Raw genomic sequence first — 144,179 nt, forward strand, 5'->3', positions numbered from 1 at the left:
GTCGAATCGATTCCACGTCGTTCAGTTGAGAAGTTAGTTGTTCTTTAGGTGTTTTCTCTCTCCTGGTCCAAAACGGTTTCAAAGGCGGGGCGGGTGGGTGTGAAATGGGGGCGGCTATGACGGGTTTAATATTGAGGCGGTGGTAACAGCAGCGACAAGGTGGTTTCGAGGAGAGAGAGAAAAAAGAGGCTTAGGGTTGAACTGTTTAAGGGGTTTGTTTGTCATGGTAAGAAGTCTGGTCTTGGGGGTAAATTTGTCCATTTGTTAGATTAATATAATAATCAAGGATATTTTAATACTTTTATATGGATTTCTCACAAATCCGGTCATGTTGGGTACTTTCTGTAATTGTTATTTCTATATATATAACAATTATTATAGTTTTTGATTTCAAATAAATAAAAGCTGGTAAAGATATGCATGAATAATTATAAATTCTCTAAATTTTATTTTGTGACTAGACATTTATGAATGTAGGATATTATATATATATGAAATCATTTGTTAAGTTAAGATATAATATGAAATCATCTATTAAGTTTTTTATAGAATAAATAATTAAATGAATAAACTAGGTCGTCATATTTTAAAATACAGATGTAAACATAAATTTTTTCTAATCGTAATATTATTACATACGAAGAGTCAATGATGCAGAAAGAATTTTAAAGATAGAATTTGGAATCGTATGAGAGAATTTTAGAAAGAAAGAAGTGAATTTTAGTTCAATAAAAATTGTGAAATTGAATTTTTTATATAATGGATGAAATGACCCATTTTACCACCACTAATATTTAGTCAAATGATCAATCATTTAAACCCATAATAAAACAATCACAAGGGTTTAAACCCGAAATAAAACAATCACAAACAGGTTTCAAAACAATGTGAGAATACACACTCTCATTCAAATACTCTTTCTAGACTCTCGCCCTCCAAAAGCTATGACAAAACATGCATACTTCGTACACACACATCTATATTTTACATATGATATCTATATACATACACTTACATACGTACATACATCTATGTCTTGGTCTATATTATTATATATATAGTGACAGTCTATCCGATCGACCTAAAAAACTATTTTAATTTGTCATATGTTTTAAATTATCAAAATTAATTTTATATCATTGAAAATTAGTGCACAAGTCACGTCATTACTGTCCAAACTCCATATTAAAGCAGTCATATTTAAATATATATATACACACACCTCGTAAAAGAAAATTAAACAAATTAGTCAAACATAACAATTCAAATTGAAAAAAAAATGAAAGTAAAGTTTGATTAAAAGTGATTTAGTATAAAAATGAATTTTGTCATGGATTTATCAATATTCAATACCCAACCAACCCAATTTGGTGGGGGTAATTCACATACCGTCTTGGCCCAAACCATATATGGCTCATGTATTCTTGGCCCTTTAATCTAAAAATTCTGGCTAGCTAGCTAAATAGCGTGACTAAACAATAAGTAATAGGTAAGAATAATGTTTTTCTTTTTCATTTTCTCATCAAGTATAGTGAATGGTGATTAGATAGTTAAATTTACTGCATTTGATGTGGTAGATCTAATTTTGAAAGCAAAAAAAACCACCATGATAGTTCCTCCACCACCCCTTGTTCACCCACCCAGATCCCTTCCACCTGCCTTATCTAAATCACCCCTCACCACAGAAAAACCACCACGCCACCCATCTTCCTCCTCATCCAAGACTTTATTCAATCAGCGCCCCTCATCCAAACCACCTGCCATTTCTAAAACCAATTCTTTTACCAAACCCACATCCACACATGTCTCTCCTGACTACCGTCCCAGATCACCCAGTGTCACGGCATCCACCATGGACAAGATCAGGAGAGCATTGCAGAATGACCGAATCCTTAATCCCAGCAACAAAAACATTTCTGAGGTTACCTACTTACCTGAGGGGGTTCAAGCCGAAATTATGGACGCATCCAAGGTCGAAGAAAAAACTGGGGGCTGCGGAGCAGGAGCTTTCCAGTCTCAAAGCCTCTAACCCTCTTTCCATTCCGGATAATGAGGACACCATACCCATCGCTCGGGATGATCTTGTGAACCTTAGGGACAAGGCAACCCAATACCACACTGAACTCATCAACAAGCTCTTGTCGAATCCAACCACCGGTGGGAATGGCTCCGACCACCAACAGGGAATTCAAATTTCAAATTCAAACAAGCAGCTGTCACATCATTCTGGAGAAAAAGGCACTGATTTTAAGCCAAGGTTAATTGGGAAGCATGCTGTCAACCTAAAGAGTGTGGGGGGCCTTGGGTTCAGAGGGCTTGAGGTTAGAAACAGATGTTTCTGGAAGATTAATATCCCACAGTCCTGCTCTAGTAATTGGAAAAGAATCCTTCAGCTTCGTGGCCTAGCCAGATCTATGATTATGACGAAAGTTGGTAATGGAGCATCTACCTATTTTTGGGAGGACAATTGGCTACAAGGAGGACCTCTATCCTTAAGAGTATCATATGACTTCATTGCACACTCTTAAATCTCACCTGATGCAAAATTGAGTCAGTTTATCCAAGATGGGCAATGGAATTTCCCAGAGCTCCTTACTAATCATTTTCCCGAGCTAGCCAACATTGCACCACCGATTCTGTCTGCTGATCGCTCTATTTGGATCCCATCACCATCGGGTATTTTCTCACTGACCCATACAATGGGATGGCTTGAAACTCGGAGACAGGCAAAACCATGGACTCACCTAATCTGGAATCCCTTTTCAATACCAAGATGCAAATTCTCTTTCTGGCTTGCGGTGCAAACTAGGGTACCCACTCTTGATCGAAGCAGCATGAGTTCCTTCTCTGGAGCCAGAAGTTGTTGTCTCTGTAACTTAGTTGATGAATCGCACAGCCATCTTTTCTTTGCGTGCTCCTTTAGCAGGCCAATATGGATTGCTCTCCAGCGAAAATGCAGATTCCGCTTGCCCCCGGGTAGATTTTGTTGAACGTCCATCACATCGCTGGGCACGCAGAGATCTGAGATCCTCGGTGAACAAACTTATGCTCTCCACAGCCATCAACAGGATCTGGCAGGAACGTAATAATAGAATCTTCACCAATCAGAAATCCACGCAGAACATGGTGTTTAGACAAATTGTTGATATGGTACGATTGAAATTACTCACCGTCACAGTCAAAGATTCCTCTTTTGCTCGGCGGCTGCAACTGGACTGGGAATTGCCGTCATTTATCAGGCCACCGCCTGAACCGCCGGATTGTGTCACTTAGGGTTCGCGTCCCTCTGTTCTAACCGGAAGTTTGTATAATTCAGACACGCATATAGTCTAGGGTTCTCTAGACTGGGCCGATCTATAGTCTAGGGCTTAGCCTGTTTTGCTTTGTTGGGTTCTTTAATCTTTGATGGTTTAGGCAGTCCATTATTCGTGGGCTTCCCTTTCAAGGCGATGCCTTGTATATTTGTATTCCTCTTTTTTAAATGAAACTTGCTTACTTTACCAAAAAAAAAAATGAATAATGTTTTAGTAACCGAACATATATCACTGACTGGAGATCCAAACGCTTCCATCCTATGGATGGTTAAGGTGAGATTCTCACTTCCACTCCAAGTATTCATCGGATTCGGTTATATATATTCAGTCAAAGCATCACTGGATTCGGTTATATATATTCAGTCAAAGCATCACTGCTCAATCAGTATATTTATGTATGATTAGATAATGCTATCTTTTTAACACTATCAGTAAAGATACGTGGGTCTAGTGGTATTTCCCTTCCTTTCATAGCTTGTTAAAAATTATAAAAAAAATCTGTTTTCCATTACAACAAGTCAATTTTATTCTTTTATCACGTTAATTATTCTTCCTGAATTTGCATTCATTTTATTTTTTCTCTTTTGTTATGTCTATGTAGCATACTTAAAATTCAGGGTGTTCTGTGAGGCTGTGAATGAATAATATTTAATAAAATATTATTTGGCCATTTGTCTACAAAATTTGAGATGACTTGTCGATTAATTGGTCAACAAGTCAATTTTATTATTTTATCACGTTAAAATTAATTGGTGTGAATTCACAAATAGGATGGTGAAATAGTTTCAATATCACTTTTTTTTTTTTTTTTAGGAGAAAATTTGACAAATTAATTTACAAATTTATACGTATCTAATAACTAAAATACAATAAGTAATTGGGAATTATTCTGTTTGCATTTTAACGGAAAGGCCCATTGGTATTTACCATTCTATATCAAAAAGGTTTATAACCCATATAAGTATAAGTTTGGCCCAACTCTAATAACTTCATTTACAAGCCCAAAAAAGAGTTGAAAATTCATAGGGTTGTAAACCTTGTTTAAGCCCAAAACCGTCTAAACGAGAACCTTTCCACCCCATTTCCTTCCCGTTTACTTTCAGAATTTTTCCTTTTATTTTAATTTTTTCCCTTAAATATAATTATATAATTATTAAAAAAATTATAAAAAATGAACAATTAATAATTTAACATAAAATTCAACAATATAAGTGTTCTTAGTTTGTAGGGTTCTACCGCTCACTAGAACGGTTGAGAAAATGAGTGAATGTGACTTGCATGTAGCTTGAAATTTGCAAAGTTAACTATATACACTAATAAAATAAAAATAATTTAATAATTTACTTACCGGGGTGGCGGGGTTGGGTGACCCCATCCTTACCCCAAACCTGTGTAAGGACCTTCAATATGCCCTATGTCACTGTTCATCTTCTTCGTCACACGGCCCTAAATAATGTGCAAGACCCGATTATTCTAAACACAATTACAGGAGCCGCAAGACCCAATCACAAAACCCTTACACCAATCGTAGCCTAAACACCCAACCCATCTACAAAACTTAACCAACAACAACCCCTTCACCAGAATCGCAACATTGTCACTTCCTTATTGTCATAGTCCTTGCTCGCACTCCGTCGCCACCGATCCGTTTCTCATCATCGATTCAATTCCTGTGCTCATCGGTATTTTCCATGTCTTGTCTGTTCAGTCCGTGCCTTGCCTGTTCATTGGTAGTAGTTCAAACCTGTGTCCTCACCAGTAAATTTCGTAGTTGTAGTTTATACCCGTGTGCTCGCCGATTCACACCGTAGTCATTGCTCAGTTTAAACCTGCGTGCTCGCCGGTAAGTTCAATGCATCGCCGTCATCGCATTCTCGTAAGCCCTTTCTTCATCGTCAATCCCTCCTGGCATATCACAAGCCTCATCGTCGTTCACTCATCCTTGCATCGCCTGGTTGTTTTGTCACTAGCACATCATTAAGTTACTAGAGCGGAGTCTGTCTTCGGGTTATAGCATATTATTGGGATGGCAATTTGACCCGTCCCCGCGGTTACCTACCCACCCCTGCCCAGTTTTTGGCAGTTTTGAGGAACCGTTTTACTTATTTGGGTGGGGATGGTTTGATATAATAAAAACTCGTACGGATTTGGTGCGGGGGCGGGGGGAGGTCGCCCCGCAACTCCCCGCCTCATTTAGATAAGTAAATTACTTAAGTACCCTTATTTCATTAATATTTATATTTCTTACTATATATTAATTACCTCATATAACAATATTAAAGTAACAAATGAATTTTATTAAAAGGAAAGTTGCAATGATGAAGAATTGAAAATGAGGGAAAAAAAAAAAGAAGAGCAAATTCATTTCAACAATAATTAAATTATGGTCTTAAACGGGACGGGGCAGGTACCCGTGGGGGTAAAAATATTAAACGGTTACTGGAATGGGGTGAAAAGTTCTTTCGTTTTTACCATTTTAGGCGAAGATGAGGGTGGGATTTTTAAACTGTTGCGGGGGCGGGAGAGGGTACACCCGCCCTGTTGCCATCCCTAAGAGAGTAGAGAGAGAAAATGTAGAGAGAGAAAGTGCATTGTGTGTAATTTTTATCTCAGGGCTAAATGATAATTTTATCTTCCAGTTTGTCACTAAATGCAACAAGGTAATAATTTAAGAAGAGTTCAGTGCACTTAACCCTAATTCATATACCCCCATCACCCAAATAAGATTTGATCTCTACCATTAGATTGAAAAGCATCTCAACCGTTGGTTCGATATAGTTGAGACATAATAATTAACCCCACGAGGCTAGAAGTATCGAAATAGAAAGCATAATACAGCTCTCAACTCTCTCTCTCTTTCAAGGATCTGAAGGCGCAACACTTGCAAGATCTGAAATACGAATCTAACAAAGATTTTGTAAGTTTTGATTTCATCACGAAAATCTATTCTGTAAATGTTCTTTTTTGCTCTTGTCAGGGACAAAAGATCGTATTTCGTGATCTTACAATTTCATTGATTTTATTTAATTTTAGAATTAGGTTTCTTTTATAATTTTTTGTAAAGAATTTTCATAATAATACATTTGAAACTTGCCAAGATTGGGTCATTTGTACCTTCCAACACTCTGAAAAGAAGATAAAGTATGCACCAATCCGGTGCCCAACTTCTGTTTTTTTTTTTTTTTTTTTTTTTTTTTTTTTTTTATATCATGATGTTAGCCTACTAGTTAGCCCAGAATATATATGACTTTACTTTTTCTTAGCAAAACCCGTGATTATTCTTTTTTTTTTTTTCTTTTTTCTTTTTCTTTCTAAAAAAGCAAGCGGTGATTTTTATATTATTTTCTAAAAAAAGGGTAGATTTTTTTTTTTTTTAGAATCAGCTTTCTTTTACTGAGTATAATTTTCTGGAGAGAGTTTTCTTTGTATATAATTTTTACTTCTCCAGAGTTTTTGTTTATAAAAACATTGAACCAAACATGATTTTTATTCAGCGTACTAGCTAGATCTATTGGTCAAAACTGAAACAATTATCAACCAGAAGCCTAGTTAGATAGATTTATTGGTGTGAAACAATTATGACCTAAGTAATGGACTTATATATCATTTTTTTTTTCAAATATGCCTGCAGCAATGCCGTTGATTATTTTATTATCTTTTCTATTTTTCTCTAAAAAAAAAGACCGGACCAGGCCTATGACATTGAATCTCGGTCAATGGTTACTTTTCCAAATATCAAGTTGCCTTAAACCATTATCAAATTAAAATTATTACTATTATTTTTTTAAGGTTAAACCAGTAACAATTTCCTAATCCTAGTAAGAAACATATTATTACTAATTTCCAAGTACAAACCCAATTCAACGCTCTTCTCTATATAAAATTGTTGTTCTCGTTTTCTCTGTGCTTGTTTGTTTATACACAAAATTGCTCTCTTTTTCTCTCTTGTTTTTTTTTTTGTTTTGGGTTTACATCTCTGATCTGTTCATCTTCTCCTCTTGCTCTCTCTTGGATCTGCACACTTATTTTTTAAATTATACAAAAAAATAAATAAATAAATAAATAAATAAATAAAAACTGTAAAAGCAATTTCCATGGAGAAAACCACTGGACCCACCTCAATGTGTTGTCCTGAAAACGCAAGGTACTATCTTTTTTACTTACGTGTGGATTTATTATGTGGTGTTTCTATTATCACACTTTCTTAATTATTATTATTTTTTTATCTTTAATTGCAATAGTGAGAAGGTCAATAAAGGAGGGTTGTGTTTGGAGGATTGCATTAGTGGACTTCCCGATGTCGTACTTGTTTCAATATTGTCACTATTGACAATGAAAGAAGCTGGAAGAACTAGTCTCCTATCAAAGAGATGGAGGTACACCTGGACACACATTACTCGTTTGAACTTTGATTCCTCACTTTGATTCCTCACGTATAATCGAAGGAATCCAATTGGAACAAAAGGAAGTTGAAGTAGAAAGGCCATTGTATTTGAGTTGGGTTAATCAAGTCTTGAAATCCCCCAAAGCTCCAACTATAGATGAATTCAGAATTCAATTTGATTTAACATAATTATCAATCTGTTTTACATTTGCTTTGATTTATTCAGGTTTATCTTAATAGGGCTAAATTTCCCGTATTTAATAAACTCAAGCGACTGAAGTTGATAATTGATGCAAGAGATGAAGAAAGCCTTGTGGGTTTTGCTTCTCTGATAGAGGCATGTCCTTTCTTGTCTAAATTTGTGTTGGAGGTAAAAAGTTTTACTTTACAACATGCATTTCTAAACTGTGAGGTTTATTGCTTTCGTAATTGAATTTTCAAATGGGAATTTTGATTAATTTGGTCTTCTTCTGGAGTTGCCTTTGGTAATTGCTTCTTTATAGCTATTACAAAATTACAATATTACCCGTGAGAGGAAAAAATTTTCTGATTGTTCAAGTATTTTCTAAATGAATATTTATCATTTTGTTGTTCCCTTGCTTTTTGAGTTTTACATGGTACGTTCTTCAATTGCTTTATTTTCATGATTGTTCAAGAACTCCTCCCAGCGTAAGACCTCTTGAGCTTTCTGACCTTCTTTGGTTAGATTTAGTCTTATTGTTTTTCAGAACAGTTTGAATTCATTTCTAATGCAGTGTTTTCTTATGTATAACGTGTTCGATTTCGCCTGTGGTGGTTGTTCCATTAAGTGTTTAGCGTGCTTTATTCTTCTGATTGTTCAACTATTTTCTAAATGAATATTATCATTTTGTTGTTCTCGTGTTGGTTTAATATTTACTTCCTTGGAGTTTTACATGGTCTTTTAATACGATGCACATTCTTAGATTGCTTTTATCCTCGTGATGGTTCAAGGACTCCTCCAAGAGTTGGACGTCTTGAGGTCTCTGACCTTATTCCATTAGATTTAGTCTTGTTGCTTTTCAGAACAGTGTGAATTCATTTATAACACATTGTTTTCTTATGTCTAACGTGTTCGCCAGTGGTGGTTATTCCATCAGGTCTGGCAATTTTGTGATTTTAACTTTTACAGTTATGATTTGATGCTTGGTAATTTGGTTTTGTATGCTAATGGTCTTCAGTCATATGTATAACAACAACATGTGTTAGATTTCTTTGGAGCCTGTGGTGGCTATTCCATTGATTCTAGCAATGTTGTGATTTTAACTTGAACAATTATGATGGTAATTTGATTTTGTATGCTAATAGTCTGCCCGCCATATGACTCCATTCCTCCTTGTTACAGCTGCGAGTCGTATGGGAAAATAAAACAAGGGAAGTTTACATCTCGGCCCCATCATTACCTTAAGGAGGTGGAACTAATTGGTTTTGTTGGGAGTATAAATGATGTTGAGCTTGCCATGTATTTAATTAAGAGTGGTGTGAATCTTGAGAAGTTTACTTTTGATCCTCGCTATCCATATCATATAGGAACTGTTTGGGAGTTCATGGAGACCAAGAGGAAAAAAGCAGCGAGAAAGAGGACCAAGAAGCTTGGAAAGAAACTTCCTGTTGGAGCAGATTTGATAAATCCTTTAATTATATCATGTTTGTATAAGTTATCCTTGGGAAAAGGCCATGTACATATATGGAAAGTTATATGCACCAGAAACAGTCACGCTTTTAATCAGGTACCTGGTCTGCATTTGGAGGATACACTCTTTCGCTTCATTTTTAATGCAATTCATCTATAGCTATTTACATGCACCAAACAAATCCCTACAGGTCAAGAAGTTATTTTTAAAATTTTACCTAAAAAAAAAGTTATTTAAAAAAAAAAATTCCTAGATACTCACACCCTCTTGCAAGTAATTGTTTAGAATTTTAGGCTGTCGGGTCGGTCGGGTCGGGTTGGGCGTAAAAAACCCTACCCACCTTCTTATAGAACCAAGTCGAACCTAGGGCATTTCTGCACTCTTATTTGTACCTGAATTTTTGTATTTACTTGTACGTAAAATAAATTTAATATGCATCATTTACTTCTCAGTAGCAAAATTTTGTTGGTAGGTACTAAGGGTGCGCACAAATCAGATTGATTGATTTTAACAAATTCATAAAAATTAAAACCAACTTGAATTGACGGACCGACTCGATCGATCAAAATATCATACCATATTGAATTGGTTCTGCGAATTGAATTTTTCTAGGCAGTCTAATATTTATTTATTTATTATTATTTTTTTTACCACAACCCAATTATAACCAAACCAAGCCCGATTTACAAATTACGGAGTTATTAAAAAAATAATCATACTAACACCATTAACTGGCAGGCCCCACCTGGTGTTGGATTAATTGCAGCTGAGTAGATTTTGGTTCCTTGAAGTGATTTGGACCCAACCATATGGGCCAAAGAGAAGAGGCCCAGAAGTTGCACACGTGTGGATGTATGAGTCGAGTGTGACTATCGCGCGTGTGAGTAAGAGATGGCAGAGCCAATGTAGAGAGAAGTTGCGAGAAAGAAAATGCGGACCTCAGTAATAGCGTATGGTTGCCGCTATTGTGCGCCTTTAAAGCCCCACTTGTTAAACTTCACTCTCCACCGTCGTCTCCCTCTTCCACCACCACCTCTCGCCGCCTTCTCGGCCAAATTCTCTTCCTGCAGTCTTCATAACCCTAAACTCTTCACGGGAAACTCTCTGTTCCTCAGGATGGAGGTAGATTCTCTCATTCTCTCTCTGTCTTTCTCTTTCTATATATTACACGTGTATATATATTTATATTTCTGCATGTATATATGCATATTTATTTATTTATTTGTGTTTTTTCATTATTCCTTTGTATCTGTGTGGATTTTGTTGATTTCGGGACTATAAAATTGGTAAGGATGTTTGGTTTTGTTGGAACTTGTTACGAATTATATATATATGTGTGTGTGTGTGTGTGGATTCAGTTGGTTTCTGGACTATGAAATTGGAAAAGATGTTTGGTTTGTTGGAACTTGTTACGAATTTGATTTAGATTTTGGTAATTTCAATATCGAAATGATTGATTACGATCGAATTTTTCACCTTTTCGGAACTTTTTTTTGTTGTAAATTCGTTTTAAGGTGAATACTAGAAAGTTGTTTAATTCAGCAATTTTTTTTTTTTTTTATTGGATTAATTATGAGAAACATACCATAGATTGGTGATGGAGGCTTTTTATTTAGAGTTGAAATTTTAGCCCGCACGGGCTAGCTCAACTTGTAAGGCCTTTGGGGCACTTCCCCCTGTGTCTTCGGTTCAAGACTCGCCAAGGGTGAGGTCTGGACTTAAATGATGCATGTGCCACGGTGATTTGTCGGTGATTGTGTGCATTTGGAGTTTGCAAACCATCGGGGAGTCCAAAGTGGTTAGCGGGAATTATAGTTGAAAATTTTCAGGGTACAAAAAATCCTCCCATTGTATGGTTTAAAGGGTCAATTTCTAATGACCAGATGCAGATACCCTAGGAATATAATTTTTGAGGCTTGGTGGTCGATGCCGTTGCTTTAAGAGAGTGACTCATAAGTGCTTGTTGTTATATTTGGAAAATGAGCTTCTTAGAGTTGTCTGTTAATTCAGTATGTTGAACTGGAAATGTCATGTTTTGTGATGGGAAATATTTTCATGCAATTCAGATGGCCTAATATGGACTGCCGTTTTGTGCTGGGCATGCTGCACCCCCTTCAATACTGCTATTAGTTGTACTGCTTGGACATGTTATAGCTAATAGCTGTAGTTATTCATCATCTTCTAAGCAGCACTCTTCAACCTTTCCAAGAGAGGTGGGTGGGTTTTTTTTTTCCTCTGTTGAGAGAACAAGGGGGAGGGGAATCTCCAATTTAGAATTGAGCCGAATGACTGAGAGGCGCTATACTATTTTTAGTATGTAGCTGCACTCACCTGCTGTAGCACTAAATTCCGAATTTGACATCAAATATGGGTTTCATGTGGGCGTTGGACAGAGGACTTAGCAGGTCGGTATTGTTGTTGTCAATACGATAATATCAATTTTATTATTTATTTAATTTTTACTTGGTTAAATTTTGAACCTTTATCTGGCACCAGATTGGCATATGATTTATACCTCGAATCTTATTTGTAGCTTCTCCGCTCACTCATATAGAATTGATGCCTCATTGCCTCCAGTGGCTTAAGAGGATTAATTTTATTGTGTATGGGTGAGGATCTTGAACACTTCAACCACTATCCTCTCTCTTCGAACTTATTTCACACCTTCTATGCTTCCTATACTCAGTGCCCTCAGTGGCCTAAGAGAGGAGTACATTCATTTGCAGGGGTGGGGATCCTTAATACTTCACCCAATACTCTTCCTTTGTGGCCCTTTCGACATTAAATTGTTGTTCAAATGCCTTGCTGAGCAATCCAATCCATATATTGGCTATGTAATTACACAGTTGTCAAATCATTCGGAGATGGAATGTATGAGAAAGTGCAATAAATAGGAAAGAATAATTCTTGAATGGTAGTCCCAAAAATTGTCCAGGAGACCAGGGCATGGGTTGCATGTTTAATTTCGAAGAATGAAACGTTCAGACAAGAAGTGCCAAGAAAAGGAGAATCAGACAACATAGAAAAATTGATTGCTGGAGTGATCACAACTCCAAACATGTCAGGTGGGGGGAGGCTTTAGTTTATTGCATGGTCATGCTCACGAGAAATTTGATCTTACGACTTCTGAGTTAGTTTTGGTATCTGCTTTATTGAATTAATTAGTGGATTATCTTACAAATTTATGATGTTGTTCTCCAATCTCCAATCTATCAAATTTCACTTTGCTATCTATTTGTCTTTTCACTTTTGTAATTGATCATTATGAAGTACTTACTTTCCTCAGATTATTGGAGACATTGTACTGAAACTGTTTTATGCTTGTCTACAGCGGTTCTGGACTGGAAGTGGCATCAATAAAAACAAAGAAATGGTGGAGAATTTACAGCATTATGGAGTGTTTAAGTCAAAGAAGGTAGCAGAGATAATGAATACTATTGATAGGGCTCTGTTTGTACCTGATGGAACCCAAGCCTATGTTGACACCCCCATGCAAATTGGTTACAATGCCACTATCTCCGCACCTCATATGCATGCCACATGCCTTCAATTGTTGGAGGAAAATTTGCAGCCTGGCATGCATGCTTTGGATGTTGGTTCAGGTATATTTACCATTCCATTGATTCTGTAACTAAGCTATTACTAATGCTTTGAAACCATGAGGTACTAATTTCAGTTAATTTGTTGTATGAGGACTTGCTTATCTGCAATTTGACAAAAAACAGTCTGATGTTTTAGGTTTCCTAGTAATAGAGCCTGAGAATAGATATGCTTCTCATTACCCTAGTAGCATAAGTTTAGTTAATGTGCGTTGTTATTTATTAGAAAATGCCTAATTTTATGTGATTGTCATGCTTCATGACCTTGTAATGCTATTCATATTTTATTTACTTTTTTGTTATGTTCCATAACCATGTAACATTATTTAGTGAATTTAGTATATAATTCTCTTTATCTTCAACATCACTATCTGGCAAGGTGATGAAATTGTGAGGCGTTGAAACTTCTTTTTATGGCTGTTCTTAGTGAGCGCCTAAGAAGACAGTGATGGCTGAATTTGTTGTGTATGTTGATGGTTGACAAATGCAATTTTAGATCACACATTCATACTAAAAAACAGCACTAAAAAATAATCTACCTTCCTTTCACACTACGAGAGAGTATCTCTATTTACTTTACTTATAAAATGGCCAAAGAGAAAGAGAGAGATAGACTAAGATGGTTTTCCGGACATACAAAGAATCAGGCAATCATCTAGCCCTGTGGTCTACACCATTTTCTGATTCCTGGTACTACCAGCTGTGAACTTGAATCAATATCCTACCACTCTCAAAGGGCAGGTACATGTGGTTCTCAGTTGGATGTGTGTGTATTGTGTACTTGTCCCCAAAAAAAAGGTACAACAAGGGTGAATGCACTCTTTTTTTATAGAACATATTTTCAGTATTACTTTCTACCTGATCTTATACTTTTCCTATTGCAGCCTAATACAAACAAGAAAGGTAATGCATGACTTCAGTATGACAGATTGACAAAAGTGCTCATATTTATCTTTATTTGGATTTTATCTTGTTATTTTTTTCTTCCTGATAAGATTAATAATGAACATGTGAGGTGAACACTAGGTACAACGCCTATAAATGATAAAATTAGAGAAAGTAGACTTATGTGGTATAGTTATAATCGACGCAGACCCGATGATGCACCGATTAGAAGATGAAGAGTTGTTTGCCTAGAAGGTAAGTAACAAAGGGGTCAATCAAAACTTACATGGGATGAAGTAATAAAGAACGATCTAAAAAAATTAAATCTAAGAGAAGACGTGGTATATAATATAATAGAATGGAAAAAGAGAATTCATGTGGCCGACATCATCCATATGGGATAAATGTAAGATTGATGATGATTATGATGATTTCTTCCCAATCTAATGTTTCTTGATCTTGACGTAGTTTCATACAAAGGCAAAGAAAGATAATGCTTGTCTTCGATATGGTTAATTGACAAAAACACAACATTTAGTTAGGTGTATATTGTTATCTTAGATCCCATACATGTTTATCTCGTCATGCATGTGCGAGAGTTCAACACATGCCCTACCCTAACTCTGACAGAGTCGCTACGGGAGCAAGGCGAGTGCAGGAGCAGGAGTAGGGTCATAATGTATGTATACAATACTTATATGTATTGTTAGAACATTTATATGTATGTAGATATTTATGTTGGGGTCAGATTGTAATTATATATATAGTTGTGGCCATTGTGCAAATAGGCCATTCTTGTATTTGTATATTTACCCTTTTATGTTTAGGGTTGATTAAGGAGAATCAGAAGGCCGTGCCTCCAATCTATGTTCAATACATCTTTTCTCTCTCTCTCTCATGTAAACTTTCGCATGGTATCAGAGCTTCGATCTGAAGCCGTTTCCGTTGCAAATTGTATAGTCGACGAAGGTGTGTGAAGCTTCTAGGGACCTTGGATCTATGGTCGGCAGTAGCCCAAGCAAGCTCACCGACGATCCTCTGTTGCTGTCGCCGAAGTCGCGTGACTCTTTGTTGTTGTCGCCGAAGTTGTCATCACAGTTTTTTTTTTTTTTTTTTTTGTCGTCATGTTGATTGGTTGAAGTTGATGAGGAGCCATCTGAGGTGCGATTGGTGCCTGTAAGAGTCGTCGTTGCCAAGAAGTTGGCTAGATCGCTGGAGAGGGCTTCATCATCCTCCGAGTCTGTAACTATGAAGAAGAAGAGGGGTGTTTGGCTACAGATGTACGGTTATCCCAAACCAGGTTAGCATATCCAATACATGGTTATGCTATCCCAAACCTGGTTTACTAAAACCGGTTTTGCAGAGATCCGGTTCAAGCTCAACCCGGTTCTGTAAACCCGTTTCTGGATTCGACCCAGAGCCAGTTTCTGGCAGCATTTCCCTGCCTTCTCTTTGGACAGGTGCACTCTTTTTTTCTTTTTTTTTCCCTCTTCTCGGGACAGTCAGATTTTTTTTTTTCCTCTCCCGGTTCATCATGTCAGGCTCTTCAATCTCTGCTGCCACTGTATTGCCTAATGACAACATCACACATCATAAATCTTCTAATGTCGTTACCTTTGGCCAGTTAGGTAATATTACATGTTTTTCAGATGTACAGAGTTCATCCTCCCCTTGGGTTCTTGACTCTGGGGCCTCTACTCATCTAACGGGTAACGAGTCTTTTCTAATTTTCGTACGTCTAGCTCCACATCTTTTGTTACTTTGGCAAATGGTAGAACTCGCCCCATTATTGGTCAGGGTACAGTTAAACTTACTCCTTCCATCTCATTATCTTCGGTTCAATTGGTTCCACAATTTCCTTTTAATTTGTTATCTGTGAGTCAACTGACTCAAGCACTCAATTGTTCTGTGACCTTTTACTCCTCATTTTGTGTCTTTCAGGATCTCAAAACGAAGAATACAATTGGTGGCGGCATTGCGAAAAATGGTCTCTATTACTTGGATTGTGAGTCGCCTACTGGTGGTACTGCCCTCCATTCACAGGTCGCTACCAATGACCACCAGTGGCATAATCGGTTGGGTCATCCATCCTTGAGATACTTGAAGTCTACCCTTCCTTCTCTTGGGTCAGTGTCTAATTTAGAATGTGAGTCGTGTCAATTAGGCAAGCACCATAGAGTCTCGTGTCCTCCCCGCGTCGATAATCGTCGGTCTTCTTTGTTTGAATTGGTCCATACCGACATATGGGTCCTGCTCGGCATGTCACCCAGTCAAGTTTTTCATATTTTGTTACCTTTGTTGATGACTATTCAAGAATGACTTGGCTCTTTTTAATGAAAGACCAATCTGAACTTTTTTCCATATTTCAATTATTTCTTAAAGAAATTGAGGTCCAGTTTGGCAGTGTTACAAAAATTTTACAATCTGATAATGCTATGGAATATGTGAAAGGTTCTATTTCTACATTTTGTGAGTCTCGTGGTATTTTGCACCAAACTTCTTGCTTTTATACTCCTCAACAAAATGGCGTAGCAGAACGGAAAAATAGGCATTTAATTGAAATAGCTTGGACTTTAATGATGCATGTGCATCTTCCAAAGCCATTTTGGGGCGATGTTGTTTTAACTGCTTGCTATTTAATTAATTGTATGCCATCTTCCGTTCTTAACTGAAAATGCCCTTATTCTTTTGTTTTTCCTACTTGACCGTTATTTGCATTTACTCTTCGTGTTTTTGGATGTGTGCGCTTTGCTCACATACTACGTCCTGGCACTGATAAATTGTCTCCTCATGCCATTAAGTGTGTCTTTATTGGGTACTCTCGGACTCAAAAGGGTTATAAATGTTGGGACCCTAACACTCGTCGTGCTTTGCTTTTGTGTGTATGGATGTTACCTTTTTTGAGGACACTCCTTACTTCTCTGCTCGTGGTTCATCTTTAAATACTGATCTGTTGCTTTCGCTGCCGGCTGTGTCTACTTCATCTGTGTCTATCGCACCACGACCGCTACAAGTGTATAGTAGACGATCACAGGCAACCCCAATTGTCTACTTCTATTGAGGTTCCTCCTGCTGATGATCTTCCTATTGCCCTACGTAAAGGTATTCGTTCGTGTGTTATTGTACATCCCATTTCTAATTTTGTCTCATATGATCATGTTTCACCTTCTTTATCCTGCTTTTTATCCAAATTATTTGCTACTGTTATTCCCAAGACTTTGCAGGATGCTCTTTCTAATTCTGATTGGCGCAAAGCAATGGTTGATGAAATGGATGCTCTTCATTGTAATGGGACATGGGATCTTGTTCCCTTACCTCCTGGTTCCAAACCAGTTGGTTGTAAGTGTGTCTACACTGTCAAATACCTTCATGATGGGTCTATTGGGTGTTTGAAGGCTCGTCTTGTCGCAAAGGGGTACACCCAGACTTATGGTGTTGATTATAATGAAACTTTTTCCCTTGTTGCAAAGATTTCTTCTATATGGGTCCTTATTTCCATTGCTGCCAATTGTAACTGGCCGTTGTTTTAATTAGATGTGAAAAATGTTTTCTTACATGGCGACTTAATTGAAGAAGTTCATATGGAGCAACCACCTGGGTTTGTTGCTCAGGGGGAGTATCGTCATACTGTTTGTTGCCTTAGGAAGGCTCTGTATGGATTGAAGCGATCTCCAAGGGCTTGGTTTGGAAAGTTCTCTGCGGCAGCATTAGCATTTGGTCTTTAAAGACGTCAGACAGACCATTCGGTGTTTCACCAGCACACTAAAGCTGGTTTCATTTTCCTTGTGGTATATGTTGATGACATTGGGATCACAGGTGATAATTCTGAAGGTATTGTTAAATTGAAGTTGTTTCTACAACATCAATTCCACACTAAAGACTTGGGTCAACTCAGATATTTCTTGGGTATTGAAGTTGCTAGATCCAAGGAAGGTATAAGTTTATCTCAAAGAAAATATGTGTTGGATTTATTAGAAGAAATAAGTATGTTGGGTGGTCGTTCTATTGATGCTCCTATGGATCCAAATACAAAACTCTTGTCAGATGAGGGTGATTTATTTGATGATCCTGGCAGATATCGACGTCTTGTTGGGAAATTAATTTATCTCACTATCACTCGACCGGATATCTCATATGCAGTTAGTGTTGTAAGTCAGTTCATGGGATCTCCTAGGATGCCACATTGGAATGCAGTTCTTCGGATTATCCTATACCTCAAGCAAGCTCCAGGTTTTGGGTTGCTATATAAACCAAATGAACATCTTAGGGTGGAAGGTTTCACAGATGCTGACTGGGCTAGTTCTCCCTCAGATAGGAGATCTACTACAGGCTACTGCACATTTGTTGGTGGAAATCTTGTTACATGGAAAAGTAAAAAGCAAACTGTGGTAGCACGGTCTAGTACTGAAGCAGAGTATAGGGCGATAGCCCATACCTCTAGTGAGTTAACGTGGATAAAACATTTTCTTGAGGAACTTGGGTTAATAGTCAAGACTCCTGTTCCATTGTTCTGTGATAACCAAGCAGCTGTTCACATTGCATCCAATCCGGTGTTTCATGAAAGAACCAAGCATATTTTTTTTTATAAGTAAAAATATATTAGAAAGACGTTCAAAAGGGGAACGCGTCCTTAATACACAAAAACGAAAGAGCAAAAACCAAACCTATAGACCAACAGAGTCCAATAGAATAAAAAAGTCATCGATCGAGGAGCAAGCGCTGCCTCTGACATAACAGAAAAGAGAGCGTAGGATAAAAGACTTAAGGTTTGCAAAAGACGATTCCTTCCCTTCAAAGTTTCTGTTATTTCTCTCTCTCCAAATACACCACCAAACACAATGTGGGGCGACCCTCCAAAAATCATGAGCATGACCAGAAACAGGGCATCTTCTCCAAGCATTAATTAATTGGAAAGAGTGCTTAGGCATTACCCACTGAACGCCAAAAATACTGAATATGAGATTCCAGCAATCAGAAGCAATAGGACAATGCATAAGAAGATAGTCCACGGACTCACCATCAATTTTACAAAGACAGCACCAATTAACAATGGTATTGCCTCTCTTACGCAGATTATCCAAAGTTAAAATTTTTCCCCAAGTAGCAGTCCAAACAAAGAAGGCAACTCTAAGGGAAAACTAAGCATATTGAAGTTAATTGTCACTTCACTCGAGAAAAAATACTAAGTGGGAACATTTCTACTCCATTTGTGAAGTCTGAAGATTAATTAGCTAATATGTTTACTAAGGCTCTTGGTCATAATCGGTTAAAGGCGATTTGTTCCAAGCTGGGATTATATGATATATATTCTCCAGCTTGAGGGGAAGTGTTAGAACATTTATATGTATGTAGATATTTATGTTGGGGTCAGATTGTAATTATATATATAGTTGTGGCCATTGTGCAAATAGGCCATTCTTGTATTTTTATATTTACCCTTTTATGTTTAGGGTTGATTAATGACTCTCTAAAGGTTACAAGTTTTCATCACCTTCCCAACAAAATCACTTTTATAATTACCTGCACAAACGCTACTTGTGGGTGGCATATGGATTGGTGTGTATTTGGTGTGATCTTTTACAGTGTAGTGGTGTCACAAAATTCAATGAAGGGAAAACTGGCATAAATCGGTGGATTGACATAAAGAATCCATGATATAGCAGATTTGATCACCCAGGTTGTCAAATCATGTTACTTAGGTCTCTTCTTATAAAAAGATACTTTGATGATGGTAATATGGTTAAATGCTGGCACTAATATGAATATGTGTGTGTGTGTAAGGTAAGAGACAGCAAGGCCAACCAAAATTAATATGGAATGAAGTAAACTAAAAATGACTTCAAAAAATTAAATATTAGAGGGGATGTGGCATATAATAGAATAGAATGAAAAAAGAGAATTCATGTGGCTGACCCCAATCATTTGGAAAAAATCAAGGATGATGATGATGGGGTGTGTGTGCGTGCGTGTGTACTGCCATGTCAACACCTTTTAATTTTTTCATGTTGCAGCCCATTTTGTCCAGTTCTTAGACTTACCTGGAAAAAAGAATTTAGTTTTCAATCAGACACGTGTGTGTCAACAAACAAAATGGTTTGCATGTTTAAAAATCATGGTGAAAAAGGAATGCATATATGTGGCAGTGTTCTGTTGCTGCTATTGTGAAAAGAAAGTGAGAGGCAAGAAGATGAAACTATGAATAATGTAAAAACCATTTTTTTTTTGTAACAAGGAATTGAGTTAGTCTATTTTAACAAGCTTGGTTAGGATGTAGAGGGCTTGAGTTTGGCCAAACATATATGAACCAAGCATGATGGAGTTAGCATGGATCAAACTCAAGCTCAATTCTGAGTCTAACACTCTGAAGCTCAGTTCCGTTCAATTGCAATCCTGCAAGTTGTCTTTTAGGTTTTCTGACTTGGTTTTTTTCCGGGGCGACTAAAATCAGCTTACTTTTGGGTTAAGTTGAAGTTGGGAATTGTCCATCTTGAACACAAGTCATGTATTATAATGTTTAAAATAACCCGGAGCCTTTACTTATCAAAAAATAATAATAATAACCCGGAGCCAACCAATTACCTTATAATTTTAATCACGTTGAAAGAATAAAGTGAGTCATTAAGTCATTGGACTAATTACTTATCAAAAAAAAAATTAAGTCATTGGAATAATTGATATTGCCAGAGATATGTTTGAGTGCAACTAATGGGGTGAGGGCGTCGGTGTTGATTTATGACTGGACCCTAGTTGCCTGAAAATAATTTATTCCAGGAAAATTTAAACAAACAAGATTTGTGAATTTCAGTTGGTTTTGCCAGCTTTATTGATTAGAACATTGATATTCAGATTCTAATAGATACAATAAAGATTTTTCAAATGCAATATCAATAACCAGCAATTTTTCACTTAGTATCAACATCTTTTTTGTATCATTGCACGAACTTCATTGTCATTGCATTTCCTTATTGCAATTTTATTATTATTATATTTTTTTTGGTAGGAACGGGGTATTTGACGGCATGCTTTGCGCTTATGGTTGGACCACAAGGCCGTGCAGTTGGTGTTGAACATATTCCTGAGTTGGTCACTTCTTCAATTGAGAATATCCAGAAAAGTGCAGCAGCTCCGTTACTGAAAGAAGGTTCCCTCTCTGTGCATGATGGTGGTATGTTTCAGTAGGAGCCACATATTTTCTTTTGTCATTCAATATTTGAGAATAATCTAATTTCGTTCGCACTGATAATTCCATACAAATTAAAAATAAAAATAAAAAGTGTATTTCTTGGGGATGAAATGATGATATGTTGCAAGGGAACCTGGGGTCCCAAAGAATTTGATTTCTTGTGATGATTGTTCGACCCATGGACTTCATTCTTTGTATTTAGGCTTTGTAAATCATTTTGGTGTTTCTAATTCAAAGAATTTCTTTTCTTCTTTATAGAAAAGTAGATATTTGATTTTTTGATTTTTTAAGTTTCTAATTCCTGTACATCGGTAATATTAGCATCCGTTTCCCTATAAGAAGCATCAACTGGATAAATCTTAAGAAAGTAGGACATAAGCATGACAATAAAATATTTATATTCTTATAAAAATTTGTTCTTTCATTATAATTAAATTTAATGTGTAATGTCTAGATGAAAGTTACGGCTTTACATTATATAATAATATATATCCTTGTCGTATTGTGGAAGTCATGAAAAGGAGACGATATATGTGTGTTTGTGTGGTTGAATATGTACATGGATATGTATATGCCTGTGTGTGATTGTATATATCTCTGTACACACAATATGATGACTTCTTTATCCTCTCCTACTCTAATGTTCACTCCTTGAATAATCCATTTTTTAAATCTTGTTTTTACTTGGTTCATTGGTCACACATGTCGTGTTCAAAAAGTGTCAACTGTGGATCTGCGATATGAAATTTCTTTCAAAATTTGTTGGAAACCTTTTTGGAATGTTCCAAATATTGTCAATTTCAAAACTTATGTGACATGTACAAGGTTCGTCCTTTTAAGTGGTGCTAACCAGAACTTCCTACTTTTGAGTTATTATAATATTTTTTGGGTAATGACAGATTGCCTGATCACGCTTATTCTGTATATTTATCTTGATTTATATAGAACTTAATCCTTTGCAAGATGTATATTTTTTTAATGATCAACTTAATTCAAGGATGCAGACTATTTTATTTGATGATATATGCATGGTGACAGATGGAAGGCTTGGCTGGCCAGAGTTTGCACCTTATGATGCTATTCACGTCGGAGCAGCAGCACCAGAAATCCCTCAAGCACTTATCGATCAGTTGAAGCCTGGAGGCAGAATGGTGATTCCAGTTGGGAACATATTCCAGGACCTAAAGGTGGTTGAGAAGGACCTGGACGGTTCAGTCAGTATCCGAACTGAGACCTCTGTTCGTTACGTTCCTCTTACAAGCCGAGAAGCTCAGTTGCGGGGCTATTGAGGCGCTCGGATGATCCTTCAACTATATGCCTGGAAATCTCTGGGTTCGCAGTGTAGAAATCACTCTTTCTTTACTAGTGCACTTGAAGTTCTTTATCTCTGTACAGATAATGCTGTTACATCTTTTGAAGTGCTCAATAGCACAATAAGTTTAGAACTAATGAGATTGCATGGCATAGACCTCTGATAAATCATACATTTGTTGGAAACTGAATGAAGAAAATTAGTAGAAAAGGCTGGTCTGTAGAAAATATATGCCTTGTGGTTTATTTGAAGAGCAAGGAACAAGAGTACAATTGAAGTTCTTTCTATGGATAAATGCTACTTCATCTTGTATAAGTGCCTAAAAAGAAGTTTGGAAGTTAGTTGAGAATGCATTAACCTTTTTTTGTTCTCTTTTTTGCATTGGCAAGAAGAAAAAAAAACACGCACACTTTGTCCCTTTGGGGGTTTGAGAAGATACCTGTGTGTTGGCAATAATTTGGTTTGAGAAGATACCTGAGTGTTGGCAATAATTTGGTTTGATCATATCTTTCTAGAATTGAGGTGAAGAAAATTAATGCATAAGAAGCTCAATCCACAGAAAAGATTTGTTGTGTTATATATGGAGAGCAAAAAACTATAGCCTGTTTGGTTCAATTTTCTAAAATCAGATACGAATTTAAAAAACAAAATATTGTTTTCAAGAATTCAAAAAACAAAATATTGATTTTACACAAACTATAAATGACAGTTTAACAGACTTTTTAATTGAGTTTTAAAAAAACTGCAATTTTAACAAGTTCTTTATACAATATTTTGATTTTTAGTTCTCTAGAAACAAAAAAATTGTAGTAAAAAAACCGAACCAAATAGCCCCTAACCTTTCAGAAAGTGAGCTCTGCAAGAGATCAAGAACACCAAGTATGCATAGACAAGCATAAAAATTCCTGTGTGTTTACAAGCAGAGCAAGATCTTTATTTCCAATTAATGCAGTTTTGAGGTCAGCAAACCCCTCAAACCTTTCGAAAAACCACAAAACAACCCCTCACGATGTTAAACTATATTGACAGAAATCGGTCTGTCTGGAAAGAATACATTAGCTATAGACAAAGGGCATCAATATATCACAACTAACTGTCTGTACCATTTGATTTCAAAAGTAAACCCATCAAGTCCATGTACAAATAATTCCATTCTTGTCAGAGGAGGCTACAGGTTTGCCAAGACCACTCCAAGAACAACATAGGACAGAAGTAGTGTGCTCCTTTAGAGTGCTCACTATATCAGCTTTTGATATTGACCAAACAGAGATCGATCCATCAGCCGATCCAGCAGCAACATAGTTGTCATCTGCACTAATACAGGAACGGCTCCAATTAGATGCCACTCTATTCCCAGCTGCGCTAAATCTGCCACAAACTTCAAGAGAGTGCATATCAAACAAATTGTGCAAATTGTCTCTCCCACTTGTCAATATTACATTTCCATTTCGGGATGAGGATATTGATGTAACAGCAAGTGAATGTGCAGCAACTTCACTGAGTAGCTTTCCTGTCTGGATATCCCACAACCGAATATTCCCATCAACATGACCTGAACAAATGGTCAGTCCATCCATGCTGAAACAAAGAGCATTGCAATTGCTGTGAAAGATAATTGTGTTGATGCAGTATCCTTTCTGCAGATCCCAAACTTTTATGGTACGATCATAAGCTGCACTCACAACGTGGCGACTTGAAACTTTGCTCACATCTACAGCACAGACTTTATCTATGTGGCCTGTGAGAGTATGACGGATCCGACCTGAATTTACATCCCATACATACAAGTTGTTTGAACTACTGGCTGCAATAACAGATCTATTATCATGCGTAATGGTGAGATCAAGAACAGAGCCCAGACAACCATGAAGAGTGCGACTTAGTGACCCAGTGTTTGTATCCCATATCTTAATAGTCCTGTCCTGTCCCCCACTAATCAAATTCCCAGAATTGTATTCAAACAATATAGAAGCACAGCCACCTTCATGAGCAGGGATTTTGTGCTTGCATGCATTGGGAATAGTTGACTCCACATAGTACTCAGCACCTTCTTCACTTCGGCGAACCACACCATCCACTTGCTGCCGGGCAAGTTGTTCTATGCTACTGGCCTTGACCCGATCAAGCATCTCTCCATAAATTGCATTAGCCTAATATACCAAGCAAAATGATAACTAACAAAATTTCTCACTGAAGGCAAAATGAACAGATACAATATCTAGGTACTTCGAAGAGCAAAGGGAAGAAAGAGCTAAATGGGAGGAGGACATCTTTGGATCAAAGGATTGGAAGGATGAAGCCTACATCCAGGAATCAATCCAGCAGTTTAAATTTCCAACCTTTACTCATATAAAGGCTAGTAAAAGCATGGTTACATCTTAGCAAGATTACAACAGGATCATGATCTCACTAACAGAGAAAGATGAAAATAAAAGGACCACAATTGAGAACTCCTAACTAACCTCAAAGGCTCCAAGTCAACTGTTTATGCAATCCACTCCCTACCAGAGAGACAGAGAGAGGCACAATCTATTGACATAACAAACACAGCCCTTGAGTAGATGAAACAAAATCAAGTGTTCCATAAGCTGAATCACATTTTAGATTCTCAAATTGTATATCCAAGAAAAAGTCACGAATTTACTCGCATTGAAGGAATACTTCATCATATTCATATCCAGGCTAGGAACTAATAGTATTTTAAATTCTCATAGGCACATTAATAACAACTCCAGTAATCCACTTATCCATAAGGCGTTACCTAGTGTTGTTCACGCCTATATGGGATCCCGAGAGAAATCTGCTATAAAAAGACCTAATTGTTGGTCTTGTTAAGCATAAGTGACTTGTGAACGAACCAAATATATTTCAGAAGAGCAAAAATAAATTCCTCTCAAATTTTCACAATGGTCCTACCAAGAGAAACTCCTCTAAAGTTTAAGAGATCTCCTTAAAAGTGAGAAGTTTTTATTTTCGAGAAGAGTGGTAAAAGAAGTTAGGCAAGAAGAATAAAATTCTGTACAATTCATATAAGTTAATGCATATCAAATAAGTAATAGGGTTAAGTGCAAAATACCACTCTGAACTATGGGAAAACTTGCAACTAACCCCCTGAACTTCAAAAAATGCAAGAAACCCCTTAAACTATGCAAAAAAGTTGCAGATCACCCCATCCGGCCAAGTTCCGGTGAATGTTGACCGTTAAAAATAGTTGACTTATTTTAAAATACCATATTGCCCTTGGAAGCATGAAAGAACTAAAATGCCCTTAATTTCCATCATCCGGAGAGAGGTGAGTGGCGGCATTGTGGGTGAGCTTGGAGGAATGTGCTTAGATCGGCCTGTCCAAACCTGACAAAAAGAACAGTCCAAATCCAACAAAATTGACTCTCATAAATTACAACTCAAGGATCAAAATGTGAGTATGAAAGGAAGTAAAACTCTGTTGAACTATAATATTGAGCTGAAGATTGATCTAAAAGACACCATTTTGAGTACTCGGAGATCAAGATCTGAATTGAAAACAGTGAATGCTACAAAAATGGAGCTGAAGCAAAGAAGTTATTAAGAAATGGAGAAGTAATGTAGAGAGAGAAGGAAAAGAGAGAAACTCAGCGATCAGAGGAAGAACAAGAAGCTGGTGAGGAGGATGCAACTATGAATAGAACCAATCTCAAATGAATCCATGATGACGATGACGATGACGATGACGATGACGATGACGAAGATGGAGAAGATGAATTTGAAGATGACGACGAAGTATGACTTCGTCGGAGGGCTCTCATCTATCTATAGTTGTTACTGTTAACAGGGAAAATCTATTGATTTCTAGGGTTTCAGATCTGTGGAAATTAGATTACTTTTTTCTAAGTCTTTACCTATGAGTGTACAACACGGCGTCGGCCAAAGCGAGACCCGCCAAGGCCGTGACGGCGACAACTATTCCAGCATTGGAATCGGCCGTCATCGCCAGAATCCGCCAACGCCGAAGAAGAAGAAGCCTCCAAATTTAGTGATGACTTCAACACCATTAAACTCCACAAATTGAATCAAATGCAACCAATGCCGTCAATTGATACGTTTAATCATCTATTGGGTTCTATCTCCAAGCTCGGATGCTATTTGGTTGTGTTTTCGCTATATAAGAAGATGGGTTTTGCTGGAATTAAGCCTGATTTGTGTACATTGAACACTTTGATCAATTGTTGTTGTCACTTGAATAATGTCAATTCTGGGTTTGGTCTTTTTGGGGAGATTTTGAAGAGAGGTTTGAAGCCGGATTTACTGACCGTCAGTACTCTAGTCAAGGGTTTGTGTATGGAAGGTAGGGTTATGAATGCAGTCCAGTTGTTTGACCACCGTCGTTATGAATAGGAGAGGAATGAAGGCCGGACCAGTGCTGGGTCGGTTCCAGGAAGGAGCAGTGGGAGTTTCTGGAGGGGGAAGCCGCCGCGCTGTTTCACTACCGCCACTGCCGAACTTTGGTCTCCACCCATATTGCCTGCTTTCTTGTCAATCGCCGGCATGCATAAGCCGCCATCGCCAACTCCGGATCTGTCGCTGCTGTGCCAGTCTCTGATTTGCGCCATTATAGCGACTTCTCTAGTTGCTGTTCTGCACCGCCGAGCTCTCCAAGGGCCGAAATCTCCACAACCGTGCTCTACACCACCGATCTCTCTCTCGCTCGCCGGCTGCCATCACCTTCACCCCTCTCTCTCTCTCGCTCGGCGGCTATGACTATGATCAATGCAATTTTCAGCGGCAGCAGCGCATGGTTTCCGATGACGAATGAACAGTGCATACATATATATATATATATATATATGTATGTATGTGAGTTTATACAGAGCTGTTAATAAGTCAATTTAGGAAGGGCAGTCTCGTCTTTTTTCTTTTCTGGTGGCCTGAGTGGGCAAATTGCAACAAATTGAAAGTTCAGGGGGGTTTTTTGTAGTTCGGGCGGGGGGGGGGGGGGGGGGGGGGGGTAAGTTGCAAAACCCCCATAGTTAAAGGGGGTTTTCTGCACTTAACCCTAAGTAATATGCATCACTGATGTTAAATCTATAACTGTTGTTGAGACTCGACTGATCCTTGCTATTGTATGTCCAAGTCATTTCCAAGCAAATTATTAGATACCAGTATCAAGCTATGCTACTCCAAAGTAATGAAGCCAAATTATAACAATGAAATGACAATAACAAAAAAAAAAAAAAAATGGCAAAAATAGCAATAATGGTACCTCATTAAGGCGTTCAGCATCCTGCATTTTCGACAACATCCAACGGTCAATTAACATTTTATTTTCAGCCTCAGCATTTTTAGCTTTCGTAATCATCTCCTCAAGTTGAGTTTTAAGTTCTTGGTTCTCACTTGTGACCAATTCTAAACATTTAGTCTTTTCTTCTAAATCTATAGTCAAATGAGAACATTCATCCCTGCAGCATGTACCGAAGTTTCAATCATTCATGTTATACCTTAAATTATCATTAGTATTTCCTGTTCAAGGCAAAAAGATAAGGGAAAAATAACTGAGGGGAAAGAAACCTTGCATTATTGAGCTCATTTTGCAGATCAGTGATTATAGCTTCTTTCTCTTGAGCTAAAGTTTTTGAAGCTCTGGACTCAGCCACTTCCACCACAAGCTGGTCAGATAATCGGGCTTGAGCTTTGTACAATTGCTGAAGTTCCACTTCGAGATTTTCTGCTTTCTCTTTCCATTCTGAACCCTACAAGAATATACAAACTAACTCAGTCATGGTATTCATAATCATTAAAAGATGAAAGGAGAGGCAAAGAAAACGTGACATTGAAATTAAAATGGCAACTGGAAACGAGAGCATCTAGTTCAAGGAGCACTTAACAACAACAGCCATGTAGGTCAACATTCAAGTGTTTTCTTTCCTGCCAATATGAGCAAATTTGGGGCGTGTTGGTTTAGTTGAACATGCTCTTAGAGAGCAGCACCTCTTTATACTTCTAAAGTATAATTGGAAGGAGATCTAGGAAATAACCAATGGCAATGTGCTACACATAATTATTAAAGGCTCAAGGCACGCTGTGCCACCACGGTCCCAAGGAATTTAAGTGCAAATGTCCAAAATAAGGCACATGCCTAAGCCGACTTGGGCACACATATGATAGTATTGCACATTCTATATAGTTATAATTGAAAATGTTGAAACATGCAACACAAACAATGCTGAGTCTTAATGAATATGAAGCCCTCTGGACCCACAGCAGGCCTTTTGACAAACTATGGTGCTACATATTCCTACATTAAAGAAAATTATTTAACAGTTTTATGGGCTTCAAATATTGGTGAAAAAAAAAAATGCATCTCGTTGATTTTGATAACACCTTCATTGTGATTAGGTTTAGTGGGTTTTGCATGATCAACAAATACAGAACATATTGAAAGAAAATAAGAAAGGGAATGCTTTATGGTAAATCAAAAGCAACTATCCTGTTGAATTCTGGAATTTTCTTTGCCTTTCATTATAATTAGGTTTGGAGGTTTTTTCATGATTATGGATTGACAAATACTCAAAAAAACACAAGGAAAAACAAGAGATGGCTAATAGGCTACACAAGCTTTATGGCATAAATTTTACACAACATCTAGCAGTCAAGAGCAAACAAGTCCAACACATGCACGCAACACTTAAATAAGAAAATGAAGACTACATCAGATGAGACACAAGGCAAGAAACAATTAAATAAGACGTGAATGCATCAGTGAGAAGCTAAAATAGAAATAGCAGAGGGAAAATGATAACAAAGCAGAGGAAAAGTTTGGAAAATTTCTCATAGGCTAGATATGCTTCTTAGAATAAAACAGTGGGCGGTCAAGAAGGACGCCTTCAAAAAAGGATTGTATAAGAAGTGGAGATGCCAAGATGGATTAGTGACAACAGAAAGAAACATGAATTTAATAAATGCACCAGTTAGAAGCTATACGTAGCATCAATTTAATTAAGACAGATAAGAAATGGTTGGATTAGATGATTTGGTCATGTAATACTGAAAAAGGAAAAATATAGAAAGGTCAAGTGAAAGGTTATCAGAAAAACCAAGATGACCTTGAAAAAAAAGCTAAAAAAAAGCTGAGTTGTTGCTAAAGAATTCATAAGGGCAACACAAGTAGTGTAAAGTTGAGGATTCACAGGTTTCCAATTGCTTTTGTGTTCCTCAAATTAAATCAAAGCTTTGCAATTTTTGTTTAATTTTCATATCTGATTACTTCTGTTTAATAAAACTTCAAAACTCAATTTAAAATGCCGTCAATTTTTTTCTTTTTAAAAAAAATATAATTCCGAAAATCCACGACTAAAATTTACATTGACCATACAATCTTGGGGACTAAATCCAGAGTATCAAATAGTTGAGGTAACTCTTTACACTTCAAAACAATTACAACTTAATAGCACGTGACACTGAAAGAACTAATTAATCAATTGAGATACATAAATAATTAAACAGATTCATTTATATACATATACATACACATATATAGATGTAGAATATTCACAGGTATGGCAAAAAAAAAAAGGACCTGAGAAGCAAAGGGCCTTGATAGAGCGATGAAAGCAGGAGCATGAGCACCTTCCTCAAGTAAATGCCGCTTCCGAAGAGCCTTCAGAGCATGTTTAATTGCTTCCTTTGCGATCTCGTCATGTGACCTGAAAATATATATATCATTAACCGAACATTACCAATTCAATTATATATATATATATATGTATAAACACACACACATTATATAAGCATATAATAATAAGAATAACTTACATAATGATGGAATAATATGTGTTCAAGCGGTCAATTCCTTAGGGTCTCTAGAGTTGAAAAAGATACCTCTTCATTGATTTCAAATAGAAACTGATGACCGGTGAGGGGTTTCCTTTGTAGTGACAGAAAGTTACCTCGAAGCTGGAGGCTGTTCAGTGTTCTGTAGCACCACCAGAAAGAAAATAGAAAATAGCAGTCATATTTGCGAGGAATTATAAGTTGAATATACATGCATATTCACAAGAATTTAATCATATAGATACATGTAAAAATGTGGAATTTGTTGAACGAAGGTCCAGCATACACGAGAAAGATAAGTATAGCTGACTGAAACACATTGCTATACAATAAAAAGTTGTCAACAACAATAACAGGATGGAGAGAATAATCTCCAAATCCCATATGAGCAAAAGAAGACAATTTGAGATCAAACTATTCTATCCCCCAATGAATGTGGCCAAGAAGCCAAAGAAAGTGTACCTAAGAAAGAAAAAATTCAAGTCGTAAAGTTAAAGATATGTTAACCTGATTGAACTATTTGGCTATGTAAAGGTCATATTTACATCCCCCAATAGCATTATGGAATTATTTGCCAGGAAAGAAAATAAATAAATAAATAAGACTCATGAAGTGCCTAAATTTCATCATCACAAAGCATAAAATTCCATATCTTTCAATTCCTTTTCCTCAGTTTTATTCAGCAAATAATACAATTTCATATAGATAAACATACATGCATAATTACATACAAGGCAACAACAATTGAAACACTAAGTTATATACATAAACATAAACAAACCCTCGATTTGCTTCAGATTCAAAGGTAACAGAGAAAGCCCCAAATACGATTGATATGCAATAGTACCCAATAACCCTTTTTATTTCTCTCATTATGTACAGTTTTATAGTCAATTTAAATGATTCAAACCAAGAAACAGCAATACGAAATATATATACAGAGATGAACAGATTTGAATGTATACCATTAGAGGGAGAGAGACACACCTGTTTTTCTTGTAGGAGAGATGAAGTTGTTCTGGAGACTTTGGTTAGTTGCTTGTAGCGAAAGCGATACACATACAACATCAATCTCGCCCGCCTCTCTCTCTCTAGATTCACAAAGGACCTTTCGTCAAATGGTGCATCTTGGGCGGATCAATAACTCACTCAATCCCAGCCGAATTCAACTTTTTGTAGATTTTGTAGATCAATTTAATTAGAATTAGGTTTGAAATAAGGGCCTAGCAACTTGAGTCCTCTAACTTCATTTTCTATATATTTATAATTTTAAATATATTATATTTCGTTTTCTATAAATTTTAATTTATTCTATATTAATATTTTAAAATTAATGTTATGAGAATTGATTTTATAATTTTTTCAAAAATTTACATTCCTTTTTGAGTTATAAAATTAATCCACATTTTATATATGCACCGTTAGATTAAATTTAAAGGTTTTTTTTCAAACCCACTTATATCGTGTTATTTTAACACGAAACTATTATCATCGTATTTTTAGTTTTTATATTTAATTTTATCATTACCACCTAATATAATAATAAAAAGTAATTACCAAAATAAAAACATTTGAAAGAAAAATAATATCCGTATATATTACTAAAATTTTGTTTTTCTTTAGATGTTTCTTTGAAAAAATATAGAAACATTTGAAAGAAAAATAATACTCATATATATTACTAATATATATATATATATATATATATATATATATATATATATATTTCTTTAAATATTTCTTTTAAAGAAAAATAATACTGATATCTCTCAATTTTGTAACAACAGTACGATATTAGAGCCTTTTCCTAAGAAACATTTTGTTGTTCTCAATGTTCGACGGTATGTGGTCTTTTTTGCATGTGTACATACTAAAATTCAAAAAAAAAAAAATAATTCTCTAGTATAAACAAATTTATCAACAAATATACTGTAATGTTGTATTTTGAAATATCGAATTGAAACATTGGAATTTAATATTGAAACATTGGAATTTAAATTGGAGAAAAATTCATTTAAATTTTGAACAAAATTTCTTTCTATTTCAATTTTAAGACGTCTCGATGTTCTTAAACTAGCTTAATTAAATTTTGAGGAGTTACGTTTGGCATAAATTCTTTTGTTGAATTTTCGGACACTTGTGTTTAAAGATATAGAACAATGATCTCTGTTTATCCTCACCAAGCGAACCATCAAGTCCCGGTGATCTAAGACATGATAAGGAGGGATACATAATCTTAACGCGCAAGTTATCATTTGAAAATAGCTCATACAAAGAAATCAAGTCTATATAAAGAAAATAGTTATATGTATGAGCAATATAATTACTAATATTTAGACCACAATTGAACTTGGTGACGTGATGAGAAATACTTTATGACCTTAAGTAGAGTGCACGATTCCGGTCAGAGGTGTTTCATACCGTTTCAGAACCAAACTGTGAAGCAGTATTCTTGTTATAGTTATTTGTGCATGCAGGCGTGAATGATAATATTATACACCTGAATAATGGAAGCCCATGACATATTTTGACAGAAACATGAAAAATAGAGGTGAAGTGAGCCACAAAGACATTTCTTTTAAAAAAAATCTAAAGAAAAACAAAATTTTAGTAATATATACCAGTATTATTTTTCTTTCAAAAATTTCTATATTTCTTTCTAAAAAACGTCAAAAGAAAAACAAAATTTTAGTATAATATATGCAGATATTATTTTTCTTTCAAAGATTTCTATTTTTATTTTGGTAATTACATTTTATTACTAAATATAAAAACTAAAAATAGGGTGAGAGTGGTTTTGTGTTAAAAGGAAATGATATAGTGTTCAAATGACCGTTAAATTTAATATAAGTATCCATATATAAAGTGTAGATTAATTTTCTTACTCCACGAGGAGCAAGAGATCAAGACTCTCTCTCTATATATAGAGAAAGAGAGAGAGTAACTTGACTCAAAACTAACTTAAGATCCAAACAAAAACTTAACTCGAGTTTAAACATTTAAACATTTTAAGCTTGAATTGGATTATAGATTAAATGTAAAGTTGGTTTTGGTTAAGTATTGAACTTTTCATAACTAGGATTATGGTTTTGGTTTTGGTTTTGGGTTTACCTTTTTTTTTAGCATTTGTACAATTTCGCTCTTTTAATGAAAACTATGCAATTCCGAATTGAAAAAATTAGCTGACTCCCTCATTAATTTCTCAACTACAAAAGTCATACCTGTCAAATTGTTGATGATAAGTGCATAAAAAATGTTAAATCACTGATCTCATGAGTTTGGACTCACCATGTAGGGATGACAACAGGACGAATGTCGCACGAGTTTGCCTCAATCCGTCCCCTTCACATTTAATTAATGAGAATCCCAAATTCGAGATGGGTTAATTTCTCAAAACCCATCCCCGCCCGTTTGGGAGATAAGTGAACTTGTAACTGCCCGATTGAGGATTTGTAAGATCTCACTCTCTAAGACCAGTGAGGCTTTGTTAGGTTAGATTGTTAGATAACTTATTAACTTGGATTATTTTAGGTTAAGAAGTAAGAATTAAAGACAGATATATATATATATATATATATATATATATATATATATATATATATATATAACGAGGCAAACTAAATCCATTCCCTCTCACAGTTCATGAGTAAAAATATTCAATTCAATGGTGCCACCATGTATTTCGCTATTATTAAGTCAAATAATTAAAATTATAATGGTATACAAATGAAATCTAAATGCAAACTGTCATACTAATAAAAACCCAAACAGAGCTTAACTCGTTTCAACGATAGAAGAATTGGCATTTCTTGTACGTTTAAAAATGTTATTATTGTCACGTCCAAAGATTTTATATGAAGATTCTGCTTATGTCATTAATACATGAATTTTTTTTGATAAACTAAACCTTACGCCTCCTAGAGTGTGAAATTTAGTATACCATTGTGTCCAAACTTCAGGGTGCTTCTAACTTCAAATTCTATTTTCTGTTTGGTAGGAATAAAGCAAAATAGGATGAACAGACAAGCTTCATTCATTTGATAGAAATGAGGCAAGGAGGGAAGAGAAAAGAGAATAGATGAGTTATTCTTCTTCTTTGATAAATTTTTATCCCTCTAAATATCGAAGGAAGATATGAAAGAAGAAAGGTAATTATGCTATTATAGAAGTTTTTAATTACAAAAGTTATCCTCATAATTTTTCTTTCTTAGAGCACGTGTATCGGTTCCGTAATACACGCACCATTCAAGTTAGGAGTGCGATTCGAAAGCGAGACCTCAAAAACTTACCTCCCGAATCCCTACCAACACCGCTATGCCCCTGAAGGCTATCCTTATAATTAACACTCTACATTCCCTTCTCTCCTAATAAACAAAATAAAGAATGATTTCATTCTCTTCTCTTCCATCCAATCAAGCAAAAGAAATCATCCTCTTCTCTTCCATCCATTCAAGCAAAAGAGATCGAGTCAAACACAATTTCTTTCTTAAGAGTGTCACATTGATATCTTCTTCTCTTCCTTCGAGTCAATTTTTTTTTCCTTCCAAACATAACACTAGAGTAAACTAGTTAACGAAGCCCAATAGCTTGCATTATTGATTTATTAAAAAAAAATAGAAGAAAGAAAGAGACCATCATGTAGAAATCATAAAAATATATGCGGTGTTTTATTTTAGTAAATTTGTAGTGGAGCCTTTTTTCTTGTGTTTTAATAGCCAATTTTAATTTGAATCAAGCTACTCTAAACGAGAAGAGTAGCTAAAAGAAGAGACTCAAAAAAATATTAGCCCTTTAATTTATTGATGTGAAATTATTTTGACACCATTTAACTGAACTCAGAACGTCTCCAAGGATATAGCGACGTTGACAGTAATTTGAGAGGCAAGTCTTTGAAATTTTACTTTCTAACCACACTTTTGACTTAAAGTGTGTGTATATTGTGAATACACGTACTCTAAAAAAAAAAAATTCAAAACTAAATACAAAAATTATTACATGATCCAAGTTAATTACAACTCGACACACAAGCAAATATATCAACATTATCCGAAATTTATAACATTGAACATCAAGACCAAATACATATGGTTAGTTCCATCATCATCAGTAGAGGCTAGAGGCCTTCCCAAGCCACTCCATGAACAAGCAAGGACAGGAGCACCATGTTCTTTGACAGTACTCACCATTCTACCCATCTTCAATGACCACACATAAATCGATCCATCTACAGACCCTACAACAACAAAATTCTCATCAGGACTTACTCAACTCCAACTCCAATTCGAAGCCACTTTGTTGCCCTTAATCTTAAACTTCCCACAAACTTGCATTGTCCTCACATCAACCAGATTGTGCAAATTATCTCTTCCACTGCCCAACACGACGTTCCCACATCGAAATGGACAAATTGAAGTCACCGGTTGTGTGTGAAGCGCGATATGGCTGTCACAGTACCTCATGGAGTACCTTTCAGTTTTGCTGAATCTGATTCTTCCGTCGGAATGACCAGAGCAAAATTTGTTTTCATCCATGGTAAAACAAATGGCATTACAAGGACTACTAATATATGTTGAACATATAGGATGGTCTTCTTGGAGGTCCCAAAACATTATAGTATGGTCATTGTCACCACTGATTATGTATCGGTTAGATACCTCGTCAATGTCCACAGCACAAATATTATTAATTATTATCATTATAATATTATGAAGAAAATAAAACAATTTAATTCGCAAAACTAGAATAGCTTGGATCTTGGACTTTAAATGGGCTTTAAATTTGAATAAGAAATTTGAAACTAGAATTGTAGGGCTTAAACCCAATAAAGGGAGCCCTTCCAGAAATTCTCAATAGCCTGGGCCAAACCCAGGCCAAAGAGGGGGTTTGGAAATAGTTTTCAACCAGCAATTGACGCGCCTCGGTTAGTACCTCACTAGCTGCGTCATTGCCCCAAGCGCAAAGATACGTATTCCAAAGCCCAACCTCTGCTTTTATATTACAAGTCTCCTATCCCACTTTTTACAACTTTCCGATGTGGGATGCATAACTACCATTACCACTTAACTCTACAAAACCACAATATATATGTATGCATATATATATATATAGATGTATGCAAGGTCACTTTTTCCATTAATATTGCATTCAGTGAACATCACCCTGTTATGATTTAACTCATGGAGACAACACATTCTGTGAATATGGACTTGAGTTTCAGAATTAGTCACCTAGTATAAAACTATAAAAGTATAAGGGGTTTTCAAGACGAGTGATAAATTCGGCTGTTCTGAGTTTGATTCTTAGTAAACACAAAAACACATAGATTCAAGATAAGTATGATTTGCAAGTAATTGCATGTATTCAAAATTTACCTTGCATTCATGAGTTTAAAGGGATGACGGTTTGAAGGGTTAGATGCCCAAACAGAAATCCAAAAAAAATAAATAAAAACTACTCCATATAAAAGAATGTCAAGGGTTTTGGTATAAGTGCGTCCTTTTATGTAATAATAATTCAACAGTTATTATCAATTAATATTTTGTTTTCTACAAGATCAGTTGAACACTGAGTAGAATATTTTTTGTCTAGTGGCTACTCAACTTCTTCTATTATTATCATTAATTTTGTAACTGTGAGATAAATTTTGTACAACTATTTCATGAAATGTACTTCAAATGATTTAAATTTTAAACCGTGTCTAAACTCTACATATATTATAGGTGTCAAGGGATTTTATCATTAGTCATAGTCTTAAAGTATTCGAGAACTATTTTTTTTTTTGAGCTATTTGAGCTAAATATATTTATATGTTATCATCAAAATGTTTGTATTTCCGTTGGTTAAAACTTTTAGGTTAACATCGCCTTGTTTCAAGTCTATAAGATTGGTAAGTTCGTAACCATGTACAAGCATTGTTGTTTACTAGGTGTGCACAAAAAACGATGCAACATAAATTGTAATCAACTCAAAATGATAGGTTATTTTCGATTTTTTCATGATTTGGTTCGGTTCCGGCTTCCTAAATATCGAATAGCTTATAAACGATTTGGTTAGGATTTAAAGTTCTATGAGAACAAATTGAACCGTTTTATAAATTGTACAAATATTTATATATTTTGTATTTTATAAATAAAAATAATAATAAGATTAACTTTTTAACTACTCGATTATATAACATGATGTATAGTAAAAATATATATTATAATAGAAAATTATATTATATTATATATACTATTTTTTTATCATATATATATATATATATATATATATATATATATATTCGGTTAGGATTTAAAGTTCTATGAGATCAAATTGAACCGTTTTATAAATTGAACAAATATTTATATATTTTGTATTTTATAAATAAAAATAATAATAAGATTAACTTTTTAACTACTCGATTATATAACATGATGTATAGTAAAAATATATATTATAATAGAAAATTATATTATATTATATATACTATTTTTTTTATCATATATATATATGATAAAAAAAATAGTATATATAATATAATATAATTTTCTATTATAATATATATTTTTACTATACATCATGTTATATAATCGAGTAGTTAAAAAGTTAATCTTATTATTATTTTTATTTATAAAATACAATATATATATATATATATATATATATATATATATATTAGATTAAATTATAAAAAGTCTAGAATTATGGTTCGGTTCGGTTCTATTGGTTTCACGATATATATATATATATATACATATATATATGATAAAAAATAGTATATATATATGATAAAAAAAATAGTATATATAATATAATATAATTTTCTATTATAATATATATTTTTACTATACATCATGTTATATAATCGAGTAGTTAAAAAGTTAATCTTATTATTATTTTTATTTATAAAATACAATATATATATATATATATATATATATATATATTAGATTAAATTATAAAAAATAGTATATATAATATAATGTATATATATATATATATTAGATTAAATTATATATATATATATATATATATATGATAAAAAATAGTATATATAATATAATATAATTTTCTATTATAATATATATTTTTACTATACATCATGTTATATAATCGAGTAGTTAAAAAGTTAATCTTATTATTATTTTTATTTATAAAATACAATATATATATATATATATATATATATTAGATTAAATTATAAAAAGTCTAGAATTATGGTTCGGTTCGGTTCTATTGGTTTCACGATTCAGTTCGATTTGGTATATATATATATATATATATATATATATATATATATATATATATATATGATAAAAAAATAGTATATATAATATAATATAATTTTCTATTATAATATATATTTTTACTATACATCATGTTATATAATCGAGTAGTTAAAAAGTTAATCTTATTATTATTTTTATTTATAAAATACAATATATATATATATATATATATATATATATATATTAGATTAAATTATAAAAAGTCTAGAATTATGGTTCGGTTCGGTTCTATTGGTTTCACGATTCAGTTCGATTTGGTTATAATTTTAATGAAATCATTAGGAATGGATTAATTTCAAAATATTTCTAAACCAGTCGAATTCAAAATGTGCACACTCCTATTGTTTAATTCTACATTATAGCCTCCAATGTTAATAATTTCTACACTGACAGGAATAAGAATGTTCAATATACGTCACCAGCATTTAATTAAACATATTTGGAAAATTATAAGAATCAAATCTTTTTATTATTATTATTATACGGTATAGTGAAGATTACTAGACTAAATTTATACCTATACTCAGGGGATCAGAATGTTAAATATACGAAATCAACATTTAATAAAACATATCCGTGAAATGATTGAAATTAAAAATATAAAGATCAATTTTTATCATTTACAAAATAAAAAATTAAATAACAAATAATCTTTGAAATTTATAAATAGGGGATCATATTTTTCACTCAAAGACTTACATTATTATTCTGTCTCATTTTTACCATACACTTAGGTCACGGAGGACGGAATTTCATGTTTTCCTTCAAGTGGCAATGTTGGACAATTAAGAGGAAAAATTACGAAGTAAATAAAAATATTATCATATGGCTTTAATGAAATCAATTGTATCTTATACAATACAAAATTTTGATAATTTCATTTTTTCACTAGGGTTGTTGTAACTTAGTGGTACTTAGGCTAATTAGGCTATTATAGAAGTTTTTAATTACAAAAGTTATCCTTATAATTTTTCTTTCATAGAGCACGTGTATCAGTTCCATAATACACGCATCATTCAAGTCAGGAGTGCAATTTGAAAGTAAGACCTCAAGAACTTACCTCCCGAATCCCTACCAATATTGCTTTACCCTTGGGGCTATCTTTATAATTAACACTCTACATTCCCTTCTCTCCTAATAAACAAAATAAAGCATGATTTCATTCTCTTCGCTTCTATCCAATCAAGCAAAAGAGGTCGAACTGTCAAACACAATTTCTTTCATAGGGATGTCACATTGATATCTTCTTCTCTTCCATCGAGTCAATTTTCTTCTTTCCTTCCAAACACAGCATTAGAGTAAACTAGTTAATGAAGCCCAATAGGTTGCATTATTTCTTTATTAAAAAAACAGAAGAAAGAAAGAGACCATCATGTAGAAATCATAAAAATATATGCGGTGTTATATTTTAGTCAATTTGTAGTGGAGCCTTTTTTCTTGTGTTTCAATAGCCAATTTTAATTGGAATCAAGCTACTCTAAACGAGAAGAGTACCGTAAAGAAGAAACTCAAAAAAATATTAGCCCACTGATTTATTGATATGAAACTATGTTGACACCATTGAACTGAACTCAAAACGCCTCTAAGGATATAGCGGTGTTGAAGTTTCGCTTTCGAACCGCACTTGATACATCTATTCTAAAAAAAAAATAAAAAAATTCAAAACCAAATACAAAAATTATTACATGATCTAAGTTAATTACAACTCGACACACAAGCAAATGTATCCGCGTTATCCGGAATTTATAACATTGAACATCAAGACCAAATACATATAGTTCCATCATCATCAGTAGAGGCTAGAGGCCTTCCCAAGCCACTCCATGAACAAGCAAGAACAGGAGCACCATGTTCTTTCACAGTACTCACCATTCTACCCATCTTCAATGACCACACATAAATGGATCCATCTGCAGACCCTACAACAACAAAATTCTCATCAGGACTAACACAACTCCGACTCCAATTCGAAGCCACTTTGTTGCCCTTAATCTTAAACTTCCCACAAACTTGCATTGTCCTCACATCAACCAGATTGTGCAAATTGTCTCTTCCACTGCTCAACACAACGTTCCCACATCGAAATGGACAAATTGAAGTCACCGGTTGTGTGTGAAGCGCGATATGGCTGTCACAGTACCTCATGGAGTACCTTTCAGTTTTGCTGAATCTGATTCTTCCGTCGGAATGACCAGAGCAAAATTTGTTTTCATCCATGGTAAAACAAATGGCATTACAAGGACTACTAATATATGTTGAACATATAGGATGGTCTTCTTGGAGGTCCCAAAACATTATAGTATGGTCATTGTCACCACTGATTATGTATCGGTTAGATACCTCGTCAATGTCCACAGCACAAATATTATTAATTATTATCATTATAATATTATGAAGAAAATAAAACAATTTAATTCGCAAAACTAGAATAGCTTGGATCTTGGACTTTAAATGGGCTTTAAATTTGAATAAGAAATTTGAAACTAGAATTGTAGGGCTTAAACCCAATAAAGGGAGCCCTTCCAGAAATTCTCAATAGCCTGGGCCAAACCCAGGCCAAAGAGGGGGTTTGGAAATAGTTTTCAACCAGCAATTGACGCGCCTCGGTTAGTACCTCACTAGCTGCGTCATTGCCCCAAGCGCAAAGATACGTATTCCAAAGCCCAACCTCTGCTTTTATATTACAAGTCTCCTATCCCACTTTTTACAACTTTCCGATGTGGGATGCATAACTACCATTACCACTTAACTCTACAAAACCACAATATATATGTATGCATATATATATATATAGATGTATGCAAGGTCACTTTTTCCATTAATATTGCATTCAGTGAACATCACCCTGTTATGATTTAACTCATGGAGACAACACATTCTGTGAATATGGACTTGAGTTTCAGAATTAGTCACCTAGTATAAAACTATAAAAGTATAAGGGGTTTTCAAGACGAGTGATAAATTCGGCTGTTCTGAGTTTGATTCTTAGTAAACACAAAAACACATAGATTCAAGATAAGTATGATTTGCAAGTAATTGCATGTATTCAAAATTTACCTTGCATTCATGAGTTTAAAGGGATGACGGTTTGAAGGGTTAGATGCCCAAACAGAAATCCAAAAAAAATAAATAAAAACTACTCCATATAAAAGAATGTCAAGGGTTTTGGTATAAGTGCGTCCTTTTATGTAATAATAATTCAACAGTTATTATCAATTAATATTTTGTTTTCTACAAGATCAGTTGAACACTGAGTAGAATATTTTTTGTCTAGTGGCTACTCAACTTCTTCTATTATTATCATTAATTTTGTAACTGTGAGATAAATTTTGTACAACTATTTCATGAAATGTACTTCAAATGATTTAAATTTTAAACCGTGTCTAAACTCTACATATATTATAGGTGTCAAGGGATTTTATCATTAGTCATAGTCTTAAAATATTCGAGAACTATTTTTTTTTTTGAGCTATTTGAGCTAAATATATTTATATGTTATCATCAAAATGTTTGTATTTCCGTTGGTTAAAACTTTTAGGTTAACATCGCCTTGTTTCAAGTCTATAAGATTGGTAAGTTCGTAACCATGTACAAGCATTGTTGTTTACTAGGTGTGCACAAAAAACGATGCAACATAAATTGTAATCAACTCAAAATGATAGGTTATTTTCGATTTTTTCATGATTTGGTTCGGTTCCGGCTTCCTAAATATCGAATAGCTTATAAACGATTTGGTTAGGATTTAAAGTTCTATGAGATCAAATTGAACCGTTTCATAAATTGTACAAATATTTATATATTTTGTATTTTATAAATAAAAATAATAATAAGATTAACTTTTTAACTACTCGATTATATAACATGATGTATAGTAAAAATATATATTATAATAGAAAATTATATTATATTATATATACTATTTTTTTATCATATATATATATATATATATATATATATATATATATTCGGTTAGGATTTAAAGTTCTATGAGATCAAATTGAACCGTTTTATAAATTGTACAAATATTTATATATTTTGTATTTTATAAATAAAAATAATAATAAGATTAACTTTTTAACTACTCGATTATATAACATGATGTATAGTAAAAATATATATTATAATAGAAAATTATATTATATTATATATACTATTTTTTTTATCATATATATATATGATAAAAAAAATAGTATATATAATATAATATAATTTTCTATTATAATATATATTTTTACTATACATCATGTTATATAATCGAGTAGTTAAAAAGTTAATCTTATTATTATTTTTATTTATAAAATACAATATATATATATATATATATATATATATATATATATATATATATATATTAGATTAAATTATAAAAAGTCTAGAATTATGGTTCGGTTCGGTTCTATTGGTTTCACGATATATATATATATATATATATATATATATATATATGATAAAAAATAGTATATATATATGATAAAAAAAATAGTATATATAATATAATATAATTTTCTATTATAATATATATTTTTACTATACATCATGTTATATAATCGAGTAGTTAAAAAGTTAATCTTATTATTATTTTTATTTATAAAATACAATATATATATGATAAAATATAGTATATATAATATAATATAATTTTCTATTATAATATATATTTTTACTATACATCATGTTATATAATCGAGTAGTTAAAAAGTTAATCTTATTATTATTTTTATTTATAAAATACAATATATATATATATATATATATATATTAGATTAAATTATAAAAAGTCTAGAATTATGGTTCGGTTCGGTTCTATTGGTTTCACGATTCAGTTCGATTTGGTATATATATATATATATATATATATATATATATATATATATATATGATAAAAAAATAGTATATATAATATAATATAATTTTCTATTATAATATATATTTTTACTATACATCATGTTATATAATCGAGTAGTTAAAAAGTTAATCTTATTATTATTTTTATTTATAAAATACAATATATATATATATATATATATATATATATATATATATATATATATTAGTTTAAATTATAAAAAGTCTAGAATTATGGTTCGGTTCGGTTCTATTGGTTTCACGATTCAGTTCGATTTGGTTATAATTTTAATGAAATCATTAGGAATGGATTAATTTCAAAATATTTCTAAACCAGTCGAATTCAAAATGTGCACACTCCTATTGTTTAATTCTACATTATAGCCTCCAATGTTAATAATTTCTACACTGACAGGAATAAGAATGTTCAATATACGTCACCAGCATTTAATTAAACATATTTGGAAAATTATAAGAATCAAATCTTTTTATTATTATTATTATACGGTATAGTGAAGATTACTAGACTAAATTTATACCTATACTCAGGGGATCAGAATGTTAAATATACGAAATCAACATTTAATAAAACATATCCGTGAAATGATTGAAATTAAAAATATAAAGATCAATTTTTATCATTTACAAAATAAAAAATTAAATAACAAATAATCTTTGAAATTTATAAATAGGGGATCATATTTTTCACTCAAAGACTTACATTATTATTCTGTCTCATTTTTACCATACACTTAGGTCACGGAGGACGGAATTTCATGTTTTCCTTCAAGTGGCAATGTTGGACAATTAAGAGGAAAAATTACGAAGTAAATAAAAATATTATCATATGGCTTTAATGAAATCAATTGTATCTTATACAATACAAAATTTTGATAATTTCATTTTTTCACTAGGGTTGTTGTAACTTAGTGGTACTTAGGCTAATTAGGCTATTATAGAAGTTTTTAATTACAAAAGTTATCCTTATAATTTTTCTTTCATAGAGCACGTGTATCAGTTCCATAATACACGCATCATTCAAGTCAGGAGTGCAATTTGAAAGTAAGACCTCAAGAACTTACCTCCCGAATCCCTACCAATATTGCTTTACCCTTGGGGCTATCTTTATAATTAACACTCTACATTCCCTTCTCTCCTAATAAACAAAATAAAGCATGATTTCATTCTCTTCGCTTCTATCCAATCAAGCAAAAGAGGTCGAACTGTCAAACACAATTTCTTTCATAGGGATGTCACATTGATATCTTCTTCTCTTCCATCGAGTCAATTTTCTTCTTTCCTTCCAAACACAGCATTAGAGTAAACTAGTTAATGAAGCCCAATAGGTTGCATTATTTCTTTATTAAAAAAACAGAAGAAAGAAAGAGACCATCATGTAGAAATCATAAAAATATATGCGGTGTTATATTTTAGTCAATTTGTAGTGGAGCCTTTTTTCTTGTGTTTCAATAGCCAATTTTAATTGGAATCAAGCTACTCTAAACGAGAAGAGTACCGTAAAGAAGAAACTCAAAAAAATATTAGCCCACTGATTTATTGATATGAAACTATGTTGACACCATTGAACTGAACTCAAAACGCCTCTAAGGATATAGCGGTGTTGAAGTTTCGCTTTCGAACCGCACTTGATACATCTATTCTAAAAAAAAAATAAAAAAATTCAAAACCAAATACAAAAATTATTACATGATCTAAGTTAATTACAACTCGACACACAAGCAAATGTATCCGCGTTATCCGGAATTTATAACATTGAACATCAAGACCAAATACATATAGTTCCATCATCATCAGTAGAGGCTAGAGGCCTTCCCAAGCCACTCCATGAACAAGCAAGAACAGGAGCACCATGTTCTTTCACAGTACTCACCATTCTACCCATCTTCAATGACCACACATAAATGGATCCATCTGCAGACCCTACAACAACAAAATTCTCATCAGGACTAACACAACTCCGACTCCAATTCGAAGCCACTTTGTTGCCCTTAATCTTAAACTTCCCACAAACTTGCATTGTCCTCACATCAACCAGATTGTGCAAATTGTCTCTTCCACTGCTCAACACAACGTTCCCACATCGAAATGGACAAATTGAAGTCACCGGTTGTGTGTGAAGCGCGATATGGCTGTCACAGTACCTCATGGAGTACCTTTCAGTTTTGCTGAATCTGATTCTTCCGTCGGAATGACCAGAGCAAAATTTGTTTTCATCCATGGTAAAACAAATGGCATTACAAGGACTACTAATATATGTTGAACATATAGGATGGTCTTCTTGGAGGTCCCAAAACATTATAGTATGGTCATTGTCACCACTGATTATGTATCGGTTAGATACCTCGTCAATGTCCACAGCACAAATATTATTAATTATTATCATTATAATATTATGAAGAAAATAAAACAATTTAATTCGCAAAACTAGAATAGCTTGGATCTTGGACTTTAAATGGGCTTTAAATTTGAATAAGAAATTTGAAACTAGAATTGTAGGGCTTAAACCCAATAAAGGGAGCCCTTCCAGAAATTCTCAATAGCCTGGGCCAAACCCAGGCCAAAGAGGGGGTTTGGAAATAGTTTTCAACCAGCAATTGACGCGCCTCGGTTAGTACCTCACTAGCTGCGTCATTGCCCCAAGCGCAAAGATACATATTCCAAAGCCCAACCTCTGCTTTTATATTACAAGTCTCCTATCCCACTTTTTACAACTTTCCGATGTGGGATGCATAACTACCATTACCACTTAACTCTACAAAACCACAATATATATTTATGCATATATATATATAGATGTATGCAAGGTCACTTTTTCCATTAATATTGCATTCAGTGAACATCACCCTGTTATGATTTAACTCATGGAGACAACACATTCTGTGAATATGGACTTGAGTTTCAGAATTAGTCACCTAGTATAAAAATTAGTCACCTAGTATAAAACTATAAAAGTATAAGGGGTTTTCAAGACGAGTGATAAATTCGACTGTTCTGAGTTTGATTCTTAGTAAACACAAAAACACATAGATTCAGACGATAAGTATGATTTGCAAGTAATTGCATGTATTCAAAATTTACCTTGCATTCATGAGTTTAAAGGGATGACGGTTTGAAGGGTAAGATGCCCAAACAGAAATCCAAAAAAAATAAATAAAAACTACTCCATATAAAAGAATGTCAAGGGTTTTGGTATAAGTGCGTCCTTTTATGTAATGATAATTCAACAGTTATTATCAATTAATATTTTGTTTTCTACAAGATCGGTTGAACACTGAGTAGAATATTTTTTGTCTAGTGGCTACTCAACTTCTTCTATTATTATCATTAATTTTGTAACTGTGAGATAAATTTTGTACAACTATTTCATGAAATGTACTTCAAATGATTTAAATTTTAAACCGTGTCTAAACTCTACATATATTATAGGTGTCAAGGGATTTTATCATTAGTCATAGTCTTAAAATATTCGAGAATTATTATTATTATTTTTTTTTTTTTTTTGAGCTATTTGAGCTAAATATATTTATATGTTATCATCAAAATGTTTGTATTTCCGTTGGTTAAAACTTTTAGGTTAACATCGCCTTGTTTCAAGTCTATAAGATTGGTAAGTTCGTAACCATGTACAAGCATTGTTGTTTACTAGGTGTGCACAAAAAACGATGCAACATAAATTGTAATCAACTCAAAATGATAGGTTATTTTCGATTTTTTCATGATTTGGTTCGGTTCCGGCTTCCTAAATATCGAATCGCTTATAAACGATTCGGTTAGGATTTAAAGTTCTATGAGATCAAATTGAACCGTTTTATAAATTGTACAAATATTTATATATTTTGTATTTTATAAATAAAAATAATAATAAGATTAACTTTTTAACTACTCGATTATATAACATGATGTATAGTAAAAATATATATTATAATAGAAAATTATATTATATTATATATACTATTTTTTTATCATATATATATATATATATATATATATATATATATATATATATATATATATTAGATTAAATTATAAAAAGTCTAGAATTATGGTTCGGTTCGGTTCTATTGGTTTCACGATTCAGTTCGATTTGGTTATAATTTTAATGAAATCATTAGGAATGGATTAATTTCAAAATATTTCTAAACCAGTCGAATTCAAAATGTGCACACTCCTATTGTTTAATTCTACATTATAGCCTCCAATGTTAATAATTTCTACGCTGACGGGAATAAGAATGTTCAATATACGTCACCAGCATTTAATTAAACATATTTGGAAAATTATAAGAATCAAATCTTTTTATTATTATTATTATACGGTATAGTGAAGATTACTAGACTAAATTTATACCTATACTCAGGGGATCAGAATGTTAAATATACGAAATCAACATTTAATAAAACATATCCGTGAAATGATTGAAATTAAAAATATAAAGATCAATTTTTATCATTTACAAAATAAAAAATTAAATAACAAATAATCTTTGAAATTTATAAATAGGGGATCATATTTTTCACTCAAAGACTTACATTATTATTCTGTCTCATTTTTACCATACACTTAGGTCACGGAGGCGGAATTTCATGTTTTCCTTCAAGTGGCAATGTTGGACAATTAAGAGGAAAAATTACGAAGTAAATAAAAATATTATCATATGGCTTTAATGAAATCAATTGTATCTTATACAATACAAAATTTTGATAATTTCATTTTTTCACTAGGGTTGTTGTAACTTAGTGGTACTTAGGCTAATTAGGCTATTATAGAAGTTTTTAATTACAAAAGTTATCCTTATAATTTTTCTTTCATAGAGCACGTGTATCAGTTCCATAATACACGCATCATTCAAGTCAGGAGTGCAATTTGAAAGTAAGACTTCAAGAACTTACCTCCCGAATCCCTACCAATATTGCTTTGCCCCTGGGGCTATCCTTATAATTAACACTCTACATTCCCTTCTCTCCTAATAAACAAAATAAAGCATGATTTCATTCTCTTCGCTTCTATCCAATCAAGCAAAAGAGGTCGAACTGTCAAACATAATTTCTTTCATAGGGATGTCACATTGATATCTTCTTCTCTTCCATCGAGTCAATTTTCTTCTTTCCTTCCAAACACAGCATTAGAGTAAACTAGTTAATGAAGCCCAATAGGTTGCATTATTTCTTTATTAAAAAAACAGAAGAAAGAAAGAGACCATCATGTAGAAATCATAAAAATATATGCGGTGTTATATTTTAGTCAATTTGTAGTGCAGCCTTTTTTCTTGTGTTTCAATAGCCAATTTTAATTGGAATCAAGCTACTCTAAACGAGAAGAGTACCGTAAAGAAGAAACTCAAAAAAATATTAGCCCACTGATTTATTGATATGAAACTATGTTGACACCATTGAACTGAACTCAAAACTCCTCTAAGGATGTAGCGGTGTTGATAGTAATTCAGAAAATAAGTCTTTAAAGTTTCGCTTTCGAACCGCACTTGATACATATACTCTAAAAAAAAAAAAAAAAAAAAAAAAAAATTCAAAACCAAATACAAAAATTATTACATGATCTAAGTTAATTACAACTCGACACACAAGCAAATGTATCCGCGTTATCCGGAATTTATAACATTGAACATCAAGACCAAATACATATAGTTCCATCATCATCAGTAGAGGCTAGAGGCCTTCCCAAGCCACTCCATGAACAAGCAAGAACAGGAGCACCATGTTCTTTCACAGTACTCACCATTCTACCCATCTTCAATGACCACACATAAATCGATCCATCTGCAGACCCTACAACAACAAAATTCTCATCAGGACTAACACAACTCCGACTCCAATTCGAAGCCACTTTGTTGCCCTTAATCTTAAACTTCCCACAAACTTGCATTGTCCTCACATCAACCAGATTGTGCAAATTGTCTCTTCCACTGCTCAACACAACGTTCCCACATCGAAATGGACAAATTGAAGTCACCGGTTGTGTGTGAAGCGCGATTTCTCTGTCACACAGCATGACGTACCTTTCAGTGTTGCTGAATCTGATTCTTCCGTCGGAATGACCAGAGCAAAATTTGTTTTCATTCGTGGTAAAACAAATGGCATTACAAGGACTGCTTATGTACATTGAACATATAGGATAGTCTTTTTGGAGGTCCCAAAACGTTATAGTATGGTCATTGTCACCACTGATTATGTATCGGCTACAAACCTTGTCAATGTCCACAGCACAAACCTTTTGTCTGTGCCTGGAAACTAGAGTTCGACAAATCTGACCAGAATTCACATCCCAAACACACAGATTTCGCGACGTGAGGGCTGCAACAAGCAGGGTGTCATCTGAGCTGATGGCAAGATCATAGACTGAGCCTCGGAAGCCTTGTAGAGTGCGAGTTAGTGTCCCATTGCTTGTGTCCCAGAGTTTTATGGTGCTGTCTTTTCCTCCGCTGATCAAAGTGTGTGAGTTGTTGAGAAATGAGATGGAGCTGCATCTGCCTTCGTGAGCTTTGATTTTGTGCTGGACCAAGTTGGGGATCAATGATTCGGATGAGATTAAAGCACTCGTTTCACCTGTGTCATGTTGTCCCACGTCGTTTGAGAGGAGAGGTTCATGGCGCTGATAAGGGATACCTCCTGCCTGTTTAGACACATTTTCAAAACCGTGAACATGAGGGTCCAAAGCGTGTGAATTGTTGAGGAATGAGATGGGGCTGCATCCGCCTTCGTGAGCTTTGATTTTGTGCTGGACCGAGTTGGGGATCAATGATTCAAATGATATTAAAGCATTCGTTTCACCTATGTGATGTTGTCCCACATCGTTTGAAGGGAGGAGTTTTTGGCACCATGTGCAGACAAGTTTTGAAAACCGTAAACATGAGGAGGGTCCAAACCGAACAATATGGTCTTTATCTTTTTTCTTGGTGGGGAAGACAAATTGTTGGCTTCCTCTTCTTCAACTTCTTCCATGTTACTGTCTTCCATGGTATTTGTTTGAAGCCTGCAAGTATGATGAACAATAAAAGAGAGGGAAAAAAAAAAAACAGCAAGACAAGAACACATCAAATTTTGAATTATGGAAACATGAAATTGTCATTATATACTATTGAAATTATTCTTACCTACCCAAAACAAAAGAAAAACTGAAAAAGCACAAGCAATTGATTTAGCCGGAATAGAACAAAAGTTTGAAATGACACAAGATATAGAGGTTGGTATACTTGGCCACCAAGTATATATTGCAAAGTTGTCACCTATTTTATTGATGTCAAGTTGTCATACCAATAATTAAATAATGAACCAACTAATCTAAGTCACATGTATCATATAGTCAACTACTTTGTAACTTAAATATAAATACAATCAATCTTATAAAAATATAATCACCTTGCTGGCCAAGATTTCCCACCTTGTAGGACACCATGTCCGTGTGCCCCAATCCGAGCGTCCGATCGTAGGACACGTGTCCAATATGCCTTCAAACTTTGAGATTAATGTTTAGCTGAAGGATTCTGCTATTAAGAGTTGAATCCCACTAAGAAGAAGAATTTTTTATTATTTTTTTTTAAATGTCTTTTTTCCCTCCAACTAATGGAACAATCTTAATTAACCACGTGATTCAATCCTAAACTTCACATGACCTTTGAAATGACTTATAGGACTCATCTTGCTTAATTAGAACATCTCCAGCATTATGTTAAAATATTATTTTGTGTAAAATATATATTGTCAAGTATGATGTGTAAATATTTTTTTATCTCCAGCAATCTGTTAAGATACACTGTCACGTCACCAATATGTAAACTTATTATATATACACAACCTTTTTACACAGCTATATTAGCATAATTCTTTTCTCCTCCCTCTTTTTCATTCCATTAACAAATCAATCATAGTTGTTAAAGGCGCGCCTAGGCTCCAAAAAAGCCCTAGGCTTGTCAAGGCCCAGCTAGAACGCCTCAACCTATTATAGGCCAAACCCTTTCAATTAGGTTCACATAAAGCCCTCGGGCTCACGTTTTTTAGTAGACTCCAGGCTCAAAAAAGGTGCGCCTTGTATTTTTTAATCATTTATTTATATTATTTTCCTTTTTACTTATTGACTACTAAATTAAAACGTTTTCTATATCATATACCGTATTATTTAACCTTATGAAATATTTGACAAAATTCATAAATTTATGATTCACTACTTACATTAACTACAATTACAGTTTAATTATGATTATAGATAATAATATATGCATTATTATATACACGCGCCTTACTTCGATTTGGCTCGCGCCTTATACCACGCCTTGCGCTTAGGCTCCAAGAGGCCTTTGGAGCTTTAGTACGCCTTGAGCCTTTAACAACTATAGAATTAATCCAATATTAAGTATGTTTGTAAAAATTATGTGAGGTCATGTTATTGGGGGATATAAAATGCTGGAACTAAAAATAAATAATTCAAATATACACAACGGGTGGAGATGGCCTTTAACGAATCAATCCTACATTAAGTAGGTCTGTAAAATTTGTTAACATAGGGTCCGACAAGACATTGGTTGCTTTATATACAAAATATATATATATAATATAACACAACTGTTAGGAGGAGTTCTTGTCATAAAAAATGTCTCTCAAAGGTGATCACTTTTTTCACCTTTCATACATTCAAATAAATACAAAATTCAAGAAACATAAATTAGGTCCAGTTATCTTCGACTTAGATTCACCTTGACAAGAGTTCTTTTTTGGTGATCTTGGGCAGAGGGATTTAAACCATTGCCCAATTTAACAACTTGGGCTTAACAATAAATTTTAAAACTAGAATTGTAGGGCTTAATCCCAATAAAGGGAACCCTTCCAGAAATTCTCAATAACTTGGGCCAAGCCCAGGCCAAAGAGGGGGTTTGGAAATAGTTTTCAACCAGCAATTGACGCGCCTCGGTTAGTACCTCACTAACTGCGTCATTGCCCAAGCGCAAAGATAATTGTTCCCAGACCCACCCTCTGCTTTTGTATTACAACTCTCCTATCCCACTTTTCACAACTTTCCGATGTGGGATGCATGACTAGCATTACCGCAATGTGTGTGTGATATATGCAAGTTCACTTCTTCCATTAATATTGCATTCATTCAACATCACCTTGTTCTGATTTAATTCATGGAGACAACACATGGTTTGAGTATGGACTTTAGTGTCAGAATTAGTCACTTTGTATAAAACTATAAAAATATAAAGGGTTTTCGGGACCAGTGTTTGATTCTTAATAAATACAAAAATATATGAATTCAGATGATGAGTGTGATTTGCAAGTAATTGCATATATTCGAAATTTACCTTGCATTCGTGGTTTGGGAGTGATTGCATGTATTTGCAGTGGTCAATTGCCCAAACAAAAACCCAAAAAAAAATAATAATAATTAAATAAAATAATAAAAAAAATCTACTACTACTCCGTATAAAAGTATGTCGAAGGGTTTTGGTATAAGTGCGTCCTTTTTAATTCTAGATTATAGCCTCCAATGTTAATAATTTCTACGCTCGGGAGGAATAAGAATGTGCAATATACGTCACCAACATTTAATTAAACATATTTCAAAAATTATAAGAATCAAATCTTTTTATTATTATTATTATACGTATAATGACAATTACTAGACTAAATTTATACCTATACTCACGGGGATCAGAATGTTAAATATACGAAATCAACGTTCAATAAAACATATCCGCAAAGTGATTGAAATTAAAAATATAAAGATCAATTTTTCTCATTTACAAAATAAAAAATTAAATAACAAATAATCTTTGTAATTTATAGGGGATCATATTTTTCACTCAAAGACTTATATTATTCTTCAGTCTCATTTTTACCATGCACTAATAATTCAAGAAAAAATAAATAAATAAAAAATATTACAAAAAAAGTTGAAACACAGTTTAGAAAATTAGGTCACTCCAAAACCATTCAATATGTGTTTACTTTGCAGGACAAGTAGGCCTCATTTGAATCCAATAATGAGAGATATTTTCATGGAAAGAGAGAGAGGTAACACCTAATTTGATTCCATTCAGTGAATCGTGCATGAAGTGCCACACAAAAAAAAATGAAAAAGTAAATTAATAAAATTGTGATATTGAAGTAAAAATAAAATAAATAAAAAATCTCTATACTTACCTCTTCCAGGATCATACCAAATAAATTTACATGCAGAAGAAATAGCTTATACAATCGTATAATTAAAGGATTATCAAATCTGCTCCAACAGGAAGTTTGATTCCAAGCTTCTTGGCACGCTTTCTCGCTATTGTTTTCCTCTTTTGCTTCATGAACTCCAATGGAGTTCCTATAAGAAATCGATTGAGAGGATCAAAAGTAATCTTCTCAAGATTCACAGCACTCTTAATTAAATACATGGCAAGCTCAACATCATTTGTACGCCCAACAAAACCAATTAGTTCCACCACCTTAAGGTAATGATGGGGCCGAGACGTAAACTTCTGATGTTTTCTTTTCCGAAGTGGCTTGAACCAATGCAGCTGTAACAAGGAGGAATGGAGTCATATGGGGGGCAGACTATTAGAATACAAAACCAAATTACCATCATAATTGTTCAAGTTAAAATCACAAAATTGCTAGAATCAATGGAATAGCCACCACGGGCTCCAAAGAAATCGAACGCCATGCTGTTGTTATACATATGACTGAAGACCATTAGCATACAAAGCCAAATTACCAAGCATCAAATCATAACTGTTCAAGTTAGAATCACAACATTGGCAGACTTGATGGAATAACCACCAAAGGCAACACATTAGACATAAGAAAACACTGCATTATAAATGAATTCACTCCGTTCTGAAAAGCAACAAGACTAAATCTAACTGAATAAGGTCAGAGACCTCAAGAGGTCCAACTCCGGGAGGAGTTCTTGAACCATCATGAAAATAAAGCAATCTAAGAACGTGCAACGTATTAAAAGACCATGTAAAACTCTCAAGGCAGTAAATATTAACCAACACGGGAACAACAGAATGATAAATATTCATTTAGAAAATACTTGAACAATCAGAAGAAAAAAGCATGCTAAACACTTAATGCAACAACCACCACAGGTGAAAATTGACACTGTTCTGAAAAGCAATAAGACTAAATCTAACCAAATAAGGGAAGAGACCTCAAGAGGCCTAACTCTGGGAGGAGTTCTTGAACAATCATGAAAATAAAGCAATCTAAGAACATGTAACATATTAAAAGACCATGTAAAACACTAAGGCAGTAAACGGGAACAACATAATGATAAATATTCATTTAAAAAATACTTGAACAATCAGAAGAATAGAGCACGCTAAACACTATAAGAGCATTTTTCCTATTACTGGTAATATTGTAATTTTGTAATAGCTATAAAGAGCAATTACGAAAGCAACTCCAGAAGCCAAATGAATCAAAATTTCCGTTTGAAAATTCAATTACGAAGGCAATAAAACTCACAGTTCAGAAATGCATGTTGTAAAGTAAAACTTATTACCTCCAACACAAATTTAGACAAGAAAGGGCATGCCTCTATCAGGAGAGTAAAATCCATAAGGCTTTCATCATCGCTTGCATTAATTATCACCTCCAGTCGCTTGAGTTTATTAAATACAAAAATTTAGTATCTTGAAGATCAATCTGAATAAACCAAAGAAAAAGTAAATCAGCACAGATTGATAATTATGTTAAAAAAACAAAAGAATAAAATAAAAATGAAGGGGAGGAGATCAAATGAATCATTTAAACTTCCTAACCTCCCACATACAGATAATCTCCAGTGCAAGGCTCTCTAGCTGAGAAAGATAGCTTGAAATATCCAAAAACTTATATATTAGATAAGTGCAATATTCACCCCCGATATACAAATCCACAGGAGACTCGACATTTTTAAATGGCAAGCGTATTTTTGGTCCGAAGTACTTAAATGACACAAGATTCGTTGCAGAAATCTCAATACTTTCCACATTGAAGCAGAAAGTTATCTCCAAACGCTTCAATTTGAGTGCTAGATCAGGAACTTTCAGATTTACGAGAGCGTCAGATTCTTTCACATACAATTGTTCCAGATTTGGAAAGTTAGTTATGAAGTACTCGAGATCCTGTCCAGTTACATTGACGTGTGTCAAGAGGAGATTGGTCAGGGAGTTGCAGCTAGTAAACCCAAGAGACAATGAATGCAAGTGATTTGCAATACCATCCGGGTCAGGAAAATTGTAATCCTCTTCCTCTCTACTATAGTCGGTTAATTCTGCCAAGTCTAACTCAAGCCTTTTAACTCTCTTCTCCATTGCAAAGTTAACCCAATTGTCAATATCAAGTCTAGAACTTTCCCCCAAATCAAATCGAACTCTGAATTCATCTATAGTTGGAGCGTTGTGGGATTTCAAGACTTGAGTAACCCAACTCAAATACAATGGCCTTTCTACTTCAACTTCCTTTTGTCGCTCATAGATTCCTTCGATTAAATGTGAGGAGGGATCAAAGGTCAAACGAGTAAAGTGTGTACCTCCATCTATTTGATAGGAGACTAGTTCTTGCAGATTCTTTCATGGTCAATACTGACAAGATTGAAACAAGTACAACATCAGGAAGTTCACTAATGCGATCCTCCAAACACAACCCTCCTTTATCGACCTTCTCACTATTGCAATTAAAGATAAAATAAATAATAATAATAATAATAATAATTAAGAAAGTGTGATAACAGAAACACCACAGTACTGCTGAATTTTTGTAACAAACAAACCAATAAATAGAGATATATAATAAATCCATACATAAGTAAAAAGATGATGGTACCTTGCGTTTTCAACACAACACATTGAGGTGGGTCCAACGGTTTTCTCCATGGAAATTGATTATACAGTTTTTTTTTTTGTATAATTAAAAAAATTAGTCTGCAGATCCAAGAGATAGCAAGAGGAGAAGATGGACAGATTAGAGATATAAAAAACAAACAAGAGAGAAAAAGATGAGCAATTTTGATATTGGTTTAAGGCAACTTGATATTTGGAAAAGTACTTGCGGTCCAATTATTTTCCGGTATTTCTAGTGAAAAATAGAAAAAGAAAATACAATAATCACCGGCATTGCTGCAGGCATATTTGAAAAGAAAAAAAAATGATATTTAAGTCCATTAGTTTCACACCAATATAAAAGAAATCCGATGAGAATAGATCACGAAATCCGATCTTTGTCTCTGACAAGAGCAAAAAAGAAAATTTACAGAAGAGATTTTCATTTTTCATAATGAAATCAAAACTTACAGATCTTGTAAGTGTTGCGCCTTCAGATCCTTGAGAGAGAGACGGGGAATTGGGAGTTGTATAGCATGCGGATGGCGGCTCTGCACGGGAACATGTGGTGGAACTGAACACGCCGCTATATGTCTTAGGTTTAGCAAACCAACGGTTGAGATGTTTTACCATCTAATTTCAACAGTTGAGATACAAATTTTTTTTAAACAATTTTTTTTTTTTTTATGTAAAATGTTTTCTTTATTTTTTATTTTTTTATGTAAAATATTTTCTAAACAAAATTTTGAGATTAATGTTTAGCTGAAGGAAGAGTTGAATCCCACTAAGGAGAAGAAGTTTTTTTTTTTTTTTTTTAATGTATTTTTTCCCTCCAACTAATGGAACAATCTTAATTAACCACTAATGGAACAATCTTAATTAATCATGTAATCCAATCCTAAACTTCACATGACCTTTGAACGGACATGTTGAGTGGGAATTATTTTCATGTTTCTTGTCATAAAATGTCTTTTCAAAGGTGAATTACTTTTTTCACCTTTCCTAAATTTAAATAAATACAAAATTCAAAAAAATAAATTCAAAAATTTTAGTATTTTATATAATTTTCCATGGAGGTCCAGTTACACTTTAATAAGTTCTTATTTGGTGATCTTAGGCTGGGCCTTTAAACCCAAGGCCCAATTTAATAATTTGGGCTTAAAAATTAAAATTTTAAAACTAGAATTGTGGGGCTACCCAATAAAGGGAGCCCTTCCAGAAATTCTCAATGGCCTGGGCCAAGCCCAGGCCAAAGAGGGGGTTTGGAAATAGTTTTCAACCAGCAATTGACGCGCCTCGGTTAGTACCTCACTAGCTGCGTCATTGCCCCAAGCGCAAAGATACTTATTCCAAGGCCCAATCTCTGCTTTTATATTACAACTCTCCTAGCCCACTCTTTACAACTTTCCGATGTGGGATACATAACTAGCATTACCACAATATATGTATATACAGGGCCGGCTGAGATTCCAAATATTTTGAGAGGCCCTAAGCGAACTTTCAGATGTGAGGCCTTTAAGTTTCACACGCGCAAAAAAAAATTATAAGAGTGCAAAATTTTCACACCATGTTTTCAAATTCTATAGCTAATATAATTGTGCGTCTGTGCATAAGACAACTAACTAATAACTATAAATTATCACCACCAACAAATAATTGTGCGCCTGTACAGTGTGCATAAGACAACTAACTAATAACTATAAATCTATTACCACCAATAAATAATTGTGCGCATGTGCAGTGTACTTAAGACAACTAACTAATAACTATAATTTTTTATTACCACCAATAAATAATTATGCGCTTGTGCAGTTTGCATAAGACAACTAACTAATAACTATAAATCTATCATCACCAATAAATAATTGTGCGCATGTGCAGCGTGCATAAGACAGCTAACTAATAACAATAAATCTATCAATTAAAGAGTGCGAAATTTTCACAGGCACAAAATAAAAAATGAAGAGATCAGTTTACTAGAGAACAGAAAACTGCAGCTTCTTTTACATTCATTGTTTATATAGCTACTAAAATTTGATAATTACATATGACAAAAATATGTGGAGATGAGGTGACTATATATATTACAGGAGGATGAACTTGTACTACCGAAGAAGTAGTGGGACTTTTAGGTTATATGTGGCATCCACTATCCTATATAGTTTTGTCTTTCACTCTTTATATTAACTACACTACACTTTGTGTTTGTGTTTTTTTGGGAGCCAATTACCCCTTTCTTGATTTCAGGATGAGGAATCAACTTTAGTAGCAGTGATTGGTTGATCATTGGTACAGAAGACCTGTGCAAATTAATATAAAAACCATTAACTTTTGTTTTGTTAAAGCGTGCTCTTGATTTCCATGTGTTTGTACATTCTGATGGCAAGTGCTTTGACGGTATTATTAACTGAAATTCTAGCTGAGCCAACTTCAAATAACATCAATAATGGTGGTATGTATCTTCTTATAAAAATAAAAATAAAAATAAAAAAACCCTTAATTTGGCACTTTCAAGTATGAGCATAATTTAGAGATTATTACCTCAAAGGCTCAACCCACTAGAAGGGATCCTTCATTTTCGTAGGATTGAATGTGAAAATGCAAAAAATTATGAGGAAAATGGGTATGGTTGCTGCTGTTGTGAGATTGGAGTGGAATTAGGGAGAGAGAAAAAAAAAAAAAAAAAAAAAAAAAAAAAAAAAAAAAAAAAGGTATCTGCCATAGATTATGGACTCGATCGCCATGAAAGACACATGTAGAAAGGCACACATTTATTAAAATACTAAGAGAACCTTAATATGTTCATTCAGCTTTTGATAGCCATCAGACACAGTGACACACACACACACAAAAAAACCCCTAGTTTGGAAGCTACTTTTCACAATTGGAACAAAGGTAAAGGCCCGAATCAAACGAACCAAAGTTAGAACAAATCAAATGATGAGATGAACGAAAGAAAGAAACGTATATAAGAGATCGATTCATGCAAAAGGATAGAGGATGAACATACCTTGTCACCTGAGGCGATAGCGGAGGTGCCCTGCGGAGTGTCGAAGCAGATTGTGTCGTCTGAAACTTGCCCTAACTTTTTTTTTTGGTTTTTTCCGTCCCCTATGGGCCTCAAAATTTGACGCCTCTAAAATTTGAGGCCCAAGGCGACCAAGACTTGTCCTAACTTAAATGTTTTTTTTCCATCCCCAATTTTGAGGCCCAAGATGACCGCCTTTGGTATATACACGCAAGTTCACTTGTTCCATTAATATTCATTCAACATCACCGTGTTCTGATTTAATTCTTGGAGACGATACATGATGTGAATGTGGACTTGAGAGTTTCAGAGTTAGTCACTTTGTATAAAAATATAAGGGGTTTTCAGGAAGAGCAATAAAACACATGGATTTAGACGATAAGTGTGGTTTGCCAGTGATTGCACGTATTCAAAATTTACCATGCATTCATGTGTTTAAAGTCATGATAGTTTGAAGGGCTAAATGCCCGCCAAAAAAAAAAAAAAAACTCCATATAAAAGTTTGTCAAGGGTTTTGGTATAAGTGCGTCCTTTTATGTATAATAATTTAACGGTTATTATCAATTAATATTTTGTTTTCTACAAGATCAGTTGCGACACGGATTCAAAAAATATTCTACTCAATTGTTGAACACTGAGTAGAATATTTTTTGTCTAGTGGCAACTCAACTTCTTCTGTTATGGTCATTAATTTTATAATGTGAGATAAAATTTGTGCAACCATCTCATGACATGTACTAGAAATGATTTAAATTTAAAACTATCTAAACTCTAAACATGTTATAGATGTTTAATCATTAGCTAGCTAAATTTATGGATATGTTATCATCAAAATGTTTGTATTGCCGTTCTTTTAGGTCAACTTCACTTTGTTTCAAGTCTATAACAATCATAATTTAAAAACCATGTACAAGCATTTTTGTTTACTAGGTGTGCACGAAAAACGATTCAACTTAAATTGTAATCAACTCTAAATGATAGGTTGTTTTCAAATTTTTCACTATTTGGTTCGGTTTCGGTTCCCTAAACATCGAATCACTTATAAATGAACGGTTATGATTTAAAGTTCTACGAGGTCAAATTGAACCGTTTTATAAATTGTACACATATTTATATATTTTGTATTATATAAATAAAAACATAATAAGATTAACTTTTTAATTACTCAATTATATATCATGATATATAGTAAAAATTTATATTATAATAGAAAATTATATTACATATTCTATTTTTTTATAATATATATATATATATATATATATATATATATATATATATATATATTAGATTGAATTATAAAAAAAAATCTAGAATCATAGTTTGGTTCGGTTCGATTCCATTGATTTCACAATTCAGTTTGATTTGATTATAATTTTAATAAAATTATTAGGAATGGATTGATTTCAAAATATTTTTAAACCAGCTGAATTCAAACTCTGCACACTCCTATTGTTTAATTTTACATTATAGCCTCCAATGTTAATAATTTCTACACTCACGGGGGATAAGAATGTGCAATATACGTCACCAACATTTAATTAAACATATTTGAAAAATTATAAGAATCAAATATTTTTATTATTATACGTATAATGACAATTACTAGACTAAATTTATACCTATATTTACGGGAATCATAATGTTAAATATACGAAATCAACGATTAATAAAACATATCCATGAAATAATTGAAATTAAAAATATAAAGATCAAATTTTATCATTTACAAAATCAAAAAATATAAAAATTCAACTCTCTATAGGCACATCTATTCTGATAGTTGATTTGTGTAAATGGTGGCTCTTAACAATATGTAAGTTTACACACATGGAAGGATCATTTTTTTTATTTTAATAAGAGTTCATAATTAAAGAAAAATAAAATAAAATTGTGAAAGTAGCAGTGGGACAACTAATATGTAAATTAATCCTTACAATGAAAAGTAGGTATATTACTAATTAGAGTTGATTAATTTTATTATCTGTTCCTAACTTTTCAAAATGATGAGTAATTTTTTATGTTTAAAATTTTTGTTGAATGTGCCATGCGTCATTGACTGTCATAGTTCACTTCTTTATATATATAAAACTTGGTTGTTTGTATCAAAAGACGGAGTAAATTAATATGAGACATTTGGAGTAGTGTGTAGCTTGTGACTCTTTTGCCAAAAAAAAAATTTGAACTTGTGATATATATTTTTCTTCCTTTTTCTTCAGATTTATTGTCATATATGTACACATTGTCTTACATTTGAAATTTATGTAGAGATAGAGATAGAACATTCAATATAGTTCAACCCTACTTTTTTTATTTAATTTTTTTCCCTTTTTTTATTTATTTAATTTTTTTCCCAGTTTAACCCTAGTTTATTCTCTGCGTGAAATGGAATTGGAGGCTTTTTAAAGGGTACTCACTGTAAAGATGGTCCAAAAAAAAAAAAAAAAAAAAACCACCACTCACTCCACCTACCCCCAATTCTTTGTTTGTTTGTAGCTTTAGATTTTGAGCTAATTTTAATATTAATTGCTAATATATTATTAAAACAAAATAGTATTATTTAATTGCTGAATAAATCGCATCTCAATATAAATATACTTTTATATGTGTGGTTGTCTTGTAGACTTGTAGTACTAGAAAACAGAGGTCGTAGAAGCGGAGCCGGAGGACGGCGAGGTTGGAGGCGAGCTCGGATGATAAAAAAATATTCTTTTCATACGAAAAAAAAAAAAAAAAAAAAAACTTTTCACACTCACCAAAAAACTTTTTCTTTTTTATTTGTTATTAAATAAAATTTTATTAAATCACTCCAATTAAAACCCTAAACACAATTTGTGTACATGGAAATAATTCTTAACACAAGCCGCCAGTGGAGAGCAAATCGGAGAGAGGGGGAGGAAAAGCAGCGACCACCTCGCTATTATTACCATTTATAGTCTCTTCAATCACATGTGTATATATATATATATATATATATATTTTTTTTTTTATTTCTATATATGTGATTGATAAAGACATAAACAATAAATATATATATATATGTGCGTGTCAAAGACCAATTAGAATTTTCAGTAAAGGATATAGAAACTTCACGCGTATAGCTGCCGGCTGTGCAGATCCAAATGATGCAAAACTTAATAATGTGGCAGTCGTAAATTGTTAAGAATCAGGCTATGATATTTGGAAGATTAATGCTTTCATGAACAAGCCTCTCGTGTCAACCCAAGCAGGGATGGGTTTGGGACACCAAACTCTTGAGTCAGAGATTTAGGCTTCGTTTGGATACACTGGAGAGAAAAGAAAAAAAATGATTATGAGAGAAAAGAAAAGAAAAGAAAGGGAAGGAAATGTTTATATTCATGTTTGAATAGATAGGAGAGAAAAGAAAAGAATTGATAATATTGTTGTTTGGATAACAAAAAGGAGAGAAAAGAAAAGAATTAATAATAATAAAATTACTATCTTACCCTTTACCCTTTTTGGTAGGGTTAGAACACAAAATCATTTCAGCCTCCTCCATCTATCTATTCCCGATCTCACAGATCCCTCCGTCTCTCTCTCTCTCTCTCCAACTACAAAATCTACAAAAATAGTCAAAAACCCATATCAGCTCTCTCTCTCTCTCTCTTCAACTGCCAACTACAAAATCTACCAAAATTAGTAGATCAAAACCCATCTGCTCTCTCTCTCTCCCTAGCTGCAAACTACAAAATCTACAAAAATAGAAGGTCAAAACCCATATCGGCTGTCTCTCTCTCCAACTGCCAACTACAAAATCTACAAAATCTACCAAAATCAAAAGACGATCTCTGCAACAGACGATCTCTGCAACTTCCAGCGAATTTTTCGGCGTTCTCTGCAACTTCCGGCGAATTTTCAGACGATTTCTGCAACTTCCGGCGACTTTTCCGACGATTTCTGCAACTTCCGGCGAGTTTCCGACAGTCTCTGCAACTTTCGACGAATTTTCCGATGATCTTTGCAACTTCCGGCGACTTTTCCGGATGGGCTCCAAAGGTCATTAGCTCCCTTTCTCTCCAAATCCCTCCAAATCTTGTCAATTTTGGAGGGATTTGGTTTTACTGTTTAGGAGAGATTTGGAGGGATAGGCTATCCCTCCAAATCCTTCCCAATCCTTTCTTTTCTCTCCAAAACCCTCCATCCAAACACACCTATCCCTATCCTTCCCTTTCTTTTCTCTCCAAAACCCTCCAAATCCCTCAATCCAAACGAGGCCTTAGAAGGAAAGAAAAAGATAAAAAATAAAAAAAAAATTGGAAGGAGAAACAAAAATATGGAAGGTTTTTTTAGAAATTTTTAATTCATTAATAATTTTTTAAAATCTTATCAATTACGTTTTTTCAACTCTAATTTTATTTTTATTAATACAAAAAAAAAAAAAAAAGGTTACCTTATTTTATTTTAAATATAAAAAATAAAAAACTTCTTTCTTTTTATTTGTTATTAAATAATTTTTTATTTTTAAATTATGCGGGGGCAATTCTTTGATACCTGTTTGCATTTGGATTTTCTCTTTCTGCAATCTCACACGCACACGCACATATGTATCAATGACCAATTAAGGTTTTCAGTAAATGATGCAGGCACTTTATATATTTAGATACAACATATCAAAAATTCCATTTTTTTCTTTCTTTTCAGCCTCCAAATTTTTGATTTGTTGTATCTGTATATATAAAGTGTCTGCCCGAGCCCAACTCGAATTTTTATGGGTTTTGAAAGATTCCAATCCGATTTAGGCCCAAATTGTGAAAAATTGGGTTGGGCACAGGCTGGTCTGGGTTGGCCCGCTCAAGTTGCACTCCTTTGTGCAGTTCTATTGCATAATCTTATGCATCAAACTAACTTAAACCCTAAGTTTTGATGAATCAAGCACTGAATTTCTTGAATAATGACTGAACATAAAAGATCTGTAGGGGTAAGGTTAACTATTAATTAGCAATCACACTCAACATCCGCATTTGAATACCTCCACTGACCAAGAAATTTTAGACCATCCCTGAACACTAAAGCCTCTTCAACCTCTGCGCTGCTAACATCTTGATAAAACGATGTAGCCACGTTGACAGCTTCTCCACAGTGATTACGAAGCACCAAACCACCCCCACTATAACCAGTTAGATTATGAAAAGAAGTATCTGTATTCAGTTTATATATACCCAGGGCAGGACTAACCCAACTATTAGTATAACGGTATGTTACCAAATTAAATAAATAAATAAAATCAAGGGTCAATTGCCCCCTTCATTTGCATGTAAGTTCGTCCATGATTCTTTAATGGAATGAGAAAAAGGGAGGAGAGAGAAAAAACATATTAATGTGGCTGTGTAAAAGGGTTGTGCAAAGTACACAACAATTTTACACATTGATAAGGTGACAGTGTATCTTAACATACTGCTGGAGAAAAAAAAAATCCATATTATGTACATTTTACGCAAACACCTTATATTAATTTTAAAGTAAAAAAACTTATAATAAATAGGTAAATTGTGTTTCTAAAAAGAAACATATAAATTTATTATTAAAAAATAAATAAAAGGAAACATACATATAAGTAAAATTGTAAAAGGAAACATATAAATTTATTATTAAAAAATAATTTAATAATGTACTGAAATTCTTTGTATTTTTAATAATAGTATAGATAATACCCCAATTTCATTATTTTTCTTTCTATAATTTCTGTTTGTATATAATTGATTGACGTTCCGTCTTGAGGGCAAAATGAAAATTGTGAAGGTTGAAATAACATTCATGGAGACCATCAAACAAACCTTCCCCAACTCCCATACTCAACTCTCCTCTTCAGTATATACATGCCCCCCTTATTTTATTCTTTGCACCCAACTGAGATAGTAAAATCAAAAACTATTGACACAATCAATCTACTAAAGATGAGATATTGAACTGTTGTTTCTCTTTTCAGGATGGCTTGCTTGAACGAAATCACTCATTTGTGGACTGAGGTGCAACAAATGAAGCAGGACGTAAAATGTCTTGCTGGAATAACAGGAGCCGCTGTTAGTTACCAGTGTTTTACCTGTTAACTCCTACTATGTTTTTTTTTTTATGCCAGTTGATAACCAAATAAATGATAAGAACCAAAGACTAACTGAGAACCAACTACATTTCATGGCCAAATTTGAAAACGATTATAAAAGATACCCTCCAAGCATTCTCAAAAGTGTAATTATATATGCTTCTTTTCTTTTGTTGAAATCACCCTCGGTCAGCTTTCTCTCAATGTCTTAACAGCCAATGATTGACATCTAGAGAAATCTTTGCACTACTGCATCTCCAGGAAAGGTTGTTTTTGAAGTAGGCCAGCACGTCCACATCCAACCTCGTTTCCACCAGAAAACACCTTTTAACTAATAGCGGCTGCATCTCTCTTATCATGTTCTCCTTTAACTCTGAGTACTGCGAGATGAAGGCCATGGCGCACACGGCGCCCATGCACGAGCCCACCGGTGCCCATGTCGGCGCCCAATGGCATGCACAAGCTGAGGAAGGATGAAATAGCGGTGAAGCTGGTGTTAAGAAATCACAAGAGGATGAAGCATCCATGCCTCTATGGGTACCGGGAGTAACCAGAGTACTTTCTTGCAAAAGTAAAGATACGTATTTCGTGAAAACCACTCACGATAAGGATACGTGAAGTGCGACTTCAATAATTCATAATCATGAAGCCTTGCTGGAACTGGGATGAAGACGGAATTCATGATTATGAATTATTGAAGTCGCTTTAACATTATAAGAGAGATGTAGCAGCTGTTAGTTAACTGGTGTTTTCTGGTAGAAACAAGGTTGGATGTTGAGGTGCTGGCTACTTGAAGAATAACCTTTCCTGGAAAAGCGGATGTGGGCTGTTAAAAAACAATTGAGAAAACAATTGAGAGAAAGCTGACGGAGTTGAGAAACTACCCTAAAAATATATATATGTTGTAGTAGTTAATAGGATCAGGAGTGGTCTGAACAAAAGAAGAGAAGTATATATAATTACACTTTTGAGAATGCTGGGAGGCAATCTTTTATAATCTCAGTTAGTCTTTGGTTCGTATGTTATTTGGTTATCAACTAGCAATACTACGAAATGGGAGTTGGGAAGGATGGTGTGATAGTCTTTGTGGATGTGATTTCACCATTTTCATTTTAGGCTCGAGATGAAACATCACACAAGCATTACAAGTCTTTTATTATGCGATTAGTTAAAGCATCTTATTAATAGTATAACATGTGTCAATTTATTATTGTGTTACATTAATTCTACCATTGTTTCAAAATGAGTACTACTATATGCATCAAATAACAGTTGTGTAGAGCAAAAGGCTCAAGTAAACACCAGCCATGTATGGGTCTGGGCTTAGAAGGTATTTATATGGATTGCTTAACACGTTGGGTTGGGTTCGATTGAGTAACAATATTGGGATTGGTCAATCCAATTGAACTTTCTTCAATAATTCACCATTTAATGTATTCATGATTAATTTGAACAGAAACATGCGGTTATGCCTCCCTCTTCTGTTTCAGATGAATCCGTATCTCCCCTTGCACCACTAATTAAGAACTCTCAGATGAACAAGATTAGTGACTGAAAAAAAAAAAAAAAAAAAAAAAAAGGTATTAGGCAAGTGTTGTACTATGTGCATCAAAGAAAAGTTTAGCTACAAAAAGGCCAAGAAAACGCGAGGGCTTGTATGGATTACCATAGGTATACGGAAATTGGTCAGCACTTCTTAAAGAATTTTTATGTTATTTTTGGTAATTAAATTGATAATTTAAAAAAGAGCTCATGACAAAAATCGGTTCTATTGATTCACATGCAGATATATATAAATATATATATATATATATATTCTCTTTTTGGAAGAATATTGAGGAGTTTGGGGAAAATTATAGCATTTGGAATCACATGTTGAAGAGAGAGTGAAAGATTTCACCGGACAAGTTTTGAAGCACATCTAATCAATGTGAAGCCTCTATTTAGTGTTCAAATATAATATATAATTGGCGGGGGATATTCTTGTCATACAAAAAGGTACTTTTGAATTTAAAAAAAAAAAAAACTAACGTTACCAACATCTATTTTTCTATTGATCTATTCAATATGTGGCAATTTGTTCAAAAGATATATAATGCAGGAGTTATATGTACTTTATTCTAATAGATATAGTTTTTGAACATTTTTGGTATAAGAAGGAAGGTTTTTTTTTTTTTGCATTTAACACCATGTATAGAGATATCTTATGTATGCGTGTACAAAGTATGTATGTTCTGTAGTAGCTATTGGAGGGCTGAGTGCATAAAATCCTAAAAAGAGTATTTGAATGAGAGTGTTCAAATTGTTTTTAAACCCTGTTTTTGATTCAAAATTAATGCAATCATATTCATAGGACGGCCCCAGATAAAAAAAATTTCAGGGGTTCATTTGCATTAAGGCTGTCCATGATTTTTTAATAGAATGAGAAAAAGGGAGGGGAGAAAAAAAATGTTGATGTGGCTGTATAGAAGGGTTGTGCAAAGTACACAATAATTTTACACATTAATAATGTGACATTGATAAGGTAACGGTGTATCTAAACATCCTGTTCGAGGTAAAAAAAATAAATCTATATTATGTATAATTTACATTAACATCTTATATTAATTTTAAAATAAAAACTCATAATAAATAGGTAAATTGTGTTATTCTAAAAGAAAACAGACATATCAATTGAATTGTAAAAGAAAACATATAAATATATTATGAAAAAATAATTTAATAATATACTGAAACTCTTTGTATTTTTAATATCAGTATAGATAATACCTCAATTTCATTATTTCTCTTTCTGTAAATACTATATATATTCTCTCTCTCTCATTTCTGTTTGTGTGCGTGTATATATATATATATATATATTTCTGTTTCTGTCTCTCTTCTCTTTCTATGTCTCTCTCTAACGGTTCTCTCTCAGGTGTATAAATTTTATTTTATTTCTTTAATACTAATAAAAATAAATAATACATTTAATACTAATAATAATAAATAATAAATAATAAATAAATTAAATTTATCTTTCTTCAAAAATTCTACTTATATCCTAGTGTCTATTAGACTCTGTGTGAAATGTTGTTTCGTGTGTAATATGTATATACAATAATTTTTTTTTTTTTTTTTTATAGAAATAATAATATTTTCTAAAACATAAAAGTGGTTTACATATTATGTTTGTACTTTATTTTTCAATATTCATTTGATCAAATACCTATATTAGATCGATCCGTTTGTAGCCTATCGGCCCACCAATGTTCCGGGCCGGGTGGACCGGCCCGAACGTGGCCCAGCTCATTTTTCGTTCCCTCAGTTAACCTTTCATGAGCGTATTATTGCTCAGTATTAGAGGTATATGTAATGTTAAAATATTAATTCTTATTCTTTATTATTATTATTTTTTTTATCCATTTCACGAAAACTTCACATGGAGAGGAAATCATGGGGAGGGTAGCTATATTCTTAGTTTATAGCATGTCATGCTTGTGTGCTATATATATTATTATTTTTGTCTAATATATATATTACACTTTGTAATAATTATTCAAAAAAACAAAACTTAGTAATGCTTTTTTGTCATATATATATATATATATATATATATTAACACTTAGTAAATTTTTTTATTATAAAAAAGTACATGTTTTGAATAACTAGGAGTAAGATTTAACCTTTAATTAATAAAACGTTCAAAAAATTCTGCCTCATATAAAAACAAAACGGTAATATACAACTTCAAATATGCAAGTGTTATATTGTTATATTTGGTACTAAAAATTGGACTATACATGTTTTATTTACTTTTTATATGTCACTTCATATTAAAAATAGAATAAAATTACGCACAATATATTGAGTAGTGGAGTCAAAACATAACGCAAAGAGAAATAAACTTACAAATTTATTATTAATTATTATCATTATAAAATTATGAAGAAAATAAAACAATTTAATTCATTCACATAACTTGAATAGCTTGGATCTTGGACTTTAAATGGGCTTTAAATTTGAAATAGAAAATTGAAACTAGACTTGTAGGGCTTATACCCAACTAAGGGAGCCCTTCCAGAAATTCTCAATAGCCTGGGCCAAGCCCAGGCCAAAGAGGGGGTTTGGAAATAGTTTTCAACCAGCAATTGACGCGCCTCGGTTGGTACCTCACTAGCTGCGTCATTGCCCCAAGCGCAAAGATACTTTATTTCCAGGCCAAACCTCTGCTTTTATATTACAACCCTCCTATCCCAATTTTTACAACTTTTCGATGTGGGATACATAACTAACATTACCACCAAACTCTACAAAATCACAATATATGTATGTGTGTGTGTGCGCGTGTGTGTATATATATGCAGAGTTCACTTGTTCCATATATATTGCATTCATTCAATATCACCATGTTCTGATTTTATTCATGGAGCCAAACATGCTGTGAAGATGGACTAGAGTTTGGTTATTGATATTGCATTATGTTGTTGCAATTAAATTAGAAATTGTGCCCCAAACTTCAACATGCATATATGTGAATATTGGTTTGATCAAGAGTTGTAATTTAGTGATACTGCATCTATGGTCTTTTAAAGTAGAAGGTCGATGATTCAAGTCTTGGAGAGGCACATCTATTCTCATAGTTGATTTCGTAAATGTGAGACAAAATTTGTACAATTGTCTCACGATGTACTGCAAATGATAGGGATTTATGGTTAATAATACTTGAATTTAGCTATTCGATATACATAAAAATTAACGGCTTAATAAATTTATTGATTCAATTTCCATGAAGATGGTTTGTTTTTTTAAAGTTATTCATACCACGTCTCTGAGGAAGCATATGACATTTTAGGACCATAGGAAGTGTGTGGTGGAACAAATCATTCCACTTCATCCTAGTTAGACCATTATTCATTCATAATCTGAATATTATTCATCCATTATATATATTTCTTTTTCCAAGTTTCAACTTCAAGACCAAAATTTGTCACCCAAATCTATACTATTCTAAAAGTGTAACAAATTTCTTAATAATTTTAAATTTTTAAAGAATATAAAATAAGTTTCATTAAATATTTTACATTAAATTTGTTTTACTAACAATTATTATAATTTTTAATTCGTGTTTGGAATTCTAAAAAGTACCAAATTAATCACACTAAATGACGCCAGATCATTATAATTGTTAACAATTTTGTATCTATATTCATCTATCTATATCTATACCATTCTAAGAAATTTTATATTTTTAAAAAATATAAAATAATTTTCATTAACTACTTTACATTAAATTTGTTTACTAACAATTATTATAATTTTTAATTCGAATTCTATTTGGAATTCTAAAAAGTACCAAATTAATCACACTAAAAAACACCAGATTATTATAATTGTTAACAATTTTGTATCTATATCTACACTTAATTGTTAACTTTTATTTAGTTTGGAATATATATATATATATATATATATATATATTTACTTTAATTAAAAGTGTACTAAATTTTTTCTAACACAATTATTATTTCATTGGTTATTGATGGCATGTTTTTTTTATCCTTCTATTTTTAAAATTTTCTATTCTAAAAGTGTAAAAGTCATTTTTTTATTATTTCTTGTTATAATTTTTAAATTCATTCAAACACATGTTCTCTGGTATTAAAACAATATTATCGGTTACATTTTCGGACCCCACTTCAAATCATTCCCTTCAACCACCTTGAAAACCCTAATTCCACTAAAACACGTCCTCAATCTTATTAAATGTGTTACATTAAATTTGTTTTACTAACAATTATTATAATTGTTAATTCGAATTTTGTTTGGAATTCTAAAAAGCACCAAATTAATCACACTAAAAGACACCATATTATTATAATTGTTAACAATTTTGTATCTATATCTACAGATAATTGTAAACTTCTATTTAGTTTGGAATTTTATTTTATTTTATTTTTTGCTTTAATTAAAAGTGTACTAAATTTTTTCTAACACAATTATTATTTCATTGGTTATTAATGGCATTTTTTTTATCCTTTTATTTTTAAAATTTTCTATTCTAAAAGTGTAAGTCATTTTTTTATTTTTATTTTTTATTTTTTTATTTCTTAACATGTTATAATTTTTAAATTCATTAAAACACACGTTCTCTGTGATATTAAAACAATATTATCGGTTACACTTTTAGACTCCACTTCAAATCATTCCCTTCAACCACTTTGAAAACCCTAATTCCACTAAAACACGTCCTTTATCTTATTAAATGTGTGTGTGTTTTTTTAAGGGTTTTAAGTTTAAGCCCTCTGTTTTTTTACTGTTTTCATAATGTGTATTTAAGGACTTCAAAGGTTTCATCATGTTGGGTTCATCCTTTTTTGCTTGCCAATGGAGTTTCAAACCATTAGAAGAAATCTTGAGTTGCAAATATATGTTTCAAAAATTCATCCACCAATACCTTCAAAAACTCCTATCAACAAACATTGGATTTTCAAATGGGTTTAAGATTCAAATGGATTATTCCGTGGAGAATGAGACCAAGTAATCTGGAAAAATGGATAGTTTGTTAAAAGAAAGAGAGACAAATTATTGGAATAAGCCCGGATAGCGTGTCTGAACCTAGATCGATCTCGAAGATTGGTGCATCTGGTTAAGGCGAACTGAAATGACTCAAATCAAAATGATGGAAAGCAAATCACAATAAGGCAATAGAATCTGTGCGAGGTCCGTCTAAAGAGTTTTGGTTGGTAAGAATGATGATTTTCGAAATTGTACTTTTTTTTTTCTTTTTTTTTTTTTTTCTTCACAGTTTCCTTGATTTGAGAAATTTTATTATTAGTTCTCTTGCCAGAGGTGATTGTATATATTTATATGTATATATATTTATCTGGTTTATTGTTATATATATCTATATATCATACCTTACTACAAGATCCTTCAATTAAGTCAGCCAACAAGCATACTTTTTTCATGTAAAACAAGTTTCCCTACGTCATGATCCGGCTCATGGCATCTATTTCATTTTCATAATAAATTTTTTTCTATAATGTGACATATACTATCTTATTATGCCTAATGTTTGAATTTTGATATCTTAAGAATCATAAATTAATTTTATTTATAGTATTAAGAAAACAAAGTTATCCACTTGGCAAAGGAAACCAAGTTTTGACAAAGGAACTCCAATTAGTGCTGAAACAATTTAAAATTTTGAATTCATGGCAAAGAAAAGGTTAAAGGAGACAAAGTTAATTGTGTGATTTCATTCTTGTGTTGCGTATTTTTCTTTCCAAATCTTTGGAAGATGACTCCAATTAGGGAAAGAGTTACTCAATTTTGAAGTTTTTTTTGTAGGGTATAAGAGGTATTGCATATGTTGACCTTGGAAATTTTTATAGATATTTTTTATTATTTATATTTTCTCTTGAAATATGTTTTTGGGAGTTTTTTTTTTTTCCCCCTTTCTTGGTTTGTGTTCTCGTATACTATAGAACTTTGCATATTTTTGTTCACAAATTGAATTTAATTAATCAAATATATGGCTCGTATGGATAGTTTCAAAAAATACGATATTACAAATTATACTTTAAATTTGAGTTTATTAGAGATTTTTAAAAGTGGTTTTGATCTTGCACCATAGAAATAAAAAATTAAAAAAAAAAAATTGATTTATAGAATTTTTTTGGTTTATACATGTACACTCTTGATTTATAAACTAAATTTTCTATTAAAATTTTTATCAAGATTTTAATCACGTGTATACGTAACTGATGGAATAGAAAAAAAAAATGTTTTGTATCTAAATCATATAATATTAAGAACCAAAATTTGATTCCAATTAATCCGAAATTGATGGAATGTTAACTAATGAACATATAATTTTCATATTAAAATCATAGACTATTAAAAACCAAAAATTGATTGCCATTAATATGATACACTTAATAATAATTGTTTTAGAAAATTTTAGTGTCAATAATACAAATAGAGAAAGTTGGAAAGAATATTTTAATTGAAGTAATACAATAAGAACATTTAATGTAAACTATTTAATATAAATGATTTTTTAATTTTAGAAATATAAAAATGTTAATAAATAGAGACTTTTACCATAATTCATTGAAAGAATGTTTTAATTGAAGTAATACAAATATTGTACCAAAAATAAGAATAGACAAAGGTGGGCCTTTTTCCACAATTCTTTGAAAGACAATGTTCATCAACTGTGGAGAGAATGCACATTCAATCTTTGGACAAAGATCTCGAAAGAGTTTACAAACACAAATATTTTTTGTTAATTTTTTTTTAAAAAAAATATTTACAAGCTTTAGTTATAAACAAACACCAACTCATCATTTTTAAAATTTTCCATTAATGTATTCTCTATTTTTTTAAAAATTACAAACTATATTTATAAATAAATAGTTTCGTTAATGTATTCTCTATTTCATAGTCATTATTGTGGACCTAATTTTTATAATAATTTATATATTGTATGTTTTAATTATTTTTATTTTAATTACTTAATATTTATTTTTATGATTTTGTACTACATAAACATTATTATTATTATTATTATTAGATTATATATAATAGTTTTATATATGATTGTATTATTATTTTATATTTGTTAATGATTAATTACCATGTGCATTGCAGGTGAATTTTGTTCGCATATATATAAAGAGAACTTTCTCATGACATTATGTAATAAATACGAAAATTATTGAATGTATAACCATTGAAATAGACATTATTGTGCATTTCCAAAGCTCTTATAGTTTATAAAAACAAAAGGTTTTTACGCAAACTAGTAACATAATTTTACATTATTTTTTCTTTTTAAAATAAAAGGCAGAGAGTTCGAATCTCTAGAAGACCCCTCTCCTTGAAAAAAAAAAAAAAACCATGGGATATACATCTCTAGACCCCAACATGTCTTTAAGGGGTCAGCTACCACTAGTCTATTGACACCTACATAAGGGGTTCAATAACCATGTAACAAAAAGACCATAGTATCCCCCAAAACAACACACTTTTTCTTCATCGCATTGAATGGACAAACTTGTCACTCTTTATCTTCATCACCACCATTGCTATATAATTTGAAGCTTCTAATACCATGATGATGATGATTTATGGTGGTCTCTTTTGTTTCCTCATCTCTCTTCCTCTTGGTCTGAGACAAAGAAGAAATGGCTTTTGCTGACACCACCTTCCTCACAAGCAGCTTCCACCTTGCATCATCTCCCTTCTTTTCTTCTTGCACTTTCAGTTTGAATTGTCTGTTAAATGACCCAACAGTAATATCATCAAAACATTGCAATATTAATTCTAATCAACTGATAATAATACAAGAAAAACATAATAATAATAATAATAATAATAATATAATAAAAGAAAAGTTAAAACACAGTTTAGAAAATTAGGTCCCTCCAAAACCATTCAATGTGTGTTTACTCTACAGGACAAGTAATTATTAGAGATATTTTCATGGAAATAGATAGAGGTAACACCTAATTTGATTCCCATTCAATGAACCACGCATGAAGTGCCACACAACTCCTTAATTGTCAAAGATATTTATTTTTTTCCAATCACAATATATGACAATAACACTCACATCTCTTCCATATGCAACTGAATTGATAGAATCTAATATTGGCCACAACTACTATGAATAATAGCACCTTTTTAGAATCACAAAAATGAAATAAATAAATAAATAAATAATTTTACCCTTTTTCTTTTAATTTCTCTCTACTAGTCTCGAAACTTTTATCCAAAACTTGAGAGCTAAAACCCCAGTGACAAAAGAAGACTAGTTAAAATGTTTTCTTCGATCTTTGAAAAAAATTATGAGCACAAAACGGTTTCAAATAATTAAAAATGGCTTTAAATACTTTCTAAAATTGGTACTTAAAAAATGTAAACCTAGAGAAGAATTTAAAAAGAATAGTTAAAATCAAAAGAATTTTCAAACTACTATTTATAATGTTTTATATTTAACTTCATATTTGTCAATTCTCAGAAAGAAAATCAATTGAAGTGGTTTCGTTAGCCTCGGACATGTGTCCATCCAACCATCATTGTTGATGCCTTGTGTTGTCATGTTGTGCATAAATGCGAAGACATTTTGACACGACTCTTGCGAGTGATGGTGGGAACCAGGACAAAAAAACAAGCACCCAAATGGGTTGAGGTCAAAAATATCAGGTTGAGTGAGTGGGACTGGCCAACCACTTGCGCAAGCCCTAGAATCAACCCAATAAACATACCAGCTGGATGGTTACATTTATTCATCATTCAATGTACCAATCATATCAAAATATCACATGTTTTTCGATGGTCTTTTCAGGGCATTAGGATTCAATGATGTAGACTAAACAAATGTGTTTGTAGATGCTGTGGAGCCCATATAAATTCACACAATTTAACAGTGGACTATGTGATAGAGAATTGTGCGTACTAGGATTCACAATCCAACCACGCAAAATCACATCTGCAAGATTTGTGAATCCTGAAATGCAATATTAGTATTTTTTTCAAATATCAAACATGAATTTTGATTAAATTCGACTACCAAATAAATACCAGAAATATTAAATAATTTCACTACAAAGAAGAGGGTTTTCAATTTTACCTGCAAAGGGGGACTTTGCAAAGATCAGACTGGTCACAGATCGAAGAGTGTAGTCTTAGAAGCTGCCACATCCGCTTGCATTGCACGCACCCTCCGTTGACCCTTCTCTTACACGTGGCAAAGTGACGAATCGAACGCTGGAGGCCCTGACACGTGGTGAATTTGCTACATGGCCCTCTGTTCTTGGTAGGGTCCACATTGTAGGGTCCAACAGTGGTACACCCTTCTGTGCATATGTGCTCCAAACACTCCATGGCTTCGCTCAACTGTAGGTACAAATTCTGTTCCTCTCTGTATCTTCGCCTTCTCTTCCTCCTCTGTTTTAAATTCAATTATTTAATTCACAATCATAATAAATCAAATCATTTAATAATTAAAGCGAAAATTGCAAATCGAAATTTAAAACACACGTGAAAAATCAAATTTAATTTATTTTTAGGATGATAGAAAAATAAGTACTAAAAGTGGTTGATATATCAAATTATTGATCATATATATATATATATAATTGGGTGTTCAGCCGATTAATATATGAATCGTTTAATGCACTACAAGTATTAATAATAATAAAATAAAACAAAATTACGATAATATGGTCTTGTCAAGGTGTGTACCAATTCAGTTTCATCAATGAACTGCAGGACCTCCAATTCAAGCAAAGGGTCGTGATTTTGCAGGAACTTCCAACCTTCAGTTTCTTCAACAGCCTTGAAACTGTTGTTGACCAGCTTCATGCACTTGAGGTAAAGATCGGGTGCGTCGCAGAGTCTCGCAAGTTGAAGCACGTCCACCACGTTCTCAATCGTCAGCCGTTGGATCAACCCTTTGGTGCATCTCTGCTTAAGATGTGGTACCAAGTACACGTGGGACAGAGCCAGCAGATGAATCCCGTACTTCTCCATGTCCTCCTCCGTGCAACTGTAGTCAAGGGCTTTTTAGTCATTTCAAATATTAATACTACTTTAATTACTAATTAGGCAGTGACAACTACTTGGGACCAATTTACTACCGACCAACCTATTATTACGGAAAGTTAATATTCAATTTTTATATCTATATAGACTATATGAGCATGAGGTGTTGAGTGTGCCACGTGTTACTTAATAGACGTGGTCACAATGATTTTGCTTCTTTAATGCTATGGTTATTTCATTGATTATTTAAGTTATTCAGATTTTGAGGTGAGAAGCTGGCCGATTGGAATGGACTTACTTGTCACATTTCTTTCAATCAATTTTATAAAAAGTAATTTTCAAATTTATTACTCCGTAGCTTTTTATAATAGGTTGGTCCAAAAAAAAAAAAAAAATGAATACTCCAGTACCCTACTTTAGATTTTAAAGCTATATTAAATGATAATTTAATGGTGGAAAGAATTGGGAGTACAATATCTCGGAATATTGTAAAACTTTTAGATTTAGCTTAGTATATCTAAATAGTATTGTCCAAATCAAAATTGAGAATGAAAGAATTAAAAATAATTTTAATTTCAAATTCATTTTTTGTAATAAAAATATTTTTGGCATAGAAAATTTAGAATATATTGTTAAAATTTAAATTTTAAAAATAATAATAATAGTTTATGTGAATAGATAAATTTGTTCGATTATTGGATCCCTAGAAATTCATAGAAATGGTTTTTATTTATAATAATAATAATAGTTTATGTGAATTTTTTTTAGGTTACACAAAAATAATAATAATAAGTAAATAAATAAAATACAAAATGCTTAATAAGAAAGATATACAACATATATATATATATATATATATATATATATATATAGGAAGGTTCGGCGTGTGTATAGCAACTGACCTGGAGGAATAGAGAAATCGAACGAAGACGACAACGGCATCGGAAGGAACGCCGACGATCGGAATAGTCTTCTCGGAGCTCCGGTGTTTACGAGGCTGATCTATGATGCTCTCCAGTACAGGCGATGCAGAGGCCTTCAATTTTCAGAAACAGAAGAACAACAAAAAAAAAAAAAAAATCAGATCTTTTCATTCAAATGCCTCAAAACTGTAAAATTTAAATAAAAATTAAAAAAATAAATAAAATAATTTTGATCAGGAGTGAAAAAGTTATTGTTAATCAAAACAAAACGATTGAAGATGTTCTTTAAACGCACAAAAATTTCTTCAATTTCAGAACAGAGCATTACAATTGAATAAGAAGCATTTAGGATTGAAAATTTGAATTTTTGATCGAATAGGAAATTGAATCAGTATCTGGAAATGAAAAAGACCAGAGAGAGATCGAAGCTGTTAGAATTACCAGTATGCTACAGTGCGCCGGGATGCGTAGTCCACCGGAGGTGACGATTTGGACATTAGTTTCTGGCATTTCGGGGGATCTTTGATCGAATTCGGACTTGAACGGCGATAGTCCGTACGATTGATCGGAAAAGTAGTTTGGCGACATTGCTGTGTGCTTCACTTAGATCTTTTAGAGAGAGAGAGAGAGATAGTCGTTTTTTGAGATGTGTCTTGATGGGAGGGCATTATGGCACTCCATTCCATTATATAGACAGCACAGCGGAGAACAAACAAAACTCATGGTTGGCACTCCAAATTTGAGTACTTGCTCTACGCTCTCTCTGGTGCGTGAACCAAACGTGTAGAATCTCTTTGTATATATTTTTTAAGCCATTTTTGTTTTGTTATGCTAGATCTATTTATGTTGGGTTCATTTTCGAATCACATCAGCGGATCTCCGATCTAGGTCGGTTTTAGTTTTTTCTCGCCTAAATTTGATATTTTCTTCCTTAATTTGATCTTGTGCGGAATTTGTTATGTGTCGGAGAGCCATGTGGCGATAACTTTGGAGCTATTGTTTTGAAGAATGGTCTGACCTTTTAGGTCACTCTATGGTGGTTCCGTTGCAAAATTTTAGGCTCTGTTTTCTCCACAGATCTAGGGTATGTTCTTCATTTTATTGCTTTGCTTCATAATTTTTATGCCTTTTCTGGCTTGATTTTTTTGTTTTATACTGCCGCTGGCTTAGCCTTTGTGTCGATATATGATATTGTTTTCATGATTAAAAAAAAAAAAATCCCTTAGTTTTATGATATACTCAGTATTTTTTTTTTTCATTGCCTCTTTAAAAACAACGTGTGATCCACAAATTCAATTATCTTGTTTTAATTGTCATTCACATAAATAGTATGATCTTTCTTTCACAAATGGGAAAGGTGTTGGGTGTTTCGATCACTATTGAAGATTTGTGGATTGTTTGTTTCATTAAAAAAAAAAAAAAAAAGAAAAAGAAAAAGAAAAAGACAGACTAGACTTTGACGTTAATGTCACTCAATCAACAAGAATATGATATAATCAACTAATTAAGTTTCATTACATAAAATTATAAATAAATTGGACACTCAATGATGTTATAAATGCATTCGATTCAAATATATATATGCTTTTACTAAACGCGTTACAAATTATGTTAAGATTTTATTTGTGATATTTTATTAACAAAATGTCAAGTGGTCACAGCTCCACAATTTTAGTCACAAGATTTAAGAGCTGAGCTTGCATTGCACCAAACACGACTTTTTATATGTTTTACTTTTTCTTCAATTATTTTCAAAAAATAAGTTTTAAAATAAATAAATAAAACACACCTTCTTGGGCGCGTGGGTGTTTCATATCTGATTTTTTTATTGAATTCCTTCTCTTCCTGCTCCCTTCTTACCAATTTTCTTTGGAAGTCCCTGATTTTAAACCGCGTTTGTTTGCCAGACAAAAGGAAGCTGGATTGGACTAATCGTCACAACTCCCCGTTACCCCCAGCTCTTATATTTATTATTATTGTTATTTATTTATTATATATATATATATATATTATATTATATCTTTTATATTTTTCATTTTATAAATACAGCACATATGACACAAGTTCAAAATGCTCTATTAGACTTGCAAAGACAGACATTCTATGTCATGAATTTTTTTGTTGTTAAGTTTGAAGCATAAGTTTTTTTAATGTTCTTATATTTGTTTACATATCATGCTAAAAATGGGGTGGTTGAAATTTTTATTCTTAAAATCTGGTGGCAGCTTAATTGCAGTGCTAAACGTTATTTTTTGTTTAGTTCAGTGTTTTAAATTAATTTTTAAAATTAAAAAACGGTTTTTATATATTTTGAATATAAGTTTTCTCTTAAATTGGACTTTTATACTTCTGTAAATGTATATCAAACAAGAGCTTTGCATGGGGCAAAAAGCTAAAGAAATTCATTCTCTTCATTTTTTTTTTTTTTTTAATAATATAAAACAGATTATTGTGGCGATTTTAATAAATAGATTACAATAAAAATAAGAATGGATCATCTCTCATTTTAAAGTGTTTCATCCGTCACTAAGAAAAAGAAAATTTGTGTAAGTTAGTTTTACTTTGAAGAGAGTTAATTTTTAAATCATAGGGAGTTAATTTACCCAAAACTTAATGGAAGTGGGAGATAAATAGATGGATATGATATCCTCGAAAAGTGAAAGTATCTTTCTTACTATTTATTTTATTTTGTTGGATGAAATAAATAATAAAAATAATAAACGTAGAGTTTTTATATATGTTTTACCAATATACTCAACCTAACACCATTTTTTTTTTTATTTATTCCTCTCTCATTAATCCCTTCAGCCAAGCATGGTACGATATGTGGTACCATGGAGTAGGAAAGAATTCCTTTGGATGAAAGGATTTTATGTGTAGGTGTTCTGAGAATTCTAACACCAACATCGAAAAATAGAAAATAATTAAATTAAATTAAAAAAAAAAAAAAATCCACCGTGACTGAGCCTGATAGCATTTTCATCTGATATGTTAAATCTTACACAGCTTTTGTAACATCTATTTTTGACATCAAAAACTTCTTCAATTAAATGTTTACTTGGTATTTGACATATCATCATATATGTTAAATTTAGCATATCAAAAAGTCCTATGCCAAATAAATTTTTTTTATTATTATTTTAGTTTATGGATCCTACAAAACAATTCAAATTTGACATATAGAGCATCTCCATCCGAAACTTTAAATATTAATAGATTGAAGTATGTCAAAGGCCAAAAATGCCATATGTGGAGTTTGTGTATTCCTAAATTTTGAAATGTCAAGTTTTGACTTTGTATATTTACTAACATAACTTATATCACTTCTTATCTTAAAAAAAAAATAAATAATAAAAATAAAAAAGAAAATAAAAAAGAAAAATTTTGCCACATCATATCTCAAATTATTTGAGGTACAAGTGCTTTTATGTTTTAACTTATTTGATTATTTCCGGCTGTACTCTAACACGTATATTGTTCTAGCTGTTCTCACGTTTGCATTGGCTTTGCAAGGTGGAAACTGTTACAAGCCTGATGAGCGACATGTGTCAGGAAGACAAGCGCATAAACCGCCATAAACTCATAAAATAATAAACAAAACAAGAAAAAACACGTCAGCTTCTGTCCAATAAAAACCGTCGATTTTGCCTCTGACATAATGGCTTGCGCTGCGCGTGGTCGTAGCTGATTAGCTTTTTGCACTTCAAAGTTCAAACATGGTTGATTGATTAATTTGGTATAATTATATGGTATTAGTTTAGGTCACGAGGTATATTGTGAACATGTTGCTATGATATTTCGTATTATATCATTTTTTTTTTTACTTTTGTTGGTTGAAATTGTTGCAACTCAAAAGGAATATTCATCAGTTAGTATCAATTATTTTATGTTATAGTGGTTATGAATATTCTACAACTTTTTGACCAACAATTCTAATTTGGTCTAAGTCTATTATTACTTCTGATAAAAAGAAATGGACCATTAGGGTTCGTGTTCACCACATTGTTCGCCACATAGAAATGAATCATAATTAATATGACCTAATTGCCTAATTATTGATAAGTAGTTACATCCAAAGGAGACAATGAGTTTTAGTGAAACAAATGTGTAACAGACAAATATGAAAAATGAAAATATATTGTTATGCCAATAAAAGAAATATTATTATTATTACTATTTTAAGGTCTGTGCATATTCATTGAATTAATCAACATGGGAGATAAGGAGGTTTTTGGGGTTTGTGGGGGATATAGTTTTCGAGGGAATCTTCTGGTTTTTTTCTTTATTTTTTTCTTTTTAATTTTTATTTTTTACTTACGTATCAACTAATGATGAGTTTGGAGACTCTGGACTATGTAATAATTTGTGCCAATATATATAGTTTTCTATTTAAAGGATAAAAAAAAAGAGAAAAAAAAAAAAAAAAAAAAGGAAAAAAGGTGAGAGTTCAAGATCCATAGAGACAATAAATATACGACTATATTATATTCTATATAGTCAAATTGCAGAAAGTGTACCACAAATAAAAACACAATAACTTTTCCTCCTATATATTTAAGGTTACTTCTACGAAGAAAACAAACATGGTAATAAAGTCTGAACGTAAAGCCTCATGGATATATACATATATATTATTCTATATTGTCAAATTGCAGAAGGTGTACACGAATAAAAAAACACAATAACTTTCCTGCTACACATTGATTTCTCCATACTATTCCGAGTTCCACTTTCCTCTTGTTTTCCATGCACCCCGTCCATATGTGCACCATCCATAGTTTTTTTTTTTTTTTAAATTTTTTATAACCTTGGTCACGTCCATAGTAGTTTCACTATATTTCCTTTAGAATTAATATGATAAAGTTACATAACATATAACCATGAATATATATATATATATACTGTTAATTTCACTAACACCTCATTTTAATAAATATTATATTAAAACATCTTTCGAAAATAAATATCACTCACATTTGTCTCGTTTTTTACTTACATTCCAAAAATTACTTTTCAATTGTGTCAGATATTTTTTTGTATGTAAAATGAGATTACTACCCTTCTAACTATTTCTTAACTTACCAACGGAACAGTGGTCTAACGGTATCAGCCTCTTACCTCTGGTCAGAGTTTCAAGTCTAGAAAGAGACATGTGTGTGAGTACGAATTAGGAGGGAGAGAGAAAAAAAAAAAAAACAAAAAACAAAAAACAAAAAAAACTATCTCTCAACTTAAAAAAGTGTTAAAATGACTTAGAATACCATTTGACATTAATTATATAAATTTATGATTATTCTTTATATATATATATATATATATATATATATATAAATTGGAGGTGGGTCTCTACATGATGATGATGATATATATATATATATATAGACCCACCTCCAATTTATATATATATATAAATATATATATATATATATATATATATATTTGTTCTTATGTACACCAACTAAATTATAATTATTTTTTAAAATTATTCTTTATATATATATATATATATATTTCTCATCATATACACCACCAGTTTTTCTACCTTTTCTATATCTTTTTCTTTTTTTTTTTTTTTTTAATTTGCCAATTTCCTTTTCTTCTTCATTACTTTCGCAAAGAATTTTTCTTTTTATTCTTTCCTTCTTATTCATTACTGTCGGCAAAGAAGAGAGACAGAGAGGCCATTAATGGTTCCTCATCACCGGCGACCACTTTGGTCGCCTCATCTCTCTCGATGTCGGAACTTCGAAAATAGCGACCACCATGGTCAATGCTTTTTCTCATACACCACCAACTTGGTTATCTCTTTCTTGGTGCTGTTCGCTGCCCTTTCTCCTTGTACCAGGTCGCCAGCGTTGACTTGGTTTGATCTCCATGGACCGCGACCCGGTGGTCACTGACCTTTATCTGTAACATGGGTTGCCATAATGGCGACCCACAGTAAGATCAGTGCGTTGCGGTCAATACGACCTTTTTGGGTGAACCCAAATTCATCAATGTTAAGAGCTTATGATAATTAGAGTTTGTAGTGAGAGAAAGGGAGAGTGTGAAATTTGCACTGAGGGTAAGGGTATTTTAGTCTTTTTCTTTTGACATTTTACAATAAAAGTCATTAAAAAAAATTAGGAATAAAATTCTCTTTTCAAACATTTTTAACGGTGTCATTGACGGAAAAATCATTTGGGGTCTGAGTAAATTTTCGAAAGACGTTTTTATGTGATATTTGACCATACCTGAAGGAAGGGGTATTGGTGAAATTAACCCAAAAATATATTATGGCTCTAGAGAGAAATAAATTTATTTATTTTTGTTCCCCTCTGATTCATTCCTTCAGCCACACATGGTATTATATATGGTAGTATGGTGTAGGAAATAATTTCTTTGGATTAAAGGATTTTATGTGCAGGTGTTCTAAGAATTCTAACAGCAACATTGAAAAATAGAAAATAATCAAATGAAATTAAATAAAAATCTCCCCTGACGTCTTAGAGCATATCCAATCAATATGTCAAATTCTATTTGGCATCTGCAACAACTATTTTTGACATTAAGAACCTTCCAATTGATACCTTAGATGTTTATTTGTCATTTCGCATACCATCAACTGATTTAAATATGACAAATTTGTCATATCAAAAAGTGACATGTCAAATAAAATTTATATTATTTTAGTCTATGAATTTCACAAACAATTCAAATTGACATATTAAGCATCTCCATCGAAACTTTAAATATTAATAAATTAATAAATTTAACATATCGATTAAAATATGCCAAAGTCATGATATGTAATTGCAGTGGAATAGATTCGATCGAATATGAACATAAATTGATCGAACCAATCGATTCATTAGGATATATAATCGTATCAAACTATTAAAAAAAAATAAAAAAGTTTGGGGACAACGAACCATAGCCATCAAATTATAAATTTGAGGTATGAAACTGAAGAGAGATGCTTTTATGTTTTTAACTTATTTGATCATTTCCAGCTAGACGCTTAGAAGTTTACTGTTCTAGCTGTTCTCACGTTTGCAAAGGTGGAAACTGTTGCAAGCCTGATAAGCAACACGTGTCAGAAAGACAACCGCATAAACCGACCTAAAAACGTCCATTGAAAAGCCTCTGTACGTAATGTAGCTGATTAGCTTTGCTGTTCAAAGTTCAAATATTTATTTATTTATTTTTATAATGCAAGAATAATTAGAAATTAAATTAGTAAATATAGAGATTCAAAACTTGAATCTCACACTCCAAAATTTATTAAAAACACTAACTCAATGAGTTATTAAGACATTTACAAAGTTTAAACATGGTTCATAGATTAATTATCTATTATTATATAATATTAATTTAAACTTGTTAACATGTTGTTACGATGTTTTGTGTTAAATTTTTTTCTTTTTTGGTTACTTTTGTCGGTTGAAATTGTTGCTCTGACAAGGAATATTCAATAGTAAGTATCAATTATTTTATAGTGGCTATGAATATTCTACAACTTTTTGACTAACCATTATAATTTGGTCTAGTCTATTTTTACTTGATTGATAAAAAGAAATGGATCATTAGGGTTCATGTTCTGTAAATATATCTTTGGTCCGCGAGAAATGTGTGGCACACAAATATGAATAATGAAAATATCTTGTTATGCCGATAAAAGAAATGTGTGGTAGACAAATATGAATAATGAAAATATCTTGTCATGCCCAATAAAAGAAATATATATATTTTTTTGTATTTTTTTTTTCCGACCTGTCTATCAATTAGTGATTGGTCCACATAATTTGTAATTTTGTATATAAACACCTAAATTCATGAATCATAATTAACATGACCTAATTGCTCAATTATTGATAAGTTCCATGGAGTGAGTTTTAGAGTGTGAGAAATTTGTGACACACAAATATGAATAATGAAAATATCTTGTTATGCCAATAAAAGAAATGTGTGGTAGACAAACATGAATAATTAAAATATCTTGTTCTGCCCAATAAAAGAAATATATATTTTTTGTAATTTTTTTTTTGACCTGTCTATCCATTAGTGATTGGTCTGAGATCATATAATAATGTCTCCAAATGTATATATATGGACATACTTAAAAAATTATGTTAGGGGTGACCTTTAACAACAAATAAAAAAAATTCAAATCATGGAGTGGGAGCAATAGTGATTGTTCGTTTGTTTTTTTTTTTTTTTTTTTTTTGAGTGCAAGCAATTTAAAATTTTATAGCTATATAGTTCAAAAAATCTAAAATAATAGGTATATGAGACTAATCAGGTTGTACGAATTCAAAATTAATGGTCGAAAAGTAACCAGGTGTTACAAATCAGAGCTCGCTAATAGAGACTAATGAGGTGGTCGGACTTGCCCCCAAAATCGATAGTGACAACACCTACTTGTCTCTATCGTCTTGGCCAGAATTCGGCCTAATTTTTTTCTACCCCCTTGAAACTATGGATGTAGATAAAATTTAATCTCCTAATTTGATCCAAAACGCATTATGATTAGTGAATATACTTGATTTACCAAAAATATATATTATTACTTATATACTCCTCCTTTCTTATTTATCCGAGTACAAGCATTTTATATCATCTTTATATATAGGTTGATATATTGACAAGTATGCTTCCCAAACAAAAGGATTCATAGGCAAGCATGTGAATATGTATAATATATCTATATATTCATTCATTTAAATTTGTATTTTTATATGAGCGTGAATAGATATGTATACTATTGTACCGCTTTGGCCACGTGAGTTTTCTAGTTCAATTTCAGAAAATGACTTGCGCAGAGAAATCTGGAAGTTGACTCTACTTCTGTTTTCCTTCAAAATTGTGTAAAATATTTTACAATCAATCAAACATTTGAAAATGCGAAAAGTATTTTAAACAGAACCAAACAGACCTCTGTCGGAAAAAATTGACCAAGCTCACTAAAGAACGATAAAAACATTCTTTTTAGAGTGAAAAATTTAACCGACAATTCAATGCTAATACAAGGTGGATCAATGAATATTTAAGCGATAAAATCATGTGAACCAAACAACATTAATATATTCATTGGGTATTGTTTAGTCGCATTATTTGGTTGGCATGGATTTTATAGGGAGACTGATATTTTTAGAATCGAATGATGTGATAATTATTGAAATAAATATTTGAAAAAGAGAAAGTTTTATTGAGAGTATAATTAGCCATCATAGTATTTGTAGTGATATAACATGCGGTCGCAATGTAATGAACTTAAGGGAATATTGGTATAAACCTGCCGAATCAATTAGTTCATAGAGGTGTTGATGGATGTATAATTTAAATATCCATAATTAAGGGAAGATTACTAAATTAACGCACTATTGAGATAGGTTTTGCAGATTACGATAAGGATTACAGATTGAGATAGGCTTTACAGATTACAATAAGGATTAAAGATTGTGATAAGGATTAAAGATTACGATGAGGATTAAGTCTACAGATTACAATAAGGTAATTCTACGTGACATCTTAACTTAAGCCCTATAAAAAAGGCGGGGGAATCAACGTTTTGAGGTACGCAATAAACCCTAACTCAATTTCTCGATTTCTCCAGGGAGATTATCATTCACACTGACTTGTTCGTCGGAACCTACTCTACTGTTAACACACCGGTGTTCGTAGGATCACTTTTTCTTCTCTTTATTCAGGAAGTCAGATCAGATCCAGGTTGCGCAGAATCCATCATCAACAGTTGGCGCCGTCTGTGGGAACGATTTTAGTTCTCTAAATAAAGTATGGTTCGATTGCGATCTGGTCTGGTTGCTGGCGAATACGAAGCGTTGCAAACTTCTGATCAAGGGGACTCGACGAGGCAACCCCCCGCCGTCCCAAACGATCAGGAACGCGTCATAGCGTTGGAACAACAGGTTTAAACCCTAAATAAGGGAATGAACCAATTAGTCCAGAAAAATTCAATGATTCTACAACGCTTAGCCGCCCTTAATGAGGTGGAGAATAATGAAGTACCTAAGAATGACTCCCGTAGGATTAACAACGACGCTGAGCTTAGTCAAATAGGGGGTCAACAGAGAAGCCATCACCACCGGTCTCTTGAACGAAATAATACCAGGCTCCGTGCAGGTACCTCTGGTTGTGTTGGTGACAAGACTGAAGACGTCACTTATTTTAATCTGTAGATGCAAGATCTGAGAACTAGGGTCAAAGACGTCATGCAAGCAATGAAAGGGAAGGGCCAGGCCACAGTGAACGATCTGGTATAGAAGACCAACCTAGCATTTAGCCTCGCTGTTATGTTATGAGTTGTCCTCTACCTAGCAAATTTAATATGCCAACTCTTGAGAGCTTTGATGGGACGCGGGACCCTCTCGATCATTTGGAGACTTACAGCCAACTCTTGAGAGCTTCGATGGGACGCGGGACCCTCTCGATCATTTGGAGACCTACAAAGCTCTTATGTATTTGCAAGTCGTACCGGATGAGATGTGCAGGGCTTTCCCTACCACACTAAAGGGTTGGGCTCGTCCTTGGTTCAATAAATTAAAGCCAGGCTCCATTGAAATCTTTAATGAGTTGAGCAAACAATTCATTGGACACTTCATCGCTGGGCAGAGGCATAGGAGACAGCAACACACTTATTGAATATGAAACAGCAGAAGGGAAAGCCTTTCCGTGGTTACATAAGTCGTTTTAACGCTGATATGCTGCAGGTAGAAGAGGTGGACGACAAGGTTGCCCTCACAGCCTTTATGGGAGGACTACAAACTTCTAAGTTCCTATTTTCCTTATCAAAAGAAGCCCCTACAAGCATGACACAGTTGATGATTAGAGCATGGAAGCACATAAACGCTGAGGATGCTATGAATGCACGAAAAAACAAAGATGGTGAAGATAAGAGGTCGGAGAAGAAGAGGCTAGCACCTAATACTAGGGAGGAAAAGGAATCGAAGTACAAGAAATTCTCAAACAACCAGGCTGATAGATCGTCTCGCCGCCCAGTGAGCCCAGGCAGGTATAATAACTATACCCCCTAAATACATCTGTAGATCAAGTCTTTCTACAGATTCAAGATGACGCATCATTGAAATGGCCGCCAAAGCTAAAAGCTGATCCAACAAAGAGGTCTCTAGGTAACTACTGTAGGTTTCACCGGGACCATGGACATAACACAGAAGATTGTTTCGACCTCAAAAACCAGATCGAGAACCTTGTTCGTAAAGGTCATTTATGCAAATTCACAACTGGAAATGGAAAAGGAGGCTCCAACCCAGCCCGGGAGGGCCGAGATGATCGCCCTCCTCAACACCAACCAATGGGTGAGATCAAAGTTATATCGGGTGGCTTCGCTGGTGGTGGTGAGACGAGTTCGGCTCGGAGGGCTCATGCTAGGAGTATTCGGAGTTTTTCAGAGGTGAATGAAGTTGGAATGACAAGTCCTCCAACAAAATTACCTCGAGTTGAGGAGCCGGTCATAACCTTTTCTGAAGAAGATGACAAGGGAATTCACCAGCCCCATGATGACCCCCTGGGCATACGAGAAATTGAAAATTGGCCGAGAGAAGCTCCGACCCATGAAATCACCACTGGTGGGATTTTCAGGCGATAAAGTACATCCACTGGGGGCAGTTACCCTTCCAGTTACTGCAGGAGCCAATCCAAAGCAGGTTACTGTAATTGTGGACTTTGTAGTGGTGGACTGCCCATCATCATACAATATTATCCTAGGGAGGACAACATTGAATGCCATGAAAGCAATCACGTCCACTTACCATCTCCTGATGCGCTTCCCAACTGAATATGGTATGGGAGAGCTAAGAGGGGACCAAACAATGGCTCGCGAATGTTATGTCGCCTCTCTTAGAAAAACAAAATCGTAAGAGGCATTTACGATTGAAGGGCTGGAAGGGAAAGATAGACCAGACTTTCATAGAGCAGAACTTACAGAGGAGCTAGAAGAGGTCATCCTTGGTGACAGTGACCCCGAGAAAAAAGTGAGTATAGGGTCTTTACTCCCCCCAGGTATCAAAGATAAACTTACTCAATTCCTCAGGAAGAATCGAGACGTATTTACATGGGTCCATGAAAACATGCCGGGTATAGACCCCACTATCATGGAGCACCGCTTAAATGTAAATCCTGACTTTAAACCTGTCAGACAAAAGAGGAGGACTTTCGTTCCAGAAAGGAATCAGGCTATATCAGAAGAGGTGGAAAAGCTCTTAAAAGTCGACTTTATTCAAGAGGTGTACTACCCCGACTGGCTGAAAAATGTGGTCTTAGTGAAGAAGGCAAATAGAAAGTGGAGGCTATGTGTGGATTTCACCGACCTTAACAAAGCTTGCCCGAATGACAGCTTTCCTCTCCCAAGAATCGATATGCTCGATGAGGGAACGGCTGGACACGAACTATTAAGTTTCATGGATGCATATTCTGAATACAACCAGATATCTATGTACACCTCAGATAGAGAAAAAATGGCCTTTATCACTGATAGAGGTTTGTACTGTTACAAAGTAATGCCGTTTGGGCTCAAAAACGCTGGTGCAACATACCAAAGGCTAGTGAATGCAATGTTTAAGCATCAAATTGGTAGAAACATGGAGGTATATGTTAATGACATGTTGGTGAAAAGCTTAAAAGCTGAAGACCATTTGACTGACCTGCAGGAGACCTTCGAGGTACTCAGGAGGCATAAGATGAAACTCAACCCCAGCAAGTGTGCCTTTGGGGTTTCCTCAGGAAAGTTCTTGGGATATATGGTAAGCAGAAGAGGAATTGAGGCCAATCCAGAGAAGATCCGAGCAGTCATTGACATAAGATCAACAATATCAACCAAGGATCTACAATGACTAACAGGGAAGATTGCTGCCTTGAGTAGGCTAATCTCTTGGTCAACTGACAGGTGTCTACCTTTCTTTCGTGTGCTAAGGAATGCGTTTGAATGGACCCCAGAGTGTGAGCAGGCGTTTAAAGAACTAAAGCAATACCTTAGTTCTCCCCCACTACTGTCTCGAACCATACCGGGAGAGGAACTATACATATACCTTGCAGTCTCCACGACAGCTATCAGTTCAGCTCTGATACGAGAAGAAGAAGGGGTCCAAAGGCCAGTATACTCCGTGAGCAGAGCACTTAGGGGTGCGGAGGAAAGATATCTAAGGATGGAACAGTTGGCCTTTGCTTTAATTGTGTCCGCCAGGAAACTGAGACCATACTTTCAAGTGCATACGATAGTGGTCCTAACAGATCAACCCCTTCGACAGGTCCTACACAAGCCAGAAAGCTCTGGTCGACTGATGAAGTGGTTAGTAGAGTTAGAAGAGTTCGACATTCAGTATAAGCCAAGAACAGCAGTAAAGGCTCAGGTGTTGGCTGATTTCTTAGCTGAGTTTACTCTTCCAGAAGAGGAGAAACAACTCCAATTTTTGACAGAACCAGGTTTAAGTGAGCAGATGGGCCCAAAAGTAGTCTGGGACTTGTTCGTGGATGGGTCATCTAATGTTCAGGTTAGCGGAGCCGGGCTTGTTTGTAATACCCCTACTTTAAAAAGGGATAAAATTGGAATTTAAATGTTATTTTATGTGCATTTTTATTTTATTTATTAATTTTATGAATAAATGTTTATTTGTGTGCATTAATTGACTTAATTGGATTATTTGATTTAATTGATTTATTATTGTTTATTTTAATTAAGGATGTAATTCTTTATTTGTTGGTTTATTTTAATTATTTGTTTTATTTATTTTATGTGTTTTAAGTGATTCGTTGCTTCCTTATTTGATTTAATTAATGGGTTTAAATTAATTGTTTATTGACAATTTAATTTTTGAACAGGGTAATTATGTCATTCCTATTAACTAGGGTTTTAGATACGTTTTAGTTAGGGTTTTTGGAGCCGTCTCATAAGCATCTGATATCTAACTAAACTCGGATTAAGTTTAGGGCTTTATCTCAATGTGACAAGGATTAGGGTTTTAGTATTTAGTTTATAAATACTCCATTATGCGTTAAGCTAGGGTTTTACGATATATCACATAGCATATACACGTAGAGGGTTCTGCAAAACACAGAGAGATGCAGAGTAAGGGTTGAGATAACAGAGCAAATTGTGAGTTCTCGACTGAGGTTTCAAAGCCAAACCTAGGAGAAGGGAAACACAGAAGTACTAGGAGGCTAAGCAGTATTTTCAGTGTGGCCAGAACAGAGGAAAGCAGACCAACTATTACAAAGGCAAGTTCTATCTTCCTCTTTCCCTTTGAGCCGTGTTCTGTGCACCTAGATATGCTCTAGGGTTTTAAGGAAATTAATAACTAAATCATTCATGTATGTTATACATCAAATTAATCATATGTATGCTTTGAATTATTTCTGTGATGATTTCTGCAATATCTGTTACAGTGCATGCAAGTTGGTTCAGTTTTATGTCCTTTAAGCATGAGGGTTCTGGTCGTAGTTTTGTCTCTGTTTTTATTGCAACTACTGTAAACTACGTATGGAAAGACTACGGGAGTTATGTAAATCTCATAGGAGGGTTGCTATTAATATTTTAGATCTCTGTTGCTTTTAGCTTCGTTGTAATCTATGCATGAGGTTTCAGTTTTGCACAAGTTTACTTCTGTTAATTGATTTAAATTGCTATAATCAAACCTTGGGGATGCTATCAGGAGGGTATTAGATCCTTTAGATCAGTTTAAGAAACAAGCAGAGGGGTAGGAATTGATCGGAGAAGGAGCAGATTGACGGAAACGGAGTAGAGACTGAACTGGAGGCTCTCAAGAGGGAGAGAGCCGGCTCTAGGAAGTCAAGAGCCGGCTCCCCTTCAGCAAGAGCCGGCTCCTAGGGGATTGGAGCCGGCTCCAATAGGGGAAGAGCCGGCTCCTCCATTCCAAGAGCCGGCTCCAATTTGTTTTTACGTCCAGAAAGTGGTTTTAGGGCTCTGTTTGGTGTTTTGAGCACTGTTTGAGCTTCTGAGTGATTCTAGTGAACTGTAGGGACTTAACAGAGGATCTAAGTAGTTAATTTTAAGTGTTATTAAACTTAATGTTGCATGGTTTAAGTCTTTAAGACAAAGGATGAAGCAGTGTAAAAATATACCACGGTGTATGCTACTAACAGAGAAAGGAACTAAATGGCTTGATTAAATTTTAGAAATTTAATAAGACTTCACGGGGGATTAAATAGTTAATTTTTGGGTGTTATTAAGACCCTAAATTAATTTAAGGTTAATTCTAAATTAACGGATCAAACTGTATAACACTTATGTACAATTGTATACGGTTGGTGGATGAATGAAGTTTTAAATGCTTAAGCTTATTTTTAGGCATTCCAGTGGGATGTAATATATTTATTAAATGGTCTTAAATATATTATGGGGTCATTGATGTGTTAGATGTAATCTATGCAGGCTCTGGATGTTAGTTGTTGATTTATTAAATCATCCCCTGCAACTGTATGGTTAATTGTTTGGATTTAAATTGCTGAAACATTTAAAAATCTTCTGTAATTAATTGGATATTGGTTTTGGATTTTAAATTGCTGTACTATCATTCGTAGTCTGTAATTTACATGGTTTTGGTTTTAAGTTGTTGAAATACTAAATACTATTCTACAACGATGTGGATGGTTGGTTTTGGACTATAAATTACATGCTTATTATTTATGCCTTGTAATTTACCTGAAATTATGTATTGGAGCATAATTGCTGAATTCTTATACTTAATTTGGTCAATTATTTGGAATCATATATTGGATTATAATTGTTGAATTCTTATATTAAATTTGACCAATTATTTGGAATTATGTATTGGATTTTAATTGCTGAATTCTCACATTAAAATTCTGTCAATTATCTGGGTTTGGTTTTGCATTGTAAATTACTTGCTTATCATCTGAATGTTGTAATTTACATGGATATGGAGGATGGTATGCACCGGTATGGGACGGTGGCATACTAGGTATGGTTTAGCTCAAAATGCTAACTCCTACCTTATGGATTTTAATTGGTGAACAGTATGACTGGTTCTATCAATTATATGGACTTTGTGGATTGTATGCACCGGTATGGGACGGTGGCATACTAGGGACAGACTGATTTAAAATACTCAGTCCTACCTATTTTGGAATAAGGGAACGGGTTGTTAAATAAATCCTCCTTATATATATATAAGTCGGTACGGTTGAATACGCCGAATGACTTATTGGATTTCTTGTGAATGGTTAGGAACGGAGTTTAGATATATATGTTTATGGTACCACGAGTTGAGCTTGAGTCTCAAACTTGTTGGTTAGGGTGCGTATATGCAGTGGACGTGTAGCTGGTTATAGTAGGTTGGGTGTACCCTGTTAGGTCTAGGTACTCATGCCCACCTTTGGGTGTGTGTTCGCATGTTGCCTTCTATTCAGGTTGAGACCCCTACTGTAGTTCAGTGAATGTCCCATAGTGTGGATATATATATGTATGGACTAGATAGATATTGTGAGGTATCTATGGTGTATCTGCGTATCGGGTCACTGTATGGATTGCAGTTAGATTAGAACTTGCTAGTGGGCCTGACCCACCCTTTTATTATTTTTTTCAGGTGTTCGTCAGTTCTGGGCTGTAGAGCTTGATCGTGCTGAGCAGATACAGTTATTCACTCTACTGATGGCGTAGGATTTTATTTCATGTTAAGACTTGGGTTTTGTTCCAGTCTTTTGAGTACCATTGGATATTTTTAGGGGTCCACTAGATGGATTCCCGAGTTGTATAAATTGGAGAACGATTTCCATTCGTGGTGGATCAGTTGTATCAAAATAGTTTTAATTATCAATGAAATTATTTATTCTGAGGTTTTCAATTATTGGATTATCATTCTAGATTCTTTTCAGCAAAATTTTATTCATTCTTGTTTTCTATATTGTATTCTGTGTTCATTAAATTGCTAATTGTTTTGATATCCTCGGGTAATCGGGCGTGGGCCTGGCCAACCCGCATCCGGAAATCCGGGGGTATCACATTGTTCTTGTCTCCCCAGAGGGAGAAAGTATACAGTATGCACTTCGGTTTGGTTTCAACGCAACCAACAACAAAGCAGAGTACGAAGCCTTGATAGCAGGATTAAAAGTGGCAAATGCCCTAGGGGTTGAGCAATTACACCGACTCCGAGCTGGTCGCTGGACAAGTTCAAGCGGAATATGAGGCACGAGACGAGAAGATGAAGAGTTACCGACAAAAGGTGAAGGAATTAAAGAATCACTTCCAAAGATTCTCAATTCATCAAATACCACGAGAAGAGAATGGGAAAGAAGACGCTTTAGCCCGGCTAGCTACTGCATTGAACCTGAGATCAATAAGAATATACCACTAGAATATTTGGACGAACCATCTATATCTCAGGAGAGACAAATTGCAGTGCAACAAGCGATATTGAGTGTGGAATGGGCAGATCCTATCATCAGATATATCAAGGATGGGGTGCTACCAATAGACCAAGCAGAAGCTCGAAAGGTCAAGATGCGGGCAGCTAGGTATACGCTTATCAAAGGGGTGCTCAATAAGAGAAGCTTCTCCATGTCGTATTTACGATGCGTTTCTAGCGAGGAAGCTGACTACATTTTAAGGGAGATCCACCTAGGAGTTTGTGGAAACCATGCTGGGGGTAGGTCACTTGCTAACAAGGTTATCCGACTAGGATACTATTGGCCCACCATGCAGAAAGATGCACTTGACTTCGTTCAAAAGTGCGACAAGTGTCAACGATTTGCCAACATCCCGAGACAACTGTCAGAGGAGATGACTCCCATGTCAAGACCATACCTCTTTCCCCCTTAAAAGAATGAAGGGTCAGCTTCATCTTCTTTCCTCGAATAAAAGATGTGGGGTTAACTACTTCCCTTGTTAAAGGGTGAGCTGAGTGAAGCTCATATTAATCTACTTCCCCGGTTAAAGGGTGACCTGGGTGAAGCTCGTATTAATCTACTTCCCTTGTTAAAAGGTGAGATAAGTGAAACTCATAGTAATCTACTTCCCTCGTAAAAAGATGAGGGGTTAACTACTTCCCTTGTTAAAGGGTGAGCTGAGTGAAGCTCATAGTAATCTACTTCCCTCGTAAAAAAGATGAGGGGTTAACTACTTTCCTTGTTAAAGGGTGAGCTGAGTGAAGCTCATAGTAATCTACTTCACCTGTTAAAGGGTGACCTGGGTGAAGCTCGTATTAATCTACTTCCCCTGTTAAAGGGTGACGTGGGTGAAGCTCGTATTAATCTACTTCCCCTGTTAAAGGGTGACCTGGGTGAAGCTCGTATTAATCTACTTCCCTTGTTAAAGGGTGAGATGAGTGAAGCTCATAGTAATCTACTTCCCTCGTTAAAAGGTGAGCCGGGTGAAGCTCATAGTAATCTACTTCCCCTGTTAAAGGGTGAGCTGAGTGAAGCTCGTATTCATCTACTTACCTTATTACGAGTTACGTGAAACTCGTTTTAATTTACTTTCCTTATTAAAGGGACGAGCCGACTAAAGATGTCAATAAAATCAAGTATAAAATAACGGTAGCATGCCAGCAGGGCAGCTTGCCAAATAATGGGAGCATGCCAGCAGGGCAGCTTGCCAAATAATGGCAGCATGCCAGTATGACAGCTTACCAAATAAAAGCAGTATGCCAGCAGGGCAGCTTGCCAAATAAAGGCAGCATGCCAGCAGGGCAGCTTGCCAAATAACGGCAGCATGCCAGTAGGACAGCTTACCAAATAAAGGCAGCATGCCAGCAGGGCAGCTTGCCAAATAAAGGTAGCATGCCAGTAGGGCAGCTTGCCAAATAACGGCAGCATGCTAGCATAACAGCTTGCCAAATAAAGGCAGCATGCCAGCAGGGCAGCTTGCCAAATAAAAGCAGCATGCCTGCCAGGGCAACTTGACAAATAACGGCGGCATGCCAGCAGGACAGCTTGCCACGGCAGCATGGCATGGTAACTTGCCACATAACGGTAGACTACCAGCATGGCAGCTTGCCATATATACGAGCTGCCAATGTGATACTATGACCCCCGACTGTATTCGTGAAATGACAATAGAAGTCAGGCTGATGGACAAGGCTCTGCAATTCTAACTATACATTATTATGTGATATTTTGGAATTAACGTTCCGGTGGTTTGACAAGCAATCCTCCGAAACGGGGGGCAACTGATGGATGTATAATTTAAATATCCATAATTAAGGGAAGATTACTAAATTAACGCACTATTGAGATAGGCTCTGCAGATTACGATAAGGATTACAGATTGAGATAGGCTTTACAGATTACGATAAGGATTAAAGATTGTGATAAGGATTAAAGATTATGCTGAGGATTAAGTCTACAGATTACAATAAGGTAATTCTACGTGACATCTTAACCTAAGCCTTATAAAAAAGGCGGGGGAATCAACGTTTTGAGGTACGTAATAAACCCTAACTCAATTTCTCGATTTCTCCAGGGAGATTATCATTCACATTGACTTGTTCGTCGGAACCTACTCCACCGGTAACACACCGATGTTCGTAGGATAACTTTTTTTTCTCTTTATTCAGGAAGTCAGATCAGATCCAGGTTGCGCAGAATCCATCATCAACAGGTGTATATCGGTATCAAACACTTGAAAAATAGTTACGAACTAGACTGATACCTTGCGCATCGACCGGTACAATAAACCATGTCCCATACACTATTTATTGAAATTGCGTAAAAACCAATCGAATTTTGTAATATTACTTAAGCTTGTGCAATTCAAAATGATATTACAATGTGTACCAAAGAACAATTGTGTCGGTGGCTTGTTGCAGTGGAAATGAGATATATTCCCAAGTAAATATGAACCATGTGTATTGGTTTGGACTAGGAAGGTATGAGGATTACCAAACCATGTTGGGTTGGGTCCATTGATAAATTGGGTCACAATATTGGATTTGATCAAGACTTTATTAGATATTCTCGGACAAAATTTATTTTTATACTAAATCACTTTTAATCAAACTTTACTCTTTTTTTTTTTTTTTTTTTTTTTTTTTTTTGATTTTTTTTTTTATCAATTTGAATTGTTATGTCTGACCAATAAAATCAGTTTTGTAGCAATCATTTTGTTTTCCAAACTAAATTTGCATTGGATGTGATAATATATAGTCAAATCACCAATTAAGCTGAAACTCCAATTTAGAAAGTCCTCTAGTAACTATAATAATTGTCACATAATGCCAACAGTATGTAGTGAGAAAAAGCTATCATAACAATACTTTCATCTGAGTTTGTGCATCAACCATCGGAAGTAGAGCATAATGACATCATTATTTTGGTTTAATAATTGAGAATACGAGTACACGTATAGATTAGGTGTCAAATTATCAAGGCACAGATCTTTCTAAAATTCTCTTGCTTGCTATCACATCTTTGCTTCGGCTAGAATATCATCTTCATAGCCCCACCCCTTTTGTTAGGTGTATCATTGAGACATTTGAAATGTAAATAAAACATAAAAAAATCTTCGCATCTAGTTAAAAATGTATTATCCTTAAAATGTTATTTGCACCCATTCTAATAAAGATTTTTATTGAATTTTTAGCAAAATATTTAATAGTATGTGACAAAACTAGAGATCGAACTTCTGCAATCAACAACACTGAAGAGTTTTCCACTCTTTATTATTGCAAGCTGCATATTTGAATGCTGTCATGTCAGTATCTATTTTTCTCATCAACCAAAAATATTTAAAAATAAAAAAAAAAAAACAAAAAAAAAAACAAACACACTTTGTTTACATTTTTCGTCACCCATGACCACTGATGTAGCATGCAAAGAATATTTGATCTGTCTAATTTGCCCTTCCATACTCCTTTTGATGAGTGAATTGTGATTTCTTGGCCATTAATTTAATTCTTTTTCTTAGTCCCCTTGTATTTGCTTCTCCTGATGGTTGGTCAAGCAACAAAAATGTTGTATTTTCCGGTACATCATTATGGATTGGATTAATCTTTCTGGTGGGTATCCTTAATTCTCTCATAATTATATAGTTTCTTACTGAAGCATAAAAGAATGACAATATTTTTGTAACTTTGTTTGGTGCGAAGGAAACATGTAATCACATAAATATATATTGGATTTATACAACATTTCTACAACTTTCAAACACAGTAGCTAGGTTCTCACTATATATGATTTTGTTATATCTACAAGACTCCTCATTCTGTATATGATTCAATCAAAAAGCTAAACAATCGCTTGTGTTGAATATTATCAATGTCATTTCTTCTTAAAATAATGAGACCATCTCTTACTGTAATTCCTTTTAGTGCATTATTTATGTTTTTGGTATATATATATATATGGCCGGTATATGCAATATCTTCCTTGGCCATCAAGAATTGCCCATTTGGTCACATCACTGATAACATTATTGATTATTAGACATCTAAATCTTCTTCCATCTTTATTTGGAGACAGATTATCACTGGCCTTGTCATTGTTAAATTTCAAATGATATTGTAGCTTTGTTGAGATGTTTCGAATCCTATGCTCATAGAGGTTGATTACACATATAAAGCATATTGTGTGTTCTGGCCGCTCCATCTAATTTGGGGGCCTTAGATTAAAAAAACAAAAAGTGACATTTTTAACAATATAAATAAAAATAGTCACAACTCACTAACAAAATATTCAAATACACACACACACACAAATTGATAATAACAAAGTTAATAAAATTAAAAAATAATTAAAAAAAACCCCATAAAATCTGATTTAAAAAATCCAAATTCAATACTCTTACAAAATTTTCAGTAGAATAAAAGTGCATTCATATTGAGAGTATATAATGAGTATGGAATGGAGAAGAAAGACAACTGTAAACTTGTAATGAGATTATGAGAGGGGAGGAGAAGACTTGTTTAAAAACAAAAAAAAAAAAGAGGTAAAAGATATATATATATATGGAAAGTTTTCGCCACTTACCCAACCAAATTTTTAAGCTCAATATTAAAATTTTATATTGGTTAGGATGTATTGGAAAACGTGAATAAGGAGTAGGAAAAAAAATTTCATATAAGATGTAAATCTTTGGGGCCTAATATTAAATTTATATATCAATTAGAGTTTAACGAAATGAGGGAGGAGAGAGAAAAGAGAAAAAATAAATATTTGAAGGCTAATAAAATCCCAATGAGGGAGGAGAGACAAAAATAGGAAAGAGAAAAAAAAAAAGTTATTTTAGGATATGATATTTGAGAATTAATATAAAATCGAAATGAGAAAGGATAAAGAAAAGAGAAAAAAATAAGTTATTTTAGAATATAAATGTTTGAGGCCTAATTTTGGGCTTTCTTATTGGCAGAGGGCTTAGGCAACCGCCTTAGTCGTCGAACACTTGAAAATAAGTTATTTTAGGATATAAATCTTTGGAACCTAATATAAAATTTTTGTATTTATTAGAGTTTAATAATATAAGGAAATAACTATAATATAACTTAATATAAAGAAATTTTAAAATTTTGGAATCTTCTTATTGGCTGAAGCCTTAGGAAATTGCCCAAGTCGCCTAACACCTATGCTCACAGAGGTCAATAACACATATAAAGCATATTGTGTGTTCATCATATGCAGTGTTAAATCAACACTACTACAACACTTCTTTTGTAGCTTTGATATAGAATTATTCGCTAGTTGTTCATCAAACTAGACTATATATAGTTTTGAAACTTGACTAGTTATATAGCTCTTCAAGCAGGCATGCATTACAAATAGTAAAGTTAATTACAAATCACAGATGAATAGTTTGATTAGCTAATTAAGTCAAAAATGAAAATCTCATTGTAGGAAGTAATGATTCTATAAGCTAAGACGTGTATTATATGATCATGACATTGATTAGATTTAATCTTTTAATGCCGACAATATAATTGTTTGCCTGGAGAACAACCCCTATAAAACAGAAGAGCAAAGAAAATTTCATTTTAGTTGAGTACAGATTTGTCATCAATGAAGTTCTAATTCACTTTTTATAGCCTCTTTTATTAGGTTTTTGATCTGTTTGGTTAGAAATATGACTATTGATGCAGGAAAAATGTTTTCTTCTGCTTCTTCAGGTCAATTAATAAAAAGTTTAGACTATGAAAATTTGGTTAAGACAACAGTTATAATTTTTTAAGAATTGGTTTATGTTCAATTTTCTACAAAGCCGAAAGTTAGACGGGATGATACATTTAGGACTACATATGAGAAGGTGATCCAGGAAAATAGATTATGTTGTAATTCGTTATTGCCATCGAATTTGAAATTATGTTTAAGCTATTGAGTAGAGTTGTCTGCCTGTCGTTTTAAATTCAATTCCTCTCCATTCTTATTTGATGTGAGACAAGATAAATTCTTCGACATTTTTTTGTATCTTAACTCGCAACGTCTTCATTAGTATACCCTTGTCCACCATATCGGAGGCAAACTTGGATGGGGAACGTCCGTGTGGACGCTTCATGTGAAACCGCATGGCCCAAGTCCTTTCTCGTCCATCTTAGATGTTGGACAAAGTGACAAACCCTTTGACATTTTCTTCTATCAAAACTTGCCCGTCAACCTTAATTATAGGCGAAAAGCCCCGAACAGGGTAACTTTTGTATAGGTCCCTGAGTGTGACGCCACATAAGATACTGAAGTTGCTCTTGTATTATATGAATTAGATGCTCGTATGCATCTATTTGAAAAGTTTAAATTGTTAGATAGAGTTGTCGTAAAAGTTCAAGTTGAGAAGACCCCTCTAATTGAAGGTTTAGTATTCCAAATATCAACCCTTAAGGGTCCGTTTGGTTAGCGTCAAGTAAAATATTTTAACTTTTTGGAAGTTTGGTTGGAGGGAAAATGAAAGTTTTGGGGAAAGTAAGATTCCCGCATCTGAAAATTTTCCTCAAAATTTTTTGTGCAAAAAACACAGGAAAATTTACTCTCTCCAAAAGTAATGAACGGGAAAATTTTGGTTCTTCAAGTAAAATATTTCAACTTTTTGGAAGTTTGGTTAGAGGGAAAATGAAAGTTTTGAGGAAAGTAGGATTCCCACATCTGAAAATTTTCGTGCAAAAAAATAGGGAAATTCACTTTCTCGCGAAAGTTATGCACTTTATATATTACTTTACTATTATACCCATGTTAGTTTCCTCTTTTCTTCTTTACTTAATTACATAGACTTCCATGAAAAAAAAAAGGGTTTCTTTCTATTGTAAATTGTTTTTTTATAAAATCATGTATTACTTTTTTTCCCTAATTGGTACTCACACACACTTGTCTCTTCTGAGACTTGAACCCTTGACCTTCCTTTGGGAAGTAAGATAGGTTCCCGTTGGTTAAAATCATGTATTACTAATTTAATTGTTTGTATTTTTTTTTTATATGTGCATCCAAAATTAAATATTTTTTTCCTTTTATTACTGAATTATTTTTTTCATTTTTTTTGAAATGTCTTAAATAAGTAAAATATTTTTTTTTCTATAATTAATAATGATTCAGAGCTATTATATATATAAGTGAAACTTAGTTGTTTCATACCTAACATCAAACACTATCTTGAAATAAATAATTGATGATTTTTAAATAGTCTACATAATCCGTCAATGACTTTATTTTCTTATATATAGTATCTAGTTACATCATTTACAAATAAATAATAAATAATAAAATTAAAACTAACATAAAGAGATATAAAAACTTAAACTTTGATTGTCCACTTTACCAAAAACTTATTTTTCTTACCTTAAAAAATAAAAGATCAAGAATTCAAGTTTACACAAGAACAAGTGAATATACAGAGAGAGGAGAAATCAAAAAATTGTACTATGATATCACATACAATACTATTCCAATATTCACTATTTCCTTACTAAAATAAATAATTAAGTATAAATAATATTTATCAAACATAAATTTATTTATTTTTTTACTATTTAAAATTTTAAGGGTATTTTCGGTAAGTAGAATCATTTTCTTTTTATTTCTTGCTAATCAAATGGATGATAGAAACTTGATTTTCTTTTTTTCTACTTTACTTTCTTTCACTTTCACTTTTCATAAAATTTTATGTCTAACCAAACAGACCCTAAATGCCAATGTCATAACAGTGGGAATAATTTAATTAGCCCTTTATTATTCCAAATATCAACCCTCTAATCGAAGATTCGAATTATATCCCATTATAGTGAGACCAATTAAACAATTTTATGCACTTGATATCGGACAAGGTACCTTGATTGAGGTATTTTCATTCAAAGATTGAATCTTTACTCATTAAAACTAATAATGACGTCAAATGGAATTCTAATAAGTTTAACTCAAAACTCTCATTTCCTTTCAAAAATTCAATCTTTATACATTAAAAAAGTCTAATGACATAATATGTATATTGATTGAGGTATTTTCCTTTAAAGATTCAATCTTTACTCAAAATTAATACACAATAACTTTTCCTCCTATATATTTAGGTTACTTCTACGAAGAAAACAAACATGGTAAAAAAGTCTGTATGTAAAGCCTCATGGATATATATATATATATATATATATATATATATATAGTCAAATTGCAGAAAGTGTATACGAATAAAAAACACAATAACTTTTCCTGCTACACATTGATTTCTCCATACTATTCCGAGTTCCACTTTCCTCTTGTTTTCCATGCACCCCGTCCATAAGTGCTCCATCCATAGTATTTTTATTTTTATTTTTTTGTAACCTTGGTCAGATCCATAGTAGTTTCACTACATTTACTTTAAAATTAATATGATAAAGTTACATAACATACAACCATGAATATATATATATATATGTACTGTTAATTTTACTGACACCTCGTTTGACCAAATATTATATTAAAATATCTGTCGAAAATAATTATCACTCACATTTTTAACGTTTATTCCGTTTTTCACTTACACCACAAAAGTTACTTTTCAGTTGTGTCAGATACATTTTTGCATATAAAATGAGATTACTACCATTCTAACTATCTCTTAACTTAAAAAAGTGTTAAAATGACTTGAATACCCTTTGACATTTATTATATAAATTTATAATTATTCTTTATATATATATATATATATATATATATATATATATATATAAAGAATAATTTTAAAAAATAATTATAATTTAGTTGGTGTACACCACCAGTTTTCTCCACCTTTTCTATATCTTTTTCTTATTTTCTTTTCTTTTCTTCCTCTTCTTCTCCTTCTTTTTTTTTTTTTATTTTTATTTTTTTTTTCATTACCGTCGCAAAGAATTTTTCTTTTTTCTTTTATTTTCTTTCCTTCTTATACGTTACTATCAGCAAAGAAGAGAGACCGAGAGGCCATTAATGGTTCCTCATCACCTGCGACCACTTTGGTCACCTCTTCTCTCTTGATGTAGGAACGTTGAAAACAACGACCACCATGGTCGTTGCTTCTTTTCATACACCATTGACCTAGTTATCTCTTTCTTGGTCCTTTCTCCTTGTACCAGGTCACCGGCGGTGACCTGGTTTGATCTCCTTGGACCGCGACCCGATGGTCATTGACCTTTATCTGTAGCATGGGTTGCCATAATGGCGGCCCACAATAGGATCAGTGCGTTGCGGTCAATACGACCTTTTTGGGTGAACCCAAATTCATCAATATTAAGAGTTTATGATAATTAGGTTTTGTAGTGACAGAAAAGGGGAGTGTAAATTTGCAGTGAGGGTAAGGGCATTTTAGTCTTTTTAATTTTTTTACATTTTACAGTAAAAGTCATTAAAAAAAATTAGGAGTAAAATTGTCTTTTCAAACATTTTTAACGGTGTTATTGACGGAAAAATCATTTGGGGTCTGAGTGAATTTTCGAAAGACGTTTCTATGTGATATTTGACCATACCTAAAGGGGTGTCGGTGAAATTAACCCAAAAATATATTACAGCTCTAGAGAGAATTTTTTTTTTTTGGTTCCCTTCTCATTCATCCATTCAGCCACACATGGCATGATATATGGTACTATGGTGTAGGAAATAATTTCTTAGGATGAAAGGATTTTATGTGTAGGTGTTCTAAGAATTCTAACACCAACATCGGAAAATAGAAAATAATTAAATTAAATTAAATTAAAATCTCCCATGACGTCTTAGTGTATATCCAATCGATATGTCGAATTCTATTTGGCATTTGCAACAACTATTTTTGACATTAAAAAGGCTTTTAATTGATACCTCAGATGCTTACTTGTCATTTGGCATACCATCAACTGATTCAAATACGACAAATTTGTTATATCAAAAAGTGACATGTCAAATAAAATTTCTATTATTTTAGTCTATCAATTTCACAAACAATTCAAATTTGGCATATTGAGCATCTTCACCCGAAACTTCAAATATTAATAAATTAATAAATTTAACATATCGATTAGAGTATGCCAAAGTCATGATTTGCAATTGCAGTAGAATAGATTCGGGCGAATATCAGCATAAATGATCAAACCAATTGATTCATTAAGAGTCAGTTTGGTGCAATGGAAAAGGGAGGAAAGGGAAGGGAAGGTGATGGAGGGGGATTAAAAATTTGTGTTTGGCAAAAAATGGTGAAAGGAAAGGGAAGGAAAGGGAAGGTTATGTCAAAGCTTGAATAGTGTTTTGCTTATCCTCCCAAAAATGGTAGGACATGGAAGGAAAGGGAAGGTTAGGGTTGATGAATTAGTTTTGATTCCAAATTTATCCTTCACAAAATAAAGATTACACTTGATTTTAGGATTTAGTTTGCAAAACAAGAATTACAGACCTTGACTAGTTGATTTAGAAAAAAAATTAAAACAAAACCTATACATACAGTTAGCAGTTGCAACGAGAGAGGGGGGCAAGCTTGGAGAGTTGGGAGACAGCGGCTGAAGCTTGCAAACGACGAACCCGAACTGGAACAACGGGAGATGGAAACTGAAAGATATGGGTTTTGATTTTTTGAACAATCTTAAATGATATGCCGATATGGGTTTTGAACTTTTGATTCTTGATAGATAAACTAAAATATATGGGTTTTGAATGATACTTGTAGTGCACAGAGAGAGAGGGCAAGTTCAGAGTTGAGAACGAGAATAGAGATGGAGGCGGAGAGATTGGGGAGGCTGAAATGATTTGCCCTAAATCTTGTGGCCTATCATCCATATACGTGGCTTACAGAGGCTATTTTACTTTTTATTTTTATTTTTTATTTTTTGTAGAGGTTGCTGAAATTTTGCTATTGAATTATTTTTAGTACCAAATACATAAATATAAAAAGGTATGTACCTATTTGTGTGTGTTAAATTTATAGGAGACAAAATATATATATATATATATATATATATATATATATATATATATATATATATCTTTTAAAATAGAAAAGGGTATAATAGTAATCAACCAAATATGATGGGGGTTAAAGTTATCCTTCCCTTGTCTTTCCCTTATAACTAATGGTATCTTTCTCCTTTAAACCCACCGTACCAAACATAGCCTAAGATATATAACCATATCAAACTATTAAAAAAAAGGTTACGGTACAATGAACCATAGCCATCAAATTATAAAGGGCAAATTACATATAACACCCATGAGATATTCATTTTGTACACCTAAGTAGAAGTATGCGCGATACATTCATCAACTATCCTTGTGGTTTCATTATTGAGTGATGCATCAAATCAATATCTGGTAATTATATTTTTGGACAAAGAAAACCTTGATATTGTGAGAAGACCAAATTGTCAATTAGTTGAATTGAAATTACATCATTCAAAAAGACAAAAGTGCCCTTTCTCTTTATCTCTATGTCCTGCCATCCAAAACTTTTTCCTCCACTATTTGAATTAAGTTTGCATGGAACATCAATAGTCCATCAAACCAATGTCTTACACTAACCCATGTTTTGCATGTAACTGCATAGCTTAGGCCATGTTAGGAATAGCCAAGACAATGGTCATTAGAAACATCTTTATTTTTTGTGTTTCAGCTATGATCATGTTATATGCTTGTGTATCCTAGTAGGGACGGAGTCAGGATTTCAAGTTAGGGGATCATCGTGCAATATATATATATATAATATAACATAACAAATATAAAATACAAAATATATATATATTCAAATATGCACGTAGAATAATTTTTAAGAAGTAGAAATAGAAAAAAAAAAGGAAATAAAATTGAGAGAACTTTAAAAGGAAAAAGTTAAGGGTTTCAATTCAGGAAGGAAAATTTAACTTTTTCTTTTAAGGAAATTTAAGGAATTTAAAGAGTAAAAGAGAAAATTTTAGAAACCACAAAATTTTGGGGGGGGGGGGGGGGGGGGGGGGGGGAGGGGCACTGTATAATTTTTTTCATATATATAAAAAAGTTTTTAAAAATTAATACTAAATATAGCTGGCGGGGCCAGGTCAGGGGCATCATTGATTCTAGTGACAGAGACCAATGTCTCATGTAGGGTGGTATTTTTTGAAGTGTGGTAGAATATATTATATTATCCATACTAATTCTCCAACATATACAAATCAACAAGTCATAAATATTACATCATATAAGTTCTCAAGTACCAACGCTAACAAGCATTCATATTCCAAACTGCTTTATTGTTTACCGCCAAATTGAGTTGCATACGAGGAAGGGTAAAAACATAAGTTACTTCATCAACTTCCTTCTAGATTTTTCTTTTGAATTAAGCGCCTTAAGGTCATAAATGTAAATTTACTTTCATATTCAAAGTCAATTAGTCAATTTGGACCTTATTGTAATATTGTCCATACTTCTATTTCAATGCACAATATGTAAACCACGTGGGTGCTCGATGTAATTTGCCCAATTATAAAGGACAATACTTGGGTCCAACCTAGATTAGATGAAGTTCATCCAACTGACTACGTGGTCCAATCAAAAAATTAATATAAAATTAAATTGGCTATTGCCCCCATCAATTTTCGGGTATAACCTGTTCCCAGTTCATTCTCTCCTTCTGCCTCACATCTCTCCATCCCAATTTCTCAGTTCTCTCAAAAGGGGGGTAGGTTAAGATCAAGATGGAGAACTCTTTTTGTATGAGTATTGGCAACTTGGTTACAATCAACTGTACCCCGCCATTAAAACCACGTTTCAAATAGGAACGCATGTTTCTGCTCCACTGCCCCTAGCCGTACAAGTCCATTGTAGAACATCACAGGTTGCGCGTGGGGTACAACTGCTAGACTTGGTAGGTGGTGATAGATCGGATAAAAAGACACTGACACCTTCACCAAGGCGGCGCGTAAGGTCGAGTTCCGGAAGACTCCACCATGCTACTCGGGCTCGGGCTCTTATCTGGTACGACTACCTCCGAAGGCAGAGGGAAGTTGGTCTTGCCTTTGGTGCCTCAGAATTCCCTGAAGGCGGCGGCGTAGGCACTCGCTACCTCTTCCGCCGTGTCGAGGATCTGTAATACCCCTAATTTTAAAAGGATAGTCTCGGTATTTATTTATTTATTTTTATTGTATTTTTTTAATTGTTTAATTGATTATTTGACTAATTATTTTTGTGTTTAATTGAATTAAGTGTTACTTGATTAATTGGCTACTTATCTATGTGTTATTTGTATTTTGTCTAGGTGTTATTTGTATTATTTGTTTAATTAGATTGTGTGCTTAACTGATGTATTTGATTAATTGTAAATTAAATGATTAAATGTTTTATTTTATTTTATTTTGTGGTTATGGTTAGTGGTAATGGGTTAACTAATTGGGTCCCATGAACTATTTGGATAGGAGGTTGGATGGGCATGGATAATTACCCATGGATAGTTGTATATGTATATATATAGATATATATGTATATACATATATATAAAAAGGAAAGTAATTTATTAATATTATCGTAACTTTAGTATTAATAAATAATCTGATGTATATATTATATATATTTATATAATAAGGATATACATATATTTTATACGTAACATGTTTTAATTTACCTTTTTTAATATTATGGTAACCTTAGTATAAATAAATAATCTGATGTATATATTTTATTTATTTAGTGAGGATATAGATAGATTATATACGTAACATGTTTTAAGTTACCTTTTAATATTATGGTAACTTTAGTATTAATAAATAATCTAATATATATATTTTATTTAATTAATAAGGATATACATAGATTATATACGTAACATATTTTAAGTTACCTTTTTAATATTTTCATTTTTTTTTATTTTTCTTTATTAAGTTGACTTAGATTGGAAAAAGGAATAGGGTTATTATTTAGCCTATAAATACACAACTATAGGTTGAAAAAGGAGTGAAAATATATCACGTAATATATTCTAGAGAGAGAGAGTTAGAGAGAGAAGGAGAAAGAGGAAGGAATGAGGAGAAAACCCTTTAGAGAGAAGATCAAGGAAGAAGAAGTTTAATTTTCAGTCCGAAAGTTTAAGGTAAGTTCTTCTTCTATCTCTTTCCCTTTGATTCGTGTTTCTGTACATGCCTAGGAAATTCAAGAATTTATTAAACACATAAAATTAAATAATTATGCATGTTTAATTGGGTTAGAACATAGGTTTTATGAAATTGGTTTATATCTGTTCTTGTGTTATGAATTGATAAAATGCATGATTTTGATTTGATTTCTTATGTGAATTTTTACATGTTTAAATTATGTATTTTTCATATTTGTGGAATGATGGAACATAGAAACATGCCTAAGATTCCTGAACATTAAATAGGGATTAGGTTTGGGTTTTAATAAATTTAAATAGACTCAATCATAATGATGCTTGCTATTTGAATGTTTTAAACAAACGAATGGATTTAATCTTTTAAAATATTTTAGCAATTGAGATTAAATGTGTAGGATGAATTGGATATTGAGAATCCTTATTTAACGGTATAATAAAATATCATCATATATAAGATTCAGTTTGTGTAGTACATATGATATAGGAAGTTTAAAGAAATAATAAGTCATTCCTATTATGTGATAACTTGATATCATATTTATCATAGTTATTTATGGAATATTTGATGTATTTCCTTAATTGTTACGTCAATTGTTGGATTGTGTGGTTTAATGCACCGGTATGGGACGGTGGTATTCTAGGGATGGATTAACTTATTAGTTAAGTCCTACCTATTTTATATAAGGGAATGGATTAACTAAAATGTTAAGTCCTAGTAATATTTAAGTCAGGTCAGCTGAACAAGTTGAATGATTTATGGATGATTAATTTATTATATAAGGGAATGGATTAACTAAAATGTTAAGTCCTACTTATATTCAAGTCAGGTCAGCTGAACAAGTTGAATGACTGATAGAGGATTAATTTATACTGGATAGGATGGTTACTAGATTATATATATATAAGTATGGTGCCATGATATGAGCTTGAGTCTCAGGATCAATGGTTAGGGCGCGTATATCGCCAGGGATGTGTAGCTAGATATAGTGTAGTTGTATACCCTGGTAGGTCTAGGTACTCATGCCCACTATATGTGCGTTTTGCATGTTGCCTACTGTTCAGGTTGAGACAACCCTATAGTCTAGTGAGGTTCCTTTAGTGTGTGTATATATATATACGGACTACTAGTTACTGTTGGATTGACTAGGATGTATACGTGTATCGGATCTCTGCTTGGACTGTAGTAGAGTAGAACTTGTTTGTGGGCCTGACCCACCATTATTTTTCAGGTGTTCGTCACGAGTAGAGGTTGTTCGTGCTGAGCGGGGATCAGTTTACTTCATTCTTCCGATGCTACATAGGAGTTCCTTTATGATTCAGTTTCCTGTTTTAGATTACTGTCATTTGTTTAGTTTGGATTTTCTAGGGGTCCACACAGTATGGATTCCCGAGTTGTATTTTGGAGGATCAGTTGTATCAGAAGAGTTTATTAATTAATGGAAATATATTATGAGGTTTATTATTAGATTATCATTTTAGTTTCTTGTCAGCAATTTATTTATTCTTCTTTATTCTTTTGTACTCTGTGTTCGTTTATTATCAATTTGTTTTGATATCCTCGGGTATTCGGGCGTGGGCCTGGCCAACCCGCATTCCGAAATCCGGGAGTATCACAGTTGGTATCAGAGCACTCCAGGTTTAAGTGTCCTTAAGAGTGTCTTTCGTTATGTGACTTCCGCGTTGCGTCTCTTAAAACTTAGAGCCCGTATTAGGATTCGTTGTACTCTATTTATGGTCTGTTAGAAGGAACTGATGTCAATTATATTCTGTAGTCGTAGAATGGTTGGCACTAGAAAAAGGATGGGTTCAAGGCGAAAGCGAAAAATGCCCAAAGGAGTAAAGGAATACGTTATCGATTTCGTTGCCAAAAGGCAGAGTTAGGGATCGATGGTTTAGGTTCGTTTGGCGTTACTTTAAAGGTATAAGCTAAGGAATGATTTAGGTGCACGTGATAGGTCACCGCATATCGGGGACAACACAATTTTAGTTGATCTCAAAAAGGAAACAAGCGAGGAGTAGGAGTCGAAGAGGATCCTAATGGAGGAGATTTATGTGCATCTAATAGAGAGGATACTAAATCTTGAAGATGGTGATCGCGCGAGGTGATCTGAATTGCTAATAGTATAACGAATGTTATTAGTAGAATTGGGGTTGGTTAATCTACAAATAATTAAACTGTCTTATCATCTCTAAAAGAGATATATAAGAAGTACTCTTCAGAAGATTGGGGATTTGATGGAATTCTTATCAGAACGAAACGTATGATTTTGTATCACATTCAGGAAGGTATTGGTATTATGTTGTGACGTTCTAATTCACTTTATAAAGCCAAGTTAGATAGTTTACACTCAGCGTGTAGGGAGGATGAGGGTTAAGCCCTTAGTATTTGCTTAGGCAAACATATGTTGCTTTTAAGCTCTGTTTAAAAGATATGTTTCGAGGTTGGATGATTACCTACGAAACTATAAAAGGAAATTGTGAAACAATTTGGTAGTGTTGATTTCAAATGAGACTTTCTTTTCTAGAAGAACGATGTCCTAAGTAGGTGTATATTTTGTTTTATTGTGTTTATCATACGTGTTTTATTTATTTATTTATTTTTTTGTTAATTACTCGGAATTTGGTATGTGGTTTAGTTGGGGACACAAGTGTGTGATCAGCCAACTATTATTTTAATAACATGGAATAATAGCGCTATTTACGCTAGATTTGTGAGCATACGGTCGTAGGATTTGGTAAATACACATAAATCTAGCCAATCTATTGGACCTGGACATGCGTCATTATGGTGTGTTTTGGGATGGGATAGTTAAACCATCACTACGAGTCAAACAATCTAGAATTATTAGTTTGATATACTTTACGTTAGGTATGGATTCGTATCATATTACAACGCCATGATATTGGTGGTTGTTAATGTTTCAGTATGCGTGAGGTGGTGGTAAATAAAGATCACTGGAACACCATGATGATATATTAGAGGTGCTGGATTTACTGAACATCTTCTTGAAAATTTCAGAAGTTGTTACCAAGTCGGAAGGAGGATTTAGTACTGGATTAAGTACTTATTGGAATGACACCGAGTAAGGATAGGAGACTGAATAAATATTCATCAGTAAATTCTTAATCAAGAATTTATTCAAGAGGGTGTGTCATTAGGAGGAATTTGCCGGTGTTGCACATGGAGGAGGAAACTAAGTCTCTTCATTTCCATAAATAATATGGAATTATTATTTTTTTTTAGTCACAATTTGCAACAATTAGTTGTTGCAAGGAAATTGATGACTTATGTAGAGGATGGAAAGATTTTATATTCTTTTGAAGTTAGACAAAGAAGTTGGATTGTCATTAACTTGTCTTAAAGAAGCAGTGTGTGTCAAAGACAAGATGGTGAGACCAAACACCTATATAAAGATGAGATGCATGGTATGTATGGAAAGGTCGTAGTTTGTGGACTTTTGTTGAGTTAAAGTCATAGTTGACTATTGATAATGCAATTACCGATTGATTTTCAATATCGGCAAGTTTATCACGGATCAGTGGTGGATAGATTTAGTTACAAAATTCGCTTTTAAAGATTCTCCAATTTAAACGTTGGGTACAGACGAAAGCTGGTGGTACTGAACTAACGGTAATTTCTATAGACAAATTGGATGGAGGATGCACGGACTGAGTTTCATAACTTTTAGTTCTTCATCCTGGTGAAAACATAATGCTTCACGATAGGCAGGAGAAGGGACATAGTGATTTATCTCCAAGTCTAATATTTATTAGATAGTAGAGATGGACCATCAAAGATCACTAGATCCTTTACAGCCATTTCCTATACTAAAGTGGAAATGAGAGAGCATTTTACAGATTTAGTTACTGGATTTCTGATTTTACACAAGGGTCAGGATTCTGGATGGGAAATTGGTTGACTAATATATTAGGTCAGCTTGATTCTTGTCTATTTCGGACTGCTAGGACTTCAGTTCATACGAATAGAATGGATCATGAGACGGTTTAGATGGATTATAGTGGTGATTCACACTTTATATCAAGTTCCGTCTGGTGGAAGTAATGATGTAAATGGATGCTCTCAACAAACGATAGAATATTTAAATATTTCGGTTAGTTGTTGAGTTATAATATGCATTTATAGCAGGTGTAATACTAACACTTGTTATTACTACGGTAGTTGAGAAGGTCAACTTTGAATATTGGAGCTGACCTTGGAGACGGTGTTACGTTACTCAGATGGAGTTTAAGGTACTGGAGGAGGATTTAGTAGTTTCTATAAATAATGATATGACGATCGGGCGACAGAACTAAAAATTTTATAATTTTTCTCGGTGTGCTCAGATGGTTAGAAGGTACATCATGACATCAAATGTCGATTTTGGTGAACAGATACGGATAAGGATGCATATATAATTGCCCTAAGTGTAAAACCTGCTACAAAGGTGGAAAGTTGATCATTAGATATCATAGGAATCTTTAGCCACTTCTTATAACAAATATGGAAGTTGAACTAAACCGGAGTGATAGTTGGTGGGAAGGATCGACATTGATTTGGAATTTTAATTTTCCATATGGAATCCGAGTGGTGGATTGAGAAAGATCGCTTGAGGATATAAATTTGAGTGATACTTATTTTAGAACTTCATAGTAGTTATATAGTTTAGTGATAGTGGTGTTATAGCATGTGGATGTCCATATTAGTGGATGCAAAGTGCTATTTCGAAGGAACTTTATGAAGATTTTGGAGCAGCAGCTCTACTTCATATCTATAGACGGAGGAATTAATCGAGAGATTAAATTAAACCATAAAGGATATGTTTGAGGTGTATATCCTAGATTTTCATGGACAGTTGGAAGTGTTTACTTCACTTGTCGGAATTTTATCTGTGATATTGTTGGCACAAGGAGGTTAGTGTGACAACTTTGGAGGTTTTGTATCTTTCACAATGCATACCTCTCATTTGTTGGTTGGAAATGGAAGTATGGGTTGTACAATCAGACCTTGACTTCATTTAAAAATATGTCGGAAAGAGATACTTCCCTTTGTATTGAACTGCGCGCGGTTGGGAGGCAACAGTGGGATGTCGTAAATAGTTGAACTCGTATACTAGAATTTTTCTATCAGGGAGTAGTTTGCTCGTTCTGTTTTCCATATAGGAAGAAATGCGATTTTTGGAGAAAAGTCAATTTTACTTATTACATTGACTTTTAGAGGATTGTGTTTTGCAATTGAGGCAGTCGACTCTGAGTTGGCGTTACCAAATTATTAGCGCTGGGTGCATAGGAGTTTGTGCGTATATTCTATGGCACTTGGAGGCATGTAGATCATTCCCCTGTCGACATGGGAGGATTACGTTGTTATTTGATACAACCTACACATCGTATGATTATTGTGTTTCTTAAATTATAGGAACTCTGTATACCACTTGGTATATTGGAGTCAAGTGGAACCCTTATAGTGAGGTTGCATCTACTTGGGAATAAGAGGATGTTTTTCGCTCACAGTTTCCAAGCATAATGGAAGAATAGTGGAAGGAAGTAAGGGCGAATTTCGAGGACGGAATTCCTTTTGTTAGGGGGGAAGAATGTAATACCCTTAATTTTAAAAGGATAGTCTCGGTATTTATTTATTTATTTTTATTGTATTTTTTTAATTGTTTAATTGATTATTTGACTAATTATTTTTGTGTTTAATTGAATTAAGTGTTACTTGATTAATTGGCTACTTATCTATGTGTTATTTGTATTTTGTCTAGGTGTTATTTGTATTATTTGTTTAATTAGATTGTGTGCTTAAATGATGTATTTGATTAATTGTAAATTAAATGATTAAATATTTTATTTTATTTTATTTTGTGGTTATGATTAGTGGTAATGGGTTAACTAATTGGGTCCCATGAATTACTTGGATAGGAGGTTGGATGGGTATGGATAATTACCCATGGATAGTTGTATATGTATATATATAGATATATATGTATATACATATATATAAAAAGGAAAGTAATTTATTAATATTATCGTAACTTTAGTATTAATAAATAATCTGATGTATATATTTTATATATTTATATAATAAGGATATACATATATTTTATACGTAACATGTTTTAATTTACCTTTTTTAATATTATGGTAACCTTAGTATAAATAAATAATCTGATGTATATATTTTATTTATTTAGTGAGGATATAGATAGATTATATACATAACATGTTTTAAGTTACCTTTTAATATTATGGTAACTTTAGTATTAATAAATAATCTAATGTATATATTTTATTTAATTAATAAGGATATACATAGATTATATATGTAACATATTTTAAGTTACCTTTTTAATATTTTCATTTTTTTTATTTTTCTTTATTAAGTTGACTTAGATTGGAAAAAGGAATAGGGTTATTATTTAGCCTATAAATACACAACTATAGGTTGAAAAAGGAGTGAAAATATATCACGTAATATATTCTAGAGAGAGAGAGTTAGAGAGAGAAGGAGAAAGATGAAGGAATGAAGAGAAAACCCTTTAGAGAGAAGATCAAGGAAGAAGAAGTTTAATTTTCAGTCCGAAAGTTTAAGGTAAGTTCTTCTTCTATCTCTTTCCCTTTGATTCGTGTTTCTGTACATGCCTAGGAAATTCCAGAATTTATTAAACACATAAAATTAAATAATTATGCATGTTTAATTGGGTTAGAACATAGGTTTTATGAAATTGGTTCATATCTGTTCTTGTGTTATGAATTGATAAAATGCATGATTTTGATTTGATTTCTTATGTGAATTTTTACATGTTTAAATTATGTATTTTTCATATCTGTAGAATGATGGAACGTAGAAACATGCCTAAGATTCCTGAACATTAAATAGGGATTAGATTTGGGTTTTAATAAATTTAAATAGACTCAATCATAATGATGCTTGCTATTTGAATGTTTTAAACAAACGAATGGATTTAATCTTTTAAAATATTTTAGCAATTGAGATTAAATGTGTAGGATGAATTGGATATGGAGAATCCTTATTTAACGGTATAATAAAATATCATCATATATAAGATTCAGTTTGTGTAGGACATATGATATAGGAAGTTTAAAGAAATAATAAGTCATTCCTATTATGTGATAACTTGATATCATATTTATCATAGTTATTTATGGAATATTTGATGTATTTCCTTAATTGTTACATCAATTGTTGGATTGTGTGGTTTAATGCACCGGTATGGGACGGTGGCATTCTAGGGATGGATTAACTTATTAATTAAGTCCTACCTATTTTATATAAGGGAATGGATTAACTAAAATGTTAAGTTCTAGTTATATTTAAGTCAGGTCAGCTGAACAAGTTGAATGATTTATGGATGATTAATTTATTATATAAGGGAATGGATTAACTAAAATGTTAAGTCCTACTTATATTCAAGTCAGGTCAGCTGAACAAGTTGAATGACTGATAGAGGATTAATTTATACTGGATAGGATGGTTACTAGATTATATATATATAAGTATGGTGCCATGATATGAGCTTGAGTCTCAGGATCAATGGTTAGGGCGCGTATATCGACAGGGATATGTAGATAGATATAGTGTAGTTGTGTACCCTGGTAGGTCTAGGTACTCATGCCCTCTATATGTGCGTTTTGTATGTTGCCTACTATTCAGGTTGAGACAACCCTATAGTCTAGTGAGGTTCCTTTAGTGTGTGTATATATATATACGGACTACTAGTTACTATTGGATTGACTAGGATGTATACGTGTATCGGATCTCTGCTTGGACTGTAGTAGAGTAGAACTTGTTTGTGGGCCTGACCCACCATTATTTTTCAGGTGTTCGTCACGAGTAGAGGTTGTTCGTGCTGAGCGGGGATCAGTCTACTTCATTCTTTCGATGCTACATATGAGTTCCTTTATGATTCAGTTTCCTATTTTAGATTACTGTCATTTGTTTAGTTTGGATTTTCTAGGGGTCCACACAGTATGGATTCCCGAGTTGTATTTTGGAGGATCAGTTGTATCAGAAGAGTTTATTAATTAATGGAAATATATTATGAGGTTTATTATTAGATTATCATTTTAGTTTCTTGTCAGCAATTTATTTATTCTTCTTTATTCTTTTGTACTCTATGTTCGTTTATTATCAATTTGTTTTGATATCCTCGGGTATTCGGGCGTGGGCCTAGCCAACCCGTATTCCGAAATCTGGGGGTATCACAGGATCCCCAACCAGACCCGGCTCTTTCTTCCGGGATCTCTCTCGGCAGCGTGTCGCCTTCATGGCCATGGGCCTCTTTCTCACTCTTCTGCAAATCACAATCAGTGGCGTAGCCACATAGGGACAAGTGGGGGCAGCTGCCCCCACTGAATTTTTTATTTTTTTAATTTCTTCTAATTTTATATGAAAAGATTTTTATAGCCCCCACTGAATTTTTTATTTTTTTAATTTCTTCTAATTTTATATGAAAAGATTTTTATATTTGTATAATTGTCCCCACTAAAAGTTGGCATTGCACATATATATATATATATATATATATATATATATATATATATATATATAAAACTAAATGACCATTCACGGTACTATAAAAAAAAAAAGAAAAAAGGGAATATAATCTTTCCAAAAAATATGATATTCTTTTCCACTTTCTCAAAATATTATATTCTTTTCCACTTTTTCTAAAATTAGAAGATATTCTTTTACACTTTTGACTTTACCACAAACAAATGCGTTGTTAATTTCCATCACATTTTCAATCTTTACATTTCTCTTTCGGCAAGTCTTCAATATTTCAAAAATTTACATAATCCAAATACTGCAGTGTGGAGACAAGTAATCTGATATATATATTTTTATCATCTAAATTTACTATTATTATGCCATGAACATTTTGAAAACTCGATTGCATGCTTTCAGAATATTAAAAATATTCTGAAATATTTAGTACTGTTTAATTTTTACATATATTATTTTGATTCAAATAATATATATATATATATATATATATATATATATATATATATATATATATAAAATTTCTGGCTACGCCACTGTTTGCAATGCACCTCCTTAACGTCATTACTTTTTGCTTTAACCTTTTCCTTCATAGCTATTCTTGATGATCTCAAGAATCAATATAGGAGAATATGTTTGTGTTATGACTACCGACTGGGTTGGAGTGAGTGGGAAAATAGAGGTGAAGGGAATTTATAGAAAAGGTGAGAATTGAATACACAAAAAGGGTACCGTGATACTGAGAAATTCAGTACGCAACCAAAGAATGAGATTCACACAACCACATGAATTCAGTACATAACCACAGGAATGAGATTGAGTATACACAGATGGAGTTGAGAGAACTGAGAAATTGGGGATGGAGAGGTGCCAGGCAGAAGGAGAGAATGAACTGGAATGGGTTATACCTGGAAATTGATGGGTAAAGCCCAATTTAGTTTTATATTATTTTAAACAGGTACCATAATTTGATTGGGTCATGTAGCTGAGTTCGATGAACTTTGTCCAACCTGACACAAAGTATTGTCTTGTAATAAATACGAGATTTGTTAAATGTCGAACCCATAAGTAAAATAAACCTCGACATGTATTTCCAAAGTACTTTAGGGAGCCGTACGATCAACAAATTAACCCTACTATGGATGTCCAGGATCTCTCAGCTCTATGGACTTTAGGAGCTGTATGATTAACAAATTAACCCTAATACGAAGCAGCTTCAAATAGGCAGAACCAGCAGCTCCAAGAATATTTCATGTGAAAGGGTTCCAGTTTCGTGCAAGAAATCCATTTCTGATCTAAGGTACACTAACCTTCTTACCAATGCGCATTCTTCTATCGAATTTCCAGGTGATTACCGAGGACATCGCGGATCGTTGGAATTCAAATCGGGAGGTAATCTCTCATTCTCTTAAGATAACGAAATTAAATTTCAAATTGCAGTTCCTGATACCTCTGAAATGCATTTGTTTCTCTTCTGACCTGACTAGTTATTAAAAGACCTCAATTCTTGTCATATTTAATTTGCTTATGAGAGATGAATGATTTTTTATGCATATATAACAACAAATTGAGGTGATGAAGAACCTGGCCCGAGAGCTACCGGCCTGCCTATTATTGGAGACGTGGGAAGGAAGATAGAATTAGGGATTTTGACTTTTATTCATTTTAGGATTTCTATTTATGGTAATAGTTTGATTAGGGTTTTTCTTTGATGCCTATATAAGGTTGGTTAAGACATTGTGAAAGGCAGCTTTTGATGATTATTATTGATATTGAATTTTGATATTATCATGATTTCTTCTCCCTCTGAATTCTTTTCCCTCTATTTTTCTTCCCTTTCTCTCTCAATCTCTTTCTGAATCTACTTGAATTCTCGTTTCGAATCGCCCCTACCCACTACTGCATCAGGAGGTTTACAAGGGCGGGTGATTAGTGATTACTGAATTTGTCTCTCAATTGAATTATTGAGAGATTAATAGCTTTTGTTTCACATTTGTTAATCTACATCTTGGTAATGCTATATTTGTCTCCTTGACTCTTTTATGTGCTGAAGAAATGTCAATTTTAGTGACGGTTTTGGGTTGAATTTAATGGTGTTTCCACTGCTCGTTATTGGCAAAGTGTTATTTAGTGTTCACCTGGGGAGGCAGGAATGTGTTTGTTAGAGTTTGCATTCATGGAAATGGATCGACAAATTTCTAACATTCGGTTTCAATTGAGAGGGAAAAGAAAGTGCATGAGTTGACATTGTATTTTGATTTGAAGGAGGGAATGGAAGACAGAAGAAAGAATGAAGTTTTTAACATTCGCGCTCGTACACACATATTATTAATTTATTCTCAAAAATTAGAGGAAATTTAGGAGAAAGATGAGTGATTAATTATTTTTGTGACTCAGGAGGAAAATATATGCCTTGCTAGATGTAGTGGTTGAATAGTGTGAGTTGGGGGTGTGCACTTTTAAATGATTTAAGGTAGTTGCAATATTTACCTTTGTCCTTGAAATTTTTGCCTCTGAGCTTTTGGAAAATATATAATTGCAATTTTTTTTAAAAATGACAAACTCAGTGCATGATTCTCTCTCTATCACTATTAATTTTGGCCTAATATAAGCGGTGTGTATATATAGGGAACTGGGAAAAATGTATTGTTTAGGAGGGGAAAAGACAATGGAAAATGGGGAGAAATAGGAGGGAAATAGCTTGTTATGGACAGCCTTGAAATTGTTGTTGACAAGCTTCATGCACTTGAAATTTTGTCCATCTCAGGAATTGAATTTTCAGGTGATTACTGAGGACATCGCGGATCGTCGGAATTCAAATCGGGAGCTAAACTCTCATTCTCCTAAGATAACTCTCTTTTATTTTCATGCTTCTGGAGTATTTTTCAGTTTATTGGAGGAATGAAATTAAATTTTAAATTGCAGTTCCTGATACCTCTGAAATGCATTTGTTTCTCTTCTGACCTGACTAGTTATTGAAAGACCTCAATTCTTGTCATATTTAATTTGATACCAGCGTCTCCTTTGCGGAGTAAAATTGCATTCTGAGAGATGAATGACTTCTTATGCATATATAACAACAAATGGAGGTTTACAAGGGTGGGTGATTAGTGATTGCTGAATTTGTCTGTCAGTTGAATTATTGAGAGATTAATAGCTTTTGTTTCACATTTGTTAATCTACATCTTGGTAATGCTATATTTGTCTCCTTGACTAAGATAAATAAATTACTTCAGTAGTTCCTCATATAAAATTATTGACTCGAGATATAGTAATATGTATAAATAACTCACTTCTTGTTTTTCGACCCCTCAGTCACTACGTATGCCCTCGAAATGTAATGACTAGAAGCGCTACTGATCAGCAGAATATCCTGAATTTGAGACTTTCTACACCAAAAATATTCTCTTTTATGTGCTGAAGAAATGTCAATTTTAGTGACGGTTTTGGGTTGAATTTAATGGTGTTTCTACTGTTAGTTATTGGCAAATTAATATTTAGTGTTCACCTAGGGAGGCAGGGGTGCGTTTGTTTGAGTTAACATCCATGGAAAATGAAAAATAAAAAATGTGAAGGTTGAGATAACATCCATGGAGACCATCAAACAAACCTCACCAACTCCCCAAACCTTCCGAAACTTCAAGCTCTCTTTTTCAGTATATACATGTCCCCCTTATTTTCTTCTATTCACCCAACTAAGATAGCAAAATAAAAAATATTGACATAATCAATCTACTAAAGATTGTTTCTCTTTTCAGGATGGCTAACCTGAACAAAATCACTTGGTTGTGGACAGAACTGAAACATATGAAGGGGGAGGTGAAACTTCTTACGGGATTGAAAGACAGAGTTGATGATTATGAAGAGTTGAAGGCGCTGTACGCAGAGATGGAGGAAATGATAAAGTTAGATGCGGCCTCTCCTAGTTAACAAGTGTTTCATAGTCGAAACGGTTGCGGGTTGCGGATCTGCAAGTGCCGGCATACTTTAAGAAGCAGCTTAGTGCTAAGTTTTCTCCCAATGTTGACCATTGGCTGTCCAAAGGGCCGAAGAGAATGCTGAAGGATTTTAAAATCTACATTAAAAAATAAGGTTAACTTCAGTTACACCCCCTGAGGTATGTCCAATCTTCAAGGAGACCCCCCACATTTGCAAAAATTCAATCAGACCTTCTGTCAGACATTGTCGGCTGACAATGCCAAATAAGTGAAGGAAATGACTAATCTACCCTTCTTGTCATTTTCCATATAGACTTAACCAAACATTTTTTTTGGAAATCCAAACAACTTTATTCTTTTACCCAAACACTCCAGGAAATTATTAGGTAGTCCCGAGACCACCACCTCATATTTGGTCCCGGCCAATCATAGGAAGACACGTCAGCAAAAATACAACTCAGCATTGACCAAAAAGACAAATATATGTTTCTCTCCTCCTTATGACGACTTTCTTCTCTGCCGACGAGACCATCGTGTGATCTGTCGGACGCCGATCATCACTTCTCCTTCTTCAAGAGCAGGTTTGAAACACAGGTTCCTAGAGAGGTTATAGGCAAGAAAACTCAAACCTCCTAAGAAAAAGAGTTACTTTTCTCGTGCCACAGTTTTCATTGTGAAGTTCTTGGGACTGGGATCTTCACCCGTGACTATTATATGTTTGTGATCTTGCATTTATTCGTTTTAATGGCCAATGGTTTCAAAATAAAACGAAATTTCTTCCATGGGCGAACTGTTATTGGATAAGCAAAAAAAAAATCTTGCGATGTTTGGTAGCGCCGAAATGGTGATTTGGATTTAGGATCGGAATTAAATAAAATTTTGAACTCCAACACGACGTTTATATGAGGAAAATGATGACGGTTAGGTAGATGCCTGGAGGGAAAACGACGCGACATCCTCCTCCGCCAGTAGAGCAGGAATTGATGGGAACAGAGATGGGGTGGCTGACTTGTGCAGACCGTCACTGACCATATCTCTACCAACAGATGATTCTCTCCACGAGCTCATGTGATAGTTTTTTTGCAGATTTTTTCTCCTCCGGTTGGAAATCAAACCCTAGAGCATCTGATACCTCTCTGGAGCTCTGAGCCTTGACATCATTATCGGCATATGATTCTTTTCGTGGAAGAACTTGGAGAGAAATCTTCTGGAACGAATTCACAATCGTTGAATTAGTCTTCGCCGTAACTCCTCTGTCACCGAAATCTCATGCCCGACAGTAGAGCCATCAGCGCCTCCGGCGAGAGAAGTCGCGAACCGTGCTCGTGCCCACAGAGGATTTGATCTGATCCACCCATCTAAACCAGAGCCATTGAGAATCATTTATTTCGGCCACTGAAAGGGCTAGAGCATGGGGATTGGGTGCCGTCATCGGTGAAGAAGGTGGATGTGTGTGTGTATATATATATCTATATATATATTTTTTTGGGAAACTGCCGTATATATATAATATAAACATATATATTATATATAATATAACCCTGTTTCGTTACAAGCATAGTGTAATTCCAAATTATGTGTAATTCCATATATATCCAAATTAAATGTGATGTATACAATTTAGCCAAACATGATCATTGGAGGGTAATTTGGGCATTATCGTTTACCTTTTTTATGATGTCAGCAAAAAGTCTCTCTAACTAAATTTGACCGTTGACTGAGGGGGAGACTGATGTGTGTCAGAAAAAGTAGGGGGTCTGACTGAATATTTACAAACGTGGGGGGGTCTCTTTGAAGATTGGACATACCTCAGGGGGTGTAACTAAAGTTAACCCTAAAAAATAGTAGTAGTTGTTTGAACAAATGAAAATTGATATGTATATAATTATAGTTTTGGAAGGATATCTTTTACTACAAATTGGTGTGATTGTCTTTGTAGACTTTGTGGATGTGATCTCAACCTTTACCATTTTCATTTTACCCTCGAGATGGAACTTTACACAAGCATTACAAAGGCTTTTATTATGGTATTAGTTAAGCATGTTATTAATAATATAACATGTCAATTTATTATTGTGTAAATGAGTATTACTATATGCATCAAAGAACAAACATGAGCCATGAAAGGGTTTGGGCTTAGAAGGTATTATATGGATTGCTTAACACGTTGGGTTGGGTTCGATTGATAAATTGGGTCCCAATATTGGGATCGGTCAATCCAATTGGACTTTCTTCAATAATTCAATCAGTACAACATATTAGGGTTTCACCAACATAATTCAATGCTTTGTAAACAAACGCTGGTAAGCGCGAAATGTAGTGTGGGAAAATTTGACGGTCTAATATTATTTCACTTTATTTCTAACTTTACCAATTTCATCCGAGCCCTAGTTTCTCTTCAGCCTCCCCAATCGTCTCCATCTCTATTCTCGATCTCAACTCTGAACTTGCCCCTCTCTTTCTCTCTGCAACTCCCCAAGCGCCTCCATCTCTCTCTCTCTGTAACTCCCCAATTGCCTCCATCTCTATTCTTGGTCACAACTCTCTCTAAAAACGTCCAAGATAACGAAATGGATTAACAAATTTCTAACATTCGGTTTCAATTGAGAGGTGAAATTTTGTCCATATGAGGAATCGAATTTCTAGGTGATTATCGAGGACATCGCGGATCGTCAGAATTCAAATCGGGAGGTATTCTCTCATTCTCCTAAGATAACGAAATTAAATTTCAAATTGCAGTTCCTGATACCTTTGAACTGCATTTGTTTCTCTTCTGACCTGACTAGTTATTGAAGGACTTCAATTCTTGTCATATTTAATTTGCTACCGGCATCTCCTTTGCGGAGTAAAATTGCATTATGAGAGATGAATGAATTTTTATGCATATATAACAACAAATGGAGGTTTACAGTGGTAGGTGATTAGTGATTGCTGAATTTGTCTCTCAATTGAATTATTGAGAGATTAATAGCTTTTGTTTCACTTATCAAAAAAAAAAAAAAAAAACTTTTGTTTCACATTTGTTAATCTACGTCTTGGTAATGCTATATTTGTTTCCTTGACTCTTTTATGTGCCAAAGAAATGTCAATTTTAGGAACGGTTTCGGGTTGAATTTAATGGTGTTTCTACTACTAATTATTGGCAAAGTGTTATTTAGTGTTCACCTGGGGAGGCAGGGGCGTGTTTGTTTGAGTTTACATTCATGGAAATTGATTGACATTCAGTTTCAATTGAGAGGTGCAATTTTGTCCATTTGAGGAATCGAATTTCCAGGTGATTACTGAGGACATCGCGGATCGTCGGAATTCAAATCGGGAGGTAATCTCTCATTCTCCTAAGGTAACGAAATTAAATTTCAAATTGCAGTTCCCGATACCTCTGAAATGCATTTGTTTCTCTTCTGACCTGACTAGCTATTGAAAGACCTCAATTCTTGTTATATTTAATTTGTTACCAGCATCTCCTTTGCGGAGTAAAATTGCATTATGAGACATGAATGACTTTTTATGCATATATAACAACAAATGGAGGTTTACAAGAGTGGCTGATTAGTGATTGCTGAATTTGTCTGTCAATTGAATTATTGAGAGATTAATAGCTTTTGTTTTACATTTGTTAATCTACATCTTGGTAATGCTATATTTGTCTCCTTGACTCTTTTATGTGCTGAAGAAATGTCAATTTTAGTGATGGTTTTGGGTTGAATTTAATGGTGTTTCTACTGCTAGTTATTGGCAAAGTGTTATTTAGTGTTCACCTGGGGAGGCAGGGGTGTGTTTGCATTCATGGAAATGGATTGACAAATTTCTAACATTCGATTTCAATTGAGAGGTGAAATTTTGTCCATTTGAGGAATCAAATTTCCAGGTCATTATCGAGGACATTGCGGATTGTCGTAATTCAAATCGGGAGGTAATCTCTCATTCTCCTAAGATAACGAAATTGAATTTCAAATTGCAGTTCCTGGTACCTCTGAAATGCATTTGTTTCTCTTCTGACCTGACTAGTTATTGAAAGACCTCAATTTTTGTCATATTTAATTTGCTACCAGCATCTCCTTTGTGAAGTAAAATTGCATTATGAGAGATGAATGACTTTTTATGCATATATAACAACAAATGGAGGTTTACAAGGGTGGGTGATTAGTGATTGCTGAATTTGTCTGTCAATTGAATTATTGAGAGATTAATAGCTCTTGTTTCACATTTGTTAATCTACATCTTGGTAATGCTGTATTTTTCTCCTCGACTCTTTAATGTGCTGAAGAAATGTCAATTTTAGTGACGGTTTTAGGTTGAATTTAATGGTGTTTCTATAGCTAGTTATTGTCAAAGTGTTATTTAGTGTTCACCTGGGAGGCAAGGGTGTGCTTCTTCGTGTTTTTTCAGAAAATGTCATCTCGGACCCGAAAACCCCGCGTAAAATCTGATTTCCTGTGAGTATCTGCACTATTTGAAAAAGTCTGTTGTAAGGGTATTTTGGAGATTTCACGTCAAAAATAAAATTTTCTTTCAACATGATCAGCTTGGAAAAATTATTTTGAGGGGGGTTTCTTATTCGTATTTTTCCAGAAAACGTCATTTAGTGCCTCAAAAAGGCACATGATTTCAGCATTTTGCCCAGGTTACTATTCACGGCCGCGGTGACGTCAAAACTTTGTTTTGATCTTTCTCTTCCATCTGGACTTCAAATCAAGTGATTCTTGAGTCTAACTTGATTAATTTTTCGCTGTCTTCTCAGTGGTGTGCTCAGTAGCACCCGATTTTATATTTTCAGAAATGACTATTTTGCCATTGGGGCTATTTTTGTCCGGTTTTCTTGTAATTCGCTTCCGCTTTCTTTTGAGTTTCGTAACTTTACATGAAATTATGGATGTGTCTTGAGAATAATTTACATTCTAGGGACGTCATTTCTATGTAAAATGACTATTTTGCCGATGGGGGCTTATTTGTCATATTTTCGATCTTTTGCTTCCGCATCAGTTCTCATTGAGTTCCACGACCTCATGGAAGGTCACTTTGACTTCTTATAGTCTTATTTTCTGTTTTTACCTTTGCATTTCGGATCCGTTAGCGGATTATCTTTTCGGTTCATCACTGACGCACTGGCCTAAAAATCAGGACCGTCACACTAAAGCCATCTGGTTTAGGAGTTGTTGGCCTAACACCTGCTACATGGGTTGGTTAGAAAGCTTAAAGGACTTTGACATTGCACAGCCATTAAAAAAAAAAATGTGTTTTGAATAAAATCATGCCTTAGAGACCTTATTTAAAAGAAAATTCAATGAATTGAAAACTTGTATTCCTGAAATTGGAAAAAGAGGGTAAAAGCTGTATATTGGGAATCTGGTTCACTTTAAATGAAGCTTGAGATGATTTCTATTATAGTTATGAAAATTAAAGTATTTATATAGACTATAATGTTAATGCATGAAAGTTGGAAATTGATTAGCCATTTTGTTCTATCAATGCTTCATATACACAAGGTAGTCTTCATAATGATTCCATCTCTAATGTTCTCTATGTTCCAAGTTTGCAAATGAGCTTTGTGCATCTTCATGCACCATGTTTGATGTTTATGGGTAACATTCCTGTTAAACCCTCATGAGACTTCACTCGTCCTCTGGGATGCCTAGGGGTTTAAAAGGCTTGTTGCATATGCTAAATGCAACCGTCACTCTCACGAAACAGGAGATTGGTTGTCATTTCATTAAGTGTTTTCATTCTAGTTTTGCTATGGGACTAGCAAAATGTAAGTTTGGGGGTGTGATAATCGTCGAATATTGCATATTCAAGTGCCCTTAATTGCATTAGTTAAGTCCATTATTTGATTATTTTATATAGATTATTTTCAGTTTCGTATTTTTGTGTATTTTCAAAATTATTTCCTAAAAAGAAATAAAATGGAAGTTTTAAAGGCTTTTTAAAGAGTAAGTCATTCCAAGCCTTAGCATCATATGATTTCCAAGAGAACTGAGCGCTCGTCCAAAGCTATACGAATGCTTGTCCGGCAATCATCAGCATCAAACGCTCGTCCAGCAATCATCAGCACTGAACGCTCGTCCAGCAATCATCAGCACTAAGCGTTCGTCCAAAGCGACCGAACGCTCGTCCGGCAATCATCAGCACCGAGCGCTCGTCTGTGCAGCACAGATCCAATCTAGGCCAGTGAGTAGAAGGCTAATTACGAGCGCTCGTCCCTTCACTGGACGAGCGCTCGTCCAGACAATGCAGACCCTACTGGCATTTTGAACCTTTCAATTTGAGCTTGTTGGTTAATTGTTTTTAGGGGACATTGACCTCAAATTTGAGGAGGGTTGGTAGACATCTGTCTATTTTAAGAAAGGGTGATCATTGTAAAACGTCATTGAATATTGAAGGGAAGGATTTTAGTGAGAGAAATATTGAGTTTTTAAGTTTTTGTTGCGTTTTCTGAACCAGCTGCGGAAATGGTGGGGCTGAGTTCTTCACCCTCTTCCTCCCTTGCTGCTATGGGTAACTAACTCCTTCCTAGGGAGGGGTGATGAAGCCTTTCCTTGTAATTATGTTCTAGTTGTATTTTAATTTGGGGAATGAAGTATGTATGTGATAGTTTCACAGTCTAGAGATTTACACAAGTTGTAATGGCTCTTCATTTCAATAAATGATTGTGTTGAACTTATTATCTTGTCTTAGATTGTATTTTCTCATAATTATATTGCTTACATCTTTATAGTGAGAATGGAGATGAGATTATGAAATGGTTTTTAATGGCATGTCGTATGAAAATTTTGATAGTCCATAGCTTAGGGACACCTTTAATGGATTATGTTTAGTTTTTGACTTTGTAATACTCCTACTTTTAAAAGGATAGTCTTGGTATTTTAGATAATTATTTAATTGCATTTTTATTGGTTTACTTGTTTGTTTTAATTGCATTAATTGTTATTATTTGATTTATTTGAATTAAATTGAATTTATTATTATTATTTGATTTATTTGAATTAAATTGAATTAATTGTTATTTTGTGACTTATTTGACAATTATGTGACTTATTTGACAATTATGTGACTTATTTGAATTAAATTGAAGTATTGCAATTGATTAGGGTTTTGTTTTATTTTCCTTTACGTTGTAGCCGACTTTTAATTAGCTTGGTTTTAGGATTAGGGTTTTCAGTTAGGCCTATAAATATATGTATTAGGGTTCTGCCTAGGGTTTTAGAATCCTATTCACGACTGTGGAGTTAGAGAGAGAGAAACAGAGAGGGAGTTGAAAGGAAAACTGAGTGTGTCGGTTAAGGTTTTGGCCATAGTTAAAGGTCGGACCAAGAAGAAAGGAAGATGATTACTCGTGGGTTGGAACCAAGGGCAACAGAGGAGCCGGGAACAGTAGGAACCGTCAGAAAAATCTAGGAAGACGACGTAGAGATTTTAATTCAAAATATCGCAGGCAAGTTATATTCCTAACTCTTTTTCTTTGACTCGTGTTCTTTACATGCCTAACGCAACTCCAGGAGTAAACAAACATTAAAGATTAATCTGGTTCGCATGTTAGTTTCAATTATAACAGTATGCCTTTACATGAATTGGTGTTTGCTTATTTTAATTTTTTTTTTGCATAATTCATGTTTTAATTGATGTCGATTAATAAATAATGAATTTAAATATATTCTGGAACACACTAGACCTAGTTTTAGACACCTAGGAACTTTAGGAATGGAGGACAGAGGATCAGAAAGTCTGAAATTAGCCGGTGTCTGTGAAGATAGAGGCTTGGAGGAGTGGACGCGGCTCCACACCTTATTGGAGGTGGCTCCATGTGGGTGGAGGCGGCTCGCATGCTCTACATTTTTGGAGCCTGCTCTACATTTTCTTGGAGCATGCTCTACATTTTTGGAGCCTGCTCTACACTTTCTTGGAGCATGCTTTACATTTTTGGAGCTTGCTCTACATATTTTAGGAGCATGCTCTACATTTTCTTGCAGCCTGCTCTTTTGTGGATTTTCAATTTTGTTTTAGTTTCAGCGATGGTTTTTGTTTCGGTACTTGGAATTTGAAGTTCCAGTTTAATTAGAAGCTATACAGGAGGTTTCAGAGGTGTCCTAAGCTTCTTTAAATCTCCCAAAGGCCTTGTTAGTGCATAATAAACCACTTTGTATTATAGCTTGAACAATATAAAATTCTTACACAAACTGGTATACTGTTTTTAGATGCGGATGATTTATATTGTTCAACATTACTTTAAAAATTTTCCATGAATGGTTATTATAATTAAATCATGTTCCAATGTTATAAAATAAGCAGGTGAATTTATATATTCTATTATGTTTCCTTAGAATTAATTGATGTCTATATGTATGATCTGTATTATCAATTATTGGACTATGTGGAGTAGTGTTAAATAAGCCTATTAAATTAGAAAATTTTATCATGCTTCGTATGGAACAATTGATGTTTATATTAATATTTTTATTATCAATTGTTGGATGTATGGACTAGTTGATATTTACTTTCATCATCTGTATCATCAACTGCTGGATAAATAGATTATATGTACCGATATGGGATGATGGCATACTAGGGGGATTAGCTTAAAAACGCCAAGTCCTACCTACTATGGAATTAATGAATGGATTAACTAAAAGTTAAATCATATTGATTTGTAGTGTCAAGGCAACGAATGGTTGAGCGACACTACTATGGATTCTGGATAGATTTTAAATATATTGTTATTGTACCTCGATATGAGCTTGAGTCTCAGGATCGATGGTTAAGGTGCGTATATGCATTGGGATGCATAGCTGGCTATGATAGGTGGAGGTGTACTCTGTTAGGCTTAGGTATACATGCCCACTTCAGGTGCGTTTTGCATGTTTGCCTCTATTTAGGTTGAGACCGGCTTGTAGTCTAGTGAAAGTCCTTTAGTGTGAATATATATATTTATTTACGGACTATATAGTTATTATTGAGTTGGTTAGGATGTACATGCGTATCGAGTCTCTGCTTGGATTGTAGTAGGATAGAACTTGTTCGTGGGCTTGACCCACTTCTATTTTTCAGGTTTTCGACAGTTCCAGTCGTAGGCTTGCTGAGCAGAGGCTATCACTCACTCTTTCGACGACGTAGGACTTCTCTCCATGGTTTACTTTGGATATTTTTTTAGTAGTTTCATTTCAGTTTGGATTTTTATTAGGGGTCCACTAGAGATGGATTCCCGAGTTATTTAATTATTGGAGGTTTTATGGAGGATTGGATTTCTGGATTTTAATTTTATTTTATTTAAGGATTTTTAAACTTAGATTTCTTTCAGCCCTTAATTATTTATTTCTTAATTCATTTTGTAATCTGTGTTCGTTTTAAAATATTAATTGTTTGATATTCTCTCGGGTTTAGGCTTAGGCCTAATCAACCAGTGTCTTGGATCCGAGGGGTATCACAGACTTCATATGCATACTTATTGAGGAATTTGATAGTCCATAACTTAGTGAGCATACCTTAAGCTACACCCTAGTCTAGGTAGTTAAATCATGTAAAACTTTGATGGATTATATTTAATTCTTGATTTATGAAATTTTTGAAGGTAATGTAGTAATCATGTATTTCTACATATCATGGTCACATATATAGGTTGTTTCCCAAGTTAATTGCAAGAAAGCATATTTATATGGTTGGTGGTGGATTCATTTCCCTAGCTCTCTCTGCATAAGTTTAATTCATTTTAAATTCATTCTATTTACTGTTTTATGCAAATTTTAATTCCTAGTTCTAAGTCAAACCTTATACCCCTATTTCATCAAACAAAGTGATTTTACAACCTTAGTTGCCATAAACTAGCAATCCTTGTGGTTCGACTTACCCTTACGATAGCCCTATTTTACAATGATTTATGTTATTGCAAGTGTTGATTATTATTGGTAAACATATTTCAACCACCAATAGTGAGGCAACTATGTCTAGAGCATATAATAAAATATATAATGGAAAGTCTAGGTATATCAGTTTGAGACATGAGTATGTTAGACAATTAATAACTGATGGAGTTATTAACATAATATATGTTAAGTCAAGTAATAACTTAGTAGATCCTCTTACTAAGGGACTCTCGAGAGATTTGGTAAAAATTACGTCTAGTGGAATAGGACTGAAACCCTTTCTTATAAATCACCTTTCTTATAAACCGTTTCTTATAAATCACCTTTCTTATAAACCCTTTGTTATATATATATATATATATATATATATATATATATATATATATATATATATATATATATAAACTGCCCCTTCCATGATGTTTAGTGTAGACTGTTACGTTTTGAGGATGAGTTATATACTCTTAAAAAAGTTCAAAATTTTGAAGTGTCTATAGTAGCAAGGACATATATTGGAACTTCTCCTATATGAACATAAGAAGTGGTGCTACTTCTAACAAGGGTTATTAAGGTTTACTCTTGTAAATGTTCATGAAAGCAAGATAAGCACATGGCCATAATAGTTCTAAAGAAAATATGAACATCTCATAGAAACTAGATAGAATCATGTGTGTGGTATTTCAGGTTTTAATAAAAAGGAGATCTGATTTAAGCTAAGGTCACCATTTTTCTTCATTAAAACTTTGAATTACTTACATTAATTGAAGGTTTAAATCGAAAGATACCTTCTTGTATGCGTGGTAATGTCACATCGACTGAATACCAATATATTACAATATAATAGGGGATTGTTATATATATATATATATATATATATATATATATATATATACACGTGACTTTTGGTTTTAGGTTGCAACTATCAAGTTGGTACATGACTTTTGATTTACACCTCTTGAATAGGTTACAACTATTCAGAAGATATGTGACTTTTGGTTTGCAACTCCTAAATAGGTTACAACTATTCAGAAGATATGTGACTTTTGGTTTGCAACTTTTGGAAGTTTATAAATAGCAATGGTGCAGCACATTCTGAATATACTTTTTCTGTTATCTTTCTTGTGTTATATTTAGTCATAACAGTTTTAATGAGTGTTTAGGGAATTCCTTTAATATTGCTAACTGCAGGAATTCAAACTTTATTGTATTCTGGGAGTGTTTTGCTACAGAACCCGTTAGCAAACTCAATTTGAGTGGGGGCAAATAACACTTTAAGGAAAGTGAATACACGCCTCAAAGTTTGTATTTTGTTTGACATCAGTGTGTTTGAGAAGGTCTGAATATCTCCAACAATTTCTGGATCAATTGTTTCAACAGGTATATTAGAGATAAAACCAATGTCGTCGATAACCAAAGATATAATTCGATTGTATTTAATTGAGAAAGTTCTACCAGCGATTCGAGCTAAATGGCCTTGTGGGGGTATGATGAAAATCATTTATATTCAACAAGATAATGCAAAACCACACATTGATCCATTGGATGCAGAATTCCTAGAAGTTGCGACTAAATATAGGTTTGATATACGGTTAACATTCCAACCTCCAATTAGTCCAGATTTGATTGTTCTTGATCTTGGATATTTTAGAGCAATCCAATAGCTTCAATACCAACAAGCTCCTACTACCGTTGATGAGTTGGTAGATGCAGTAGAAAAATCTTTCAATGAATTATCGACGGAAACTCTTGATGATGTTTTTTTTTAACGTTGCTGGGCTGCATGATTGAAACAATGAAGGTGTATGGGGCAAACAAATACAAATATCCATATATGAAAAAAAAAACAAAAAAAAAATCAATAATCAATTGAGGAATCATGGTAATCTTCCTTCTCAACTTTACTGTGAACGTGATGTTGTTGAAAATGCTCTAAGTCACCTAAGACATTGATCATCCTTTCGTGACATCAATGTGTGTTTTTCTCTTGATACACTATTTTGTTGTTTGGAGTTGTAATGTGAGTATATCAATATATATAAATTTTAAATTTTTTTATAGGTTTTTGTGGTGTAATAAATGAAGATGGGTGCCATGTTTTTTAAGAAGACATTGGTTTTAAGTATGGGAGAATGTATTGTGCAACCTTGGGACTTTTGTAGACTTACTTTGGTTTTATACCCAAAAGGTTTGAAGAATGGTGTGAAGGAAGTGTCTGATTCGACGTACAAATATTTTGTAAGCCATGTGAGTTTTCCGTTCATGATTTATTGTTTTTATGTTTTCTTAGCCTCAGTTCATAATTTATTGTTTGTGGATAGGTTTTTGTGGAGGTAAAAAAATGAAAATGGGTGCTCTTTTTACTCTCTTACCTTTTTTATGAAGGGGTTCTGTAAAGGAATGATGTACTAGTAATTTTTCCAACAATTTTTGTGTAAGAAGTTTGGGTATGTATATACAAAAAATTGTAAAGAATGGTGTTAGAGTGTAAATGAAAATGGGTGCTCTGTTTTGCTCTCTTACCTTTTTATGAAGGGGTTACATAAAGGAGTTTTTGTATAAGAAGTTTGGGTATGTACATACAAAACAATTGTAAAGAATGGTGTTAAGAGTATAAAAATAATCTTTGTTCCATCTGTTTGAAAATGACCTGTATTTTTAAGAAGAAAATTTTGGGTTACTTACGTGAAGGAGGAGAAAATATTGTGCAGTATTGAGACTTTTGTAGTGCTTATTTTTATTTTCATACATATGAAAATGATGAAGCCTACAATGTATAGACTTCAAACTCTTCACATAAAAGAAACAAAACTTATGTGAAAACCGATAAAAAGGTTGTATATTTATTTTATCATCTATATATGGCTTACAATGCGGTGACTTACTGGTTCTGATTGATTCAGTAACTCTGAATCTGTGTTGATTTCTTATCAGGAGAAATGTGTTCTATTATTAAACAAAAAATATAAGAGAAATTCCTTATTATGGATTTGCTTTGCCTGTCAAAATGGTTGGAAAAGCGGCTGTTAGGTTCAATGATTGAAGCTTCAGGTGGGATCCCTGTGCTAAGGGTAGTTCGGTTACTTTGAAAGAGTCAACCATGAATTTTATTCTAAGCCTTGTATACCCTGTTCTGAATTTCTTTCTAGAGAAGTTTTTTACTTCATTTATGCTGAAAATTGATTGCGTGCTTCTCTTCTTACCATAAGAAAATAAAAGAAACAAAACTTCTTTTGATTAAAGGAAGTATGTTAGCACTAATAATATTCCTAAATGTCAGAAGTTCGAGTTATGCAGACAAAAAACTATAACAAATGGCGTTATATTGCAAAAATAAACGTTTGTTCCATTTGGTTGAAAACACTCTTCTTTATCTTAATAATTGAAAACACTCTTCGTAATTAAACAATAATCTTCATTTTTGTAAGCCATATAAGTGTTTTCTTTGATAATTTATTGTTTGTGTACTAGTTTTTGTGGGGATAAAAAATAGATTTTACGGGGATCTTTTTTTTAAGCGTAAGAAGGTTATGTTGTGCACTGTTGGAACTTTTGTAGGATTATTTGTATTTTGTAGGGATTTTCTCCATTAGCAACTTCAGTTGGATCACTTTTTGGCTCGAATAAGTTGTTTGGAGATCGCAGGTGGTTGGAAGGGAAGTTGGCTTTTTGAATCACCTATCTAGCTAGAGTTTCGTGTTGGCGGGGAAAAGTGTAATGGAACTGTGTAATATGAAAGATGAATATGGGTGTATAAAGGGATAATTTCACTGACACCCTCTGAAGTTTGGCCAAATATCAATCTAAAACATTTTTCGAAAATAACTATTACTCACATTATACACGTTTGCTCCGTTTTTTATTTACACCCTAAAAGTTAGTTAACTTACACCCTAAAAATTAGTTAACAGGTGTGTCAGACCACTTTTTACGTGTAAAAAGATATTCTTACTCTTTGACTTTGGTTGGACTCACTAAATTATTTCTTTAATAATTAAAATTACATGTTTACCCTCATTTGATTTTCGTTTAACTATTCAAATGACATGTTTACCCTTCCTTTTTCATATACAGTAAAATTAGCTCCAACTGACTCTTTGTGTCGTCTCTTTGTGTAGGTCTGATCTCTCTCTAGAGTTATATTTACTTCTCTCTCCGTCTTTCCATTAAAAAGTAGAAAACATTTTGGTTTCTTGCTTGTCTCTTTGTATAATGAAAAGGGCTTTTTGCTAAAAATATATCAAGTAACAAGAGCATGAATTTTGTAAACAGATCTACAAATAGGATGTAGCTCTCTCCTCCTCCTCTTCTTTTTAGTGTTTTATAATTTTCTAATGATAAGAACACCAAAAAATTGAACAAATCAAATTAGATCCATGTAGGAGGAGGCTATGCAGAAATTCCATGTTGGGGTTTTAAAATTAAACAAATCAAATTAGAGTTTCGAAATTGCAGACCTCAAATTAGAAATTGGGGTTTCTTGAATAGCTTAGGCAGTGGTGCGGTGGTGGGTTGCCGGAAACTCCATGTCCATGTCCCTCTGCCGCCGCTTGCGCTGCCGCTTCACCTCTCAGTCCACTGCATCGGTAGCCTCGATATACTACTTGCTCGCCACACCATAAAACAGTGCTCGCCGTCGGTCAGATTTTTGCCAGTCGCTGTCCCTTGCTTGCCGCTGCTCTTCACGCCGTTTACTCCGTCATCGCCGGTAAGTCCATTCTTGCAATAGAGATGGGAGAGGGAGCGTACGGAGATAGATGGGAGAGAAATAGTGTGTAGGGGTATAGAAGTTATTTATATTATCTAATATTTTGAAATAAATATAATTAAAAAATTAGAGACAAACACGTCTTTTTTCATACTTTTAGAGGAAATAGTAACGAAAAAATAAGAATGGACCTAAGTGATAGTTATTTTTAAAAGATGTATTAGATTGATATTTAACTAAATTTGAGTTTCAAAAATAATATGAAAAAATTATTTTTAATTAAGTCTACTTATTTTGAGATTTTAATTAGTTTAATATTGAGAGTGTAAGCCAATTGAATTTTAAAATTAGACAATTAAAATGAGGAGAGAAAAATAAATAGAATAATGGACTATTAATATATATTAATTTATTATAAGAATATTTTACCCACCGCAAAAAGCGATCGTTTTGCACCCACAGTCACTTCAGTTGGTGATGTGGAATAAAAAACTTTAAGAAGCAATCATAAGTTGACAATCTTAAGAGAGAGACGGGTTGACTCAAACTGAATCGCAAAACCCTAGCATTATCTCAAACTGAATCGCCTCCACCAAGCTCTCTCAAACTGAATCGCCTCCCCCAACCGGAGTGAGTCAAGAATCCCCACCTACCGATCATGATTGAGTATCCTGAGTTGAGGCGCCCAACTGGAGCACACCACACCTCCTCTAGTTCTCTCCTAGAATCCTAGCTCTGTAGCGGCGACAATGAACAGAGCCAACTTCGGTAAAGATTTTTGACGAGGAATAGGACGGTGAGAGATTCCGATGGCAACAGTAAGAATTTTTTTTTCCTTTTTGTTTGTTTTTTTTTTATTCTTTATCTCTAGAGTTTGGTAACAGCAAGAATTATTCCGGTGGCGACGGCGAAAGTCTCAACCAATGACAATAAAGGCTTGATAATCGGCGGTGGCTGTGAGAATATTGTGATGGTGTTCCGACGGCAAGACCCGTCGACGTGGCTGTTGCAGCTTGCAGCGGCAAGTTCTGTTATAATATGGATTTGGCGATGGGTTGAGATTTTTTGGATTGGGTTTGCTTGGTGATCGTGACATAAAAATTCTATGAGGTTTTGCGATTGAGTCTTATGATTCGGTTCCTGACAATTGCGGTTCATTGCCAAAGCCAAAGAGATGACAGAGCAACGTTTTCGGTTATTCTATAATGTTGACATTTTTAATTCCTTCCTTATGTGTGCGCTGTGCAATCTTACCCATTTACACACATATTCTTTCACAATAATAGGATGGAGAATGAGAGATATTATGGTCTTTTACTTTTCATAAGTTGAAATTTAATGAATTTTGGGTTGCCACGTCACATGACGGATGTAGACACCAAATCCCTAGTTTAGGGGTCCAATTGCATTTTGACGAATGGTATTTTTTTTATACTTTACCATTTTTTTTATAATAAGTTTCATATTATTAAAGTCATAAAATGGTAACTTCTCGTTAAAATTTTTTCATATTAAACAAATATTTGATAACAAATTTATTTTATTTTTATTTACTTCACTTACTTTAGCATTAGATCGTTAATTTTGAGACTGAGAAAAGTTTCTTGTGCTTTGATAAGAAGGAAGGTGAGGGATGGAAAATAGAAAGGAAACCATAAAACTTCTTTAATTAAATAAAGATGATACAAGGAAGGACCCATTCGGATTTACCATTCTATTTCAAAAAGGTTTATAGCCCATATAACTATAACTTTGGGTCCGCTCAAATAATTTCATTAAGAAGCCCAAAAAAGAAGCCAAAAAAAGAGTTGATAAGTCATTCATATACCCATCACCTAAATAAGATTTGATATCAGCCATTAAATGGTAAAGCATCTCAGCCGTTGGTTTGCTAAAGTTGAGACATAATAATCAACCCTATAAGGCTAGAAATAGAAGCATTACAGCTGCGTGTCAGATGTCCTGTTCAGTTCCGTTCCCGTGCATAGCCGCCATCCTCATGCGATCCCAACTCCCTGTCTCTCTCAAGGATCTGAAGGTCGCAAGCAACACTTACAAGATCTGTGATACGAATCCAACAAGATTTTGTAAGTTTTGATTTCATCATGAAAAATGAAAATCTCCTGTATAAATTTTTTTTTTTTTGCTCTTGTCGGAGACAAAGATCGGATTTTCTTTTATTTGAAAATTTTTTTCTTTCTTTTCTTGTATAGAAATAGAAGAGCTGTAAGTTTTGATTTCATTATGAAAAATGAAAATATCTTCTGTAATTTTTTTTTTTTTTTTTCTCTTGTCAGAGACAAAGATCGGATTTCGTCATCTATTCTTTTTTTTGCTCGTGTTTTTTGAAAAGAATTTGCTTTGTTTTTATTTATAATTTTTTTAAAAAGAATTTTCTTTGTTTTCTTGTATAGAAATAGAAGATCTGTAATTTTTTATTTTTTATTTCATCATGAAAAATTCATGAAAATCTCTTCTGTAAATTTACGAAGATCTGATTTATTTTTATAATGTTTTGAAAAGAATTTTCTTTGTTTCATTGTATAGAAATAGAAGATATGTAACTTTTGATTTCACTATCAAAAATGAAAATATCTTCTGTAATTTTTTTTTGCTCTTGTCAGAGACAAAGATCGGATTTTGTGGTCTATTTTTTTTTTTTTTTTTTGCTCTTTGTCCGGATTTATTTTTAGAATCAGTTTTCTTTTTAATTTTTTGAAAAGAATTTTCTTTGTTTTTATTTATTTATTGTTATTAATTGAACCAAACATGTCATATATTGGATCTTTTGTACCCTGAAAAGAAAAAAAAAAGTATGCACCAATCCGGTGCGCAGCTTATTATTATTATTATTTTCAAAATATCCTGAACATATATATGAGCAAAACCCGTGATTATTCTATTTTTTTCTTTCTTTTTTTCAAATATACATGCAGCAACGCCGGTGGTTATTCTATTTTCTTTTTATTTTTTTCTCTAGCAAGTACTTTCCAAATATCAAGTTGCCTAAAACAAATATCAAAATTTTATTTCCTAATCCTAATAAGAAACATGTTATTAGGTACAGACCCAATTCAACCCTCTACTCTATATAAAATTGTTGTTCTCGTTTTGTTATATCTCTAATCTGTTCATATTATGATCTGCAGACTTATTTTTTAAATTATACAAAAATAACTGTAAAATCAATTTCCATGGAGAAAACACCCACCTCAATGCGTTGTGCTGAAAACGCAAGGTACCATCTTTTTACTTATGTATGGATTTATCATATATCTCTATATATTGGTTTGTTTATTACAAAAATTAAGCAGTACCGAAGTTTTTCTGTTATCACGCTTTCTTAATTATTATTTTTATTTTTTTTATCTTTAATTGCAATAGTGAGAAGGTTGATAAAGGTGGGTTGTGTTTGGAGGATCGCGTTAGTGGACTTCCTGATGGTGTACTCGTTTCAATCTTGAAACTATTGACCATGAAAGAAGCTGCAAGAACTAGTTTCCTATCAAAGAGATGGAGGTACATGTGGACACACATTACTCGTTTGAACTTTGATCCCTCCTCACATATAATCCAAGGAATCTGTGAGCGACAAAAGGAAGTTGAAGTAGAAAGGCCATTGTATTTGAGTTGGGTTAATCAAGTCTTGACATCCCACAACGCTCCAACTATAGATGAATTCAGAGTTCGATTTGATTTTGGAGAAAGTTCCACACTTGATATTAACAATTGGGTTAACTTTGCAATGGAAAAGAGAGTTAAAATCCTTGAGTTAGACTTGGCAGAATGTACTGATTATAGTAGAGAGGAAGAGGATTACAATTTTCCTGACCCGGATGGTATTATAAATCACTTGCATTCATTGCCTTTTGGATTTACTAGTTGCAACTTCTTGACCAATCTCCTATTGACACACGTCAATGTAACTGGACAAGTTCTCGAGTACTTCTTAACTAACTTCCCAAATTTGGAACAATTGTATGTGAAAGAATCTGACGCTCTTGTAAATCTGAAAGTTCCTGATCTAGCACTCAAATTGAAGCGTTTGGAGATAACTTTCTGCTTTAATGTGGAAAGTATTGAGATTTCTGCGACGAATCTCGTCTCATTTAAGTACTTCGGACCAAAAATAAGTTTGCCATTTAAGAATGTCCAATCTCCTGTGGATTTGTATATCGGGGGTGAATATTGCATTTATCTAATATATAAGTTTTTGGATATTTCAAGCTATCTTTCTAAACTAGAGAGCCTTGCACTAGAGATGACCTCTATGAGGAAGGTTAGGAAGTTTAAATGATTCATTTGATCTCCTCCCCTTCATTTTTATTTTATTCTTTTTTTTTTTTTAACATAATTATCAATCTTTACTTTTTCTTTGGTTTATTCAGATTTATCTTCGACATACTAAATTTCCTGTATTTAATAAACTCAAGCGATTGAAGGTGATAATTAATGCAATAGATGATGAAAGCCTTATGGATTTTACTTTCCTGATAGAGGCATGCCCTTTCTTGTCTAAATTTGTGTTGGAGGTAATACGTTTTACTTTACGATATGCATTTCTGAACTGTGAGCTTTATTGCTTTCGTAATTGAATTTTCAAACGAAAATTTTGATTCATTTGGTTTTCTTCTGGAGTTGCTTTCGTAATTGCTTCTTTATAGCTATTACAAAATTACAATATTACTAGTGCTGCCGCGAAATTCCTCGTGACCTGGGACAACAACATTTACCTTCAAAATAATGGAATGTCACCTCAAACGGCACCGGTGGGGTGCCGGCCGAAGACTGTCTGACAATCTATGTTATATGGGCTCGGGTACGGGTGTCTGACTTGGGTATGTATCCATGCGTCGAACGTGTCAGATCTCCAAATAGAATGACACACGGACACGGCTAAATATTTATTTTATTAATTATTTTATTTCATTTCGGTTAAATATTTATTTTATTTTATTTTCTAGAGTAAAGTAATGTTTTTATCATGTTCAATATAGACATTTAACTCATTTTAAAGCAATAATATAATGTAATTGAATGATTGAATATGCTTTTTAAGAACATGTTTAATCAAAAGTGTCGGACACATATCTTATTCTAATGTCCGAGGGATATATTGTCCGACACGGGTACTTCATTACTTTTAAAGAATCCATGTAATAGAGTCGACGATCAATTTAGTACTTGGAATCGTATAATAGAAAAGTCATTCTATATTCAATATTTAGGGGTTTTTTTTTTCCTACCTTATTATTGTCACACGATGTATTTATTATCGTCGGGATCAGGTTGGTTACACAAATGTCGATTAGGATTAGTATTTGAATTTGTCAATGTTGTGATACTTGAACAGTTTTGATTTGATGTTTGGTAATTTGGTTTTGTACGCTAATGGTCTTCCATCACAGGTGTTCGATTTCTTTGGAGCCCGTGGTGGCTATTTCATTGATTCTAGCAATGTTGTGATTTTAACTTGAACAATTATGATGGTAATTTGGTTTTGTATACTAATAGTCTGCCCGCCACATGACTCCATTCCTCCTTGTTACAGCTACGATGGTTCAAGTCCCTTCGGAAAAGAAAACAGCATAAGTTTACGTCTCGGCCCCATCATTACCTTAAGGTGGTGGAACTAATTGGTTTTGTTGGGCGTACAAATGATGTTGAGCTTGCCATGTATTTAATTAAGAGTGCTGTGAATCTTGAGAAGATTATTTTTGATCCTCGCAGTCCATCCATTATAGGAACTCCATGGGAGTTCACGAACCAAAAGAGGAAAACAATAGCGAGAAAGCGTGCCAAGAAGCTTGGAAGCAAACTTCCTGCTGCAGCAGATTTGATAATCCTTTAATTATATGTTTGTCTAAGCTATCCTTGGAAAAGTTCTTTACTGCAATATCATAATTTTGTTACTTTACTTTTTCAATTTCTTTTAGTGGGCTTCATTGTTGAATAAACTCCCGAGTTTTTTTTTAGTGGTCGAAGCAAGAAAGACATTTTGAACATTTTTCTATTTATTTTTCTGTTAGAACCGAGGATTTTCTCCTTTTTCCTTGAATTTAATACTCCAAAACAATAAAATAAACACAATAACATCAACGGAGACAAGGAAATGAAAGTCTCTTTTTCGCATCCATCCTCCATTACATGCATACATATTCTTTTTGTGTTTTGAGGGGTGTGGCTATTGTATGGTTCATAGAACTGCTTCTTTTGATATTCACTGGTGGGCTTGGAATTTCTAGGATTTTTTTGTATAGCTGGGGATTGCCACTTAACGCATGTCTAGAGGCTTAAGCCTTTTCCTTATTAATACAGCGACTGACTTATCCAAAAAAAAAAAACATAAAACTACTTAAAGGGAGAAACTCTCTGTTAACACCTATAATTATGATCGAAAATTATCATGTCACGTGGTAAAAAATCCCGACACCTGGACTCTGGATCAGCCCATGGGCATCTGGAGTGAAAGATTAATTTTCTAATCATGGTGATTGGAAGTAAGGCCGAGAATTATATTCTAAAAAAAATATATTATATAAAAAAGATCATAACAAATTTCACCAAATAGGATTTAGTTTGCAAAACAAGAATTACAAACCCTGATTAGTTGATTTAGAAAAAAAAATTTAACACAAAACCATACATACAAGTTAGCAGTTGCGAAGAGAGAGAGGGGGGCAAGCTTGAGAGTTGAGAGACAGCGGACCAGCCGCTGAAGCTTGCGAACAACGAACCCAAACTGGAACAGCGGGCGATGGAAACTGAAAGATATGGGTTTTGATTTTTTGAACAATCTGAAATGATATGCCGATATGGGTTTTGATATAGGTAACAGGTTTTGAACTTTCGATTCTTGCATACAAATAGATAAACTGAAAAATATGGGTTTTGAACTTCTGATTCTTGTAAGATATTGTACTTTTGCAGTTGTAGAGAGAGAGAGAGAGAGAGGGGAGGGTTTGGGGGGGGGGGGGGGGGTATCCATACTTGTATTTATTCCATGTTATCCCTTAATTTACAGGCAAACGTTTTAAATTCCAATTCCCAAGGTATTGTTTTCTAGTTTCTACAGGTATGCATTTTTTTAAAAGGGTACTGTGCAATGCTCAGGTCTATTAAGCTTTCTAAATCACCCATGTAGCGAACTTTCGGCCAATGACTCCCAAACTAGATGGTTTTAGAATATTAAATGTTAAAGCACCCATCCGGACCTAATTGCTCAAGTAATTTAAGCAACTTAAACCCCTTATGTAATAAACTTTTAGCCAATGACTCCTAAACCAGATGGCTTTAGGGTATTAGGTGTCAAAACACACCCCTAAGGACTTAATTGCTCAAGCAATCTAGGTACAGACCTGAACTTGACCCTTTTCTACTTCTTTTCTTCATTATTTATTTATTTTTTTTCACATTAGTGAATAATTTTTTTTTTTTTTCATTTATTGCATACATATTAATTCTTTCTTTCTTTCTATATTTTTTTATACCTTGAATATAAAAATCATCAAATTCACCTGCTCATCTTAGTTTAACACAAAGCAAAACAAGACTTCCAGTGTATACCCTACAAAATTCATGTAAGTGTGAATATGTGCAAAGTGAAATATTTTAGAGATCAAAATCATTAAACAGTAATCATCTTGACAAAGTGAACAACAAGCAATGTAATACCCCAATATTTTAAAGGATTTATTAACTAGAATTAATTACTTTTATTTTATTTTTAAATGATTTGTTTGATTATTTGGGTTTAATTGCTTTTATTTTTATTTTTAAATGATTTACTTTATTTAATTGAGTGCTTAGATTAATTATCTTATTTTAATTAAATTATATTTCGTGATTATATATGATGATTGTTTGTGTGTGTACTTGATTATTGATTGAATTGTTGGTGTGTTGATTTTATTGGTATGGTGTGACTTGGTTGTAATTTCTTACTTTGTTTATGTACTTCATGTAATTAGTTATTTTAATTTAAGTGTTTATTGAATTATTTGATTTATTTAAATTAATTAGATTTGGGCTTAAGATGAGTGGGACCAAAAGATGTGGTCTTGGGCTTGAATAAAGCCTTGTTGGGTTAATTAA

General features: G+C 33.4%; 6 protein-coding genes and 6 non-coding genes across 27 annotated transcripts; 2 read left to right on the forward strand and 10 right to left on the reverse strand.

Moving 5' to 3' along the window:
- Nucleotides 1–6,132: 6,132 nt before the first annotated feature.
- Nucleotides 6,133–22,658, forward strand: LOC132303808 (protein-L-isoaspartate O-methyltransferase 1-like). 6 transcript variants are annotated; one of them, XM_059801233.1, is made up of 9 exons: nucleotides 6,143–6,231; nucleotides 7,401–7,458; nucleotides 7,556–7,690; nucleotides 7,925–8,068; nucleotides 9,062–9,446; nucleotides 10,089–10,472; nucleotides 12,682–12,952; nucleotides 20,835–20,999; nucleotides 22,056–22,658. In XM_059801233.1, exons 6-9 carry the CDS (start codon nucleotides 10,281–10,283, stop codon nucleotides 22,304–22,306), a joined length of 879 nt encoding a protein of 292 aa, XP_059657216.1. In that variant the 5' UTR covers nucleotides 6,143–6,231; nucleotides 7,401–7,458; nucleotides 7,556–7,690; nucleotides 7,925–8,068; nucleotides 9,062–9,446; nucleotides 10,089–10,280; the 3' UTR covers nucleotides 22,307–22,658. The 6 variants fall into 6 exon arrangements, with proteins under 6 accessions (XP_059657217.1, XP_059657216.1, XP_059657218.1 ...); XM_059801234.1 differs by lacking the exon at nucleotides 7,401–7,458 and having other exon boundaries at nucleotides 6,133–6,231; XM_059801235.1 differs by having other exon boundaries at nucleotides 6,143–7,690; nucleotides 9,062–9,128; nucleotides 9,247–9,446.
- Nucleotides 22,659–23,241: 583 nt separating this feature from the next.
- On the reverse strand, nucleotides 23,242–31,353 carry LOC132303810 (autophagy-related protein 16). 3 transcript variants are annotated; one of them, XM_059801237.1, is made up of 6 exons: nucleotides 31,123–31,353; nucleotides 30,184–30,277; nucleotides 29,882–30,008; nucleotides 27,874–28,055; nucleotides 27,569–27,764; nucleotides 23,242–24,479 (listed from the first exon to the last, which is right to left on the reverse strand). In XM_059801237.1, the coding sequence occupies exons 2-6, from the start codon at nucleotides 30,189–30,191 to the stop codon at nucleotides 23,457–23,459; spliced, it is 1,536 nt and encodes a 511-aa protein (XP_059657220.1). In that variant the 5' UTR covers nucleotides 30,192–30,277; nucleotides 31,123–31,353; the 3' UTR covers nucleotides 23,242–23,456. The 3 variants fall into 3 exon arrangements, with proteins under 3 accessions (XP_059657220.1, XP_059657222.1, XP_059657223.1); XM_059801239.1 differs by having other exon boundaries at nucleotides 30,118–30,277; XM_059801240.1 differs by lacking the exons at nucleotides 30,184–30,277; nucleotides 31,123–31,353 and having other exon boundaries at nucleotides 27,879–28,055; nucleotides 29,932–30,008.
- A 4,591-nt stretch (nucleotides 31,354–35,944) lies between these two features.
- LOC132305596 (U4 spliceosomal RNA) lies at nucleotides 35,945–36,098 on the reverse strand. Its single transcript, XR_009481638.1, has one exon. It is a non-coding gene; the product is annotated as a U4 spliceosomal RNA (small nuclear RNA).
- Nucleotides 36,099–40,897: 4,799 nt separating this feature from the next.
- LOC132305597 (U4 spliceosomal RNA) lies at nucleotides 40,898–41,051 on the reverse strand. Its single transcript, XR_009481639.1, has one exon. It is a non-coding gene; the product is annotated as a U4 spliceosomal RNA (small nuclear RNA).
- A 4,713-nt stretch (nucleotides 41,052–45,764) lies between these two features.
- LOC132305598 (U4 spliceosomal RNA) lies at nucleotides 45,765–45,918 on the reverse strand. The gene has a single exon (XR_009481640.1). It is a non-coding gene; the product is annotated as a U4 spliceosomal RNA (small nuclear RNA).
- A 2,972-nt stretch (nucleotides 45,919–48,890) lies between these two features.
- LOC132305287 (autophagy-related protein 16-like) lies at nucleotides 48,891–52,211 on the reverse strand. The gene is made up of 3 exons (XM_059802952.1): nucleotides 52,195–52,211; nucleotides 50,132–50,255; nucleotides 48,891–50,000 (listed from the first exon to the last, which is right to left on the reverse strand). The coding sequence occupies exons 1-3, from the start codon at nucleotides 52,209–52,211 to the stop codon at nucleotides 48,891–48,893; spliced, it is 1,251 nt and encodes a 416-aa protein (XP_059658935.1).
- LOC132305600 (U4 spliceosomal RNA) lies at nucleotides 52,076–52,228 on the reverse strand. Its single transcript, XR_009481642.1, has one exon. It is a non-coding gene; the product is annotated as a U4 spliceosomal RNA (small nuclear RNA).
- A 1,124-nt stretch (nucleotides 52,229–53,352) lies between these two features.
- On the reverse strand, nucleotides 53,353–59,241 carry LOC132303811 (uncharacterized). Of its 9 annotated transcripts, none has more exons than XR_009481339.1 (5): nucleotides 56,548–59,073; nucleotides 56,081–56,178; nucleotides 55,036–55,922; nucleotides 54,777–54,919; nucleotides 53,353–53,784 (listed from the first exon to the last, which is right to left on the reverse strand). XR_009481339.1 is itself a non-coding variant. In XM_059801241.1 (4 exons), exons 2-3 carry the CDS (start codon nucleotides 55,567–55,569, stop codon nucleotides 54,863–54,865), a joined length of 591 nt encoding a protein of 196 aa, XP_059657224.1. In that variant the 5' UTR covers nucleotides 55,570–55,839; nucleotides 59,087–59,241; the 3' UTR covers nucleotides 53,353–53,784; nucleotides 54,777–54,862. The 9 variants fall into 9 exon arrangements, 1 of the variants encoding a protein (XP_059657224.1); XR_009481341.1 differs by having other exon boundaries at nucleotides 55,036–55,839; nucleotides 56,548–59,072; XR_009481336.1 differs by having other exon boundaries at nucleotides 55,036–56,178.
- On the reverse strand, nucleotides 57,268–57,418 carry LOC132305595 (U4 spliceosomal RNA). The gene has a single exon (XR_009481637.1). It is a non-coding gene; the product is annotated as a U4 spliceosomal RNA (small nuclear RNA).
- A 9,956-nt stretch (nucleotides 59,242–69,197) lies between the features above and the next one.
- Nucleotides 69,198–69,351, reverse strand: LOC132305599 (U4 spliceosomal RNA). Its single transcript, XR_009481641.1, has one exon. It is a non-coding gene; the product is annotated as a U4 spliceosomal RNA (small nuclear RNA).
- Nucleotides 69,352–74,031: 4,680 nt separating this feature from the next.
- Nucleotides 74,032–78,290, reverse strand: LOC132303812 (BTB/POZ and TAZ domain-containing protein 1-like). Its single transcript, XM_059801242.1, has 5 exons — nucleotides 78,065–78,290; nucleotides 77,603–77,736; nucleotides 76,401–76,704; nucleotides 75,787–76,103; nucleotides 74,032–74,428 (listed from the first exon to the last, which is right to left on the reverse strand). Exons 1-5 carry the CDS (start codon nucleotides 78,209–78,211, stop codon nucleotides 74,212–74,214), a joined length of 1,119 nt encoding a protein of 372 aa, XP_059657225.1. The 5' UTR covers nucleotides 78,212–78,290; the 3' UTR covers nucleotides 74,032–74,211.
- Nucleotides 78,291–138,002: 59,712 nt separating this feature from the next.
- LOC132303813 (F-box/LRR-repeat protein At3g26922-like) lies at nucleotides 138,003–142,011 on the forward strand. The gene is made up of 5 exons (XM_059801244.1): nucleotides 138,003–138,172; nucleotides 139,235–139,323; nucleotides 139,470–140,364; nucleotides 140,474–140,617; nucleotides 141,637–142,011. Exons 2-5 carry the CDS (start codon nucleotides 139,280–139,282, stop codon nucleotides 141,934–141,936), a joined length of 1,383 nt encoding a protein of 460 aa, XP_059657227.1. The 5' UTR covers nucleotides 138,003–138,172; nucleotides 139,235–139,279; the 3' UTR covers nucleotides 141,937–142,011.
- The last annotated feature ends 2,168 nt before the right edge of the window (nucleotides 142,012–144,179 follow it).

Source organism: Cornus florida, unplaced genomic scaffold (assembly GCF_030987335.1).
Source record: "Cornus florida cultivar Cherokee Brave unplaced genomic scaffold, ASM3098733v1 CherokeeBrave_3.0.0_Hap2_Chr04, whole genome shotgun sequence".
NCBI lineage: Eukaryota > Viridiplantae > Streptophyta > Magnoliopsida > Cornales > Cornaceae > Cornus > Cornus florida.

Coding starts and splice junctions, on each gene's coding strand:
- LOC132303808 (XM_059801234.1), top strand. CDS start 10,281: ATGCGGACCTCAGTAATAGCGTATGGTTGCCGCTATTGTGCGCCTTTA. Junction 12,953..20,834: donor TGCTTTGGATGTTGGTTCAG/GTATATTTACCA, acceptor TTTTTTTGGTAG/GAACGGGGTATTTGACGGCA. Junction 21,000..22,055: donor CCTCTCTGTGCATGATGGTG/GTATGTTTCAGT, acceptor GCATGGTGACAG/ATGGAAGGCTTGGCTGGCCA.
- LOC132303810 (XM_059801237.1), bottom strand. Junction 28,056..29,881: donor CAAGGCCCTTTGCTTCTCAG/GTCCTTTTTTTT, acceptor ATATTCTTGTAG/GGTTCAGAATGGAAAGAGAA. Junction 27,765..27,873: donor AATGAGCTCAATAATGCAAG/GTTTCTTTCCCC, acceptor TACATGCTGCAG/GGATGAATGTTCTCATTTGA.
- LOC132305287 (XM_059802952.1), bottom strand. Junction 50,001..50,131: donor TCGGTTTGGACCCTCCTCAT/GTTTACGGTTTT, acceptor AACTCGGTCCAG/CACAAAATCAAAGCTCACGA.
- LOC132303811 (XM_059801241.1), bottom strand. CDS start 55,569: ATGGAGAAGAGAGTTAAAAGGCTTGAGTTAGACTTGGCAGAATTAACC. Junction 54,920..55,035: donor AGATTATCTGTATGTGGGAG/GTTAGGAAGTTT, acceptor TGGTTTATTCAG/ATTGATCTTCAAGATACTAA.
- LOC132303812 (XM_059801242.1), bottom strand. CDS start 78,211: ATGTCGCCAAACTACTTTTCCGATCAATCGTACGGACTATCGCCGTTC. Junction 76,705..77,602: donor CGATTTCTCTATTCCTCCAG/GTCAGTTGCTAT, acceptor CCTTGACTACAG/TTGCACGGAGGAGGACATGG. Junction 74,429..75,786: donor TGCAAAGTCCCCCTTTGCAG/GTAAAATTGAAA, acceptor GTCATTTAACAG/ACAATTCAAACTGAAAGTGC.
- LOC132303813 (XM_059801244.1), top strand. CDS start 139,280: ATGGAGAAAACACCCACCTCAATGCGTTGTGCTGAAAACGCAAG. Junction 140,365..140,473: donor AGATGACCTCTATGAGGAAG/GTTAGGAAGTTT, acceptor TGGTTTATTCAG/ATTTATCTTCGACATACTAA. Junction 140,618..141,636: donor TGTCTAAATTTGTGTTGGAG/GTAATACGTTTT, acceptor TCCTTGTTACAG/CTACGATGGTTCAAGTCCCT.